Here is a 138,048-nt window from a genome sequence, read left to right as displayed (position 1 = left end):
CGAGTGGAGTATTCCCCCTTTTGGAACAAAGGAAAAGCCCAGTTGGCCATTTTAATTCCAATGCAGAAAAATGGCTGCCTGGTCTCTTGGCCTCTCCTGAGCTCTGTCTGCTGAGGGATGTTTTTAGCCGGGCGTCTAATAACTCAAAGCCCCGATGGAAGCCGCGCGCCCATTGGCTCGCGGCCGCGCGCTCCCTCCAACCAGCCAATTACGCGCCCGCGCGGCCCCCGCGCGCGCACCCGCCGCGCCCGCGCCCCCTGCGCCCGGCTCCGCGCCCCGGCCGCTGGGGCGGGGGGAGGAGGGAACGGGCAGGCGGGGGGGGGGAGCGCAGCGCGCGCGCGCGCGGCCTTTAATAGCGAAAACAAAATGGAAGCCGCGCGCTGATTGGCTGCCGCCAGAGCCGGACCTTTAATAAGCAAAAACCGCCGCTTTCCTCCCCCCCAGCTTTATTTTTTTTACTCTCTTTTCTCCCCAATCGTGTGAAATTGCCACAGTGTCGCCAAACGGCGCCGAGCCGCACGGGCCCCCCCGCTTGCCGCCGCCGCAGGGCGCTCCGCCTGCCCTCTGCTTCGCTCCCTCCTTCCCTCCCTCCCTCTCTCTGTGCGGGGCGTCGCGGGTCTGGCCGAAATCTCTTTTTAAAATTTTTTTCCTCCCCCCCAGAAAAAAAAAAAAAAAAGAACTTGTCCCACCTAGGTCCATCTTGTTTAGAAACACTTTGCGCTAAGGTAAATGCAGCGGGCAGATTCCACGCTCCCTCCCCTCCCCTCCCGCCGCACGCCCTTAATGCCGGCGAAGGAGGAGAAAAAAATATATATTAAAAAAAATAGAAAATAAATTTAAAGAGCCCCCGCGTGGCGGAGGTGGAGGGGGGGGGCCCATGTGGCGGCGCGGGGCGGCCGCGGCGGCGGCGGGGGGCTGCGCGGCGCGGCCGCCGTGAATGTGCAGGCGGCGGAGGGCGGTTAGAGGCGTCCGCGGCGCTCGCAGCGGTGAATTGTGGGAGGCCGCCGCCGCCAGCAGCGAGCGCACACACAATATGTGGTGGCTCGCGAAGGCGGCGGGCAGGAGCCTGGCGGGCAGCCCGCGCCGGTAACCGGCCCCATGTGAGCGCCCAGCTCTCGCCTTTCGCCGCCCGCACGCGATCGGCCGCCAAACGCGATGTCTTTCCGAGAGACCAAGGCGGGGGAGAGAGCCAAGCACCCTGAAGATCATGGCAAAAAGCAGAGTTCAAGTGAGATTGGGGCTTTTTTTTTCTTCCTTCCCTTCCTCTCGCTCTCCTTCTCCTCCTCCCTTTCTGCCTCTTGTCTCGCCGGGGTGGAGGGAGGGAGGGAAGCGGGGACACACACGGCTCGCAATTCCCCCATTTTAGGGCTCGCTTCTTGGTGGATTTCCTCCCTGCCTGGGTGTGTGTGTGTGTGTGTGTGAGGGAGACGGCGGTTCGTTTAAAAAAAAAAAAAAAGAGGTCTTTGTTGAATAATTTTTAACTTCGGGGTTTTCTGCCTGTTTTTATTTTTTATTATGTTTTTTTTTTCTCCCCTTCCTCCTCCCTGCCTTGTCTCCCCCGTCCAGGTTGGATCAACGGAATGGAGAACAGCACCCAAGCCAGCACTTCTGTCGAGAAAAGAAATCACCATTGGAGAAGTTACAAGTTGATTATTGACCCGGCTCTGAAAAAAGGACAGCACAAACTCTATCGTTACGATGGGCAACATTTTAGCATGCCTGTGAGTGCGGGGATTGCCGCGTGCCCCCCTGTGTCGTGTTGCGTGTCCCCCCCGGCGCCCTGTCCGAGGCGCCGGGGCCCCCCAGGGCCCTGCGTTCCCCGCTGCAGCCCGTGTGTGTTGGTGGGGGGGTCGGCAGGGTGGGGGGCACAGCCGCGGAAGTTACTGCCACCTGACACGATGTATTCAACTGTCAGGAGCCCCGAAAGGAGCCCAAACCTGCAGCTCGCTGCCTGTGTTTCCAATCTGTGTGCATTTCCCAGCAGTATTGCAATTTGACACGTGTGTGTATGTGTGTGTCTGTGCTTTTCTGTTCCCCGGAGGCTTCCTATGCCTTGCCGGGGTTTATTTATTTTATTTACTTATTTATTTATTTCGCTTGTGGCTTAAATTTCAAGCAGTGCTATTGCTGTTTTTGTGCTTTTTCTTCTTCTCCTCCCAGAACTCTGGAATTGCTCCTGTGGATTGTGTCAGAGATCCCAGAATAGGGCGAATATGGACCAAAACTAAGGAGTTGGAGCTGTCTGTCCCCAAATTCAAGGTACTGCCCCTCTCTCTTGGGTTTAGCTTGGTATTCTTGTTTGTCCGGAGGTGAAGCTTGAGTTGCAGATAGTTTAATGAACCGCTTAAATGACAGTCATATTCCTATTAACATTATATTCGGTGAGCCGTTTAACAATAACCTGATTCTCTAAAGATAACAAAAAATCAATACATCTGACTAATAACATCAGGTGGAACGTTTTGGAGTTGTGTCTTGGGTGCTCTTCTCCAGGAGGGTGGGTGACAGGGGGACTGTTGGCTGGTAGCCCTGCTCAAAATACATATTCCTGGCGCCCGGCTGAATGAATGGCTGAAACTGCAGCGGCTGTGCTGCTCCCGGGGCCGGTGTGGGAGCCTTGGAGGCAGTTTCTTTCCCCAAAGTTCTGCAGGAGGCTTTAACCCTCTCCCTTCCACGCCATCCTCGCGCCGCTTTCCCTCCCTGCTCTTCAACGCTGGCGCTGATTTTCATTGCCACCCTCGTGCCTGTTTCCAGATTGATGAATTTTACGTGGGGCCAGTGCCGCCCAAGCAGGTCACCTTTGCCAAGCTGAATGACAACATCCGCGAAAACTTTTTGACCGACATGTGCAAGAAATACGGCGAAGTGGAAGAGGTGGAGATTCTCTACAACCCCAAGAACAAGAAGCACCTGGGCATCGCCAAAGTGATCTTTGCCACCGTGAAGGGTGCCCGGGAGGCCGTCCAGCACCTTCACAACACCTCCGTCATGGGCAACATCATCCACGTGGAGCTGGATACGAAAGGTGAGGGCCAGAGCTCGTCTTTGCTGTTGCAGCTCCTGCGTCCTTCTCTCCTCTCCTAAAATGCGGCGCTTTTGCAGGCTGGAAGGGCTCCGTGATTAAAATTTCGGAGCGCGTGGCCCTGTCCCCCTGTGTGCGGGTCTGGTTTCTGGGGCCTTGGGAAGTCACGTGGAGCCAAATGTGTTGTCTGTTGCTAGGAGACAGCCCTGTAATTTGCAAAATGCTGCCATCCTGCCCGGATCCTGCCCCTTCCCCGTCCCCCGCGCTGCCCTGGGGACCTCCTGCGTCCCCAGCCCCCTGCTCGAGCTGCTGCCGCCCCCGTGTGACCCCCTGCGGCTGGCCTGGCCCCTCGGCACCTGCTGGGCAAGACCCGCGTTTTGGGGAGAAACCCGGGGCTTCCCGGGACCCAGATCTCCGCATTCGGGACACGGCAGTGGGGCTGGGTGCTGTCCTCGGGGCGCCTGGTGTTTCATTAATATTTAGCAACAAACTCAAGGCTGGCAGTCAAAGAGTGCACAGCCCTTGACAGCGTGTGTGTGTGTGTGTGCGCGCGACTGTGCGAGTGCGACTGTGCGAGTGTGTGTGTAAGTGTGAGACTGTCCCTTAAAGGGACAGGAGCTCCAAGTCCTGGAAGTAACTGGCTCTCGCTCCTGGACCTGAACACTGTGTGGCCCAATAAAGTTGCTGAAAGTACCAAAACTTTCTCTTCTCTCCAAGAATTGGGCACTTGACTAAAATACCCCTGAATTTTAGAAAATGTCTAAAACTGAGGTGTAGGAAACAAAACTGTTGAGAAATAGCCACTTGTATTTTTTTTTCTTTTCAAACTTAGCATTTCTGGTTTAAAGCTGACTTGTTGCATTCTTTCTTGAGGAAGAGGACATTGTTAACACCACCGTTAAAAAGAAAGAGAAATGTAACACTGATATTTTTGTTCTGTATTAAAAAGCTTAAAGAATTTTGTGCATAATCTGTACAGCAGTTGTTATGCCACACGTGGTAAGAGGGTATAGTAGGATGTTATTGACACCAGTGGTCTCTGTTAAAAGCAAAATCACAGTAGCATTAAAGTAATTTACTACTGTAATTTACGTAAATATATTTTTTAAATTTTAGTATCAGTTTTTACATAGGTTATTTCTCCTGGTTACTTTGAAAACTGAAAGTAAAAAATACATTTAGCAAGAGATTAACCATTCGTAGTGTTAGTAATGTAAATTAAAGCAGGCTCATAAGTGGTGCAGTGAAGGTCTTGCTGAGGGATGTTCCAAGCAGGCTGACTGGAGTGAATTCCCCCTTGTTTTTCTCCATTCATAATTTACCCTGCAAATCTTGTACAGACAGCTGTGCAAGAAAGTTAGCTGCACATCAGGGAATGACTTTTTTAATGCTTTTATCTTTTATCCTTTTTCCTTTTTTTTTCCTGAGAAAACATTGAATGATCTTAGTTTTAAATTGCAGTTTTTTGGTTTGCCATCTGTGTGCTTCTAAAGGTGTTTTTTTTTTTTTTTTTTTTTTTTTTTCCACCCCCACAGTTGTGCCTGTTTCATTCTTAATGAGTAAGATTGGAAGTGTTAGGTGATCTGGTGGAATCAAGTAAAAATACTGCTCCCAAAGTAGCGTTAACAGGTTAGGGTATTTGTAAAATACATATGTGTAATTTTTCAAATTTCTTTCCCCTGTTCAGCTTTTCCAGAATGTTGTTAAAGTGACTGTTTAGTTAAATACTTGATTTTCATAGTCTACAAAAATAAATGTTAGGAGCAAAAGCGTTGATTTATCTGTCTGGTCAGAGCACAGGCCTAGGAATTTGGATCTAATAAATCTAGATGTTCCCTCTCTGCCTTGGTTTATCCATCTGCAGAGTGGACATACTCACTAAGCACCTATTTTTATAGCGATAGTTAAGAATCGTTTTACATTCATAAAGTTATTTTAAAATAGACTTATAAATTTGACTACATTGTCCTGGGAGCAGGAGGAATTAGGAAATTTTCTGACATTTTACATTTATCTAAAAACCAGCTTCAGGTCTAGCGTTTCTATATCCCTGACATTGTGGTCTCCTGGCAGGGTGTGCATGTGTTAATATTTAAAGTATTTTAGGCTTTGTCTTGAAGAGATCTATTTTTCATGACTTAAATGAGCTATAACCATTTAAATGGCTGAGAGTCAAGACTTGATGTGTGATTTGAGATTGGAAAAAACAAATAACCTCACCTGCAGCTTTTATTAAAGATAAATGGGTCCTTTTCAGTGTGCAGGATCAGGCTAAAGATGCTGTAGTTTTAAACTGCTCAGAGCAATTCTTGGGGAGTTTGAGGTTTGATTCTTCAGGACTTCCTCTTGAAAGTCCCATTTCAGGGAAGATCTTGCTTGAATTCAACACTCTGTGCTCAGGTGTGGGTTCTGTCCTTTTTTTTTCTGTATATTATTTTCTTTTTCAGTATAAAGACAAAATCAGATCCATTTCTCAGATAAGCAAAATTCACACAGTCTGAGAGGGTCTGATTCCATATCCTTTGAAGTTGATAACAGTTTTCTTACAGTCTGCAAAAGGAGTAGGATTGGGTTTTTTGCAGCAACGAAAAATCCAGTATTAGGGTCTTATCTAGGATTCAGGAATTTAGGAATGAAGAAAGCTAAAGCCTGGCAAAAATGTAATGGGCAACTAGCTTCTCTGGTTTATGTCATTGAAGAATACCACTGAGCACACCTTAAACTGGAAAAAAAACAACAACAACAAAAAAAACCAAATCAAACCCAGTTAGTGCATGTCCTTTTGCAGAAGCGCCGCTCGAGGTTTGGTGCGTGGCGTTGCCTGCACCTTGGTTGTGTGAGTGACAGCCAGCCCCTGTGGGCAGGGGGTTCGGGAGGAGGTTTCTGCAGAGGGGTGACCCCTTTCCTAAGGGTTTCACTTTTAAAACGTGAAAATTAAAGGATTTAGGAAACCTGGCCCAAGCATCACTTCTCTTATCCCTCTCTGAAATGCTCCTTGCCCTCCTCAGAGGCCATCGTGCCGGCGGGATGATGTATTTTTGCACAGGCTGCTCTATTTCTGTTTAACAAACTCTTCCATTGTGGTTTGTGCAGGTGAGACCCGCATGCGATTCTACGAACTGCTAGTTAATGGTCTTTACACTCCTCAGACCCTTCCCGTTGGCACCGAGCAAGACGCGTCGCCAACTGTGAATGAAGCTCTGCAGGTAGGGGTTGCTTGGCCTTTCTAAATAGTGACTTTCTGGAAAATTCCCTGCAAATGTCTGGTTAAAGTTCAGTTTTTAACACTCTTAATGTAGCTCTACCTTTCTCTTGACCTGCAATATTTTATCAGTGAATGTTGCTGATTCACATTAAAAGATAACTCACTAATCATGGCCATAGCAAATGTAGCTCTCTGCAAATATGGTTGTGTGTAGCTAATCCATGTCCCGGTGTCTGCCTAGCAGGATAAGTGATTTTTGTCCTTTTCTGAATGGAAGATGCCCACAGACACTTCGCTGCGTACCATGTTAGCGTTAGAAATTCCTGCAGTTAAGAGAACTGGACCAGATCTTGAAATTATGAAATTATTCCATTGAAGGCAGGAAATGTTTCAAATCGTACATCTGGCCTAATGTCTGCAGTGTGTAATTCTTGCTGTGCGTGTGTTCTGCAGTTCTGCTTAAAGGCTAGAAGAGAGGTGTCAAATCTTGAATAGCAGCAGCAATTCATAGTCATCAGGATCCTTAGGCATCAGTTCTCCACAATCCGAATTATCCCTGGAATCAGGTGCTAGAGAAAGCAGCAGCAGTGTTTCCAGAGGCCCCCAGGCATTCCCCAGTATTTGCAGAGTGGGTCTGTAAGGGGCTTTTTACCAATTCTACACGCCCAGCCCCACTGAAGGGAGAGGGGCCCAGCCGTGTGGAGCCGTGAGACCTCTTGGCTTATCTGTATGTACTCTGGCTCCTGATTTTATGGCTTAGGGAACATACGTTAAGGCCTCAACTTTTGAAAGTGATCTGGCAGAGAGTTTAAGATCTGCTAAATGTGAATTTATTCATTCCTCTACTTCTCTGCATTCTTACGACTCTTAAAAAGCTGTAATTTTATTAACTCTATCACATGTCTTCAGGAAGAGAGCTGTGCAATGAAGATGAAAATCTCATTGATCTAAAAAACAAGATTCTTCTCCTTGCTACCAAGCCCTGCAACGGCAACAAGGCAAAATAAATCCCCAGTAACCTCTAGACAAACTCGTAGAGGTGCAGACTCTTCCATACCTCCCAGCAAGAGCCTTTTTAAAGGCAGGAAGGAGTGGGAAGGAGGCGAGTGATGATTTTGCAGGGAGCTCTGCCTGGCAAAGTACTTGTATGTGTTCCACCTGACCTAGGAGGAATGAGCAGGGCCTGCTTTTGACTTCTTGTTGCACAAACCTAAGGTAGAAATGTCCGGATTTGCTGTTAACTGTGAAATTGCAGCAACAGCAAAAACAAAACATCTAATTGATGTAACCTCAAAAGCAGTCCCTACCGTAATTAGCTTTAAAACTGTTTCTCTGTATATTACGTTCCTAGTCTTTCATATATTATTATCCTGAATTGATTTTTTTCCAATTACTACCAGCATTATTGCTTTGCGGGTAACTTTAACCGTTCACATCATGTTGCTATTTGCAGGATCTGCCAAAAAACTCGTTAGTTTGTCATTGTAGTTTCAGTAAAATATTCTCGACTTCTGATTTCCCCCTTGTTCCCAGCAAGGACCTGGCAGTGCCGTGAGCTGCAGTCCCTTCCCCGAGGCCACATCCAAGCCCTGCTGGACACCAGTCCACATCAAACATGCACTTAATAGGCAGAGGGGTGGGTCATAGCGGAGCTGTGACGTGGCTCGTGCCTTTCCTAGGGTACTGGAACAGCTGAGGACGAAAGTTTCCTGATGTCCTCGTGTTTGTGGCGTCAAAGGGTCACAGCAAAACAAATCTAAAGGAGAGGGTGTGAGAGCTGAGCTGAGGTGTGAAGGTGCTGGCCTCCTGCAAGCAGCTCGTGTCAAGGTTCTCTTCACCTCATTTCGCAGCCAGACCGTAGTGTGAGCTGCGAGACATCGTGGAGCTTTGGGGGAGCTGGAGCTCCGTCCTGCCTCTCGCTAGCAGAGCGATTCCCCGGGCTCTTGCATTGCGCTGCAGGGAATTGATTTTGGCTCTGATGGTCAGTGTGGCACTGATATGACTCAGCAGTGCCCGAGTCTGAGCAGGCTGCTCCTGGAAACCCCTGGACGTGCTTGGGAGGTGACATGAGGAACAATCACTTGGTTCCTCTGTAGGTCTGGAGGGTTCCGTTTTTTGAGTGCCATCAGCAGCAGTGCTCTACCATCGTTTGTCTTTTTGGAACAAACAGCGTGCTCAGCAGTGGAGAGAAATTCTTTCTGTGTGTTATCCAGCCGTTTCCCTCCTTGTTGAAGATTAACGTTTGGTGAAGAGGATGGTGGGTCGGCTCCCTCGTGGAGCTGGTGCAAAGCCCCCTGGGTTCAGCAGGCCTCCCCGCTGCAGTAAGGGTTTGCTGCACAGATTTGATCGCAGGTTAGCAGTGTGCTGATTTGTATGTTTTGTTCACAGATAAGCTAATTTAATCGTTTCATATCTCAGAAGTGCTCTCCGTTTTTGTGGTTTTAGTGCAGGTTTTTGCCATTTCCTTCCTTACTTGAGATTTAGATGAGCTTCACATAGTTGAGAGAAAATCTTTTAGCTAAAAGTATTCATGGAAATCTCCTCTTCACCAATGTAATGTTCTTGTGTATATAGCTTATAAATGATAAACAGTATTTATCTGCTTTCTTTCTCCTTTTCTTATGGACAAGTTTTTCTCTACATGCCTTTTTTATCGAAGGGAGCTGTTCTTAGTGGATAATGTTATTTGTTTTCAGGGCTGTTAGAACCCAGATCCCTTTTGTTGCAATGGAAGTCGATGCAAACTCCAGGGTTCTCAACTTCTCTGAAAACCAAACAGATGAGAAAAATAGGTTTTAGAGTATATATTTATATGCTTTTTTTTTCTTTTCTGCTTCTACAGCTGACGGATTCTCTGAAACGCCTGAAGGACAGTACCCTGTCCTCTGCGAGCTCGTCGGTCACCCCCAACAGCAGCACACCCTTTTCCCACGACACAGCCTATTCCAGCTGTCGGCAGGACACCCCAAACTCGTACAGCCAATTCACCCCTCAGTCCCAAGGAACCCCTCACACCCCACGCCTCGGGACGCCCTTTTCCCAGGATTCCACCTATTCCAGTCGGCAGACGACGCCTGTGTACCACTTTGGGCAGGACAGTGCGTACAAACCCAGGAGGCACGAAACAAAGTTTACGGACGCCTACAACCGTCGCCCCGGACATCACTATGTGCATAATTCAGCAGGCGTTTTCCGAGGGCCGGAGCATCAGTTTAGTACGTTCAAATCTCATCAGCAAGAACCCGTTCAGTTCTCTCACACTCCGCCCTTGAGCCACTCTGGTTCTTCAAGCTACAAATCTGCCTTCTCTCCCTACCAAGCACCAGCTGTTTTTCCCCAGGCTGATGAGCAGCAGTTTCCCCAAACTTCCCGGGAAGCGGAGTACCGAAGACCTGCGCCACCTCCAACTGAGATGGTTGTGGAAAGTAGCACTGCCACTACTATTGATTTTGTTCCCGTGAAGGAAAAGCCGGAGGAGCCTCCTCCACCCCTGCCAGATTCGAACTCTGTTCCCGAACCGAGTACAACAACCTTCTCTCAGACTCCGGAGAGGAGCGAGACCCCCGGCACCCCGACCATGGAATCGGAAATGCAGCATAACAGCTTAGACTCAAGGATTGAGATGCTCTTAAAAGAGCAGAGAACAAAGTTACCCTTTCTTAATGAACATGACTCAGATAACGAGGTCCGAATGGAAGGTAGCCCCATCTCCTCTTCCTCTTCCCAGCTCTCTCCAATCCCCATGTACAGTTCGAACTCTCAGCCTGGTTACAGAGCTCAAACACCATCCTCGCGCCCCTCCAGCACGGGCTTGGAGGACATCAGCCCCACGCCGCTGCCTGACTCCGATGACGACGAGCCCATCCCTGGGACAGCCTCTCTGGGTCAGAATTCCAGGGCAGCGTCGGAGGCCAGCATGACTCCTGTCGATCCCCTGAGCAGGACCTCCAAAACGGAGACCTCGGAGGTTAAAGAAATGGTGCCTGGTGACCAGACTCCAACATCAGAGAAAATGGATGAGGTAAGTGAGCTGGGAGCGAGGTGTCAAGCTCGGTGCGTGTCCCGACGTTTGGGCACGAGAGTTGCTGTGTTTTTCTTGTGGCTTGTGCTGCTTAGAGCATAGGGTTTCTGATGCTTTTCTTCTACTATACAGCTGGAAATCAGCTAGATGTGACACAAAGTCTTAATCTTCTTGTGGGGTTGATGGGTTTCTGTGTTTATTACAGCAGCTTGCTACAATTTATAGTTCCAGGAGAGCTCAAGGACTGAACAAGCCACTGAATTTTGGCCAGTGCTCCTGCTGTGAGTGTCCTGAGTGTCGACAGACACTTAAGCCACTGGAGCAGTTAATCGTGTCCTCTCTGCCATAGCTAGGTCCCCGGCTGTGGGTGCCTGTGCGTGCGCACGCCTGCTTCAAGGGGCTTTCATGTTACGCCGCGCTATTGAATGTATACTTTGTTTGACAGCACTCCAGCTATTTCTGCCATCTGGTTTGAACAGGAGACAGTTGCTGGGCTTTAACACTCCCTTTGCTCGCTTGAGAAGGGGACATAGTTGGCTTGTGGGGGACGGGCTCCCCTGAGTCTTCCAATAACGAAGCAGAGCTGCCTGGGCTGAGGAACTGGGAGCTGAAGGGACAGCGAGAGCTGAGCAGAGTGGAAGGGTGCCAGCAGACAGGGAAATTATGTTGCGTGGTGTGTCTGTTTGGGAACTCTGTTGCAACAAATGTGAGCGCCCCTACAGCGGAGCTGCTGCTCCTTGTCTGCTGTGTCAAGGAATAGTCAAAATCTTTGCAAGAGCCAGACCCTTTCTGCTCAGTATTTATACCAGTAATGCACACAGATGAAATTGCTGTCCTTGGTGTGCAAGAAGCCTGCTGTAAGGGAAAGCTCAGCCATTCAGGAGCGCTCCACTCGTGTAAATGAGCCGAGTGTAATAGATCAATTAAATTTGCTTATACAAGTTTGCTGTGGTTAGCCTGGCAGAATGCATTTCCCTCCAGTGGTTCACAGTTGTGAGGTTTTCACCCCAGAAGTGGCTGCATTTCAGGAAAGGTGGAACCGCTGCTCTAGGTAACACGCTTTGCAGAATGCTTCTCTGGAGGAAAAACATAGCGGCAGCAGCATGTAGTGCCTATTTCGGTGATAAATAAAATCCCCTGCAACTATCGTGGATGTTCTACATTCTTTTTTATAAGTGTCTTTCCAAACTTGGCTGGCCTTGCAGCTGTGGCCGTTCAGCCTTCACAGTGATTCAACTGCTTGAGGTCCTGGTCGTTATCTAGGCTGGCCCGGGCTCCTCTCTCTGGAGGCAGTCGCTGGCCAGTGGGACCCGGGATGTGTTAGGAAGTGGATTTCTATTCCCTAAGCGTGGTCCAGCAGGACTGGGAGGGAATCCTCTAGGCTGCTTACGAGATGAGCAAGGCATCCCTGATCTCCGTGACATGCAGGCCTTGTGTCTGCTCTCCTTGCTCTTGTGCTGGGAGACGCAGCCAATTCGGAGCATACTTGGAAAGCTCCCAAGCTCTAATGTGGTACGTGGGGGTCGGGCTCCCTGCGGACCTCGGCCAGCGTCGGAGAGCAGCCGATGGGATCTTGTGAGATGGGACAGCCGCGCGCGGGCGCTGAAGCCCGAGTTAAGTCTTTGTCTCCCCTTAATGAGGTGTCGGTATCTGAAGTTCATGCTGATGGTTCTGGGATGCCAAATGAAATGAGTACCTCAATGCTCCGCCGAAGCCAAGAAGGGGGTGCCAGGGTCTCCCTGCAGGTCACGGCTGCCTTGATTGCCTTTTCCCCGCAAAAAGTTCAGCGTTTGTTGTTGGACCTGTTTATCCCTCCCTCCTCGTAGCTGCAAATCACGCTAAGCTTTTCTGGCATGTTTGAAAAGTTGCCTGCGCCTTTCACTGCTCCTTCTGATGTACAAAAAACCATCTCCATGTGGTTTCGCTTCCTTCCCCGCCTCTTTTATTTTTTTTTTTCTTCCTTTAGAGAAGGGCTCTCCTGGCTCTCCTCTCCTTTGCCGAAGGAGGGGAGCTGAGCAGGGACTTTACATAGGCTGAAATTTGAGCTGCAGCTTTGGAGCCCAGTTAGAGAGGGGCATTGAGCCCAGCTGAGGGCTGGAAGCTGAACCTTCGGCTTCAACCTATTGTGATACCACTGTTCAACTGTGAGCCCTCCAAAGAATCCTCCTGCAGTCCAGAGGGAAGGCAGGCCCGAATATTCCTAGCGACTGCGGCATGGGGAGCAGTGCAGAGATGATATACTAGAGAGGGCTAGTTAAGTATCACAAGGAAGCAATAAAGGGCAGAGAGCTTGAACCACTGTTTACTTCATATTTACTTTCAGGGGTCTGAGCAGCTCTCATTGGGTGTGTGCTCTGGCTCAGGACTCTTAAGGACAATAGCAAAATTGCAGGGAAGTTTTTTGCCTGAGACAATAAGAGCTTTTCAAGGACCTATTACTGCTCCCATCAAAATGAGTAGGATTTTTTTGTTGATGTTTGCTAGTAACATTTGTTATGTAGCTAATGGGCTGCTAAATCATGGGGCAACCTCAAACCCAGAGCTGCATAAGCCAAGAAGGTGAATCAAGCCCCGGTAGTTGCGCCGATTTCTCCTGCAAGAGCCCGTAACTTGATGGCAGGATCCGGTATGACACTGCCAGGCCAGAGGGAGTTTGGGTGTGGGATAGAAGGGCTGTCCTCCCTGCAACACCTACCTCGACTCATCTCCCACCAGGGATTACGGTCTGCAGAGAAAGTCCTGCTAAGCTCTGCCAAGGCCGGGGTGTGGGCGCTACGAGGTGAGGGGGGAAAGAAGGATCCTTGGCAAAGAGACAACCTGCCAGCCAGGGAGACGAGGCAGGAGGGGCTTTCGGGACAGGAGATGGCAACGAAGAAAACTAGTCCAATGACATTGTTAGGTTAGTCAACTTCTTGAGGGTAGCAGTGTGCAAACTTTCTTTACTTTGTTGCTGAGAGATAACAAGGATGGAATTATCACAGTATCTTTTTCATAGGGTCTTTCTGTGCTGTTTCAGAAGTGCAAAGGTGAAGTAAGCGCCATTTGACGTTTTGACATCCCGTTTGAGCCAGCTCTTGGTTTTCCTTGGGCTGCTACAGGAAGAGACCCGGCCTGTACGTGTGAGGGAGGGTGGCAGGATTATAACAAGGTGCTTCGTTGTAAATCGCTGTCTTTCCTGGTCCAGCTTCTGAACATGTTTGTGTGTGAAGTTTGTGTGCAGTAGGGAGACCATATGATTGACAATGGTATCTTTGCACATTTGTGAAGATAAAAGTATTTTACTTGGAGGCTAACAAACTCCTGCCTTCCTGGCAGCTCGGATAAGTGCATAGTTACTGTGGTGGGGAAGATACCCAAAATGCTGAAGACAATCCTAAAAAAAAGGATCTTGAAACAAGTGTGAGGTGGAAGCATTACTGCTGATTCTGGGTGGGAATCTTGGCAAATGTTCTGGGGAGGAAACTGGGAGCTGCACAGTGCACAGCAGCCCTAGGGCCACGTGAAAGACCTGCTGCCCCCCGCAGCCGCGAGCACCACGCGCTGCTTTGGCTCCTGGGCAGGACGATGTCTTTGGGACCAGCTGTGCTGGCGCAGCAGGACCCTTCTCCATCACCCTGGAAGGATTTCTGAGCTGCGCTTACATGTAAGCACAGGCTGGGTGGCTTGGGCTTGTCCCTGTAGCGCAGCTCTGCTGAGCCCTGCCGTTGCATCGGGGCTGAATTTGCTCTTTACGTTGAAGTAACTTTGGGTTCTTGTGTGGTGATGCCTGAATCCGGAGAAAATTTATGTCTGAGTGCCATAATGTCCCTGTGGGGTCCTTGCGGGACGCGCTGACGTCCCCTGGGTGCACAGTACCGTGTCCCCGTGCTGCCCTCCCTGCTGCGTGCAAGGAGCCTCTCTCGGCGCGGCTCCCGTGCGTGTTTGCAGGGCAGCAGGTTTGCAGGGTTCCTCGGGCATCACCAGCCCCTTAAACAGGACTCCCGAGATGGATTTGGACCCACAGTGCCCAGCGAGGGTGTTGCAGGGGGCTGCGAGGCCCAGAAGTGACTTAGTCTGGGGAAATGCACGTTACAGTTGAGAACGTGGAGCCTAAGAGCAAGGAAATGTGATACTTTGGTTTCCACAGAAACAGTGCAAGAGCCCTCCTGCCTATAAGGAGCTGCTACGTATGTCTAGTATATATGGGTACACCTGGGATCCAATTTGCAGTTAGTGGGATCCATCGTTCTGGAAGGCGGTGGGGCAGAGCGGAGAGGTGGCGAGTGGTTGCTGTGAATTTATTTATTTTTTTAATAGAGGAAAAGAGGAAAAATTCTTTGGAGAGCTGTCTCCTGTGCCCAATCTCATAAACGCTTCTTCAAATTTTCCTGCCGCCGGAGCTCCCGTGGATGCCATCCTGCCTCCCAGGACCATGCTCCTCATGGAAACTCGGGGCCTAGGTGTGTGGTGAGCGCGAGTTTCCAGAGGTGCCGCCAGCAGAGCCGGGGCAGTGGGGATGGCCGCGCTGCTCCTGCCTGCGCCCGTGGGGCTAAGCCTGAACCGGGAGCAAGCAGCTTAAACCACAGCTTCTGCTCTGCCCTGACCCACTGGAGCAGCGGAGGAAAAATCCTAAGTGCTTTAAACACAACATTGGACTCTCCAGAGGCCTCAGGGATCTGTTCAGTGTAAGCATGTGGTTCTGCTCGAAAAACTCTTGCTTTGGGACGTGTCTCTAGGCGTCGCAGGCAGCGCCTGCAGGGTCCCCAGGGGCTGGCAGAGTCGTCCCCGTGCGGCTGTGGCAGAGGCTGGGTGCAGGGCCGGCTCTCCTGCTGCCAGGGGGCTCCGGGCTGGATCCCTTCACATTCCCACAGCGTCCACGTCTCCGGGCTTGTGGAAATGCAGGCTGTGCCGCTGTGTCCTTCCAGAGCTGGCACTGCAAGACCACAAGCAGGGGCTGCTTCCTCGTACATCTGATTCATCTCCCACGTGACAGCCTGTTATTCCTACCCAATTTTTGTGAAGCAGAGAAGTCGGTCAGCGCTCGCTGAGCTGTGTCTGGCCCAGGCTCCAGTTTGACTCTAGGAGGGCTCACGAGGCCGAGGCCACGCGGGAAGCAGAGAGCGCAGACAAACTCGGTGTCACTCTTTTATCATGGTCCCTTTTGAAGGAAAGCAGTGCAGGAGTGGCCGGGTGTTCCAGCATGCTTGCAGTGGGGAGAACCACACTGAGAAATGCAGGACTCTTGACGGTTTGGGGTGTTTTTGATACCCAGCTACCTTAGGGGAGCGAGGGGAGGTGCCGATAACAGAGCTAGAAATGGTGAAATGCTCTGGAGTGTAACTGAAAAATAGAAAGCAGGCTGTGGTCGGGAGGCCGAGTGCTGCTTCCACTCTTGGCTCAGGCCAGACTTTGAGGCTTTCTCACTTTGCATATCTACCAGGAACGACATCGCTGTCCCTTTTTGCAAATCACCGTTGCTGATTGCACTCTTGCCTCAGCTTCAGTTCTTTTTTTGCTTTGCCACCACTTCTGCCGTGGCAGAAGCTTTCTGCTCCTGCTGGACTGGATTTATGTAACTGAATTGCTCATGAGTAAACAGGGACAGTGTTTTTGTTTTGGTGACACCTGTAACTGTTGTGGCGCTCTGGAAGCTTAGGTCCAAGCTGCAGTGTTTAACTACAGCACACGGTTTATGGAGGAATAGGCTTTGCAAGTCTGAGCTCTGCAGCCTGTTGCACTTGGAGACCTTTGGGCATCTCTCCTCTTGCTGCGTGTGGAGTCTTTCCTCTTCCTGTCAACACAGATGATCCTGAATGTTCAGGTGTCACAAATGCAGGTCACGAAGCCTCACGCTCCAGGGACATGCTTTTCTCCATGGTTTTCCCCGTGCCGTATCCTCGCCACCCTTCGCGGCGGATGGCTGTGCGCGGTGACCCAGGGAAGGCAGTGTGGGTGGCAGCACACAGTGACACAACGAAAACGTCACCGTGCCTTAGGTAAGCACTGGAAATACTGAGAAAATAATTGCTATTACCATGCTGTGTAGCCACCAGAAGACACTAAATTCTGAGTCTGATGTAGAAGACAGAGGAGCAGCCGCCATGCTGCGGGTGCAGGACACGGAGCAGCACACAGAGAAACTGGCTCAAGTCGCTGCCAGCTGCTGCCTTTCCTGGAGGCCTCTAGATTGGGCTCATTGTCCAGTACTCTTTGCATCCACACTGAATTCGGGTGCCTTTGCACTCCCTTCTGCAAAATTCAAACCCTTTTGCAAAAAAACCCTTTTGGTTAAGGGTGCTGGTTTGTACCTAGGGATGGCAAAGCGAAACCCAGAGCGAAAGCAGCCCTGTCACTGCCTGCCTGCGAGAGCTCCCTCAACCCGGCCTCGTTCCTGCCGCGCCGGCGTTTGTTCGGAAAGCGCGGGGCTTGCTTTTGGAAACGCCTGCTCACCGTGAGAGAAGGCTCCTGCTCGCATGTTTTAAACCAAGGATTTTGAAATAGGAAAAAGGTCTTTAAAAACACAGACTTTTGTTATTCAAAGGAAGCTGTTTGCAGCCGCCGCGCATAGAGGCCCCAGCGAGCCCTGTGCCCGTGGCAGAAGCGAAACCGCCGCGCGAACGGGAGCGGGCGGCATCGTGCCCACCCGCCCGCTGGGAGGATTCCTGTCATGCAAGGCCTGGCTGCAGCGAGACTTTCGGTTTCCCCTCTTCGGGACGCGGCTGTTTTGACTCAGGCGCTCGGCGGCGGCTTTGCCGGGCACCCTCGGCGAGCCCGATCCCGAGCGGGAACGCTCCGGGCGCGTTCGCTCTGCAGCGCGTGTGTTTACGTGGAGCTGATAACTGCATCCTGAGCGCAGCTGAGCACACACCTTTGACCAGCCCACCCCCATGGCACCCAACGCTCTGCCTTGCCAGGCAGAAAGCCAGGGAGAGAGTTAAGGAAAGTGATCTGGGAGCGGGGAGGAAGAGGAGTAGCCGGGGGGGTCCCTACGCTGCTCCTTCCTCTCCTTCCTCCCGTGTGTGCATGTTCAGGGGGTGGAAATGAGTCACTCCTTTATTAAGGCTTTTCCTGAGCGTGGTGCTTGCCAGCGAGGAGTGTGTAGCTCCACACACACTGTCCTCTCCACGTGCCTTCCCTCTGTGACCTGGCAAAGAATTGTGAAGTGGCTTTTTTATTTTTCACTGGGATATATCACTCCCATTACATTAGGAGAATGGAAACAGCGGGCACTTTTGCAAACCTGAGGCAGATCCGAGTTGGGGCTGGGCAGAGAGAGGCTGGGGGACACGAGGGGTTCCTGGGTTCCCGGGGTCATCGGCTCTGCAGTGGATGCAGCCTCCACAGGTGCCTGTCGGTGCTCTGAAAGCATTTGCAGGGATCTGCTTTTGTGTCCAGCTGAAGAAAATATGAGTGTTAGACAGAATCCTGCCGTGTAAAACAGACAAACCCACCTCACTCAAAAGAGCAGTTTTTAATAGTGCCTGGAGTTGTGAATTGGGATGGAGATTTTGCTAGGGCAAGGTTTTAATGTAAATGGATATCGGGCTCAGTTCAAGCCTTGCTGCAACTCAGTTTACCTAAGCTGCACCCATGTTGTGACCCAATTTTGTATGTAGTGTTTCTGCCCTTTTAATTCCTAAGGTTTTTAAGCTGTGGCATCCACACTGTTGCACAGTGTGACTGTGCTGAAGTGAGGCCTGGCCTCGATTCTGTCCCGAGGAGGTGAGGCCTGTTGATTCCGTCCTGCCGCTGCTCTGCCGTCCTGGTGCTGCGAAGGGAGCTGACGGTACTGCCCTAAGCCAAAGCTAATGCTTAAAAACCCTGGAGCCAGCTGTTCCCGAAGGGAAAGCTGCTTTTGGAGCCGCATCTGCTCCAAAAGGTGCTTGCGCCTTCCAGCTGCTTCCCTGGGACCCAGAGCCGCGGGTGTCATAGGGGTGCTGAGAGCCCCGGCCCGTCACTTTTGTGGCCTTTTCCCAAGTTTCTCTGTGGCTCTGGGTGAGTAACCTGTCTATGCAGGAGTTCAGCTGCACCTTCAAACTAAGCTATTTAAAAGAGAAAAATAAAAGCCAAGGGGTCTGGATCCGTGTACAGAAGGTAGGTGCCTGCGAGCACCCGACCTTTCACCTTGGCTGGCATCTGTGGTGAAACCTCACTGTGACTTTGCAGAAGCAGAAAGAGACTTTGGACCAGCTTGATAGTGAGCAAGGAGAAGCCCTGTCCTTGACTTTCTCTGGCTGCTCTTCGGTGGTGATTGCTCCTTGTTTCCCCCCAAAGCTTCCATATGAGGTGAGCCTGTTTCATGAGGCTGCCTTGACAGCCGGTGGGTCTCCCAGGGGCTCTCCGGCTCCTCCGGATCCGTGCAGTAGGATTTGGCTGCAGGGAGGCTTCCTGCACCGTGGTGCTGTGTTGTCCTCATGGACTTGCCCTCCACAAATGGCTCTGATCTGTTTTTAAACCCATCTGTGCTTCACGGTTTTTGCAATACCTGCAGCAACAAGGTGCCTGGTTGAATTTTGAAATTGATTTCTGTAAGAATTGTGAGGTACATGCAGGGTTTGCTTGCATTTGTTCTCAACCTCCTACTTGCTAATGAGAGGACAAATGGGGAAATCAGCACTGTTTGCCTCTGTGCCTTTTTTTTTTTTGAATATTTTATGCCTGAGCAAATGGCAGAGGAAATGCCCCCAGCAGTGGGGTATTTCCACTCCAGTACCTTACAACGGTTGCGGTCACAATTTATTTTGCATACAGCGAGGGCAGTTTACTTGCAGTTCGATATCTTCTACAAGTCCAAGAAAGGTCTGTGTCCTGCGCACGACTTGTTGCTAACGCAGGCACCGGCCGCAAGGGCTGCGTTGGCCTCCCAAAGAGCAGCATTCCGGGAAAAAGCCTCCTCTCCCAGGGTGGTTTTTGGAAAGGGAGACCCCGAGGGTGTTTCTGGCTGTATTGCTTTAGGCTTTGTGTAAGAATGAGGGGGATATTTAGTGTTTTAATGAGCGTATTACATGCGCGCTCGCTGCACACCTTTGGGAGGGTAAAACCCGGAGGCGTTTGGAGAGGGCTCTTCTGGGCTCCCCGCTCCCGCTGCGGCTCCACTCTTTTCTTGCAGGGGCCAGGAACATTTGGGCCTCTTGTTTTCCAACTGCTTAAACCAACCAGGATGGTGCCCTAGAAATTTGGAGCAACAGCGGGGGGAGAGGAGCCAGGTTCATGGTTCAAACCCACCCATGAGGGATGCTGAAAGCAGCCTCAGGATGGTCACCTTGCTCTGAGAGCAAGGGAGCTTTGAAGGAGGGTATTGATGAGTGTTTAACCAAAGCTCTCCATTTCCCCTCGTGCCAGTTGTCCTTCCTTTTTTTTTTTTTTTCTTTTTTTTTTGTCCGATTCCTTGGGTTTTGATGTTGCTGCTGAGGAAGCTCCCATCGCGCAGGCTATGTTGAGAACACTCAGGTCTTATAAATTAAACTGCTCTTGCTGCTGACACTGGAAATGCAGAGCACCAAACGGGCCACTGAAACTGCTGCTGGAACGATAATAGCCGCGTGATTTCAGATACTCTAGGGTATAGTAGCAATGCGTAAAAGGGGGCAAAATAACAAATTGGCTGATTAGGACTCGTTTGAATACAGTAGGTGTACTACTAGTCTTCAATGGGCTGTTATCAGTTGGGAAGCAGGGTGCTTTTCAAGTTTATCTGCTTTCTTATCGCTCTGTTGGTAGCAAAATCTGAATTAGTGGCTCCGTTTGAGCTAAAGCTCGGGGGCTGCCACCCGGGCTCCTGCCGGCTCGGGGCTGGAAGGCTCCGTGTGCCCCACACTCCTGGTGTTACTGCACCCTTTCTCCTTCTTACTTGCAGGTGGGCTCTCATCCCACATAGTCTGTTCCCTGATTTACCACTGGTTGTAAAATACCTTCTGCCTCCCAGAGATGCTGCTGTGTCTGTGCTCACCACTGTGCAGAACGGCTGACAAGCGCTTGGGAACAGGGGATTCTCCCTGTCCTGTGCGCTTTCTCCCCAGTTTCTTCGTCTTTTTCTTGCTGCTTTACAGAGCTGCTGTCTCCAACTCCTGAGCTTTTGTGTATGGACAAGCCTTGGAAGCAAATCTGCTCCTAATAGCTGAGATGGCAGAAAATGACAGAGCGAAGCCTATCGCCTGCTTCTTTCTTCTTTCTTTTTTTGGAGAGATTGTTCAATTCCTCTGCCGCATTTGTCTGGTTTGTTCCCAGGCCTTTGAATCACTCTCTGAACCTGGTGTCTGAAAAGGGCTTTACCTGGGCAGAGACAGGCTGGCTTTAGAAAAATCATAGGGAGAAGCAGGGAACGTTCCCTGACTAATTTATCCGCAGGGGGTGTTTTCTTGCCACTCTCCCATCCCTTTATGCATGACTTAGCTTCCCAGCCCACTGCAGCCTTTGAAGTTGGATGGCAAATAGCTCTTCAGCTGCATCCATCCCTCCCCCTAAAACAGAGACCCCAGCACAACCATTGCCATGGGCAGCCCTAGTATGTGGCTCCCCAGTGTCAACACCCCTCTCTTCTCCCCTCCTTCCTCTTCCCTCCATCTTCTCCCCATGAAGAAACCCCTTTATTATTACTCTTTTTAACCCCCTACGTAAGTCTTGATGGCAAATACCACGGTTCCATGTGATGGTAAAGCCGATTTTGGGGCGTTTCGTGCGTGCTGAGAAGCTGCCCGTCGCAGGGGGCCACCTGAGCCCCATCTGCTACAGCCACCGTCTTCCGTGATCATCTGTGGGGCTGGAGGGCCCGTGTGAGGCCGCTCAGGCCCACGCCGTGCAGGTCCCGTGGCTGCAGCCCCGGCGATGCTGAGCTCGGAGGAGGGTGTTTGCTCTCACTTGCTTCCCTGCCAATGCCTGCAAGACTCTTGTGTGTGCCGGCAACTCAAGGGAAGTATTTGGCTTCTCCAGACATCCCCTTCCTGGCAGTCTTGCCGGCTGGAGCAGCATCGCCGCATCCCCTGCCCTGGAGCTTGCAGTTCGGAGCTGCCTCCCCTTGGGAAGGAGGACGCACCCCAGCGCAGCCTTCGCGATTTCCGCAGGCTGCTGCGCTGGCCAGCAAGCAGAGCAAGCCCCTCGGCAAGTCGTTGCCCCCTTTGCCAATTTATCTTGTCTTCAAGCTCCTTGTTACGGCAAATCTGGCGGTCGTTTTCCTGCCAGGTTAATCCGTAGCGCTGGGAATTGCCACCTCAGGAAGCTTGTGCCTCTCCAAAGTGCTGCTGAAAGGTGCAGGATGGAGCTCCCTCGCCACAAGGCAGTCCTGGCTGAGCCTTCCCGCTGTGGGACTGACTTCTCAAGCCTCCCTCCTTCTAGATCAGTGAAGACCTAATTACCTCAGACCACTAATTGCGCTGGGCGTACTTCCCACCTCCATCCTCCTGGCTTCACACAGGCTTGTCCCTCCCTCCATCTGGTGGAAACCAAGAAGGGCCTGGCTGGCCAAACACGCAATTCCCTGCTCGCTGCAGCCCCCAGATTGGATGTTTTTCCTGCCCTCCTCCTCACCCGGGGTGATGCTGTTTGTTTACCCCCGTGCTTATCGCTGGCGCTTGCTTCACCTGTTGCTCAGCCCGGAGGTGTGTGGTGCCACAGGAGCGCCCGGAGATAAGCACCGGGCCAAAGCGCGCGCCAAGCCGAGGCGGAGTGTTTGTCAGGGAGGATACGGCATCACCTCGAGCTCTGGTTCTCCTTGTCCAAGAGCGAGAGAGACTTTTGCAGGCTGCAGTAAAGAAATCAAGATGCCCAAGTGATCTGCTGCCTCCTCCAAGGAGTGAAACCATGGGTGAGTCCATCGCCTTGGTCAGACTGTTGTATTTTGCCCTTCTTTGCTTAGCCTGAGAGTTGCATTTGAAAGAGGTACAGGTACCCCACTTTTTTTTGTAAATATGGATGAGACTTGCTCACTTGCTATTTTTTAGACCCTTAATCCAAAAACAATCAGCAACAATTTAGATTTAGTTATCAGGGTTCTGATAACTTTTAATCCCAGAAAGAATTCTGGTTTTAGTTCTTGCTTTGCTGAAAACCTCCTGGGAACTCGTGGAGCGGCAGCGATCGGCAGCGTGTTAATGTGGAGCATTCCCTGTTGCAGGTTTAAGGAGTGTTTTTTGCTCCCACCAGTGCCATTCAGCAGCGAGCTCTGGTAAAGGCAGATTGCCACTTAAATATCTCACCAAAGAATATCAGAATTGACAAATATAATGTCATTTGAAGATAAAATTCACCTTGACACTTAGAAAATGTTAAAGTAGTTGTTTAAATGAGAGCCGCTGAGCCCATGTCCTGCTTCTTGGTGCAGCAGGACCCAGTGAGGATGCGACAGAATAGCCACAACATTCAGTGAGACAGAGTATTTACCACCAATACAGCTAAGCCGGTGCCAAAAAAGAGTATTTCAGCGCTTGCTAGATGCTGGGTATTGCTCTAAGAGCAGTATCCCATATTCAGTAGCTCTCTGCGCTCTTGCTGATCAGGAATGAGGTCTCGGGGCGTCCCCTTTGTCTGGCTCCAGAGGCTCTGCCGGTCCCAAATCGAGTGTCCAGGTGTGAGGAATGACAGTGCCAGGGACAAAGAGCGACCCAGGCCCCTTCCAGGTAGTGATGCTGATGTGAGTCTCTGCCGACAAATTTGCATCGTTGAAACACCTTTGGAAAATGTGTCATGCACATAATTAAATACCTGTTTTGCTAACTCTTAATTTAATTAATGCAAAGCAAAGGTGGCACTGCAAATTAATTTCGTTGCAAATGGCTTTTCTCTCAGTGGGCTGAAGGGAGGCTTTTTTCTGAGGGTTCTGCAGCCTCGCCAGCGTGCAGGGGGTCTCCGGGGCCGGCCAACCCAGGGTGTTGATGAGGATGGAGGTGACATCCTCACCGTCACTCGGAAGCTGGGATCAGCTCACGTAGTCAGTGCTGTAAAGCAAAGCGGGAAGGCAGCGCAAGGGCAGCTGCTCGGGGAGGCAGCACAGCTGCGTTTGGCTCTGCTGCTTGCAGCCGCAGTCAGGCCGCATTCAGAAGGGTCAATGCGAAGGAGCTCATATAACAAAAGATATTTCTGTGTCTCCCCTTGATTTCTTTTTTGCTTCTGCAGCTTGATCTCGCTCAGTTGGTGCCGATGTTTTTCCCTCTTGGATATAACTTTTCTGTAGCTGCTCTTCCTCTTTAAATATTCATCTCTTTTAACTTTCTTTAAAGACTTCTCCTTCTAGCTGTTCTTCTTTTGCTGTGACCCTTTCCCTAACCTTGTGTATTCTTTTTTTCCTCTGTCTTTCCACCCATTTCTCCCTGCAGTTTAAACTTTCTCCCTCCTTTTCCACCTTGCTCAGGGTGAAGCCGGGGCAGGGATCGCTTGGAGCACGAGGGCAGCGAGGCGGCTCCGGCCAGCTGGGAACGGGGCGTCCGCTCATCCTTCCCGCAGGCCCAGCCAAGCACCAGCGTTTTGGTGTTCCAGAAATGCTCGGTGCTGCTTTAGCAGCTCTCAGTGCAGTAGGAATAACTGTGTGCACAAATGAAGCGAGCTCCTGGGCACCAGAACGTGGGATCTGGCCAGTCCTGCCCGCTCCCGGTAATGCCAGGAGCAGCTTTTCCCACCTGCTCTTTCCCTGAAGAGGGAAAACCAACCTCGTTCACGAGGCAGGATTGCTGGTACTGAGACTGCACCTAAAGGCACCCTTTGAGGGCCGGTCCGAGTGGGAGCTCCGGGCAGAGCCGATCTCCTGAGGCCGGACGAAGCCGTTCGGTGGAGAGTCCATGGGGGGAAGGATGAAACACAGCTCTGAAAAGCCTTGAGTTCAGTGGGTCACAATTCGTACTTCACCTTTTTCCACCTCTTCATTTTGGGGCTTATAAAGTGTCATCAGAAGAGGTGGCAATTGGTTTTTTGGGGTGTTTGAGGCGCACACAGGCCGGGGCTGCGACGGGGGCAGGCAGGGAAGCCGGAGGAGGGAGGCACGGGGCCAGGCGCCCTCTCCCTGTCCCCCTCACCGCGTTCGCCGTCGCATTCCCCGCTCGCCGTGGCGCTCAGCCCTCTCTCGAGCCCCGTGCACCCACTCGCCCTTGTGTGCAGCCTGTTCTCGAGCCGCGCGCCCCGTTCACCATCGCCCTCCTCGCTCGCCGTGGCGCTCAGCCCGCTCTCGAGCCCCGCTCGCCGTCGCGCTCGCCGTCACGCTCGCCGTCACGCTCAGCTCGCTCTCGAGCCGCGCTCGCCGTCGCGCACAGCCTGCTCTCTGGCGGCCACAGCCGCAGTGGCCTCCGGTGCTCGCCGGGGCTGCTCGTGGTGGCTGCTCTTGGTGCAGCCGCGGTGCCATCGCTCGCCTGCTCCCGCTTCTTCTGTTACCCAACAGGCTGAGTTAATTCCCAGGTTCAGAATCAAGTCGCAGCAGCTTCAGGAAAGAGCCTGTGCAGGTTCTCCGGGGATGGTGCAGGCTGAGCTCTGCTGCCCTCTTAGGTCAGGAAGACCAGGAAGAGAGCAGGTGGAAGGGACATGTGCTGATCTCGAACATGGGAAAACTAAACATCCAGGAGACCTTCAGTCAGATTTTGTGGAAATGGGACGGCAGGTTCCAACGCTGCAGCTGGGATTGAGACAGGCACCTAGAAATAGCACTTGATTCTGAGGACTGCCCGCTCGGCAGGGCTGGGGCAGAGGGAGCAGGAGCTCTGGACGAAGCGGGGCCATCGCTGCGTCCCCCACACGTGGGAAGTGTCTTTGAATCACAGCATTTATGAAAGAGAGAACCTGTGAAGAATAAAGGCAATTTAAGCAGATTCAGTGCCACCTTTTTTTTTTTCCCCAGCGTGAATTGCTTTGGCCTAGTCTAGACAAGTTGGAGGAGCAGCAGACAATACTGCGAAGTGTTGTGTCTGCCCACAAGCAGAGGTTAAATGTTGACAGCAAGTGAGCCAGGGATTGTAATTAAAAAAAAGTAAAAGATAGGAATTGTTTCTTTGTGCGTGGTGAAAACTAAAGAATAACCCCCTGTGGGGTAATGCACCTGTCAGTATTAGATATAAATAAGAGATAAGGTGTCTTGCAGCGCGAGACGTTTGGCTTGGGCGCCCTTCTGGAGTTGCTTCTGTTCCATGGCAGCAGAGGGTTTGTTCTGTCGGTACCGATGTGCTTCTCGAAGGCTTTTACCTCGCTGCTTCCTCAGGGCTGGCAGGGCCCAGAATAGCTTCAATAGGCACCAGCTGCTCCACGGGCCCTGTCTGTTCAGAGCATCATGCGCTTTTCTCCGCTCCCCATTAAAACGTGTTCAACTTAGCTTTGGTTTGAAGCAGCCAGCGTGACGGTGTTCAGTGTGCAAGGACTGTACTCCTCACCTTTCCCTCTCTCTTTTGCCGCAGGGTCAGCATTCTTCAGGGGAGGACATGGAAATCTCCGACGACGAGATGAATCCCGCGCCCATCACCAGCGCGGAGTGTGCCAAAACCATCGTGGTGAACTCGTCCGTCAGCAACACGGCCGTGATGGCCCCGTCAATCCCCATGCCCCCGCCGGGATTCCCTCCCCTGCCGCCGCCGCCGCCACCTCCGCCGCAGCCGGGCTTCCCGCTGCCACCACCGCTGCCGCCACCGCCACCGCCCACGCACCCCGCGGTCACCGTCCCGCCGCCGCCGCTGCCCGCGCCGCCCGGGGTCCCTCCGCCTCACATCTTGCCTCCTCTTCCTCCCTTCCACCCCGGCATGTTCCCCGTCATGCAGGTGGATATGATAAGCGTCCTGGGCAACCACTGGGGCGGCATGCCCATGTCCTTCCAGATGCAAACGCAGATGCTGAGCCGCATGATGCAGGCACAAAACACGTACCAGTATCCACCTTTCATGGGGGCCCGCATGCAGTTCTTGAATCTGCCACCCTACCGCCCCTTCTCCATGGGAGCAGCGCTTGGTCGTGGGCAGCAGTGGCCGCCGCTGCCCAAGTTTGACCCCTCGGTTCCGCCGCCGGGTTACGAGCCGAAGAAGGAGGATCCCCATAAAGCTACTGTGGATGGAGTCCTCCTGGTCATCGTGAAGGAGCTGAAGGCGATCATGAAAAGGGACCTGAACAGGAAGATGGTTGAAGTGGTGGCGTTTCGGGCGTTCGATGACTGGTGGGACAAGAAGGAACGGCTGGCAAAGGTAGGTGCTCGCCGACTCCGTGCTGGGGGCTCAGGAGCGCTGGCTGTGGTCAGCGCGTGGGTGAGCAGGGCTCTGAAGTTGGAATATTCCACCCACCTACATGTTACAGTAATGAAAATGAAGCAAAAAATAGAGGCATAGAATAGCTTTGCTATGAGAAACCCTATTGCTTGAGGCTGCTAGAATTACCCGGGAGGCCCGTGTGTTCCTGACCTGCAGATGTTGAGTGGAAAACTCTTTTTGACTCGGGATGTAACAGGCCCTAGCAGGATGCACCCGGCCATTATGACCAGTGTCCACCTGAGTAAACTCGAGTGTTTCTTTCTCTTGGGAATAGCCATCCTGGAGTAGCGAAAGGAGCCGGCTCCTTTCGCTGGGGTCGCTCCCTCGTGCGCCCAGGCTCCTCGCGCTGCTGCTCCCGCCAGGCGCGGGCGCCAATTTCATTTGCTGCTTCCTGGGTAACGAGGAGAGGCCCCGCGGTGCCGCCAGCTGGGGCTGGGTGCGGGGAGCTGCGGCCAGGCAGTCCAGTAAATTAAAAGATTAAACTAAGTTAACACAGAGACGGCCTAATTTAGTGGTTTATTGGGCCGTCTCGTTGAGCTGTTACGCGTAAGGTGTGCAACAGAGGTGTCCCTTGCAGAACTGCCTCTGAACACAGGCTTGGAGCTGCAGCTTGTCGCCGTGGGGTACTCAGTGCTGTCCTGAGGGTCCCAGCTCCTCCTTTACTTTGCTCTTACGTCATCCCACCAGTTTGTGTGTGGAAGAAGCACCTTGTTCTCACCACAGTCCCTTCGTTCTGGGTCGGATTTCCTCGTCACCCCCTCCAGCTTTGGAGCCCACCTCAGGGCAGCGCCAGTTTCTGCGAGGGACTAAGCGCGTCCTGCACCTTGGCTGCTCATGCCCGGGGTGCTTCGCCCATCACAAGGCTCTTGCAGACAGGAGAAGCTTTGCATGAATCGTCCCATTGTTTCTCAGCCAATTTAAAGTGGACCTTAAGCAGTGAGCAGCTCTGTGGTCCAATACGTGCTGCATTGCTCTCTCCAAAGACAAGGCAACGTTCTGGAAAGGTGAACGCAGACCTCAAACCTGTGTTGCACAGAGTCATTGTAGCCAAACAACCTGCAGATACATTTTCTGTTTCAGAAAGCAGTTTTCAGAGCTGGGTCTTCACCACGTGTGGCTGTAAGCGAGTCATGCGTTGGCTGTCGTGCCCGGGGGTCCCACAGCTCCCGCGCAGCCGGTCGGTGACGCAGCGCGATCCGCGCTGCTTCGGAGCTGCCTGGCCTGGCGTGCAGCGAGGTCGGTCCTTATCCCGACCACCGCTCGAGGCTCGTGCCTGCTCCTCCGAGCGTGTGCCGGCCGGAGCGGAGGCAGGAAAGGCAGGCGGCAGCCTCAGCACCGAGAACCGGGTTTAGACGCGGCTCCGCGGTGCAGGAGCGAGCGAGTCGAGGCAGGTCTGCGGTGGCTGCTCGGCGTCGTGCGCCCGCCGCCACGGTGGGGCTCAGCACGTTCCTCCCTGCTCTGGAATTCGCAGCCCGCTTGGAAGCCAGCAGCGTCTCGGCCCCGTGCCGCGGTCCTTGCCACGGGTTGTACTGCAGGGGAGCAGTGTGGAAATGCAAAATGGCCGGAATCACAGAATTGCAGAAACTGGCAGTGGCTGCAAAGGAGAACGATGTCCCCGCGTGTGGCTTGGGCCGTGCTGTCCCTCTGCGGGTGTCGCTCCGAAGGCACCGGGATGGGCTGTGTGGCCCCTGCTGCCGCAGGCAGCTGGAGCTCTGTTCCCTGCGTTCCTGCACCTCCAGGCTCTGTGCACAAGTGACCTGCCAAAACAGGCCCTGCATCCTTGTTTTCTCCATCCTAATGGATTTAATTGGAGCTTCCCATATGATTCTTCCTTACTAATAGTAATGAAACAACTCATTTTCAGAGGTTTGAGAGGCTAAATAAGGTAACATAGGTGCTTGTTTAACATCTTTCTGTCTTTGGAAAGAAGCATGACAGATCAGTAGGGAGAGATAGTATCTCCTAATATCTCTTATCCTGAGAGTGTGTCCTAGGTCAGGAGTGATGGGAAATGTGTGGGGTGAGCGCTGTGGAGGAGCTCACTGTGGCCCCTGTTTGTTGGAGCTCTGGGGAAACTCCAGCCTGCTCCCAAATGAGCGTCAATGCTGGAGGAGGCCCCGCTAAGCTGCCCGCCAGGAATACCCAGCCTGGCCGTGGATCCTCGCCTTGATATTCCCATTAGTCTTGTCCCTTATTAGCAGGAGAGCTGAGCTGACACCGCCTGCTCGGTGATTACACTCAGCTTCAGCAAATGAGCTCTGGAACGGCTCTAAGAGGAAGCGGCTCCTGGAGCGTGAGCCACGCTGGTGAGGAGATAAGTAAACGTTACCTCCGATGCCCTTTGCTCGAGAGCCGCGTGCCGGGCGCCTCCACGTCCTCTGTCCCCGCGCGCCGCCTCCCGGGTGGCCCCAGTCTGCCCAGGTTCCCTTCCCTCCCTTCCTTCATCCCTCAGCTTGGAGCAGGGATGAGCCTGTGAGTCTGGTTATCGAGTCTTGTGGTCCACAGTGTTTAGGGTTGCCTAAATATTTAGTTTTTCCTGTCATCGCCAATGGGCACCTGCATCTTCCGACAGTTGTTGTGAATTGGGGTTGATTGCTAAGCGAACACGTGGGCATGAGTGTGTTTGACACTGTTTTATTGTGCCTTACATTAGAAAGAAAAAAAAAGTCTCCCCAGTTGGGAGGTCTGGACTTGCTTTCAGTTATGTGGGTTAGCAAAGGAAGGCAAATGTCACAGCTTTAGGCTATGAGTGAGGGAAATGGAGAAAGCAAGGGCACGAGCTGCTCTGACACCTCACAACGCAGTGGTTCCCGGTGCGAAGTGTCCTGCAGTGTCCTGTGCCAAGCCTCTGCTCTGGGACCCGGCGCGTTTGGATTCTAGCAGTTTTATTGCCTTGGGCAGGAAAACTGTCTTAAAATGCAAAGGGAGAAGGTTTCTGAGAGGTGGAAGGGCCGTGCGAGCAAGAGCAATTCCTGCACCTTCCTCTTTCCAAGTGCATGTGGCCATGTGGTGCCTCTCCAGATGCTTCCGAGCAGCTGATGCCAGGGCGAGGGAGCGGTGTTCCGCAAACCACAATTCCCTGAGCTTTTTCCGAGTTGTGTGTTCCCCGGGAGGCTTTTCCTCTTTTAATTGTGCTTTCTCAATTGCAGGCATCTCTCACTCCAGTGAAAGCTGGAGGAGAACTGGAGGAGAAACCAAAGCCGAAGGATCGGATCACGTCTTGTCTCTTGGAGAACTGGAACAAAGGAGAAGGCCTGGGATATGAGGGAATCGGCTTGGGCATCGGGCTGCGAGGGGCCATCCGGTTGCCATCCTTCAAGGTAAAAATGAAGACACTGCTTAAATACTAGCATTCCTTACAGGTGCAATAGGAGGACATTAGATATTTTCCTGTTAGGACACTGTTTCAGTGGGGTTTGAAATATATGGTTGCACTTGATCGTCTTCAAGGTGTTTTCCAACTGTAATGATTCCATGATATGCTTAAGCAAGTAATAGTTAACACTCTTGTTTCTCTGCTTAGAACTCTGTTTAAACAGAGCTCATTTGGAGCTGGATTTACCATTGATAATAGCCTGTAGCATTGCTGAATCTCTGAGTCTTGAATAATAAGTTAGTGTCTTGCAGATTGAGAGCTGAGTCTTACCTGGAAGCTCAGTTAAAAGGGTTCTCTGCCTCATGTGAGTTAACAAAATCAGTCCTTCGATCTTAGGGAAAGTCCTGTTTTTTTCAAAGAGCATTTGTGCTTCCTGTCAAGAAGTGGAAGGATAAAAATGGAAAGGATCTTCAGAAAAAAAAATAACAAAGGATGTAGAGGACTTCCCTGAAATGAATTGTGTAAATGCACAGAAGATGCAAGTGAAGGTTGGGAATGAGGTTCTGTGGACTTGATTTAGAAGTTAAGTTGTTTAAGAAGTCACAGGCTTTGACTGTTTCTTTTTTCCTGCATCTTAGACACATGTTTTTTTTTTTTTTTTCAAGAGTTTTCTCTGTCATCTTCAAAGTACCTGGTGATGGCATACACCATGCTGGCATTGCGAGTGTTTTGATGCAAATTGAAAGAATAGAATTTCTTTCACAGTAAAATTTCACTTGCAACCAGATAAAGGAATCTAGAGCTGTGGGGAAGTAGTCCTTGTTTTCTGGGTGCATGTCACCCTGGTAAAGTAAAAGAGAAGCTGTTTTCTGCTGTTTTTAAACCCTTTTAGAAATGTTAATTGTGTCTTTTGTTCAGGTGAAAAGAAAGGAGCCACCTGAAGCTGCCTCAGCAGGAGATCAGAAGAGAATCCGGCCTTCTACTTCAGTTGATGATGAAGATGAAGGTTTGCAAAGCACATTTGTTTGAAACACAAGAGCAGATGCAAACCACACGCGAGTTGAATTCTTTTAAGCTTCGCAGGGGGGTGCTCACTTGCAGTTAGACACAGAGTCAAGGATCTGAGCCAAAACCTTTCCTCTCACAGAACTCTGATCAGCTAGGAGATGTCCCGTCTGGATTCTGTTATCTTAAATTCACTGTCAGGAGATTTAAGACACGCATTTTATGAATAACTCATAATTTAGTTTTGCTGATGGTCATCCAGCAGAGGGAGCTCAGATTAATTCATTGACCATGTTCCAGAGATGTGCTTGTAAGTCACCAAGTACATTGTGGACGAAAACAAGTGAGAGTTGGTTTGGCCTGCATTTGTTTGTTTGTTTTTTTAAAAAAAGTGTATATATATACATATATATATATAAAAGAGGCTTTGACCTCTTGCATTTTGCCATCCTTGGGGTTTTCGGCACCCTCTGCTCAATCTCATCCTCACTTGCACTGTAAAATTAGCAGGTGTCTGTGAGTTTAGGGTCTCTCCCACTACAGGGACATATTGCTCCCAACCTCAGTCCTCCTGCAGAGGTCTGTGTGAGGCAGTCAACTCTCTCCCTTACTTGCAAGGTGTGTGAGGGCTGTTTCCTTCTTGGTTTTGCTCACCAGAATCAGAACGGGACAGAGATGCTTCTGACACGACATCTGACCTGTCAAAGAAGGATGCAGAAACCGTGGGGCTGAGGCGGCGACCAGCACGGCCGCTGGAGCTGGACAGCGAGGGGGAGGAGGGAGACGAGACGTCGGGTAAAGAGGAAGAATCTTCCTCGGAGAAGGAAGAAGAGCAGGAGGAAGAGCGGAGCTTGGTGAAAGCAGCACCTGGCAAGGTGTGTTGGTTTTATTGCCCTGTTTTAAATGCTGTCCATCATTAAACATGGGGGAGTCTAGTAATTTCAGCTTCCAAAATTGTCTACTGTGAGGTCTGAGCCCTAAGGAGTCCCAGAGGAATATTGACCCAGGAAGTTCTTGGGCTGGTGTCCCTGGGAGTCGCTGGGGGTTATTGCAGCGACAGTCAGGTCTCAGAAAGGACCAAACTCTGTTCACATTCAGCAATGCTTTCTTGCAAAGGAGGAAGAGGAGGAGGAGGATGAGGAGGAGGAGGACGAGGAGGAGGACGAAGAAGAGGATGAAGATGAAGAGGAGGATGATGAGGAGACAGGAGTAGAAACAAGTGACAAGGAAGAAGAGCAGGACTCCGAGGAGGGTAAGCAGTTCCTGGTGAATCGGCAAGCACGTAGCTTTCACCTCAGGTAGGGTCTCCGTTTGGCACTTTTCGTGAGCTGATTTTAACCTTCTCACCGTCTTTCAATGAAGGCTCATTCGGTACAAGGTAACCAAAGCCTTCTGTGATCCCTCAGGCCGTGGGTCCCTCTGTAACTGTTCTTCAGCCCTTGGGTGATTTCAGCCCAGCTTGATGAGGATAATGGTCTCAAAGGCAGCTAAAATCCTGCCCGTATCTTGAAATATATGTGACTGAGAGGAGAAGGGACCATGTTTCAAATGGGTAATCATTAGCATCAAATGACTTTTCCATCCTATCAAAGAATTCCTGCTCTGGAAGGTAGCAGCTGCCACATTCTAGAGCGGCCTGGGAATACAACAGAAACTCTCAGTATGACTCCACCAAAAAGCCAGTGACCCGGAGACCCACATCAGGCACAGTGCCACGCGGTGCTGGTTCTGCTGCTCAGGGAACTGCCTCGTGCATGACGACTACTGGCAGCGTCCAAATACTTGGTTTGTGTTTCTCTGCTAAAATAAATATATGGGGAGAAAACTTCTTCAAACCTGTATGTTCAGCTGTGGATCCTGTTACAGCACGGAAATTATATTTGTTCCTGTGGCAGGTCCTGATTGTTTAATGAGGTCAGAAAGGGAAACTAATGGTAGCTTGTTTTTCTTGCAGAGGATGTAGCAAGTCCCTCATCTTCCAAGGCTGAAGTTGAGTCATCTGATGAAAGTGAGGACTCCTCTGAATTTGAATCGAGTTCTGACTCGGATGATGATGAGGAAGAAGATGAAGATGAAGAGGAGGAAGAGGAGGAGGAGGAAGAAGAGGAGGAGCTGGCTGAAGATCAAGATAGAGAAGCCATGGTTGCTGAGACAGAGCATGAACCTGCCAGTCATGAGATTCCCGATGATGAGAGGGAGACCATTCTGGAGCTGTATCCTGTGGATGACTTCATGGATGCAACGGGCTTGGGACTCGCAGAGCCAGCTTTGGTAGAAAAAGATGAAGGCATGGAAGAAGTCAAGACAGGGGAAAACGAGTGTGGTGAAATCCCAGAGGAATCTATTGCTGCTGAAACACTCCTGGTTATAGAAAGAGACCAGGAGACAAAACTTGCGCTGTCTCCCATCTGTAGGACAGGTATGGTTTTCCATTTGGATTGTCATTTAGCATCGTGTGTCCAAGTACAGCCTTCTTACAGCTTCCATTATATATATATTTGATATTTACCTTGTCCATTGCTTCTCTTCCTCCAGTCACAGCTCCATGCTAGGGGTTAACCCAGCACAGAGACAGAAGTCCGTGCTGAACTTTCTTTTGTTTGACTAAGGAGTTCCACACAGGCCTGCTACTACTAAAAATACTGTGGTTATTTTATCCAGTTTAATTAGTGTCCTGCAAGAACTGAACAGTTGTCATCATCTGAGATCCTTAGAACCATATCTGTCCCACGAAGACATCCTCAAGGAAACTGGAAACCTTTTCCTAGAGGAGGAGTGAAGTGCATAAAGCCTGACAAACACTGCAGCATCCAGGGAGGATTGACAAGTGCAAACCTGGAACCAGCCAGGAGAGCCCATCCAGTGTGGCCTGTAACGTGAGCCTTGGGCAGGGCTGGTGCTGGGGCTGCCGTCAGGGCACGGTGCAGTTTTGCCTCCTGGAGAGCTGCAGATCCAGTCCCTGCCCAAGCTATCACTGCTAGGCTGTCACAAAACCTGAAAGATTTCTTGAGGCAAAATGTTCAGTCAGGAAGGTGCCAGGAGAACAGGAGTTAGGGGAGACCTGCATTGGGGCACCTTCATACGTGTAATGAGCTTTAGAAGTGAAATGTGGGAATGGGCTCAAACTGCCCAGCCAGCCAAACAAACCCTTCTCCAAGTCACTCAGCACAGAGGGGGAGCACTTTCCCTCCAGATGTCCCACTTGAAAATGTTATTTTGAGCCGCCTACGAAAATTCACTGCTGGCTGCTTTTGGCCCTGACCTTAAGGAGGTAAATAAACTCCAGGCAACTCCGAGAGAGCAGCGTGTGAAATGCTCACTGATACCACCCAAGTGTCTCCTCATTCATTACAAGGGCTTCCCGTGTTCCTTAGTGTCCTGTTCAAGAGCACGACACTTCCCCTTTCTCTGCTCCCCTCGGGGATCTGCCAGGGTGTTTCTTGGCCCTGTGATTACTTTACCTTCCCCGTTAGAAAAGCAGACAGCTGGGGGCTCTGATAGCTCTCCTTGAAAACCTACAGCCCGCTAAAGCTTTTTATGGTTGTAAAAAAGGTGGCCGGGGGGTTGTAAGCAGAAATCCTTAATTCTGGCATGTGTAGTAGCTAATCCTCAAATTAATAGTGTGTTTTTCTTTTTTTTTTTTCTTCTTTTCTTTTTTTCTTTTATTGGTCCATTAGGGATGTCTGTGGTAGTGTGTCTAATTACTCCACACTCCGTGTCTCCAAAATGTAAAACACTGGAGTTTTTAAAGCCTCCCAGTGGAATCGAGCTGTTCTGTAACTGCAGTTTCTTAAACATGCCTTTGCTGGGAAGCAAATGGAAGCAAAGTGCTGATCACCAAGGGGAAGCAAAGCTCTTGATTCTGTCCTGTTTTCCCCCTTGCAGTGGAAGAGTCCGAAGCCGTCACCATGCTCGAGTCAGAGGTCCCGGAAGGTCTGAAGGCTGAATCTCAAGAGGAGGCAACGCTCTGTCTGTCGACTCCAGTGGGAATCTTTGGGGAACCTTTACCCAGTAAAAGTAGCTTCTTTAGCAAGGCTGAAGAGAGCAGCTTAGAAGCCCGTGTTAAGGCCAAAGTGCCCTCTGCAGCAGAGGAGGACGAGCGGCTGCCTCGGACGCCTGGGCGGGAGGTGGTGGCTCATCCGGAGACCGACGCTCTTCTGCTTCCAGCCCACAAGGTGCCATCTTCCATGCTCCCCTTACCATCGACTCCCGGGAAAGAGGAGTCTTTAGGCCCTCCAGAAAAGTTCCCTGAACAGTTAATGGTGACCAAAACACCCGTGGAAGAAGAAATTCCTAGGACTCCTGGGCGGGACATTTTGGCCAAGTCTTCACACCCGCTTGCCAAGTCACAGAGCACGGACACTGTCCCAGCCACCCCAGGAAGCGACGCTCCCCTCACGGGAAGCAGCTTGACCCTCAGTTCCCCTCAAGTCCCAGGGAGCCCCTTTTCCTACCCATCCCAATCCCCTGGCATAAACAGTGGCATTCCCCGGACTCCTGGGAGAGACTTCAATTTCACGCCTACTTTCCCAGAGGCTGGTGCTACCATTCCTTGCCTTCTCTCTGGCAAGAAACCGTCAGAGGATGAGCTAGATGAGAAACCCTTTAAAGAGCCCCTCGGTGCTTCCCTTGTGGTCAGCATGAACAGTGTTCCTTCCCCTATCCCTTTTGCCAGCCCTCCCCAAGCAGATTTCCGCACAGACTTGGGCTTGCCACCTGATGAGCCGATACCTGTAGCAGTCCTGCCCTGCATGCCCGGAGATGGAAGAATTCCCATTGAGGAATGCAAGGCAGAAGTAAAATCTGTTTTGCTCTCGCCAGATGCACCCATGGGTGCTTCTATCCTTCCTCCCCCTCCACCACCTTCTGTTCTTCCCAAAAGGAGGCCAGGTCGGCCCAAACGGTCACCACCTTCTGTCCTCTCGCTGGATGTCTACCCGGGCAAAACCATAGAACCTCCTTCTGTCCCAGTGGCCTTGGTGGAAAGTGCTGTGAGCAAAGAGCTGTTAAGTGGACATCCTGATGCTTTCTATGGACTGAAAGACCCTGAAGCCGTCACCCTGGATTTCAGGAATGACGGCTTCCACGAGAAAATAGCGCCCGAGATGGTCACAGAGAAACTGCCTTTTAAGGAGCTGGAGAACCAGTGGAATGAAGACCTCAAAGAAGAAGATGTGAAACCTAAGAGGCAGTGGCGAAGGCAGAAGAAGACACCTGAGGACATTCCAATGATTCCTTCCCCTGAGTACTCCCCACCCCGGCCTCAGTTCAGGCCGCGCTCCGAGTTTGAGGAGATGACCATTCTGTACGATATTTGGAACGGAGGCATAGACGAGGAAGATATCAAATTCATGTGCATCACATACGAGCGCCTGCTGCAGCAGGACAACGGCATGGACTGGCTCAACGACACCCTGTGGGTTTTCCATCCTTATATCCTTTCTCACTGCGGCCCGCGTTACGCTCAACACGTAGCGACGCAAGAGGGGGACACACTGCATGGTCACTGAGTAGAAGTTACCTTGCAGAAGACTAAATTAGTTGGTGGTAGAAGCATTCACTTATTAGCATAGCAACTGCTTTTGTCAGCAGGGAGTTTTAGACTCCTATTCTCTGAAGCTGCAGTACAAAAATACTGCAGAAGTGGCTGTTTTGGCTGCATTTTCGATCTAGAACTGCAGGGAAAATTTGTATGCACCTCTTCTGGGGAGATTTCCTTCTAGTTTGAGAAGCTTCTGTCTGCATTTAAACTAGACTTTATTTTCAGCTTGCCTGCAGAGTTTCTAGTCTGCATTCTAGCCCTGTCTGTACAGGGCTTTTATTTGGGGCTAAAACTTGTAAAAATAATCTCACCATCTGTGCCCGAAATGATGTGTCGGTGGTGCTAGCAGCTTTAACTAGTGCTGAGTTCAAAGCAGATAACCACAGAGTGGTGGTTTCTAAAGCAGGGACAGGCAGAGCTGCAGGGTCCTGTTCTCCGGGGGCACGTGGAGCTCCAGAGGGTGCTCAAGGGCCAGGGTCCGGTGCCCGCGAGCCCAGGGACACCCTGGAATCCTTGGTGCATCCTGCCCTGGTGGATGCAGAAGCTGGGGAGGGAAAAGGACCCGTGTCCGTGCGGCCATCGGTGTCGGTCTCCAGACCCCAAAGGCTGCGTCCACAACCTAAACACTCTCCAGTCGTGTTTTTAGGAAGCAAATATGTTGATGTGTATGTTGATGGCCAAGTGCAGCAGCTCCTGCACTGCTACAGGTTGTGTGGAGTAAAAATATCTTGTGCCCTGACTCTGCAAGATGCTGCTTTTATTTATTTAATTATTTAATTATTTAACTTTTGAGAAAGCAAAAAAAAAAGGGAAAGGGAAAACCAAGATCCAAACCACTTAAAATAGCTAGTGAGATGACTCACACTAACAAAAGCAGGTTGGGGTCAGTGCTGAGCTGCGTTTTAGCGCTTGCTTTCTCTGCATCTCAAAGGACCGTGTGTCAGATTACATTTAATAATTTTCTGCCTTTTGATACCAGTGTAATAATCCCCAAAATAGACGTATTTGTTTGAGGGAAATATTCTGAAAGAGTGACAAAATGTATCTTCCCCAGTGGTTTTGAGTGTGAATCTGCCCCGTTTGAGAAGGCAGTTCCAAAAATAAGTGGGTTTGGGGAACCAGGGCAGTACATGGCAGTGGAGGGGAGGGGAAGATGCCTCTCTGCGTGGTGGCATTTCACAGCTTATGTAGTTGAAATACTTGAGACCTTGTCCCCTGTTGATAAGGATTATTATAACACTAAATTTACAGTCACTTTTTAAGTGCTATAAAAATAACCTGTAGCCAGTTGTGTGTTCATCCTGTGCTCCGCCGCGGTCGGTGTGAAGGTACCTGCAGGGAGCCGCCGCTTTGCAGCCCGCTCACGCCTCGGCGCTGGCTGCCGTCCAGCCGTCGCTGCTTGCTTTGCCCGAGCCCTCGGCTCTGTTTTCCTGCTCTTAAGGCATGTTATGGTTCACAGGGAGCGTTTTGGGGCAGACCTCCAGCCTCATGGGCTCCGTGGCCACGTTTTGGGGATGTGCTGTCAGAGGGCAGCTCCACCACCTTGCAGAGGCCAAGGCACCTGCACCCCCGCGGCTCCTCGGCCTCTCGTTGGGCTCCTCGCACTTTCGCTTGGCTTCTTTGTCACATTCTGCAGGGTTTTGCTCGAGGTCCAGAGGAGCTGGTGGGCTGAAGGGTATCTCGGGGTAGCGCGTCCGTGCGGCAGCCGTCGCTAAAAGCGCGTCCGTGGCTGCGGCAGCGAGTTCAGTGCTGCCTCCTCAGGGCTTGGGGTAGCTGCGGGGGATTTCTGGAAGCAGAATGAAAGCGTGTCATTGAAAACACAGAGTAAACAGTTTGTCCAGATGGCTGGGCAGCTGCTGCCTGTGTACGTGGCCGTGCATGGGGGAAATCCTTTTCCAAACAGGTTTCTCTCGACAGCTTAACCTTTTTGTTTAAACTTTCTTTTTGTGCTTACTTGATTTTCCCAGAGCATCCAGCTAAGAAGAAAAGACTAGGCTCAGCTTCCCTGTAGGCACGTGGGCTTGCGTGGGTGATTTTTAAAGTAGGTTTGTTGTTTCTTTGCAAACCTCAAAAACCCTCCAAGTTTTCCAAGCTCCTGGCATTGCTTACTCAGCAGCTCCACGTAACCATGCCAGGTTGTTTGATTTCCACAGGTAGCTGTGTCGCTCCTTAACTTGTATCCACCAACTAGCTTTTCTACTCCCAAGAAAAAGAAGCGGGATGATGGGATGCGGGAGCATGTGACGGGCTGTGCACGAAGTGAAGGCTATTACAAGATTGATAAGAAGGACAAACTTAAATACCTCAACAATAGCCGAGCTTTTGCGGAGGAGCCTCCAGCCGACACACAGGTAAGGCTGGATTTTGGTTGAAGTGGTCGGGTGTTCATGGCATTCACTGCGGGGTGTTGTGTGAGGCCACGTCCTGCAGCATTGTAATTGTGCATGGACAAGAGGCTGTTGTGTCACTGGGAACGTGGGGAATCAGCTCCACAGGGTCGTCTTTGATCACTTGCCTGTCCCCAGGGTATGAGCATCCCTGCCCAACCTCACGCGTCCACCCGGGCTGGCTCCGAGAGGCGGTCGGAGCAGCGCAGGCTCCTCTCCTCCTTCACTGGGAGCTGTGACAGCGACCTGCTCAAGTTCAACCAGCTCAAGGTAGGACAAGCCATGGGATTGTTGCTTTGTGGCACGGAGCAGGGCAGAGCGCAGGCAGGGTCAAGCTGTGAGTGACAGCTTTGCTTGGCCTTGGTCATGGTCATCTTGGCACTGGGCACTTCTTTTCCTGCCAAAGGATTGAGTGAGGCCCAGGAGTGAATGTTTTCTCCCTTTTTTTTTTTTTTTTGCAAAATCATCTTTGCAGAGCAGGTCAGAGGTACTTTGGGGAGCTGGGCTCTGCAACCTGTGATGTTGTAGCAGCTCCTGTGAGGAAAGAGCTGCTCTTCTGGGATGAGCCAGTGTAGAGTCTCCTTGGGGCTCTTGGCTCTTCTGCAATTCAGTAATAGAGCTCAAAGATCTCTGTGATTTAACCTAACCTAAGCAGGAACAGAGAAATCACAGGGAAAGCGTGACGCTTGGCTCAGTGTGGTCCCCTGTGAGGAGCAGAGCCATGAGCTGCTGGATAAATGAACTTCTGGAGCTTGAGCTCTAGTGAGAACCGTGAGACAACACAGAGAGGGACCCTTGTTTGCACGTGTGCTGCTCTGTAACGAGCAACTGGTTATCGGCCATCCCTGCCCTGTGCACACTGAGAGCAAAAGGGGAGGGATTCACATCCCATGCAAGCACCTGGGGTGGCCCCTAAAGATCCGCTCTCCCACACAGCGCATGGTCAATGGTAAAAAAAATAAAATAAAATAAAATAAAATAAAATAAAATAAAGTACTGCGGGACATCCTGTCCCTCTGTCACCTCCTGTCACTGCTGGGGCAGAGGGGAGCTGAACGGGGTTGATGCAGCCCAGCACTGCTTGTGACAGGGAGCATGGACACAGGGATCACCTTTTTGTGCTGTGGCTAATCCTGGGCTGGGATTTTGGGGTGTTTTCTTTCCATGCAGTTCCGGAAGAAAAAACTAAAATTCTGTAAGAGCCACATTCACGACTGGGGCCTTTTTGCTATGGAGCCCATTGCAGCTGACGAGATGGTGATTGAATATGTGGGGCAGAACATCAGACAGGTAAGCCGGGCTGTGGGGCTGGGGCTGGGGCTGGGGCTGGGGCTGGGCTGGGCTGGGGAGAATTTGAGGAAATCGGCCCTAAAAGAGTGGATTATCTGGCTGGAATCTGTGCTGGAAGGCATTAGCTGTGTAAGCTGGGCAGAGGCTGGCATATGGTTTGGAGGTGAAAGGGTGGGATTTTCAGTGACCCATAGGAATTAGGCACCCAAATCCTCAGAAAATAAGCTCTGGGAAAGCCCCTCGTGAACTTGTGTGATTTCAGTTAAGTCCCTGTTCTCGTGGGGTGTTCAGGATTGTACGACTGTTGAAAAGCCGAGTGACACAAGCGCAGCTGAGGTCAGCACAGCGTAGCTCTGTGCTGTGCTGAGCAGCTCTGTGGCACGTTGTGACACAGCATGGGGCTTCCCGCAGGTCATTGCTGACATGCGTGAAAAGCGATACGAGGATGAAGGCATCGGGAGCAGTTACATGTTCAGAGTTGACCACGACACTATCATCGATGCCACCAAGTGCGGAAACTTTGCCAGGTTTATTAATCACAGCTGCAATGTGAGTATCGCGTCTCCGCGTACGATTGTGCTCTGCTGAAGTGATAATCTTGTCAAGCCCTTGCTAACTCCGATGTTCAGGAGTGGCAAAGTGTTGCAGGGTTGTGATTAACTGTTAAGGACCTGCAGTGATCAAAGCAGAGTCTAAATTAGCATGTGGAGGAGATTGGAGAGAGCCAAGGAATTAAACCTGCAGTGAGACAGTGCACTCAGAATATCCCAGCTGCGTTGGGAGATCCTGACAAACGCTGTTTAACCATATCTGGGGAGTATTTCCTCAAACCAGAGCAAGCCTTGGCCTTGTTGCTCTGCTGTGGTAACAATCTTTCATTATCTACATGGAAAAAGGATCTTCTGCCCTGGTGGGCAGAGAAGCTGCCTTTAACCTGTGACAAGCTCAGTGTAGCATCAGCTCTGCCCCGCGAGCAACCAGAGCGTGGATGCTGTAGAGCACAAGGAGGGCTGTGCCCGGGCTTCCTGCCTTCCTCTGCCAGCCTCCTGCCAGCTCTTCTGTGTCCGGGCTCTGGAAATGGGGCAGAGGTTGTCTAGGAAAAGGACAGCCCCTCTATTTTAGTTTGGAATAGCTCTGTGGAGGCCGGGAGGGCCATTGAGAGCCTAAATCATTCCCTGTTCTGTCACCCTTGCAGCCAAATTGTTATGCTAAAGTGATCACGGTGGAGTCTCAAAAGAAGATCGTCATCTACTCCAAACAGCACATCAATGTGAACGAGGAAATTACCTACGATTACAAGTTTCCAATAGAGGATGTGAAAATCCCGTGTCTTTGTGGCTCTGAGAACTGCAGGGGAACCCTAAACTGAACTTGAGGTTTCTCGTCACACTTGCACCTTCGGCCATGTCAGAACTGTGGTAACCAGGTGTGGTTGCACTTTGCCAAAAAAGAGGAAAAAAATAGAAAAAGAGGAAGAAAAAAAATAAAAAAGAAAAAATATTAAAAAAGAGGAAAAAAGAGAAGACAAGAACAAGCAAGTTTCGCACTTCCGCCAGGATCACGAACGAACGCAAGAAGCGCACACGCTTACAAGGACTGTTCATGTTTCAGGTGCTCTTTCCTTTTCAGATCCAACACGCACACAAAAAGGTGATCACCAGTTTGTGGCATGGTCTATCCAAACACTAGCTTCTCTGTTCGGTCCCTACGTTAACGCTCCCTAACGGGATAATGGTACCTTTTTTTTTTTCTTTTTTTTTATTGTTGTTATAAACCTTCATCTTTTCATAAATGCTGCTACCTTTTTCTCATCGGTTTTGTTGGTTGAAAAAGACATTCAACGTTTAAATGTGAAGCAGAGACTGAAAATGCCATATGAGGTTTGTCGGGAGCTTGACTGGCTGCAGTTGCACAGACTTGGCAGAGTAAGCTGGAAATAAATGGAAGGTGGATGTTACAGAGCAAGCCAGGGCCGCGGGGGCCGCGTGTGCTGGGTGCCCATGTGCGCACGGAGAGGGCGACGCTGTCGGGGACCTGTCCCCTGTCCTGCCTTTGCCTTAGGGATGAGCCCAGGCAGCTTCCCGACCAAGGCCTGGCCTCGTCCCTGCTTTTCCTGCGCCGTGCTGGTACGTTGGGGGATCCAGACCCCGCAGCCGTTCAAGGGAAACACGGGATCCGCGGGTGCTCGGAGCACAAGGGGTCGAGTTGGTTCCGTCGCGGTAGATCGCGGCGCGGCGGGATGGCCGTTCCCAGCGCCCGTTTCTTGCGGATTGGCTTGGTTTGCTTTGGAAAATGAGCCCGAGGCTGATCAGAGAGCGGAGAGTTGGTCACGCAGTGGGAATCCTGCCCTCCCTTGGAGCCTTCAGGCTGCCCCGCGTTGCTGGCCGGGGGCCTGCGGATGTCTGGCGGTGCTGGGAGCCCAGCCGCGTTGGTTTTTCTCGCTGTCATCAGCATCTCCCTGCCCTTGGAGCGTCCGTGGAGGGAGTGTTTGCTCCGGCCTTGGGTGCGGGAGACGCCGCTGGTGATAGGAGAGGAGCTGCGGGGCGGCTGCCCTCCCTCCCTCGTTACTCAGTAACTCGGCCGTGCCGAGGGCACCGCGCGGAGACGCTCCCGAGGGCACCGCGCGGAGACGCTCCCGAGGGCACCGCGCGGAGCTGCTGCTGGCCCGGGAGCAGCCGCAGGGCTGCGGCCTGGAGATGCCAGCGGGACGGTCGGGCAGAGGCAGGATCCAGCGTGGAATTTCTCTGGCTTTAAAAGTTGTGCTTAGTTGTACGAAGCCGTTTTTAACTGGCTTACGGGGCAATTGCAATGGATCTATGGAACGCAGACGCCTGCGGACTCCACAGCTACAACCCTCCCCTGCAGAGCGCCCCGGGCTGCAGAGCCGCGTCCGCTCCTGCTCCCGCTCGGAGCCGCGGGCGCGGACACGGCTCTGCCGTCGGGATCGCAGCCTGGCCGCGGCTTTCCCAGCTTTTGCTGCCATTCCATGGAATGGCCGGGCCTGCGCTCGGAGCGCGGCGTGGAGCCGACCTGCATCTTCCCATCCAAATTCCTTCTCCAAACGAAAGGCCTCACCGAGCAGGGACTGCTACAAGCTGCCTTAATACCGCCCGTGTTGTTCTGGGGACAGTGCCGTTGTCCCTGCCGTTGCACATCCGTAGCCTCCCCTCTGTTCTTTTTTGCTTGTTGTTTCCTTTGGGTTTGTTTTATTTTCCCCCCCTCTTTCTAAATCTCTCCAGCAAGCGGGTAATCATGGCCCAGAACCTAAAATTATGAGAAGCACAAAGAGTTTCTGTCATGGAGCGTTGGTTGTAGCTACAGCTATGGCAGGAGCGTTTGAGAATTAAACCAGCTGCTTTTTTTCTTTTCCTTTATTATTATTATTATTATTATTATTCTAAAGTGGTTGCTCTCGTGGCTTTGGGGCCTTTCCCGCCCCCGGCGCTTTGGAAGGCGCTTCCCGCGTCTCGGAGCCGGGTCAGGCCGGGACCTTCCTGGCCTTGGTCCCCGTGGGAAGGGGCTTGGGGACAGCCCCTGCGGTGGCTGCTGTCCCACCCCGTGCTGGGGCGCTCCGCGGGGACGGGACGTGTCCGCAGTTGCCTTCCCCCTCCCGAGCGGAGGCGCCGGCCGGGCGGCAGCCGCCCTTGGGCGCCTTCGTTTCCGGAGGGATTCGGGTGCCGACGCTTCCCGGACGCCCCTGAACGGGCTCGTTTGGTCTCCAGCCCCGCAGCGTGGCTGCCCGCAGCGCCCCGGAGCCCTGGGAGCTGCCGAACGCGCGTTCCTGCCGCGCCGGGTTGGCCTGTCCTTCCCCGCGTCCCTGCAGCGCCGGGTTGGCCTGTCCTTCCCCGCATCCCGACGCGCAGGGTCCCCGCGGCAGCTCGTGGTGGCTGGAGGTGCCTTCGCCCTGGGTTTGGGGAAGAGCAGGGAAGGGGAGAGGAGCCCGGGGCGTTGGCAGCCCCTGCCCGTTGGCTCCCCCCGTGCGGCTCCGGGCCCTCCACGCGGCTCCCTCGTCGGCTTTGGCTCAAATTGCAAACTGAAACCCCAAAAGGGAGCGGAGCCCTCGGCTGCGCTGCCGGGGCCGGCGCGGGAGCCTTGGGAACGTCGCTTCCCTCTGGGCTTTCCCGGTAGGAAGGAGCCGGCTCCGGGAGGCGACGGTGCCTTGGGGCAGCACCCGGCGCCCGCAGGGATTCGTAGCGCAGAGAGCAGCTCGTTTTTACCAGAAAACACATGGTTAAACTCCAGCAAAGGACGCAGTAGCTTCGGTTCCGGTTTTTGTGACCTTTTTCAGGGATCATTTCAGTGCATTTCTGTATAAAAAAAAATTTAAGGAAAAAAGGATTTTGAAGTATAAAAAATGCATCTTCTGTACATAGGCAAACTCAAGAATCTTCTCTTCAAACACTGTTTCTTGTAGAAACATGTTGAAATTTTTTTGCTGATTTCTTTGTACTTCAAGAGCATGTAAATAATTTATTAAAAGTGACTATTGTAATTTGGAGTTCTTTTTAAACAGATCCCAGCTCTAACTCGTGTCAAGAAGGTGGGGAGGAAGGAAGGACTAGTCTAGCAAAGGGCTGGTGGCATTTACAGCTTGTGTCAAGCTTTGTATAATGTAAATTCTGTACAAATTTTTTTCTTTTTTTTTTTTTGTCAAATAAATAGATGAAATTAGAAGCATTAAGAAACTGAAGACAAAATTGCCAAGTCAGGCTTCTTTCTCTCCCCCCCTCCCTTAGTCTGAAACCTAATGTGCAAAATCTATTTATTTCAAGCGAGGAAATGTGTATAGTCTAATAGACAGCCTAAAATGTATTTAAGCAGGTCTGCAACTGGATTTTTTTTTCAATTTAATATTTTTGTTTTGTTTTTACAAATTTCCTCCTTAATTGCCACTGTAGTATTCATCCAGGTGAAAAGAAGCACGTTCTAAAGGACACTTTCGAATGGGCGCTTTTAAAAGCAAAATCACAGAACATCCTGCTCCCGATCCGTGCAGCTCCCAATTCTGTAAACAGGTTGTTTTAATTCACAGTGTGAAAATAAAGGGCCTCCTTTAAAAGGAGGCACGTAAAATGGTTTGCAATGAATAAAAAATATTTTCTTTCTTTTTTTTTTAAGTTCCTTAAAAAAACAATCTCTGCTTTGAAGATTTAGGATTTCTGCTTTTTCTTTTGTTAAGCAAATTTATAAATTTAGGGATGTTTTGTGCATATAGAACCTGTCACCAGTATGTACCTTGTTTTGAAGAAAGTGTTTTTGTTGTGAATGTGTCATGCTGTATATATTTGTTCATATTTTTGTGAATTGAATACTATGTACCATTGTATTATAGTAACTTTTATAAAGCAAACCATAAATATACTGACTTTTCTTACAGAATACGGGTGTTGTGCTTCGTGTGCGGCCTCGGCTGCCGTCGCGTCCCCGCGCTGCGCTGGGGGGTGGCGCCTGGGGAAGCCGCTCCGGGACGGCAGCCCGAGGAGCCGGATTGTCCCCATCGTGGGCAGAGCCCTCGGCCCGGCCACTCGGCTCCGGCCTCTCGTGGCTCCTGGGCGCTGGGCGAGGGGAAAGGCTCCCGCTGCGGGTGCTGCCCCGCGGCGCCGGCTCCCTGCGGTGCCCCCGGACCGGGCTCCGTGCTGGCGACAGGGGCAAAACGGAGCCCACGGGAGGCCCTTTGCTGCAGGGGGTTTCCCAAGGAAGGGCCGATTCCCAGTCGGCTCTCGCTGCTCGTGACTGGCTCTGTTCCAGCAGGGACCCAAGTGTGGTGGCCAGAGCTGACGGCCGCAGAGGTCCTTGCGGTGGCCCCATCCCTGTGCGGCTCTGCTGCAGCCCTGCCGTGTCCGGGTGCTGGTGGGACTGGGTCTGAGGGGCCTGTCCTGACCTCACGTCCAGGCACGAGGGCTTCGGCTGCGCCAGGTTTGAGCAGCTTCCCCGGGGACAGCGGTGAGCAGCGGTGCTGGACGGGGCTGTGGGGGACAGAGCTGCAGCACTGCAAGACCCGGGGTACACACACAGCCCCCCAAGCTCTCCTGCAGTCACCAAGGAGCTCTGCAGGCTTCTCGGGGACACCCTTGGGTCTCTCTTGGCCTTCTCTGTGCCCAAGTGTTGGACATTCAGGCTCTGCAGATACTCTTAGGTCTGGCTGGAGTCACCTCAGCGGCACCAGCAGCCGCTCAGGCTGCCGGAGCGTCGGCTCCAGCCCGTGTCCCGCAGCCCCAGGGGAAGGCGGCGCTGCCAGTGGGACCCTCCCGGCGCGCGACCTGCCCCAGAACCAGGTTCTATTGGGTCAGGAAGGCCCGGGACAGCGCCCAGAGTCGTGTCCCAGGGGGAGCTTTCCCGTGCAGCTGGGATGGGAGCCAGGCAATCACTGCAAATTCCAGCAATTACTTCTAAAAGTCTCAATGAAATATTGGAGAAAGCCCAACCGCTCATCAGCTGTGGAATTTATAGGTATTAAAGCGAGGCTACAGTATGTTGAAAGGAAGGCTGAAATACATAAATTAAATCAAATCTCATTCCAGGAATGTTGTCACTAACCCAAAACCAAGTGTTTAATCACAGGAAATTCAAGCTCAGGATGGAATATAAAAGCAGTTTCAAGGGAACTTACAAAACATGAGATGCACAGAGAGGCAAACCCCATCATGCTTCCCCTCTCGGCTTTCCCATCACAGCTTCCCATGTAGACAAGATTAATGGGAAACTGGATATACTAAAATGAAGCACTCCTGGTTGTTCCTTCTGTCTTCCACCATAACTAGGTGTCTCCCGTGGCGGAAGCCTTAGGCCTGCCCTGCGTTGAGAACTCAGGTTAAATCGGCAGCTCGGACATTTCCTGCTTTCCCTCTGCCGTGAAGTCACCAGAGGGCAGCGTCGGGGCCGGCTCAGGAGCCGCTTGAGTCCTTCTGCGTTTCCAACTTGGCAGTGACTTTCCTGGGTTTCTGACACTTCAATCTGGGCTGTTTACCAAAACACGGGCCGTTTCCTGGGTTTGTTTGTTAATCGGCTTTCTAAGGATGGAGGCCGTGTTTCTGCCAGTGCCGCGTGCTCTAGAGGATGTTGGTCTCCCCGTTGGGATTCAGGACAGTCAGGTTTCCCCTGGCATCCTGGTCAGCCTCTATAGCTTCAAAGAGTGACTTGAAGTTCCCCGCACCGAAGCCCTGCAGAGACAGAGTGTTAGAGACCGTGCGGACGAGGCGATGGACTCGTTAGAGCTAAGGGGCTGCAGAAGAGCAGCAGGAGAAGTCGTCTGGGTGATGGTACTTGAAGCTACCGAGGCTGCGACTTGAGGCCCAGAGCATCTTATCTTTATCTCTAGCAGTGAAACCTCACACAGACCTGGTGGTTGTGGCGCTGGATGACCTCCAGGAAGAGCGTGGGTCTGTCCTGAACGGGCTTAGTGAAGATTTGGAGCAAGTAGCCTTTCTCGTCAAAATCCACCAGGATTTTCAGTTCCTGGAGAGACGCAGTGAGCTAGTTGGAAGAACCACTGGGCAGCAGAGGGATTCCCCTGCATCTCCCATTCCTCTGAAACGCATCCCGTAATGCAGCCCAGGGAGAACTGATCCATTGCAGACTCCAGGACGAAGCTTGGAGCTTCCTTCCCGTGCCTGACTCGACCGGACTCACCGCCAGCTTGTCGATGTTCTCCTTCACTTTGATTTTGGCAGTTTTCAGCCTCTCCCGCAGCACCTGGTAGTAGCTGGCTGGCACGTCCATGAACTGCGTGCCCCGCTGCTTCAGGTTGGTGATCTGGAACGCGGGGCAGACCTGAGCGCGGGGCAGGCCTGGGCCTCGGGCGCGAGGAGCTCCCGGCCAGACCCTGGGTGCCCCTTCCCTGTCTGGGCTCTCCTGGGCCCTCCCAACCCAGGACTCCAGCGGGCGGGCAGGCTGCGGGGCGCCAGGGGACGGCCCGTGGTGACCATGAAGACCTGCCAACCCCCTGCTCCCTCCGGAAGCTCCTCGCCCCACAGTGCTGCGGGGATCTGGAAGCCTCAAGGCAAACGCTCAGCCCCAGCGCGTCCCCCTCACCGCCGTGATGATGTCGGAGGTGTTCAGTGCAATGTGCTGCACTCCCGCCCCGCCGTAGTAGTCAACGTATTCCTGTAATAACAAAAGTTCTTGGTGCCAGCGGCATCACAGCTCCTACAGCTGGACAAGGACTTGAGAACATTACAAGTAAAAATTAACTCAGGGACTCTGCGAAGTGACAAAAATGCTGCACTTGTGAAAGCAGGGGCAGACTGGCCCTGTGCCCTGTGCCCCAGGGTTTGGCAGCTCTTTGCAGAGCAAACAGAAGGGGCGGCTCCCCGGGCAGCCACTGTCAGCACCGCGAGCCTGGGCCAGCTCCCAAGCCCTCCCGAACCGCTGCTCCCGGTGGCTCTGCAGAGCCCCTTGTCCTTGTGGGTCATCAAAGCCCCGCGCTGGCTGACGTCAGCCTGATGCGTCAGCTGCCAGCGCCAGCCCCCAGCGCTCACCTGAATCTGGGATTTCTTCTTGCCAGCAGCCGGCTCGTTTATGGGCATCTTTATGGTCTCTTCGTAGTTGGTGACCACGATGGAGCGCAGGGCGCTGAATTCAGTGTGCAGCTGCTTGTCATCCACGGACCAGAAGCGATGGAACAGCAGGTTCTTCTGGTACCTGCTCCGGGCCACAAAGGGCATGTTTAAATCCTGCAATGTCACGGGTCTAGCCCTAGCTGGCATTAATGACCTTGGCTTAACTGGTCCTCAGCCGTGAAGAGCTGAGATGCTGGAGACCAGCTCAACGGTGCCACTGCTGTGTCCCACCTCCCGCCAGCCCTGCCCAGTCCTACCAGTCTGCCACCGGCACCATCTGCAGATCTGGCTGGTTCCCCACCACGTGGTCAATGAAGTTCAGCTTGGCGCTGGGTCTGCACGAGGAAACGGAGGTCAGTTCCCAGCCAGGCTAAGGGGCACATCCACTGAGTGGACCCAGGGAAACGGCAGGGAAGGTCAGACCCGGCCTCCTCCCATGACAGAATCCAAGCTGGCGCCGCCGGCGAGTGGCAGGATGGGGAAGGAGCCAGGCCAGGCCCTCAGGGAAGTACTCACAGCTTCAGCAGCAGCGGATCCTTGAAGAGGGGCGGCTGGTAGCCGGGTAGGAAGAGCCCCTTGTAGTTGAGCTTCTCTATCAAGGTGTGAGTCGTGTCACCGTACTGGGAGAGGGGAGAAGCCGCTGGGTGACACCATGGGTGCTGGGGGCTCGGAGGTGCCTCTTCCTCCCGGCGCTGGCCACTTACCGTCTGGATCACGGCGAACTTCACCTTACCGTGCTTGTCCTCCTCGACCCAGGGCTCCCTCAGCACCGCTGCTCCGCGCTCCTTGGCTTTCTGGGCATGAGGACAGGAATCCCGTCCCGGCGCCAGCGAGTGGGACCCGCCGTGCGCGGCGGCGCAGTGCCCGCGGCGCCGGCTCCTCTCCCCTGTAACTCACCGTCGCGGGCGCCGCTCACCTGCACGATGAAGTCGCAGTCCTCGACCTCGAAGGCGACGTCCTTCACGCCATCGCCGTGCTTCACCAGGTGCTCCCCCATCTCTGCAGGGACACGGGGCGTCCACCTCGATCTCCATCCTGCCACTCCATGGAGCCACCGCCGCCGCCACCTCCTTACCCTGATTCCCCGGGTTGAGCGCGGACGAGAGGACGAAGACGATCTGGGAAGGGAGGAGGCGGGTGAGGCAGCCCGGCGCCGGCATCGCGGACCCGCCAGGGACGCGGCGGCCGCCTCACCTTGTCCTGCTTGACCACGTGCGACACCACCTCCCGGCTGCCCGTCTCCAGCCCCCGGTACGCCAGCTCCTCGAAGCCCAGCTTGTTGCAGTAATACGAGGCGGCCTGTCACGGGCAAGAAGGGCCCATGAGGCGGCAGTGGCCATGGCGCCCGCCCAGGCGGCCGCGAAATGGCCGCCATGAGATGGGCACCATGAAATGGCCGCCGCGGCCGCCATCACAGGGCGCGCGGGCGCCGTTGGCGGCTCCCTACCTGCTTGGCATTGCCGACCCAGAAGGTGATGGAGTGGAAGTGGACGAAGCGGCCCCGCTGGGGCTAAAGCAGCCAGGAGGCAAAAATAAATAAAAGTCAGTAAAGGGCGGCAAAACCACCAAGGTGTCAAACTGCCCGCGGTCAGGGTCCAGCGAGCGCCAGGGGCCCGTCACTGCCGGACCCGCGGGACCCGCCATCTCTGCCGACCTTGGGCCGTTAAAGATTAACCCTCCAAAGTGCCGGCCGGGACCAAGGGCATGGGGGTCCCCCCGCGGGCCCCCCGCTCCGCAGCAGCCTTTGCCTTGTGCAACGCTGCTTTAACTCTGGCCAGGAGCTGGACGCAATCGCACGGACTCGGAAAGGGCAGAAGGGCTTTACATTAACCCAGTTTAAAGGGCAAAGAAAGTTGCAAATAGGCAGAATGTTTTGAAAGAAATATTGCAACAGCTTGAGCTTCTGCTTGGGCGTTGGGTTGAGCTGGGAAGTACCCATCACCATCAAGAATAAAAAGCCAAAAACAACAGATTTCCGTCACAGTGTGATTTGCAATGAGGAACCACCTCCGATGCAGCCTAACCAGGGAGCAATTGCACTTTGAATCCTCCCAGGTAATCAAAGAATGAAGAATTAACGCTGCCGGCTTTGCGTTAACGCAGCTGGTGCTGGCCCAAAGCAGCCGTGAGCAAGCACATCCCGCAGAGCCGCGCTTACCTTCTCCCCCTTGTCCGTGTAACTGGTCTGAAAAGAGAGCATTAAAAGAGACATGTTAATCCCTGGGAAACTGCAATCCAAAGGTCAGGTCAGGAAGAAGGTGTTTTCCACACAACTCCCAATGGTTTCTCCAAAAAGCCCCCATTGAAGAGGGAGGAAGAGTGCGCCGGGGAGCCGGGCACCGGAGGGGTCGCAGACATTTGACTCCCCCGTTTTCCGCGTGGTTCCCATTCCTGTTCTGCCCCTCACCATTTTGGCGACCTGATGGTTGTGACAGCGGCAAGGCCAGCGCGTCGCCGGGAACGTTTAATATAGTGACACGGTGGCGGGAAGCTCCTCCTCGGCTCCACCTTCTCCCGCCAGCGGCCGGAGTGTTTGCAGTCCAGCGGGTTGTTTGGTTTGGGCTGGAAACGGTCCCATCCCCGGGGTGAGCACATGGAGTCCAGGTCACATAGGGGGCCAAGGCAGATCTGCCTTGGCTAAGGGCCAAGTGACTCCATTGCAGCGTCCCCATGGCCGCTCGGCCCCTTCGAGGTCTCAGTGCGCACGTGCCAGGTCCCCCCAACCTGTGCCAAACCCGTCGCACGCGATGCAGGCGCCAGCCGCGAGCGCCTCCCCGCTGACACCGGCCCGCGCGGCCAATCACTCCATCCCTGCTGCCCCGGGGCACGAGGCCTCCAGGCATGGGACCTGCTGTGGGCCCCAGCCTCTGCCATGCGGCTGGAAGCGTTTGCAGACAGACAGAGGGAGGGAAAAGCACCATTTTGCAGCTGCTGGTGGGTGAAACCAGCACGTCCAGAGGCAGCCGCCTGCCTGCAGCAGCTGGAAGCACCCAGGAAGCTGGAGCAGCTCATGCTTCCAACGCTGCCCGCGGGCCCTTGCCAGGAGCAGCGCGAGGGCAACATGGGCACGACGGGCTCACCCAGGGCCGCTGTGTGAGCGCGGGGTGAAGGCGCCTGCAGCGCTGCGGGACCCGCCGCAGAGCACGGGGCAACTCAGCGCATGCAACGCGCCGGAGCCGCCCGCCCGCCCGCTGCGGCGGCGGCAGCGCGAGGCCCCGCCCCCTCCCCGGGGCCCCGCCCCCTGAGGCCCCGCCCTTCTAGACCACGCCCCATACGGGCCACGCCTATTTCCAGGGTCCCGCCCATGTCCCAACCGGCCCCGCCCCTTCCCTCCAGGCCCCGCCCCAGCGCTTCGCCCCGCCCCTCCCCGCGGCCCCGCCCCCGGCGCCGCCTGTGACGCGGTGTCCCTGGGCGCGCCCCGTCGCGGCGCTCCCCGCGCGCCGCCATGGCGCAGCCCGGCCGCGCCGTCACCGTGAGCGACGTGCAGCAGCTGGTGCGCAGGAAGGACGAGATCGAGGCTCAGATCAAGGCCCACTACGAGGTCCTGGAGGACGTGAGTGCCGGGCGGCGGCGGTGGCGGCGCCTTGCGGAGGGCCCCGGCAACCCCGCCTCGGCAACCCCCTGACGGCCTCTTTTCCCCGCAGCAAAAGGGCGTCGGGATGAACGAGCCGCTCGTGGACGTGGAGGGGTTTCCGCGCGCCGACATCGACCTCTACCAAGTGCGGACAGCCCGGCACAACATCATCTGTGAGCGCAGCCGCGGGCGCCCGCCGGGGGCTGGTTAAGGAGCGCAAACAGCCCCTCGAGCTGTTGGTTTATTGCAATTTTTTCGTTCAGCTAGAAAACCCGAAAGGCAGGGCTGGTCTGGCTCTGCTTTTAGCGTGTTTTGTTCTCGTCTCACAGCTGGCAGGGGGGACTCGGGCACTGAAGTGTTCCTGGCCTTGTGCTGCTGCAGAGTTGTCGAATTTTGTTTCTGCAGCTGCTGTGGAGCTGTTTGGGATTCGTGAAATGCAATGAGGCGTTTTTGGGGGGTTTGTTTTAAAATAAGCTTTGGGTAAGAAAAAAAAAAGGCATTTATTTCTGCTGAAGCTTGCCTTGTGCCCCATATGTGGCATGCCTATTGCTCTGGGTGTTTAAGATTTGATGGGGGGGAAAAAGAAAGGCTTAATTTCTTTTCCTGAAAAACGTGGAGCCTCTGCGCCCTTACTGTTTCCTTGTGTTTTTAGTGGAGTTTGTAGGGTGGTTTCTCTGCACCTAAGTTGCATCAATAGCCTTGATGGTGTGAGCAGAGCTGTCACCAGCACCCAGTAGATGATGGGGCAGGAAGTTACTGCTAGTCCCAGCTGAGATCCAAGGGATGCAGGATACTGTTTCCAGCCCAGATCTCAGCTGTGGGGGAAGATGTGTCTGCCAAGGAAGAACCCCGAGAGGGAGCTTGTTCCTGTTATCTCTGTGCTAACCGTCTTCACCTGCAGGTCTGCAGAACGACCACAAGGCCCTGATGAAGCAGGTGGAGGAAGCCCTTCACCAGCTGCATGCCCGGGAGAAGGAGAAGCAGGCCAAGGATGAGGCTGAAGCCTTGGCTGAGGCCAGGAGCCAGGAGCAGGGCCTGCCACGGGCTTTTGCCAGGGTTAACGAGGTCACACCAGGCTCTCCTGCGAGTCTCTCGGTAAGCTGTGTGCTCTGACAGCTGATGGGGGCTTCTTTGGGATCCAGGGCCACATTGGGATGTCCCCACGCAGCTCATGTACGAGGCCTTGTTACCGTCTATTTAGTTCTAGCTTCAACATTTCCCCATCCATAAAGGCACAAAGGAACGAGCCCCTGCTTCTTTCCCAGAACATAAAGAGGATTTAATGTAGTTCAGTTGCCTGAATGGTGAGATGAGCAGAGCCTTTGCCTCAGTCTCTCCATGCGGCTACGTGAAGGGTGCTCCTGTCAACAGGCGGGTGTTGCCTGTCTTTGCAGAATGCAGATACTCATCTACCTTGTCTCACTGTGCAGGGGCTCCAGGTCGACGATGAGATTGTGGAGTTTGGCTCTGTCAACGCACACAACTTCCAGAACCTGCAGAACATCGCCACAGTGGTGCAGCACAGCGAAGGGGTGAGCTCGTTTCTGCTGTACCTGTGTTCTCTTGACTGTCTTTATTAGCTGCAGGTTTTTCAATGGAATTTAGATCTCAGAGTCAGCCCTGCCCTGTCAGAAATAATGTCAAATTCAGACTGTGCTGTTCCAGCCTTGTTCTACCACGGTACTGAGATCATTTCTACCTAGAGAGCTGGACAGAGAGAGCACTAAGAGGTGCCTGATCTTTGTTGTGGATAACATCCATATGCCTCCCCTGGGAGACTCCCTGCAGCAGTAGGAGCTTATTGCTCTGCTGCCCACGTGGCCTCGTGGACTGGCCAAAGGAGCAGCCGCAGCCATCGAGCACTGTGGAGGGGAAGGGAGACCCTGCAGAGCTGTCCCCACCGCGCGCTCCCTGCTTTCAGATCGAGCTGTGCTAGGGCCATGTGTTCTTCCTCTGGTGCTTCAGCAAAGGAAGGGAGAAGAGGGATAACTTGGTAAAGGAAAGCTGTCATCTCCTTGTTTTTCTTGCTTTTATTTTTCTTTTCCTCTCTCAGAGACCCCTGAGCGTGACTGTGATCCGCAGCGGCAAAAAAGTGCACGTGGGGCTGACACCAAAGCGCTGGGCCGGGAAGGGCCTCCTGGGGTAGGTTGCTGTTTTGCTTAGCATGAGTGCAGTTTTTATCCAGCTTGGAGCAAATTCCTGCAGCAGGGCCAGCTCCAGGCTTTGCTCCTTGTGTTGCTGCATGCCCTGATGTGCTTCAGGGACAGGTTCTTGCTGAGACCTGGAGTCTGTCAGTTCATCACGGTGATGAGAGTTGATGGGTTGCATCAAATGGGAGCATGGGGGAAAGATCTCAGTGGCCACTGGTAAAGCAATCGAGGGGAAGAGGCAGGTGGAGGGTCTGGTTCATGTTGTGTTAGATATTCCATGTGTTTTAGGGAGCTGAGACATTAACATTTCTTTCTACACTCTTTTCCAGCTGCAATATCATTCCCTTGCAACGATGATTCTTGCTTGGAAAACAGTAAAGTTGAAGCTTGTGCCTGCTTTCTGGGCTGTGATCTGATTGGAAAACTTCCCTTACAGTCTTCGTGTGTTTTGCTGGGACAGATATTTCAGAGGCTGTGACCTCCAGGTGCCAAACTGCCAAGTGTGAAGCAGTGCTCACAGAGCAGGGCCTGGCCCCCATCAGACCTGCGCTGTTTTGTAAGGAGGAGCATGTTGAGTAGCAGGATATGTCTCCTCGTCACTTACACCTTGTATGAATTCACCATCAGGCTGCAAAGATATGCACAACTCTTCAGTTAATGAAGATACAGTTTCTATAAAAAAAAAAAAAAAAAAAAGCAAAAAATGCTCTGATTTGCTGGTAACAAAGCATTCTTTCCTCCCCCTTCTCACTGAACATCTTGCAAAAGATGCCAAAAGTCTTGGAGCACTTAGGTTTTGTCTATAGTAATAGGTCACAGTCAGGAAACATGCAAGTTTGATCTTCCCTGTGTTACTATAACTTTTGAAGTTGCTAAATATGAAAGAATTTTCAGAACTCTAATTATTTTAAGTTAATAGGACAAAGAATAGGGGCTATCATGCTATTTTTCCTTACTTTTACTATTTCCTATAGTCACGAGTATGTAAAATTTGTCCTAGTTTGATTTTTAAAAATCAGCTTATTTGCTATAGATGGTTTTATGGTGTATGAACTCTTCAAGGGGACTTGGGGGGTGATTGGTTTGTTTTAAGCTTGTTTCCAGTTGAAGTACTCTCTCAAAATAATAAACCCAAGTAATGCATCTATCAGTTCCTGTAGAATTTGTTATTTTGAGGCAATAACTGTGGCCAAGTGGGACCTTCTGGTGCCAAAGCCCAAGTAAGATGCAAGTCTTTGATTAGTGCTTTGTAAGCAGCTTGTGGACATAAGTAACACATCAAACATAATGAGCAGCTTTGCAGTGAATGTTAATAACCAGTACTGAAACAGACCAAAAAAGTGGCATGAAAAACATGCTCTCGAGTCATTCATTGAGGTCTCTGTTAAATGGAGCAGCTTTATCCTTTTGATATTTCAGGTGTTTGTGTTTCAACATAGCATTTGATAGAGCGGATTCTTGCTGAAAGGGCAAAGCTTCAAGGCCAAGCTCATGGCTTGGTGATTCCTTCGTGGTGCTCCAGGCGAAGTACTGCTCAGCAGCCTGTGGAAGTGTTCTTTGGATAAGATTGCATCTGTGTAATCCCCAGCAAACGCAGTCTAACACTGGTCTCTACTTTGGCAATTCCAGTTTTGTTGCTTCAAGTAATTTTAAAAGGGCCAGAACATGTCAGTATTTTGCTCACTCTCTTTTCTTAAAGAATAATTGAGAATAGGAGGCATTCTGGCACCCTCTCTTGCCTGTGAATCCTGCTTCAGATCCATGGGAGTTGTTCCAAGGCCAAGTCTGCCTTGCTGAGCTTCATCAGATGCTCCAACCCACCAGGGCTGCTGCCTCTCTGAAAATCACTACGAAATCCCCCTAACATGCACTGCGATTTCCGTGTCTGCAGTCACCAGGTACCTTCCCCTGTTCCACAGCAGGGTTTACTTTGTGCGTGGGACCGCATTGTCAGTAATGGAGTTGACAAAAATCAGAATTCTGAAATGCACTGTGGGCCAGATTGGGGAACCCCGTTTCTGCAAAAGGAGCCGTCTCACCTGGAAATCAGGCAGGTGCTGCTGCTGTGTCTGATATGGTGACTGCTCCGGTGTGCGAGCCGTCCCCATCCGTCCCTGCGGAGCAGGACGTGGAGACGGATCTCGGGCCGAGTCCAGGGGACGTGTCCTCCCAGTGTTGCCTTGTGCTCTCCGATGAAACGGCCTCCCAGTGTCCAGCTCTCCCTGTCCGGCTGCAGCGAGGTTGGTGCCCAAGTGCAGCCCCAATCGGGCAGTTGAACTCCTGCTGCCAAGGAACTTGTTTCCCTTCCGCCAGGCAGAGGGGCTGAAGCTTCGAGGACTCCAGGACAGCTGCTGTATCCGCAGCCCCCTGGTTGTGTCTGGAGTAGAAAAGGTTGAGCAATTAAGATGCAAAATCTTCCGCGGATGGGTAAGATCTGGAGGGCTTTAGACCACCCTGAAACCCCCAGAGCTCCTGCTCCCATCTGCTGGGGCTGGGATCAGGGAATGGGGACAGAGAGCTCCTTAGTAAAACAACAAATTACTGTTTAGAGCAAACTTCGAGGTGTGTGTGCTGACCCACTGGATGGAGGGGATGGAAAATTTGGTCACTGCTGCAACTGGCCAAAAGCATCCGAGTAGGGCCAAGGGCTGGAGGAACGGGGAGCCCAGGGCAGAGCCTGGCGCCTGCATCAGGGCTGGTTGCTCCGAGATGGAGCTGGGAGGCAGCCCAGAGGGGCAGGAGCAGATCGTGGAGCTGCTGCTTCACCTTCCAGGGGAGCGGGGACCATTCCTGGCTCTGCAGATCACGCGGGTGCAATACTTGCTGTCAAACTTGTGACTTTTGGTTCAGCAGTTTAACTTGGATCCCCCACCTTTAAGCAGATTTTTGGTCCTGCATCCATAAGACCCTCTGATCCGTCTGGCTGTGCCGCTGGAGCGGAGTTCAGCAGCGCCGCAGCCTCTGCAGGGCAAGGAGACGACTGGAAATGGGAACAAAACGGTTTTTTCTGCCCACGGGGCACCAGGCTCCTGCTGGGCAGAAGGGAAAAACAAATTAGGTAGCGAGAAGTTGTTATTAGTTTGTTATTATCCAAGCTTAACAGCAGAGCCGAGGTCCCCAGGCAGGAGAGCCCGGAGTGGCTGCGAGCAGAGGAGGTGGCGGCTCCAAGGGGCCCCAGGACCCTCCGTGCGAGGGGCTGCGGGGCTGGAGCGGATCCTGTTCCTGGTTCTGGCTCCGCGAGTCCCGCTCGGGTGCTGGGATGGGGATGGGGATGGAGCGTTTCCACCCGGTGCCCCCCCCGTCCTGTTCGGCGGCGCTTCCGGCGCCGTTGGCTGTTGCCGGGGGAACCGGAGTCGGGCACAAACAGCAGCCGGGAGCGGAGGTGGGACACGGGAGCGGAGGTGGGACATGGGGAGCGGAGGTGGGACATGGGGAGCGGAGGTGGGACATGGGAGCGGAGGTGGGACATGGTGCTGGGACATGGGGTCCGTCCCCACACGGGGCTGGTCCCTGCTGGGCCCAGAGGAGGCCCCGGGATGGGAAGACACCCGGGATCGGCCACCGAAGCTCCCTGTGCACACGACAGCAGCCGCTCGGATCGGGACCGCGAGCTTCAGCCTGGCCTGAGGGCTCCCTGAGAGCCAGGGATTTGGGGCAGATGGGACTTTTCCGTGTTTCAGAAGGAAGCTGAAGGTGAGGATGGATGGAGCGAGTGAGGCCGCCCCAAAGGAGCCGGATGCAGGGACGGCGGAGGCAAACGGTGCATCGGAGGGGATGTCCCAGGACACGCAGACACCTCGGGAGGCAACGGTACCATTGGGTCCCTGGGCAGGGTCATGATGGGAAGGGAGACCCATCCTTGGGCCTTGGAGATGGTTTCTCCATGGACATGGTGTCTCCGGGACAGGAGGAGCAGGGAGCATCCTGGCCAGCATCAAAGCAGGATCACACCCAGCCAGCCCTGATGTCCCAGGGCTGTTTAATGTATTTATTAGCAATCTGGCAAAGGGACGAGGGAGGAGGTGGCAGCCTTAGCTTTCCTTCCTGGGTTTTCCAGGGAGTCCTTTGCATTCCTCTCATCCCCAGTCTCTCCTGTTTGATGCCCCTACTCTCACCTGGAGACCTGTCATCACTTTGCCATCACTGCAGCTGGGTGTCCTGTGCCCCTTTGCAACAACCAACACGGGGTTTGCGCAAAGCGCAACAGGCGCAGAGAGCAGAACGGGCTGGTTTAGCCTGGAGAGGGCGGAAGCTTTTGCAGGAGAAACTCATGGGGAAAAGGGCTGGCGTTGGGGAAGCACCAAAACCCGTCTCCGTTTTGAAGGACCCGGTGGCTGCGCCGGCAACAGGACCCAGCGCGCTGTGGACGGCGGCGCCGGGGCAGCTCCTGCGGGAGACGGCAGCGGGCAGCGCGCGGCCGCTGGTGAGCCCGGGGGGCTGCCAGGGACCCCGCTGTGGTGGCCGGAGCCCGGGCGCCCACGGCGGCTCCTCCCGCAGCGCCTGTGCTGGGTGCTGGGCTACAACAGCGCGCTGCCCGTGCACGGCGCCGCGGGCGGCCGGGGCCCCGTGCTGCTCTACGCCGCCGCGCACACGCTGGTGCTGCACGACGTCCTCGCCCGGCGGCAGGCGCATCTGCAGGTGCGGGCGCCCGCGGGGAGCGGGGCTGCCGGCACGCGGCGAGGCCGGGGCGCCACGGGCTCCCTCTGCTCCGCAGGGGCACAGCAACGTCATCTCGTGCCTGTGCGTGAGCGAGGACCGGCGCTGGGTGGCCACAGCTGACCAGGGGCCGGACCCTCTCGTCATCGTGTGGGACTCGTACTCGGGGTGAGCGTCGCGGCCGCTCCGCTTGTCAGGTTTCTTCCTCCTGTGGAGGAGGCCGGGCGAGCGCTGCCGCCGCTCTCCGCAGGATCCCCGTGCGCACCATCTTCGACAGCCACCCGGCCGGCGGCGTCGCGGCCATCGCCATCTCCCACGATGCAAAGTACTTGGTCACCATCGGTGCTGGCGCTGTCCAGGTCAGGAGAAAATTTCCCTTTTAGCTGCCCAGAGCGATCAGTCCCCAAAGCTTTCGCTAGCCCAGCTAAGCGGGGTCAGATGAGGACAGCAGGGGCAAGGTGGCACCAGGTGCAAGGGCATCTATACTTGAGATGAAAATTTCTGGCCCCACTGCATTTTACTGCAAGCTCTTTCTAGCAGTATTTATCGAAACTAAATCCCTGCCCTCGGCGCCTGCTGCTGCTGGAGCGGGTGTCCTTTTCCTGGGCTGCGCTGGCATCCAGGAAAGGCAGCCGGGCTCTCCCCTTCGCTCCAGAGGGTCTGCGTCTGGAAGTGGACGTGCCCCGCGGAGACGCCCGTGTGCAGCGCGGAGCTGCCGCCCGCCGCCGGGCGCCAGGTGAGCGGGGCCGCGGCAGGGCCCGCGGCTCCCGAGGGCTGGGCACGAGCCTCGCCGCTTCCTTCCAGGATTTCGTCGTTTTTAACCCCCAGAACGCCTCCGAGTTTGTCAGCAATGGTAAAAGCCAGGTGATATTTTACCAGTGGGTAAGTAGGAGCGCGGGGCAGCGAGGTGTTGTGTCCTCGGTGCTGGTGGAGCTCCCGACCCCATGCTCTGCTCTTGCTGAGCAGTGCGGTGCTCCGGCCGTCACGGTGTGGGGCAGCAGGGGACAACGGGGACTGCAAAGCGCGGGGATAAAAGGGCCGTTGTCACGCTGACATGCTGGTTTCCCCCGCAGAGCGACGCTGCTTTGCGGTTCGGTGCGCCGCCTTTGACGGACAAGGTGAGTGATGGCAGCAGGGGCCAAAGGGGCCTCCCGGTCCTGCAAGAGCATCTTCTCCTGGCGCGTGGCCACCATCCTGCCAGGGGATGGGAGGGGACCCCGTGGTGACCCCAGGGACGTCACCAAAGGTGACGCTTGGCGCGGGAGCAGCCCCCGAGCGGCGCCGCCTCCCTGCTCGCCCCGCAGACCTTCGGCAAAGCGGTGGGACACTTCAGCCAGTCCGTGTTCCATTTCAACAACTCGCAAGCGCTGACGGGCACCTCGGCGGGGAAGCTGGTGCTGTGGGACGCGGTGCCTCCCCGTCCCCTGCCCCGGGAGCCGCCGCCGAAGCCGCACACCATGAAGGCCATCAAACTGGTGCCCGTGCAGAAGGACGGCATAACCGTGCTCACCGTGTCGGACAGGTGACGCCACCACGGCTGCCACCAGCCTCTGGCACGGCCCCTAGACGTGCCACCACTGAGCGCCATGGGTTTAAGTCCTCTCACCCTTCTTTTCACCCAGAAATGGGTGCTTTAGGGACCTTATGGCATGTCTGGGCTCACGCGGACAGGCCAGCTGCTCTCCAGCGCTTTCCCATCCCCAAACCTTTCTCCTTCCCTCCAGCTATTTTGTAACGTGCGACGTCAAAGGCGACGTCAAGTTCTACGACGGGCAGCTGCAGCTCGTGAACTGGTACAGCCACCCGCATGTGGGGCCCATCCGCTCCATCTCCTTCTCCAAATCGCCTCCCAGCGCCACCGCAGACTACGCCAGCTCCTGCACCCTGGGCGGGCAGCCCTTCGTCGTCAGGTGGGCGCCCCGTCCCCTGCTCCAGAGCTGCGGGAGCCTCCGGCTGAGGGTGACCCCCTTGGGCTGGAGCAGGTTTTAACTCTGTCCCTGCGCGAGGCGTCAGGGCAGGGGAGGCAGCAGCATCGGGATCAGTCTGTGATGGTGGGATGGAGCCCCATCCGAAACGGCAGCGATGCAGGGGATATCCCGAGCAGGACTCGCTGCCCTGTTGCATACGGAGCAGTCCCGGGTTCCTTTGCAGCCTGGACCGGTCCCGGGAAGCGGCTTCTCCTGGCGTGTGGCTCTTGGGTCCCCATCAGCCGCCGCAGTCTCGTGCCTCCTGGGTCACTGCTGCAGCTTCTGCTGTTTACAGCCCATCTGGGAAGGAAAATGGGCAGAAAAGCAAAGGGAAAGCCAAGAGCCTGTTCCTCTAGGGCTCAGCATCCTCGCTTGCAAGGGCCAAGCACGCGGGAGCCGGTCGCTAGCAGGGACACGCGCCTGTGCCCAGGCTCACAGGGACCGCAGTTACAACAGCGACTCTTCCAAACACTCCTGTCCATGAGCACCAGAGGTCCCAGCACCCCTCTGCAAGCCTTGCAGACCCCACGAGTGTTTCATAGGTTGCTGGTGCCCCTCAGAGCAGAGACTCAAGCCCTGGGTGAGGATTCAGCTCACGAGGCATTTTCGGGGCAAAAGATACCCCAATCTCCCCATCAGCCCTGCCCACCGGCCCTGCACATGGGCAGCTCTTGTATGTAGGTCTGCGCACTCCTTTAGCTGGGCCCAGGTTTGGAGTCCTCAGGCTGACGGGTGAGCAAACATGTTTGTTCCACAACGTGCAGAATCATTCGGATGTCCTCGTTCCACGCGGCCGGTTCCGCAGCGGGGCCGTCGCGGCTGAGCGGGCGCCCGGGCAGCTGCTCTGTCTGTGCCGGGGTCTCCGCTCTGCACTCGCCCCGTCCGTCCCGCGCAGCCAACATGTGGCCGCCGACAACGGTGGCGTGGAGACGGGTGAAAGGAGTATTCAGAGCTGCCCTCAATTGCTCATTGATCCCTCTCACACACCAGTGACTTGCAAACGGCAAATCCTCCCCAGATGTCGTTTGTCTTCTGACTTGCCTACCCGAGCAGAAAATGTAACCAGCTCCAGCGTCTGCAAATGGAGACTTACCAGGTCAGGAACACAAAGTGCCACCTGCCTTCCTGGTCAGAAGTCTCTGCATATTGCATACCACAAAATATAGGCCATCGTCCAGCTCAGCTGCCACCAGGAGAATAAGGTGCTGTATGGCATGGAGGGAGATGAGCCAGCTGGTCTGACTGATCAAATTCTGTTTCTTTCACACTAACAGGAACTTTATCCTTTCAACTGCTGATGCAACAGTGTTCCACGTTGCAACAGATGGGACAAAATATGAAAAACTCATGGAGGAGCCCAAGAGAGCTGTGAAGGCCATCGCGTGTCACCCTGGGCAAGCGCTCGTCGCGGTGGGGAGTCACTGCGGGCTGCTGCGGGTGTGGGACTACGAGCAGAGCACGTGCCTCGTTAGCAGGATATTCGTTGGGGGCAGCATCCAGAGCCTGTGCTACAGCCCCGAAGGTGCCCCGGGCCGGCGCTCGCCCTGCGTGCGGAGCGCGCGGGACGCGCGGCCCTGGTGCCACCACCTCCTGGTTCCTTCTCAGGTCACCTCCTGGCAGCCGGCTTTGCCGACGGGACCGTTCACATCCTCGACGCGATTTCTCTCTGTTCCATCTGCCAAGAGTTCAAGTTCTCGCACGGCCCCGTGACTCACATGAGCTTCTCGCACGATTCCGAGTACCTCGCGACCGCTGTGAGTTGGTTTTCCTCATGCTGCCGGCCAGGGGACACGGCGGGGTGGCAGCTCGTCAGCCTCCGTGTCGTTGCAGGATGAGAACCTGGCGGTGACGGTTTACAGAGGGGTCCTGCGGACGGGGCAGCGGTGCTGGGAGCACCTGGCGGGGCTGCACGCCCACGCGCGGCGCATCCGCGGCGTCCTCTTCGGCGTGCAGCTCGACAGCGACGAGCCCCGGCTGCTGAGCCTCGCCGAGGACAGGCAGCTGGTGAGGCCGCGGGCTGGGAAACCCGCTGGGAAAAGCAGGGGCTTCCCAAGGGCGTCAAGGGAGACTCCGTGTCCGGCTCTCCGGCTCCTTAATCCCCACCTATCACAGGGGCTGGTCCTCACTGCGGCCTCTGGTCTGCTGGCCTCGGTGCTCACCCTGGTCCTAGCGGTGGCTGCTGGATCCGGTTAGTCCCATTTGCTGGCCGAGCCCGAAGGAATCGCTGCATTTCCTTGTCTGCCCTGCAGGTTGAGTACGACCTCAGCAGCAGCAGCAAGGGCCACTTGGCCGTCCTGCGCCGGGACCGCGTAGAGCAGGCGGCCGTGCCGCTCTGCCTGGCCTGGTACCCGCAGCTCGGCGCCGAGTCCTTCATCCTCACCGCCAACAGCTGCTACAAGATGAAGCTCTACAACACCACGACCAAAATGTGCAGGTAGAGGAGGGGCTCAGCCCTCGTAGTGCCACATCCTCTCACCTTCTGCCTGGGAGCCCCATCCTGGTTTTGGATTTTCCTCTTCGCAATGCCTGCCCTGCTCTTTTCGGGAGCATGTGTTTGCCCACCAGCGATGCTGATGGAGCTCCATCCTTGCCTCCCTTGTGCTGCTCACCAATGTGTGGGACGAGCCAGCCGTTCCTGCGCTCAACAACGGCCCAGAGGGGAAGATGTTGTGTTTGCCTTTTAGAAAGACTGTTTTGGGACCAACCTATGGCTCCCCTCTGGAGAAGATGCAAATCCTCCCAACAAACCTGACGGACCCCCAGAAGCGCTACCTGGCTTACATCACGAAGGACAAGGTGCGGATCCCGCCTGCTTGCGTCGGAGGAGCCGGATGTCCGCAGTGCTGGATGCTCCCTGCTCCAGCACCGTGGCCGTGGGAAGGCTCCTGCATTCCCATCCCTCGGGGCAGGGTCTGCGGGATGCTCCAGCCCTGGGAGCCCGGGAAAGGAGCCGAGCCCTCGCCGCATCCCTGTTCCCTCGCAGGTCGGCGTGCAGATTTTGCCTGCCGACGGGAACCCCCACAAGTCCTCCGCCTTCATCTGCCACCCGGACGGCGTGGCCGACCTCGCCAGCTCCTACGACGGGCGCTACCTCTTCACGGCCGGCGGGGACGACCGCACGGTGATGCAGTGGGAGGTCAACCTGCCGTGAGTAGCACGGGCACGGGCTCTTCCAGGCTGGGAAATGGTCAATTTTCTGGTCCCCACGAGGTGTGATGGGGCAGTTTGGGGTGTCAAGATGCTAAACAGCGATGTCGGCCGTGGATGGGCCACAGGGAGGTGGCTGATACAGAACTGTCTGTCGCCCCATGGGACAGGGCAGCACTTGCTAGAACCCCTGGATCTGAGGGCTGGCTGTAGACAGGCCACCATAATGCTACAATAAAGTCATCGAGGCTCAGATGACCTAGAGCGCTGTGGCCGGCACTGGGCACTCGTAGGAGGGCTGAAAGGCACCTTCACGTGCCACACAAAAGGAAACCGGAGTGGGAGAGCAACAGGCTTATTTATTTTCTCTCCCACTTTGCGTGGCTTTAAGCTGTCGAGGATCAGAATAAGCAACGTTTTAAGGAAAGCAACAGAATATAAATGATCCTTCTTTATAATGGTTGGCCAGAATCCAGCAACACTGAATTCCTATGTAATTTGGTTTTGGAGCGAAGCTCTTGATGAGCTAATTATCATTTTATTGCTGCTTCTGGCATCTTGCACATCTCCATTCTGTTTAATGCCCAAATAACTTAATTATGAAAAAAGAAAAAAAAAAAAAAAAAAGAGCACAAAGCTTGTGGAAGCAGCACTTAGGGGGTGCCCACCCAAGGTGCAGCCGTGGGGCGCAATAGGCAATGCCCCCCACAACTGCAGTCCCTTTTTCACGTGCACAAACCCGGGTGGTTCTTTGGGCCCCAGCTGCCCAGGAAATGGAACTGAAGAGCAGCGAGTGTCGCAGAGGGTTTTCTAGCTCGGCGTACCCTGCACCTGCGGCAGTCGTTTGCAGTAGTGCAGGATACAGAGGAAGGGATTGCCCTGAGTTATTGGGGAGGAAGGTGCTGGAGGAAGGACAAGAGAGCTCCGCTTGGTGCGGCTGGTTGCAAACACCAGCGCTCTGCACGGTCCGAACGCCCATCGAGCCGGTTCGTCTCCCTCAACGTCTCTGTAAGGAAGCAGGAAAGCTCAGTGCCAGACACCGAGCTCAAGTCCGTGGAAAAGCTCCGGGCCGCCGGCCCCGCGCTCCTTCCACCGAACAAGGGCCCCATTCAGGAGCAGTTCCCACACTGCGCTATTGTGTGGAAAACCCGCGTAGGAAATGCCGCGGCGGCAGCACCGCCGGGAGCGGAGCCGTGAGCAGCGCAGCGCTCCGGGGTTTTATCTATTCATCGGTAGAGCCTCCACACGGCGACCAGGAGGGGAAAGGGGCCATCTCCCCGGTGTGACCCGTCCCGTCCCTTCCTCCCCGCGCGCTGCAGGGCTCTGGATGCCGCCGTTCCGCTGGGCGGGCAGGACCTGGAGCCCTTCTACAACCTGCTGGATGGCGGCAGGGACGGCGACTTCTTCAGGGTAATCACGCTCGCTGGGAACACCTGGTTGGAGTCTAAGGTTCATTTGTACAGGCCTCACATTTCTTCATTTTGGTCCAGATTGCCCTTAACAATATTCTACTTGACAGGCCTGTTAATAAATCTTAAAAGAAGCCTTATCTGCTGCCCCTGTTGGTGGCTGAACTTTTTGGTGTTTCGTCTGAACCCCTTGCAGGAACTGGAGGACTATTTTTACTACGCACAGCTGCGCAGCCACGGCATTGATACGATGGAGACCAGGCAGGTGTCAACGCACATTCCCCTGGAGGAAATTCCTTTTGTAATGAGAGCAATGGGATTTTATCCCTCCGAGGAAAAGGTTAGTCAATTGTTTTCTTTACTGTTGTTGTTATTAAAAGAAGAATGGGCGAGAATGCTTGTACCAAGTGTCCTGCGGGACAGATCCTCACCACTGTCATGCCAGATGGGCCCAGAGGATATTTTTGCTGGTTTTAAATGTATTTTACCTGGTCTGGGTCAATTAGAGGAGCGCTCAGAGTGTGGCAGCATGCATCTGAAGAAGTCACGATCCCGCACTGGAGAGCTGGATGGGTGTCGGGATAGGCTGGGATGAACCTGGGCTTTGAGGGCTGGGATGTGTTCGAGGTGTCTCTGTGACTTCCAGGATCGTCCCAGCTTCTTTCCCAGCACCGTGTGCTTGGTGGGCCATGGGCCGAGACCTCAGACACAAGAAGTCTTGCTGGGTCTGCATGGAGACTTAGTCAAGGCTTCCTACACGTGTTAAGCAAGACACTAAGGGTGGTGGGGATGTCTAGCTCCATGCAGTGCTTTTTTGGATGTATCAGAGCCTCTTTCTCTTGATCTGTCTTGTACTGATGAAAGAGTGACTTGAGATGGAGACGGCAGCTTCTATTCCCATGGAATTAAAGCTCTTTCATAACCGATAATTCTGCAGAGGCTCCCTGATCTTGCAGGTTGCAGCAGTGGAGCTTCCTATCAAACATTTCTCAAGAGCTTTTTAGCATCAAGTTTTGCAGCAAACAACTGACTTAATAAGGGTGCTGCTTCACCCTTTGTGTCACTGTATCCCCAAGGCAGTTCGCCCGTGCACACACCTCCTTTGCAGTGTTGCAACCTGGCAGAAGGGTAATTAAAGAACACAGGGGGAGAAAAAAAAAAAAAAAAAAAGAAGAAAGAAAGAAATTAAGAAATTACCAAATCTGATGCAAGATGATTTAGATAACAACCTCCCGGCACCGGCTCCCGGCCTTCAGCACAGGAGCAGTTTTCCCAAGGGATGCGGTGCGTGGTGCTGTTCCCTTCATCTTTCCATGGGGGAGGCTCCGCTCGTCCCTGCTGGTGGCTGGGGAGCCCCGGGGGCCCCCGTGTCACTGCTTGGGTCGGTGCCAGCCCATCTGCCCGGCCAGACGAGGCAGCAGATGGGAGGCAGGACCTGCACCACCTACCAGGGTTTCTTTGCGGCTCCTGCACCCAGGCAGCGCCAGCTGCGATCGCTTTGCCTTGGTTGTACCCTCTCGCACGTTATTAGACCTTCTAATTACAGTTCTGCCTCCTGGGGACAGAGGGGACACAGTCCTCGGGGATGTCCGTGCAGGGAAGTGTCTCTGAAAGAAAAATTCAACTGAAAAAAAAAAATCAAAACAGTGTTTTATGCAAGGGAACAGCAGTGCTATGCTGCTGTGAAACTAGGCACCCTCCAGTCTGCTTCTCAGAGCAGGACAGTGTTCAAGTACACAAAGTTCATCTCTCTCTCCAGAGTGTTTTAATAAAAGAAAATCAGGAGGGAGAAAGAGCAGCTTGAGCTGCCTAACAAAGCTGTGGGGAATTCGTGTTTTTCTTGTGTAGTTCAGTGGGGCCGATAGAAAACCTAATCCCAGATCAGCTAGAGCTGAGCAAAATCGACTGTTCTTGCTTGGCATGACATTTGCTACAGGAAAAAAAAAAATCAAGGCTAAGATTTCCATCTTCCCCGGGCTTCATTCACTGGAAAAACTTGTGACAGGAGCACAAAGGCCCAGGGCTGGATGCGGAGCCGTCCCCAGGGAGCGCCCGCGTCAGCTGCCCTTGGCGGGGCGCGGGCGGCACGCGCTGGCACCGGGAGCAATCCCGGCCTTCCGCTGCCCCGTGTCTGCGAGCGCTGGGAGCAGGAGCTTCCCTGGGCAAAGCCCCGGCTCACAGGGCCCAGCTCTGAGCAGTGAGTGTGGCCGGAGCTTGTTTGCTCCGCAAAAGAGGGATCCGGCCGGAGCAGGAGCAAACGGGAGCCCTGCGGAGCGGAGCCGAGCTCGGTTTTGCAGCGGTGGAGCTGCCCCATGTGCAGGGTGATACAAGGTGCAGGATGAGCGGGGAGAGCATCTTTGCTGCCCCGGGTGTGTATTTAGGGTGTGCAGATGGTTACACTGGGAACTGTGTAGGCAGTGGGGCCACAGGCTGTGTATTTACTGCCCCGTGGTGTATTTACAGCCCTGTGGTTTATTTACGGCCCCAAGCGTGGGCACAGCTGCAGCAAAGGTGCTGGGAAGAGCAAAGGGCAAAGCTGGTGCAAAGGCACCAAGCGCCTTCGCCGCCCAGGACGGCATCTTCCCCATCCCACAGCAGCTACAGATCCCAGAGCGGGCAAGACGCGTATCCGAGAGGGAAGGCAGGACACTGCGGGGATCACACTGCGGGCGTTGATGGCATTTCGAGCACAGTTATTCCCAGAAATGTGAAGCTCAGCGCTGCTCACCTAAACCTAGAGAAACTCCACTGCCTCTGCTGAGAGCTATTTCACAAGCAAATGCAGGAAATCCAGAATGACTAAGTATCTGCTGCCCTCATCTTTACCTCACAGTGTCGTAACAGCAGAGGCACTCAAGGGTTGGCCGTGTCCGCACTGAGTGCCAGCTCATGCCGGGTCACAGCAGTGACATCCGCGGGGCCCAAACCTGCAGCTGCGGAGCCGCCGCTTCCCGAGATCGGCAACCGGTTGATGCTCCTCAACGGGGGACTTTGTAATGGTCTTTCTTGCCTTGATCTCTAGATTGAAGAAATGATAAATGAAGTCAAGTTCAGCGAGTACGTGGATACTGGAAAACAAGTGACAAAAATCAATTTAGGGGACTTTATCAAACTTTATATAAATCATCGACCTGCATTCGGCTTGTCAATGAAAAAAATACGGAGAGCATTTGAGGTCCTTGGTTATGATAATGAGAATGGAGAAAAAGTTATCGACAGAGGAGACTTGCTCTTGCTGCTTCAGCGCAGAGGTGAGTTATTTCTTTTCTAATATTAGCTGTGTGCTCGCTAGCTCTCGCTTCAATTTCAGCGTGTATTCGCTGCAGCAAAAAATGAATCTAGAGCTTGGTAACCAGGGCAGGCGTGCGGAGCCACGAGCCTTGGAAGTTTAAATTGAGTAATCACATCTACCTGCTCAGCCCCACTTTTACTGCTTTGGAAATACCTTGTCTGTCGAATGAGGAGCATGGGTCTCAACAATGATACCCTCTTCCAGCACACCCTTGTCTGAACTTCTTTTTGGTCACACAGTGTCCGGAAAGGGAATAAAAACTGAAGAAAAGAGGGACAAGAAAGGAGGGATGAAAATGGTCGGAGTCCTGGACCGAGTTTGTATGTGAAAGTCTGGAAAGATAGGCATGGTTTAGGTTAGCTTAATCAGAGGGAACATTGTAAAGGCCTGTGTAAATATGCTGATGACCAGTGCTAAAGAGAGGTAAATAAAGTACTTATCTTGCTCCCTTTGTAAGAACAAGGAGCATTTATTGCTCCCGAGCATTAAAACAGGAAACGGGAAAAGCTGTTTCATTCAGTTTGTCAGATGGTAAAAGTCCTTGCCACAACGGTGCTTGGAAACCAAGGATCCAGCCAATGTGAGAAAGGTTAGCTGTTTCTACGCATGGCGTGAACACCCATAAATAGATGCATTAGAAAGGATAGAACAGTTTCATAACAGATCTATAACCTCATGCTTCAGGGCATGAGCCAACCGTTAACCGGGAACAACTGCCACATCCAAGTTACTCCAGGACACTCTCTTGAAGACTTTCCTGCACCTTCCTCTTCCTCCTTGGGGTGGAACCGGCTACTGACACTGGGCTGCCTGGTCCGTGGTGTGTCCCGTGCTGTGAGCGCTCCGATGGGAACAGCAGCGCAAGCCCTGGCAGCGTGGCCTGAAAAGCCACTTGCAACAGTCTCTCTTCCTTTGATAAATAGTTTGCCCCAAATGCACGCAGCAGACGTGAACCATTTTCCCTAGGATCAGCATTTCTCTGTGTTGGGGTCGTGCGTTTCGCCTGGTGACGCAGGTCTGCACCTCCGAGCAGCCGAATCCTCTTCCAAACCACCCCGTTCTGCTCATGTGCTGCTCTTGTGTGAGCAGTCCGTAGGGTTTGGTGTTAATAATTTCATAAACCAACTGGTTTTGCTTTGCTGTTCAGGAGAGCACATGACGGAGGAAGAGCTGGCAACCTGCCTGACCACCTTGCTGGGCACAAATCCAGAGGGAGGAATATCCGAACCGGGCACCTGCGATCCCTCAGGTACACAGGACTATCATTCCACGCAACACGGAAGCGGAATTGCTTCAGTTCCCAAACAGGAGTCATTTAAATTGCAAACCTATTACCTTGTTAGGCCTGGAGCTGTCAAAAACATTCAGACAGGACTGCAAAAATCATCATGGAGTTATAGATTGTCCTTGATCCATGCAACAATAGCATGGGCGCATCTAAAAATAAGCGAGCAATGAAATGTAACTGACCTGACAAGATTACATTGCTGTCTATCTGCAGGCTTGGGACTGAAATTAGAAACACACAGCGGACGGTTTACACGCCAAAGTCCGCAGGCAGAAAGAAATCCTCGAATATGCAAATTATAGTGTTTATTTTACCCAGGCAGTAATGTCCATTATAATGGAACTGTTGATAATACCACATTTGTATACAATTTATGTCCCAGTCTACACCAGCCTAGCATAGCAAATTAGAGTGGTGGTTTGATCCAAGTAGCATTGCCCGTTTTCACTGGAACGGCTGCTAAATACAGTGTTTTTATAGTGTGTGCATCCCAGTCCTAAAGCAGCACCCGGCCAGGGCTGACTGCAGCAACCCTGTGCACATGGAAGGGGCATCTCCAGAGGGAGCTGCCCAGCCCTGTAAACCCACTCTGAAGTCCCTGGATTCCTTAAGAGCCTAGAACCAAGTGAAATCACCCACGTGCAGAAGTCCCATTTGTTTTGGGACTTTCCTGTGGCTGATATTTACCGCAAGGTGAGACTGCCAACCCCACGGATTAGGCAGTTTGTCCCTGTTAAGGATGCATGAAGTATTAAACGAGCTGCTCCCTTTTCACCATCACTACGTACATCTTTAAAGCATTCCATCCACTTAGATGTCACCCATAAACCTTCCTCTGTTATTATGTTGCTGTTGTATGTTTTGTGGTGTGGTTTTTACTGCTCTCCAGGTGCAGCAGCCTCACTGGAAGAAGAAATTCCGGATGAAATCACAGCAGAGATATTCACTGCTGACATTCTTGGCTTACCTATTCCTGAACCAAAGAACAAAACAGAAGAAAGAAATGAACCTTTGAGCCCTGAAGGCTCAGAATCGTAGCTGCTACGAAGTTTTCTACTCATTCTTACTTTGCAATCTCCTCTCAAGTATCTGTGGTTTTTGTTTGTTTGATTGCATTTATTTAAAAATAAAGGCAAAATAGTTTTAGATTGGTCAAACACTCTTCTATCTCCTGTTTTAGCACAGGCCACACAGCGGTTGGATCAAATCTATTTCCCAAACCAAACATGGTCCTCCTATTTCACCATCTGTTTTGCCATGGTGGAAAATCGGGATTTTGGAGATGGTCAGTGGAAGTATTCCTGCTGTTCCAGCACGGCTAATGCCTCTAATACCTTCTTACCTAGGGTAGTTAATAAACAGCAGTTTAAATGAACTGATGCTGTCCTGAAATGATATTCTGGGAGAAAAGCATGAAGACTCTGCCGTTAACATAGATCTTGTAGGCCACAGAGCCATGAGCACGTCCAGAAACACAGGGGCAGCTGCACAGAACGAAAGGGCAGGTGGTGCCTCATATTCCTGCACCGATCGCTCCTGTTCTTTCCTAGCATCTTCCTAGAGCTCCTTTCAGGTTGTGTTTATGCCAGATGAAGCTACTCTGATGCAGTCTATTTTCATTATGCTAAGGCAGTTACTTATTTGTAAAACCCGACAGTAAAAGAGCAAGGTAGAAGTATTGTATTGATTCTATGCATAGACCAATGTAATATACAGAACGCTTGCCTGCATCAGCCTGGATTTGTAATTACACAAATAAATCCACCAGCCCTCAGCAAAGCAGGGAACGCTGCATTCCAAATTAAAAACAGGCTTCCATTTTGGTCTTTACAACTTGTGTTTTTCTTTCTGAAAGTAGTAGCTCCAATTAGTAGTGTAATACCAATGGGACAGCATTTTACAGTGTTTGTATAAACAGCATAATGAAGCTGGTACAAGTTGCTGTAGAAAGATCCGTGAAGAGCTGTTGAACACGCTTCCTTCTTTACATCATCCTCAGCATCAATTTGAATAATAATGTAGGCCCTTAAGAAGCGTTCCTTTCGGTGGCAATGTTGTTAAACAGAGGTGGCTGCTACGCACCGTGCAAGTGTCGGCGGCTGTTCAATTAGCGCAAGCAGCAGGATGTGCAGCCAGATGCAGGTTACAAAAGGGGTCCAGGGCAGGGGCACGGGAGCTACTTGATGCTGGAGATCAGAGCGGGACTTTTTGTGCCCTCTGCTCAATTACTTACACAGGCGAGTGCTTCCATGTTACCTGTGCTGGACTCGGTCCTCATCTAACTGGAATCACCCCGATTCCATAGAAGTTATTGGAAGCATTTTAGGCAGCTGAGAAGCCCCACAGACACGTTAAAAAATAAAAGAGGATGTTGTGCATTGGTTAAAAATGCTGTCTCACAAAGCAGAGCTGTTGTTCAAAAGGCAGCGCTGCCCGACACGGCGCTGGACGGTGCCACCACCGCTGGACGCGGCTGCCGCTCGGACACCGGACAGCGGGGCTGGGGACCCTCGGGCTTGGTCCCCGCTGTGGCCCGCGTTCCCGCGGGGGCTGCTCTGCGGCCACCTCCAGGTCCCATCTCGGTCCTGCGGACACGGGCGGGACGGGGCGACGCGCGGCTCCCCGTCACGTTGCGGCGCCTGAGGGGACGCTGAGGCGACGCCCCCGCCCCCTTCGCTCTCCCACGGGCACCGCGCGCCTCATCACCAACAAAGGGCCCAGGCGTCCGGGCCTCCCCCCCACCCCAGCCCCCGCGCCAACAAAGGGCCCCGGCGTCCGGCGCGCGCTGCCCCCGCGGCGCCTCTCCCGCGCGCGCGCGCGCCCTCGCCCCCCTCCTTCCCGCCCTCCCCGGCCCCGCCGCGCGCGCGGGCTGCCGGCGGCGCGGGGCGCGTGCGCAGTGCGCGGGCCCCGGCGGGCGGGCGGAGCCGCGCGGCGCGGAGCGGAGCGGCGCGCAGGGAGCTTTGTGCGCGCGGGCGGGCGCAGGGACACCCGGAGGGACGGACGGAGAGACGCCGCGAGCCGCGCCGAGCCGCGCCGGGCCGAGCCGAGCGCCGCGCGCCCCGCGGCCGCCCCCTTCCCTCCCTCCTTCCCCCCCTCCCTCTCCCCTCCCAGCAGCATGTCGGGCCGGTCGGTGCGGGCCGAGACCCGGAGCCGGGCGAAGGATGATATCAAGCGGGTGATGGCGGCCATCGAGAAAGTGCGCAAATGGTGAGCGGGCCGCGCCGCGCCGGGACCCCGCGCGCGGGGCCGCGGTCCCCGGGAGGCCGCGGGGGGCGGGGGAGCCGCCGGCGCCCGGCAGCCATTTCGCTCCGGCGAGTCACATGAAGGCGGCGGCGGCGGCGGGCGAGGGCCCGAGGCGGCTCCATTGTGCGGCCGAGCCGCCCCCCCGGGCCGCAGCCCCGCGGCCGGGCCCGGCTCCCGCTCGCCGGGCGCCGCGGCGGCTCCGCGCGCCGCCCTCGCTCCGCTCGGCCGCGGCCCGCGCGCGGCGGCTGCCGCTCGCTGGAGCCGCTCGGGGGAGAAGAGAGGGGGAAAAAATCGCTTAAAAATGTCCCTGGGCAGCTCAAAGAGCTCAAATTCCCTCCCGGGATTCGCCCCCAGGCCCCTATGGCTCTTGCAGGAGCGAGTCCCGAGCAGGGCCGGAGCTGGAAGGGGTGAAAGAGCCGCTCGGATTTGCCCTAAATCCCATAAGCGAAGTGTGCACCCCTTGAGAAACCCTGCCCTTTTGCTAGGCCTTAAAAGTGCTTTTTTAATTCATAAGCTTTTATCTTTCTTTGCTTCTTTTTTCCAAAAAAGAAATAAAAATCAAGCCAACGTGAGGCTTAGACAATACAGCCGTGCGCTGAGGCGCCCGCTGCGTGCGGCGGGTTTGGACGGGACGAGCGGTGCCGCTGCGGCTCGGGAAGGGACCTTCCCCCCAGCAAGTTGGCTGCTCCGTAGCCTTTGTGCACGTGTCTCAAAATCCTCCTTTAAACGTGTGAAATCCGCAGAAAATCTCCCGGGTTCGTGTTAATGGGCATAGCTGGGCTGGTTTGGATCTGGTAAAATGAAGGGGGGGGCTCTTTTCTTGTAATCCGCAGCTAAATGCTTCAATTTCGTTAAAAGGGGAGAAATGCAGAATTTAAATGTGTGCGTGATCCCGGCGGAATGGATTGCGGTGCTTTAAACGGCCTCGAGCCTGTGAACGGGCCCGTTGGCTTGAGCTGGACAAAGAATGGGAATGCGTGTCCGATAATGCCGGGCACGAGATGGGGATTTTGGAGAATCCCTTCATTGTGTAGGGAGCGGAGCAGCCCAAGGATTACAGCTCTGCTGGCTTCAGGAACTATCCTCTTTGCCGGTGTTTTTAAGTGCTCTTTGCTGGCTTTTGGGCCAGCTGCAGAGGGCCAAAGCCATGCGATAGCTTGGGACAGTGCTTGTTATCCAAGGGTGACGTTTCTGGGTGTGTGGGACTGTTTTATTTGCGGATATTTCATTCATGAGTGCAGCACGTTTCCTTTGGATCCTAGTTGTGGATTTTGGAGAAGGCAGGAGCTTGGCCATTCAACAAAATGCCTAATTTTTTTTTTGTTCTTGGCAAGAGCTTTCTGCCATCATGTCAGTTGCTATGGCTTCCCCTATAAAACAGAAATCTTGGGGTATAAATAGATCTTGTGCAGTTTGCCCCTCCTGAGAGAGCCTGTTTGAAAAAGTTGCTGTTCAGACTCGGGCAGAGTTTCTCCTGATGCCTGTCAGAAGTGTTCACGTGGCTTTGTGTGTGTGCATCTCACACGCTCACACAAATCGTATTTTTTCCTATTTTTAAAGGACTCATGATTTACTGGTAAATCTCATTGTTTTTTTCACCCCCATGTGCTCGCTTGCAGCCCAGCGCCCTAGAAAATTAGCAGGAGAGATTCTGTGTTTTGTGGCTCAAATGTTTTGAAAAGACTTGAACTTTACACACTAGCAATTCCTACCTCTTACCAAGAGCCACATAGGCAATTTTCAGTGTGCAGTTTCATTTGCATAATAGGAGCAATTTGTTGCCATCCACAGCTTTTCTGTGGAAATGCAGCCACTGAGGATTAAAGTACCTTGTGTGCAATGCTCAGAGGATTCTCAGAAGGGGATTTTGGGGGGATTCCACGCGCCGAGCGCCGCGTTCCCGTCCCGTTCCGCAGACTTGCGGAGCCGCCAGCGCTCCCTCCGCACGCGAAGGTGCTGGGAGCGCTGCTGAGCGCTGCCCTGCCACGTCCCTGCGCTTGTTTCCATCAGCACGGAGCTTGTCCTGCAGAAAACGCGACTCCGTCCTTTGATGCCGGTACCCATCCCTTAAGTGCGTTTGTATCGTGCCTGGCGCTATGGATATTACTGGAGTTTAGCTCGTAGTAAACGGTGAAGTTGTTACAGTTGCATTAATGCCAAGATTAAAACTAATCTCCTTTGTTTAAATCCCTCTCATGAATGAGCGTCTAGTTTAGAAAAATCTAGCTCCTGTCCTACAGAATATGTGGTTGTGTGGGGTTTCCGTGGCAAAATGCTGTCTTTCCACGGCCGAGAGTGTAGACCTACTTATTTTAACAATAGTTGTCACATTTCTTCCAGTCTATTAAAAAATCATCTGAGTTAAATTTAACTCAATGAATTATAAATAGTATGGAGTTGTTTGTTTTTGGTTTAAAGGTCGACAAGTGCCTGTGGATTCTAAAAGGCCCTTGAGAGAAAAGGGGCAACAGCCACTCTGTTCTCCACCAGCATTACCAAATAATAGAAATGCTCTTTTTTTTTTTCTTTTTAATAGGTTTATTAAATGGTAGAAAATGCAGAGTTTTGTGGGGCAAAAACATAGTAGTGGGCATCATGCAGTGTCAGCAGCTGGATGTGTTGGGCAGTGAAATAATTTGCCTGGGTACCCAGGGCCTCTGAACCTTTGGACATCCGTGCAGACAGCAGGACGTGGTGGGGCTGGCTGGGATCAGTGCCCTGACGTAGGGAACGCACCAGGAACGAGGAAATCCTCTTTCTTGTCACGGAATCGCAGAGTCTTTGCGTAAGTCGCGTTACCTTTTTCTCTCTGTTCATCAAAGCAGGAATCTAGGCATAGTGCTAACACTCCATAAAGAAGAGGTGAACTTGGAGAACTGATGGAAGTAGCTACAGAAAGTGCTAAATATTTATTATGGAAGAGAATTGGCTGCCAAGCCAACTTGACTGGGATGTAGTTTAAAACAAAGTATGTTGTGTGAAAATGACTTGTAGGCAGCGAGATCATGTTACCTTCCCAGATAACCCTGGCTGGGCCCTCTGCTTGTGGCCAGCTAGGGAGCAGAGTTTCTAGGCTGTGAGACTGTGGCTTTTCTGTTCATTGTCTCCTTGCAGACTTCATAGAATATTTTTGTATGGTATGTAATGCTCCAGATTGAGCTTCTGCAGGTTTCACTGCTTCCTTCTTGCGATAGATTTTCAATCTGAAAAGCAGTGAAGACCCAGAACTTCCTAGTGTGATGTCTTTAGAAAAGACCGACTGTCTGATGCTACCAGATGAGTCCAGTTGAGTCAGGCTGTGACCATTGAGACGTTGGCTGTACTTGGTCCCGCTCAGGCTGTGCTTCACGTAGTGGTGGCTGACACAAAAAAATCCTCGTGTATGTTGAGGAGCTACTTAGAAATATTGCAGTTACCTGCACACAGTTATCATGGTTGAATTGCGAGGGAGTTTTTCTGGTTCATAATTATTTCTTTCTGACTTCGGTGCAAGTCGGCTGGATGGAAAGGAGGAGTTTTAATTATATGTAGAGCCATGTTTCTTCTTGCAAGAAAAGGTGCTTGTTGCAGTGCAGAACCTAGCAGAACTTGCTTAAAAACGTGTTGCCATATGTAAGTTAAAAGGGGACGCTTGTAATGCAGCATACTTAAAGAAGCTGCGAGAGAGGGGTGTTCTTAACCACTGGTATTTTCCATTTGTTTTAATGCTATGTTCTACTTCATCCTATTTGTAGCATGGTCCAGAGGCACCATGTACATGTGGGGCTGCTTCGTGTTAGTTGCTAGACGAACATCCAGCTAGCACCAGGCGTGCTCAGCAAAGCCAGCCAAGCAGGAAAAAACCCTATTTTCTGCACCCGACGGCACTTTGCGTGTATAATAATGGCCTTTTCTTTCCCATTTCCCTTTCTCCTTTGCTTCATCCAACACGGAGGTCGTAATTCTGTGGTTTTCACCAAACTCAGTTGCAGTGCAAGTGAGTGTGATGTGATAAATTCAGCATTATGGCACCGCTTGGTGAGCATCAGCAGAACACGGGGGAACGTGCAACGCCGTCGGGGGAAACGCCAAGGCCTTTTCCTCCATCATAATATATTGGCAGTAAAGGCTTTCTGTTTCCCTGCCATCAAATGTTCCTAGCACTCGCTGCTGCTGCAAAAGCTGCCTTGACACTTTATGTATAAGTGTAATATACACTGTTGTGTTTGCTCACCGTATATTACTTTTGTACATGAAATTTGATGCTCATCTTTGGAGCTTTAGGGTTGTTCAGAATATAAATATATTTAAGACTCTTGGGTTATTTAAAAGGGAGATTTGGATGTATAATTATGTAAGTTCTAGGGTAATAGTATGCCTTGGGCATAAGGGTAAAAAAAAAAAGTGTTGATGGTGTTGATGTTAATAGTTATTGCGCATATACTTGACTGTCCTTAAAATAGTATTGTTCAAAATATAAGAGTCCTTTAACACAGTTTTAAGATAAATGTAAGTTGTTTTTTTTTTCCTATTGCATTGACTAATTTTTGAATTTATTACAATTAAGCTACTTAAGATAATTTCATTTTCTTGGTTTTAATCTTCCATGCTGAGAAATACCGTATATATATTATGTTTTGACATTTTCCTTTTATTATGTTTGGGTCATTTATGGAAGAACAGATTTAAAACCAGGAAAATGTGCTTTTTGCCGGGGAAAGCCGTGGAGTTTATCAGGCAATTGCGGGCAATTGATTTTAGTAATTAGCAAATGCTCATGCGAATAACTTAGGTTGATAGTGGTGCTCTGCCCCTTCGCTGCAGTCAGGACAGAGATCACCCTGTGCAGTGTGACGGGGTAGTCGGGAAGTGTTGCCTAGTGATTGCAGCCAAGCTGGAATAGACTTACCCGGAGCGGGAGGCTGGTGTCGGTGTCCTCGGGATGAGCGGATTCAGCAGCAGGTCCCTTTTGGAGACAGGAAGGGAAAGCGCGTGGAGAGGCCGACTTGGATTCGCAACGGATCAGGCACCAGGGCTCGGGTTCCTCCTCCTCGCTCTGGCGTTTGGTCAACTAGAGTGTTTTAGTTCGTACAGCATTTAGCAAGCATGAATAAATTGTTAATTCTAACCAAGTAAAAGGGGATGTTCCCTGAACAGGAGGTTGGGGTTGGGACTTTGCACAGAAGAGGGGAAAAAAAAAAAGGAAGGTTCAGAGTAGAACTGTGTTTTTTATTACTATTATTTTTGTGGCAATAAACACTGCAGATAATATTTTAAGCTATGTTTGCAATAAACCTCTTAATCTCTGAAGTTATTTTACCCTGTTAATCTTAGATGTCTGAAACCCCATTACATTTCTTTGTTAACAAATTTGTATTTATGCTGCCAGTGATATTAAGAGTTTTAGAGGAGTTTGTCTTTTGTTTTCCTACTAATATATAGTCTTAAAGTTTCAATACTGTAAATGCTTACACATGTAAAAATATCTGAATAATAGCAGTTCAGTGTTGGGTTTTCCTTTTAACCGTAAGTGCTTGCAGGACTGGGATGTTGGTGTAATTCCATCAAAAATATCTTAATTCCCAGTGTTGTCTGAAATACTGTGTATTGAAATCAAGAGGAAAAAAGAAATCCTACAGCTGAAGGTTATCAAAATCTAAAGGGGTATTTAAGAAGCTCAAAAATTAAAATGTCAGGGCTAACTTTAACGCTAGAAAGAAAAAGTTACTAATATAGGTTTCCTCCTGTGTTCTACAGTCTGTCCAGTGAAGATGCTGTGTGAGGCTGCTTTGAGATGCTAACAGGTATCTTGAACTTTTGGTTTTCCAGTGCAGCATCTCTAAGTAATATTTTGCTGTAGGAAAAGGCTGAAATCTTGATTTTTAAGCATTTATTCACCTCCTCCCCCACCCAAAACAAAATCCCGCCGGCAGGTTTTATTTCCATGATTTCAAAGGTTTTTCCTAACTAGAAACAAGTTCAGTTTGTCTTGTATCTGTAAAAGAAAAACAAACAAACATGATCATCTCTTCACAATTAAGTCTGCTTTCATTATTTACATGCCCTCATTTCCACTGTCATTTTTATCATGTCTAGCAATAGAGCTCCAAAGTAGCATAAAATAGGGTTTTTTGGACATACTTTAGCCATCTACTGTGCCTAAATGGATGAATCTAAACACACTTAAAAAAACTGCACTCCAGGAAGTGCAGTGGGAAAGAAATGAATCTGAAACAATTCTATAATTAAAATGTCCTTGTGGGCAGATCCAAAACTGCAGTGTTCTTTTATTTATTTATTTTATTAACAGGAAAGTGTCTCCTTTAAAGGGAAAACCAGTAAGATTGGCTTTAGTAGCAAAAACAAATGGTCAGGAGGGCGTTTGTGATATTCATACAACGTATCTGCTTTTGATTCCGGAAACTCTTTCTAAAAACGGAGATATCACTTATGTATTTGGAGTCAGATCCAGCTTCTGCCATCCTGCAAAGAACATTTAAAAAAAAACCGGTAACTAGAATGCAAATCTAGTGTTTAAATTTTTTTTTTGCCTTTTTTTTTTTTTCTAAAGAAGTAAAAAAATGCTTATTTTGAGACCTCATTCCAAATTAATTTCAGATGTTCCTGAAGAGTTAACGGCATTGGTCTGTGTTGTTAACTTCTAACTGATCCATTTGCAGAGCTGTATTGCAAACCCAGGAACCAGCAGTGGTGATCTGTGCCCTGAAAACTGCTCACAGAACCGGGATGCAATTTCCCTGGCGTTACGGACCTTGCTTTAACGTTCTGCCGTAAAGAGCTCGAGGAATCCGCCCCCTCGCTCGGCGCCTGGTCCGTGTGCGCACTCTGTGTCTGCGCGCCCCGTAATGCGGTGCCGCCCTCCGGCCACGTCTCCGTCCCGGCCTGGCCGTGTCCCGGCTCGCTTTGGGGCTGGCAGGGGCTGCACAGAGTGCTGCAGGTTGCCTGCTTCCCTCTCCTGTGGTCCTGCCGGCCCTGTCCGAGGGAGCCAGGCTCTCCTGGGTCCGAGTTCTGCATCTACCAATAATCATAGAATCATAGAATGCTTAGGGTTGGAAGGGACCTCTAGAGATCATCTAGTCCAACCCCCTGCACACGCAGGGTCACCTAGAGCACGTGGCACAGGACTGCGTCCAAGCGGGTTTGAAGATCTCCAGAGAAGGAGACTCCACAACCTCTCTGGGCAGCCTGTTCCAGTGCTCTGTCACCCTCACTGTTAAGAATTTTTTCCTTAAGTTCCTGTGGAACTTTTGGTGCTTCAGTTTGTGGCCATTTCCTCTAGTTCTATCAGTGGCCATCACTGAAAAGAGACCAGCACCATCCTCTGTACTCCCTCCCTTGAGGTATTTATATACATTGATTAGATCCCCTCTCAGCCTTCTCTTCTCCAGGCTGAACAGGCCCAGCTCCCTCAGCCTCTCCTCGTAGGGCAGATAAGGCTCTTGGTTCCAAGGCTAAAATTTCAGAACTGCCTGACAGGACCGTTGAGTGAATGTTAAGTTGCTAACAGCAGATTTCTACCTAAAAGTACACCTCAGATGGTCAAAATGCATTTAGATTCCTTAATACCATTAAACAGCTTCATGACAACCAAAAAACACCGGTCTGTCTAAAAACTATTCTTCTCTCTAGAAAGATGAGTGAAAACTGTAAGCACTAAATCTGCATTTTGAATAGCTGTTCTTCTTAACTGTGCCTCAAATCCAGATCTCATCACTGCTACTGCAGTTACCTAGACAAGTAACAGCCCTCAGATTTCTGGAAGTTAGCAGTGCTCTAACAAATTCTTGAAATGCAAAGACCAATTTGTACGATACAGCACCAAAGGAGCTCATCCTACCTAACAGCCTATTTAAATCTCTGACAACTTACAATAGTAGATCACTTTGTTTTGAATATGAAGTTTAACTTTAACTTCTTTTGCATTATAATTCTACAGGGAGAAGAAGTGGGTGACAGTTGGCGACACATCCCTAAGGATTTACAAATGGGTACCAGTAACAGAGCCTAAAGTCGACGATGTAAGTATCCTGCAATGTCCTCCGTTTTCAAGATGCAGTTTTAGGGACTCGTTTTTAGGGAAGACTGAAAGAAAAAACTGTTTAGCCTTTAAGTTAAGACTGGTATCAGTCTTGCCAACATTTGAATGTCAGAGCTCTAGGGGAAATGCTCATGTTCAGAAAGTGGTGTTGATGGTTCAGGCAGCCTTCCCTGAGTCAAGTTGGATCGATTCTTAGAGAACTACTAAACACTGGGCTTGAAACAGAGAATTTTTGTACTTTATTTGCAGTTGACTTTGAAACCTTTTCCCAATATAATAATGGAAATAAGTGTGTATATATTTGTATAAATAATATATACACATATACACACACATATATATATATAAACAATTTCTTTTTTTCCTCCGTGATGCGTTAGAGGAAAGTAGTTGCTATGAAACTGTTCAGAGAATGCATTCCTGTATCAGTGCATCTAGAAGCACCGCTGGTATTTTGCTCAGAGGCACAAAATACTGAAGTAAGGCCAGGAAAACCCTGTGGAACTGGGAGATCATCTGTATTGAGATGTCCAAATGAAGCAGTAGAGCAAATGCTTCTATTGTAATGCCCATTTTCTCATGGTAAATGTTTTGTGTATGCATCATATTTGCATTCATAGTGTGCATCAGGGAAGTACTGTTTATTTCCCATGATACAGTCACATGGCAGAAGAACAGCAAACCTGAAAATCAAAATTCACAGCACCTGTGCATTGCTTTTAGCTTTAGTTATCAATGCTATTCCTATTTTATAAATGGAAATATTGTTATGGTGAGAATACTAATCGATGGTTCCACAGTAAAGTATAGTTGGGTGTATATCACTAGTTTGGTACTCTCTTCTTGGACTATCCTGTGTTTTCATTTTATTTGAAATGTGAAGTAAGCCCTATTTGGAAGAACATTGCTCTATTAGTAAATCTATAAAATAATAGTTTTTGAATACCAACTTGAAAGAGTTGGTGTCATGGACTTGCCTTATTCAAAGTGTTCAGGGCCTATTTTTGAATAGGGTTGTTTAAAACAGAATTTGTATATTTCTGTGCCTTCGGTTGTGCCAAACATTTTCTTGACTCTGGAATTCGTGGTGAGCTGCTTGTGAACAGTGGAGTCTGTGGAATGGTCACTTGTGAATTGGGAAACCTTTCCTGGTTTCTCAGAAAATGTGCATTCTGTCTCGTACTCAAATATTTGGTCTTGATTTTGTTTTTTTGATACACTGAGGGAAAAGGATGTGCTACTTATGTGATTTTAGGATATTTAGGCTTGTGGGTTGCTATTTCAAGGGTTTCTGCAAATTATTTTCCTACAGTCAGGCGACACTTGCATGGTGGATATCATGGAAGTTTGAAAACACGTTTCTAGTGAGGTTTTTGGATTAATTTTCAGTGTGACTGCTGCCAATCCTAAAGTCAGGTTTCCTCTTAAGAAGCAAGAGTTTGTTTAAAGGTGTGTGTGCAGAGTTTAACTGCAGTATTTGAGGCATCATTTTTAAGTTGAGGGCCCAGATTTGGTGAATTTAAGACATTCCTTCAAAGCCTTTAACATCCTATGGTCACGTTCTGCATGTCACAAGCAGAGGCTGTTGTGCTGCCACTACTGCAGACTTGATGTCATAAGGTTTATCTTCAGACTCTCCAACTCCTCATCAAAACAAATCTGAATATATTTAACAAGTAAATATTGGGTAGGAGTTATCTTAGTAGTTTGTTTTTTGGCATCCTTTTATACCAGATTCAATCTACATATTCAGGAGAAGATGCAGAACACTTGCTTTTTAGTAGAATCCTGTCTTTTCTACTGCTCACTGCTTCAAAAGGAAGTTGTCTTTCAGACAATGTGGATTAGATTTTTCTTCCCTCCTGCATGTCCCTAAGTCATTTTACCCCTTTAAAAACAAACAGAAAACTGGAATTAGCTAGGTGAGCTCTTTCCTCCTAATAGTTTTGGAAGGTTGTTAGGGAACCTCATAGGTTTGATAGCTAAGTGTTTTTTTTTTTTTTTAAAGTCTCAGTTTAAATTGCTTGCAGTCATTCTATCAACATTTCTTTTGTATCTCTTGTGCCTTTCGGTCTTGGCGGGGCAATTACTCCCTAAGAGCAATTATATTCCCTTTGAATATTAGTTTTGCAATGTTAAAGAACTCCATATGCTTTCACCTCAGTTCCATATATGGGAGTAAAATCCGAGTTATTCCATTTCTTCTCTAAGAAGCAAAAATAGAACAAAAAAGCCAAATAGTATGTTAAAGATAGATGGAGAAATCCTTCTACATCTCATTTGTTGAATTTCTCCTGCAGTCTTAGGCTGTGGTTTTATTTTCTTCCCTTTTGGAGGTGGTTGTCTCCTCCGCGGGGTTGGGTCGAGCCTTGCTCCTAGGGCCGGGCTTTTCACGGCCTCCTCGGCGGGATCCTCCCGTGAGTCCCGTTACGCCACCTCTTAATTGCAAATGCTGCATCTCAAAGCAGACGTTGCCCACGTGATGGGTGCCCCTGCCTTTGTGTTAGTGCTCGGAGCGGGTGCTGTTGTTTTGGTCATGAGCGTGCTAAGACCTATTGTTCATGCAGGGTTTCTTTCAATCTTTTTTTATGCTCTTTGTTTTATGCCAGTCTGGTTTCTCTTCACTGATCTTTTAGTTTTAATGAATAAACAGTGTTGGGTGTAGGGAAGGAGGAGGTCTCTGCAGTCTTGGTCATTGAAAAGGAGGTAAATAGCTGTGGTCTTAGTGTTAAAAGTCCTGGATCTGTCTCCTCCTTGCTGCTGTGCATTCATGCATATTTCCAGGTGCTTTCCACGAGCTTCCTGATAAGGAAAAGAGAATATACCAAGCTTTGAAGCTGGGAATTAATGTACGTACTGTACAGTGAGCAGAAGTGTGAGCTCAGAAAACAAATAGTGTCCTGGGTCTCTGCTCAGTGATGTTCTTCCCTTTAGATGTTGCAGCAGGGCTGCTTTTGGCCTTGCGTTGGGAGCTCTTTGGGTTGGTTGTGGTTACCCACATGCACCTCCCAAAAGCCCTTTACAAAGTTTTACAAAGGTTGTGCAGTGGTTTGAAGATGCAAAACATGCTCAAGTGCTAACCATTGCTGGAGTTTCTAGATAAAAAGCTAAATATTCTAGTGCTTTCTGACACTCCCAAAGAATTCAATTGCAAAAATGTCCCTGTGATCATTGGGACTGATGTGTTCTTGATAACTGCAGTGGTTCTTGGGCTTATTTCTCACTTGAAAGTGAAGCAAGATGCTTACAAAGTAATGAGTGGGAAGAGTTTTATATTGAAACATGATATTTTTCTTTCCGGTGCTCATCTGCTTGGATACATGTCTTTTTCTCAGAAAAATAAGAATAAGAAAAAAGGCAAAGATGAAAAATGTGGCTCTGAAGTTACCACTCCAGAAAACAGCTCCTCTCCAGGGATGATGGACATGCATGGTGAGTGGCAGAAGGTCAGCCCCAATTACCCTGTCAAACTACTGTGAAAATAAATGCTAACCATGTCAGATTCTGCATTAATCAGATATATGGACAGCACCATGTTTGGGCCGAAGTGAGAATTATATCAGATAATTCAGTTAGATTTCTGTTTTGTAGATGTCTTAATGGTTATTAAATGCCATTTTCAGTTCAGCTATGTGTGAAAGTAAGTTCTTGCTGGAGCTGAATATGAAATAATACATATACATATATATATACACACACACATCTACAATCCAGAATACCATGCACTTATTTAAGTAAAGTACTGACTTGTAGAGCTTGGTGTTGGGGGGGTAGGGGAGGCTGCTGGTTTTGTACTGAGGTTTGTGCTGGTTTTTTGCTTGCTGGACTGTATTTGAGCTCGTTCTCAGACACTTCAGGTGAGTCAGGGCAGGAGCTACATCAGGGCAGTGCTGTGAACGCAGCCTGGGGTTCTGCTGCGTCTTCCTCCGGCTGGGAAGTCTTCAGCTTGCTAAAATGATCCGGTTAAAAAAACAACCAAAAAACAAACAGCAACAACAAGAAGCATTTTTTTTCTTGCCAAAGTCAGACACTGTTAGATCAACTAATAAAATAGTGCGAGTTGTGTGTGTTAACATGGTATTTATTACAGAGGAGCTTTCACAACTCAGCTTTTAAAAAATTTTTAGATTCTAAATGTTTGGGTAGCAGGTAGGGCTGAGAATATGGCAGTAGTTGAGCTGATTATAGAGGGTCACTTTTAGGTGGGATGTAAATTTTTTGTTAAGTCTTGTTCCCCCATCTGTGAAGTGAATATAATACTTTTTTATATATAGCTTATCAATAGCATTTTTAAGTCATACTGTAAAATTTCATGATAGGCTTAATCTGATCTGACTTCAGACTGCTCTGAAAAGAGAAGGTCCCATCACCAGCTTATATGTTCCTGTAGTCCTTTGGATGTAATGAGCACACAGCTGCAAAGTGAGGTAGATGAGCTTGCATACCTAGCATACAATTTAACTAATAATGTTGTGTCTTAAAAACACCTGCAATACAGTACAGGCTGAAAGGGCAGAAATCATTGCGGTGATGGTGTAGAAAAAAATTAAACGTAGTAATGTTCTAATTGCTTCTGGATTTCCTCAGCTCTCCAGCAACCAAGACTGTGGCCTATGTTATCTGGACATAATAGATGAAAAATAAAATATGAAAAATTAAGATGTTCTTTATATTCAGATCTTATAAAACTAGAGTGACTTGCTATTAATTCTCTTCTTAACAGATGACAACAGCAACCAGAGCTCAATAGCTGATGCTTCTCCAATAAAACAAGAAAACAGTAGTAATTCAAGTCCAGCACCAGAACAGAATTTGACAACACAAGCGGATGGCACTGAGGTGAAGTCCGACGAACCTCAGACAGAAGCCAAGGAGCAGCCTGGTTCAGAAGGTGGGCTGACACCGTCCTCAAAGTTGAGCAAAAAAGTTATCCCTTGGTTTTGATGTATTTTATCTACCTGTGCATTTTAAAGACTGAATAATAATGGTGTGAAAGAAACGGCTTTTGAATTTTCAGCATTTTGAGGTGTTGATTGAAATGTGTCCAGCCTCTCTTGCTTCCCAGTGATCGTTCGTAGAGCAAGAGAGGTCAGATTAACATTCAAGGTCTTTCTAGAGTGTTTTTTTAAGAGATTTTGTTGCTATTATAATCTCAGTCTTCAAAAAATCATTTAAAATCTGCTGTAACTATTCAATCACACAAATCCTAGGAAGTGTTATTCTAGGAGATTAGAGAATATTCATTACCTAGCATGAAAGTAAAAATGGAGATGAGATTTTTATTGTGTAAACTAAAATTTAAGCTGCTCTGTTCAGTCTTCTTAGTTACTTACTCAAAAGCTAGTTCTGACTTAGGTCCTAATTTTCTAAAGAAGTTAGAATATTTTACTGCAGTTCTTCACAGATTAAAAATATATGGGGGTTAAGAGATTGTTCTAAACCTTGCTCTTTGAGCGGTATTTTGGGTAATTGGAACACACTCTGTATTTATATGATTTAGAAGATAGGTTTCTTCATCCTATTATAGCAGATAAAGATGTCCTTAACACCATTCTAATAATTTGATTGCAGAATTCTTCCCATAGCAAAGCAATTAAATTATGTCCTACTGATTCCATTCTTAGCTTAGCAGATCCACTAACGCATTTAAGTTTAGACCTTTTATCTTGGTTATATGAGGTCATTGTTAATTGGGGTTGAAATTTGACAACTAGTTATCAAATTGAAATATATCAGAAAGACACAGCCTTAAAAGAAAACCTCAGCTGACCTTTTCAATTGTGCTGAAGTGTGTAAGGGTTTCCTCCTAGGTTTAATATTGTCTGAACCTGTTTGTGTAAGATTATTATATAGCATACATGCTCCCATAACTAAATTTAGATTCAGGGAGAGTCGTGCCAGGTTCTCTGGATCAGTTCCAGAGCTATTTACTGTAAAATGAAGACGTATCGACAAAAAAAAAAAAGCCTTATTAATATGGCTATGTGCTGTGTTTTTACATTTGTTACATAATTCCTCATTTTCTAGAATTGATGTTTGCTCAAAGCCTTTGAATTGTGATGTTATTCAGCTGCACAGGGTCAATGACCTTACACATCTTTCATTAGTATGGAGGCATCAGGAAGGTCCCTCAAAACTAGGATGAGAAGGAAGAATGAGATCCAGTCTTTATACCGTTGTTGGTGTGGATACAGAAAGAAATAGAACTGCTTTTCTGTACCAGGCTTTTTGGACGAAACTTTCTCAACATACTGTGTTCGACTTTTAATGAAATTTAACCAGTAGAGACTGCTTAAATCCCCCTATTCTCTCTTCAAGTGGATTGAGTGCTTTAACTGTGAGCCCTGCAGTGTAAGTCATGTTTTTAGAGGGATAGAAGGAAAGGATTAAAAATATATATATAGTGTAGGGTGGAACTGGGAGCAGGAAAGAGCCATTGCAAGCTGGAAAACTTCTGCACTTGAATGGGCCAGACATATTCCTTTAATGGTTAAGTTAACCAAACGAATTTCTGAATGCTAACCTGAAAGTAGTGGCAAGAAAGAAAGTGGATTTTAAATATATGGCTGAATTTGAGTTGGGATCATTTGATTCCATTTCCTTAACCACACAATTTTAGGGCCCTTTTCGGTCGCAATTCAGTGATTTCTGTCGCAGCCTCTTCCTTGTGGCTCAAAGGAAGTTTCATCCCTTTTACAAAGTTTATGTTGCAACTTTATTTGCAAATAGCTCTGGAATAGCAGGTGATCCAGGGCACATGTGAGCTGAGCTCCCTCTAGGGACCCATCCCAGCAATTGTGTCCAGCTGGGAGCGGGAAGGCCAAGGTCTCTGCTCGAGCAGCAGCGACCCGTGGTTTTGGCTCTGGAGTTTGAGCTCCGTTACAATTTACAGTATTGTTTATATGAATTATCGTATAACTTTTTTATTTTGAGGATGTTGTTAGTGAGAGAACAACCTAAAAACTCCTGCTGAGCTCTTTCATTTGTTGTTTAACATGGTTTCTTGAAATTTCAGATACCTCCGACGAACAGAATTCACAGTCTTCAATGGAAAATTCTATGAACAGTTCAGAGAAAGCAGAAATTCAGTCCTCTGGAGAAAACGATGTAATTACAGAGGCATCTAAAAACACTCAGGTAACTTTTGAGTGCAAAAGAATTTGGAAGAGAACGTTTTTCTTAAAAGGCAAATGTAAGGAGATCATTTCGGCTCATTTCCTAAGGTGATGGCAATAAAGCAGTGGTAGAGTATTAAATAGACATTATAGACTATTAAATGTATATGAATGTATCTATTCTTATGGCTCATTTTGTTGGCTTCCTGCATTTCGTGCAACTTGAACAGTAACACTAGAACAATCTGGTTTACTTTTCCTGTACTAGGCTGTGTTAGTTTTGTGAGGAAATACTAAAATTTAATATTACTAATGAATTCCTTGGACTTGTGGAGCTAAGGGCAGCCCAGGCATAACCCTTCATCCCCCGGGCTGGTGCATGTGGAGTATTTGCTAGAATTTAGCCCTTTGTCAGCAGATGACAAGAAGTGTAAAGAAGTTGAGGTAAGATGGAACTGGAGGAGTGATTCCAGGAAGTAAATTGACTTGTTTTGTCATTCTCATATCCAGGGATTATTTGTATTTTGTAAATAACACACCAGGGAATTTGCTCTTGCTTCTTGTTTGATGTTTATAGCATCTGTGATTCAGTGCAATGATAACATGATTGTTTTTCTTTTCCCCCCCTGTTAAGGACTCTGAAGGAGTGCCACCTTCTAAAAAGATGAAAGTAGAGGCTTCCCAACAAAATGTTGAAGAGATTTAGACTATAGATTTTTCTGGTCAGTTTTTATGTAAGGTACATCAGTGGGCTTAATTATAGAACAACCTTACTTAAGCATCTTCTCTTGGATGAGGACAGAACTCCTAACTTTTCAAGTTTACCAAGCAAAAATCCAAGAAAGCCTAACAAAGGTTTAACTTCTCAGACACTGAAAACTTTTTCCTGTGAAACAAACATTGAGAACTTTTAAGTTACTGTCTCTGAAATGGTTGGAGTAAACAACTCAGGAGGGGTCTACGCACTGTTTCTAAAGTCAAAATTACAATTATGTTGCTGCTGTATTTTTTTTTTCATTTCTCTATTTAACAATGTAAGATATTTAAGGATGGTACAGGTCAGTTATTAGCTTTCATGTGAAGTTCATTGTTCTGGCGTGATGTCTGCTTTTGTTTTGTGCCTTGTGTTCTGAAAACAGTGCTAACTTTTAAAAGTTGTTTTGCAAAAGTTTCCTTTGCAAAGTGGCCTATGTTTGTATAATGCCATGTAGTAAGGTTTTTGGTTGTTTGTTTAGGGTTTTTTTGTTTGTTTTGGTTTGGAGGATTTTTTGTTTTTTGTTTTTGTTCTTTTTTATTTTAAATCCCTGGTGCTTAAATTTTAATAAATACAGATCAGGAAGCCATTTTCACTCTTGGAGTCCAAGGAGAAAAAGGAGCTTGATATTTTATTTTAGCAGCTATAGTGGAGATCTTTATTGAATGCATGGCATTCGCAACTGTAAATTTGGTCTTCTAAATACTTAACTTCATCAGAAGTTAACATCTGTTTACCATTTATAGTCCAGATCTGAATATTTCCTATAATACAGCAGTTAAAATACTTACGTATTAGGTCCAGATCTCTGTACTGGGTACAATTTTCTTTGCAGAAGAATTCCACTATGTACATAAATAGGATCAAAGGGATTGATGCACAGTGAATTTATTTTCAATTGGTCTTTTTTGATATCAGGTTTTCACTGAACTGGATTTGATTGTACTGTTTCATTAGAAGACGTTTACTTCTATGTTCGAGGTCAATATGGTTTTTGGGATTTTCCTTTCATTTCAGCAAGTCTTGTAAATAAGTCTTGTTGTTTCCATAGTTTCTACATCATGGGTAGAAATGTTTTTCAATTATGTTGAAGTCTGCTTTTGCTGAACCTGGTTGCGAGGCGCCGAGCGTGTGCAACTCCCTGCAAATTTGTGGCATTTAGGGGTGCGGAGCCAACTGCAAAGGCCAGGGCCCAGGGGCTTTGTACTTCCCGGGTGGGCACCCAGTTCTAAGTAGCTGGTGTCAGTGGGAAACACTTAACTCCCACTTGGAAACGTGCCACATGCACGTGCGTGCGGCCAGATCGGGCCCTCAACCCGTCTCCACTTTGGGAGATGGGACTTGTAATTGAAACTATGATCTCATGGCTATGAAAATGGTTGCATATAGTTTGTAAGCTAAGAACTGTAAATACTTTTTTAAATGAAAAAAAAAAAAGTTGCTTCCAGTTGATACATTTTCATAATTAGCTCTTCATTAAGCTTATTTATTTCTGAATTCTCCAATAGTGAAAATGGCTTGCACTTAGACTACTGCATTGCGTTTGCAATTACCGTTTTATTATGGAAAACAAGGGGGAAGTCAGGGGAGGGGATGGAGGGAGGGAGGATTGGGGAGCCACGACTGACCTTCCGTAAAGCGTTTGTAGGATTAAATTCCAAATAATATACAACACTCAGTTTCGGGACTTCTTTATGTTGAAATAAACTTTTTGGATTTTAATTAAATAAAATTGGATTGCAAAACATTCGTGAAAACAGTGTGCTCCCTAATAAGTTTGGGGGATTTCTGGTCTGATCATGAAGTCCATTAACATTCTGAAAATAAGGAAATGAGGAGCCAGAAAATGTTTGCACAATATATGCAATGAAATGGTAGGATTTGCTCTTGAACTGTGTGTATGCCTAAAATGTGGGTAACTGGTCAATGACAATTGATTTGTATGTATATTACATTCAGATTTAAGTGATATTTTGTGAGAAATTCTATTGATATATTAAATGGGCAAATTTAGAAAGATTCAAACTTACAAATATTTTTGTTTTACGAGCTTTTTCTTATTTTTAAGGATAAAGTTAATCTGATGCCACCTTTGAAAAGTAGTCATGTTTACTAATCACTGTCTTCAGGTGCATCACAGCAAGTTTTTTACTTTTATTTTGTAGGTATTTCCAAGGGAGTAAATAGACTTTTGGTTTAGGAACTAATTCCTGTACTTTAGGAAGAAATAAAATATATAAATAGCACTAAAATACCTCAAATTTTTTCATTAGATAGAAGCATTTATTGGCATTATTGACATTGACAGGTTTAATTATGAATTTCCTTTTCTCTCCTGTGGCTTCTGCTCAGAACTGTTCATTGTTCTGTGGCTTTAAAAAAAAAAAAAAAAAAAAAAAAAAAACCAAGACACCATAACCATATTCCTAGAGGCTTTGTTTCTAAAGTAGTAATGCTTTATTTACAGCTTATACAAAGTACATTCAGAACTTTTTATTTTTAATCAGAGATTCTAGTGACAACAGACAACTGAACAAGCAGATAGATTTGGGTTCCTTAGACCTGTTATTGTCAGTCTCTAAGAGAAGAGACTTTGACATTATCTGGTATGAAGAAATCCAAAATAGTGTATAAGACTGTTATTAGTCTTTTCTTGAAGTGCCTGATAACATTTATGGGCCAACGGATGTGATTAAACACATTTTAATGCCAGAAAGTACAGATGGGACCAAACCAGGACCTTGGATTCAAACCCACGTAAGGTTTGAAACCAGATCTAAATCCAGCTTTTATTTGGCTTGGACCTGTCTCTACCAGAAACTTGTTTTATGAACTCATTGTAAAAGGGTTTATTGAAAGCATTGAGACGTGGAGCAGAAGGAGAGATGTAATTTTCTTCAAGATGACTGAAAGTTCTCATACAGCTAATGTTTTAGAAATAGTGCAAATATCAAGAAGTGCTTCCTTGCTACAATGCTGAATGTTGGAGCTCATTTACAAAAGCGAAAAAAATAGAAGCAAGCAAGTAAATTAGCTGAGTGGAACATGTGGGAAGGCCTTCTGAATAAGCGATTTACTCAGCCAAACATTTTATAGCAGAACTATTCCTTGGAATTTTTATGCTTGGGAAAGTAGTTGTTAAACATTCCAAAAAGTGCTGGCACTTACAAAACAACAACAACAAAAATAATCAACAAGGCAGTATAAAAATATTGGTTTTGGGTGGCTATCTTCATACATAAACATGGTCATGTTTTGGAATGTTCTTTATATCTAAGGGCCTGTTAGAAGGTGTAAAGAATTTTGTTTTCTTCAATACCTAATCGTTTTCCATCTTATGATTTGTGTGTGTGTGTGTTGTACAGCAGTATAATTTTTCACTTATTTATTCCATCAGTAGTTATGGTTTGTACAATGTACAATGGTTTCATTTCAAAAATAAAATAAAAAATCACGACATGAATGCTGTGTGAATAATTTTTATCAAGAAACAACCCCAGTTTGTTTTTTGAATTTAAAATAAATTTCAGTTTTTATGAATAGTCTTTTTAAATGTGCATTCTATGGTGTCTCATTCGTTTATGTGTAAAACGGGTCCCTTCAAAGGACCCAAGGAGTCTTGGTGTTGTTTTGGCAGGACTTTTTGCCTCTCCCCGTGACAGGTACCTGCTCCCTGCCGCGAGCCCCATGGTCTGAGGTTGGCCGTAGGATTCCCTGCACTCATGTGCTTCACCAAAGTACCTATAGATTTGGGGCGATTATAGGATTTAGGTTTAAAAACTTGAATCCATTTTTTCCCTCTCCATGCCTATTACAATTGAATTCTGATTCAGCAATTTTGCCTCCTGTGCTAAAACCATGCTGTCTTGAAGGAATATCGTCGGAAACAGGTGGACTACAGATTTTCCCTTTGCACTGCAAAAACGCTAAGAAGCGGCATATCCAAAACTTGCTATACTGATGTGTCTGGCTGCTTTTGCCCCTTGGAGTTGCCCTGTGGAGTTCCCGGCTATGGAGAAGAGAGAGGAAAAGAGAGAAAAAAAAAGGGGAGGGGGGGCAACCAGAAGCCTTGACTTGGTGGGCACAGGTCACCTAAATACTCAATTTAAACAGGCAAGAGGATCTATATGGTAAATGGATTTATTGTAAGGACTGCATTCTTCCATGCATGTGCAGTACTTCCATTTAGGCTGATTAGAGGAGAAAATTAGAGGAGAAAACCCTTAATCTGCCCTTAACCCCCTAAATGACATCAAATGTTTTTTGTAGCTTAATGCTGCTAGCCCTTTTTTAAATGATGATTTGTTATTAAATTGCCTTAGATGATGACATTGCTGTCCAGCTGCTTTATTTTAACGTTGTCCCGCTTTGCAAACGGGAAGAAGCAAATGTAGCAGAGCTGTGTCTTCTAAATAAGTTAGTAAGCTAAATGTATAGGCTGTTGTCATGAGTCGTGTACATAGCACAGTTACAGATCTAGAGCTGTGATTTTTGAGGGGCTTTGTGGGGTGAACCTTCTCTGTCCCCAGGATGAGCCACTCCTTGGCCTTACTAATGTGCTTTGATCTTGATCGATAGGATCTGTTGCATCCCGTGCACTTTCGAGAAGGACGAAATTCAATCTTCCACAGCTATCCAGGCTTCTTGCAGGTTGTTTCTGGAAAATAATAAACAATTTGCTGTATACAAGATGGTTTGGAATCCGGGAAATACTTGTAGTGTTTCATGTGTGCAATTGCTGCTGTAGGGGGGAGAGGAAAGTCACTGTGGAAAAACACTTTGTGCCCAGAAAGAAAAGAAAGCACCCAAGGCACCTTGGGTCTGGTGCCTTCCCTCCGGGCCTTGCTGCCTTTTGGTTTTTAATTCCACCTGAATTAGGACAGATGGATGGTGGCAGAGTCCTAAAAGCAGGTATTAAATAGCATTTCAGTGATGTTTTCTATGCGATGATGGGCTCTTCTCTCTCTCATATAGCCAAGATTTCCCAGAACTAAGGTCTGCTTCCTAACTGTGGCTAGGATACTTTTTGGTCCTTGATGTGAGGAAGGACTAGGGAGGATCCTGCCCCTAAAACTGCTGCATTTTTGAGGAAACAACACCCCAAAATCACTCTTTCCCCCGTCTTAGCTGTTAAGACCTGAGCACCCAGCAGCGCCGCGGCCCTCGTGGTGCCTCTTTTAGGGCAGGCAGGGAAGGAGTCCAGCTCGGAAACGCGCTTCAATGTTCCCGTTAGCTGGAAGGAAGGAAGAAAAAAGAACAAGAAAAAAAAAAAAAAAAAAAAAAGAAAAGTTGGTTTTTTTTTTTTTTTTTTTGTGCTCGCAGCACAGGAAGGGGATGGCCGGGGCGGGGGGAGGCCGCGAGGGGGGCAGCGAAGGGCCGCGGGGGCCGGTGCTGCCCCGCTCGGGTCCCCAGGCGTCCGCGGCCTCGCGGAGGCCCCAGGCCCCGGGCGGGTCGGAGCGGGGCCGGGCAGCGCCCGGGAACGGGGCTGGCGGGCGGGCCGGGAACGGGGCGCGGGAGGGGGCGGCGCCGCGGCCGCGCCGCCCCGGCGGGGGCGCTCCCGGGGCGGGGCGGTGGCGGCGCAGAGCGGCGCGGGCGGCGGGCGCGGGCTCGGCCGGGGCTGGCGGCGGCGGCGGCGGGAGCGGGGGCCATGGCCGCCGACGTGTTCATGCGGCCCGCGCGGCTCCTGGGCGCCGCGGGGCCGCTGTCGCCGCGCGCCGAGCCCGACGAGGACTCGTCGGATACGGACGACGGCGGCGCCTCGCCGGGCGGCGGGCGGCGGTGCGGGCCGCGGCGGGGGCAGCCGCCGGGCCCCCAGATCATCCACTCGGGCCACTTCATGGTGTCGTCGCCTCACAGCGAGCACCCGCCCAAGAAGGGCTACGACTTCGACACGGTCAACGAGCAGACGTGCCAGACGTACCGCTTCGGGGCGGCCCGCGGCGGCGGCGCCGGCGGCGGCGGCCGCCTCAGCATCGACGCCTCCCTCACGAAGCTCTTCGAGTGCATGTCGCTGGCCTACAGGTAGCGGCCTCGGCGGGGAGGGAGCCGAGAGGCAGGAACGAGGGGCGGACGGCGCCGAGCGGGCCCTGTCACCGCCGCCTTTGTTCTGGCGGCGCTTCCTGGGTCCTGCCCGGCCGCCCCGCGCCCCGCCGGGGTGTCGCGGGCCCCCTCCCCGGCCGCCTTTGTCCGCCCTCCAAAATGGAGGCGGCGCCGGGGGGCGAGCGCCGGGCCGGGGCGCCCGGGGGGCCGGGCCGGGGCTCCCTCCGGGAGCGGGGGGACAAGTTCCCTGGAAGGGCTGACGGGGAATTAAAAAAAAAAACCCACCCAAACCCACCCCTTTTCCGTGGAAATAACATTTCCTGGCGGGTAGGAACCATGTTAGCGCCATCAAGGGAAATGAACTTCACCCACCCCGAGGCCTTTATTGGTTTTGCAGGTGCTATTTCTGCTTTTTTTTATGTATATTTTTTCATCCCCCAAGTGCTGCTGAATGAAAGAGAAAGGCCCCAAACTGTTCCGTGTGTTTAGCAAGGAGATCTAATGTTGGCAAGCTCACACTTGTGATTATTTTTTGCCCTACAAGTTGCTGTCGAGAGGGAATCTTACCGCGGTGTGTTCCAAGGTGGATGTCAAATCTTCACGTTTACTAGTGAAAATAAAAGCGTAAAACTTGACTAAAAATTAACCAGGCCATCTTTGCATATCATGCTCAGCCTGCAGATAAAGTAGCCAAAAGTCCTCGGAGTGACAAACTGGGCTTTGCGCATCTAGTTCCTCATCAGCCTTTTGTTGGCCTTTTTGTGTTAACGCCGTTTCCGGCAGAGCATCCTGGGGGATTTGAAGCTGAGGGTCGTATTGAACGTGAAGGAGTAATTCTGTGGCGTAAACTCAATGATACTGAAATCTGATATGCGGGCATAAAATTGTGCACAAAATCCATTCTAGCAGGAATGGTTTTCTCCTTGAGGTGAGGCGTGGAGGGTGTCGACTTCGATGACAAAAGCCTCTCTGTAACATCCCTGTATTCGGCTGCCTTAAGATTCGCTTGCAACACTCCATGCAACTCCTTACCCAGGTTCACTTTGCTTACTTGCTGTCCTTGTGTTTTTTGTTTGTTTGTTTGGGTTTTTTTTCTTTTTTTCTTTATTTCTTTTTTTTAATCTGTCTAGCAAACTGACTACAAAATTCTGTCCAAAAAACACCTTTGAAATCATTTTAGAAAGACTCATTTTGGGTGATGATCCTGGGTATGAAATGAGCAGTTATCAGTGTTTAAAGAATGGTAGATTAAGCATGTAGACTGCACCCTGCACCTTCCAAGTGCTCCCTGCCTATATTGTCCATGGGGAATTTGTGATGTTCATCTGGACACCAGCAGGCTTTGTGCTGTCCTTGCAAATTTGGGATGAGAAGTATTGCCTGGCTTATGGGGGGACGTTTTCTTTGCCTCAACCGCATCTTTCCATAACCATTTATCCAATTTAACACTGACAAATCATGTAGATATTGTGTTTACATTTCCTCTGCCACCTTCACTGGAGAGAAATTCATTCTTGAAAATACTTAAATATTCAAAGAATGCTCTGAACTCCGAAACAAAAAGGTGAAAACGTGTTTTGCTCTGTGGCTGCTGCAGAGGCTGCAGTGTGGGGCATGAGCTAACGAGCGAGCTGGGGTGATGTGGCTGGGTTAAATGCAAAACAAGGAAGTTGCTGTAACAGCTCTGCGTGTGTGTAATACTATTTACACTTGACACCTGCTGCTGCTAGCTAAATGCTTAAAGTCTTAAGAAGCACCAACTTGTGTGTTATCTATTAGCTTTACCAATGAGCAGGAAAACCCAAGTTTTTCTTGATTACCTAGATAAGCCATCCTGAGCTGGCTGTGTTTGACGGTGTCCAAGCTTATGCTGAATCACCTTTGGTTTGGGATGCATAGCATAGCCTGTGTTTTTTCTATTTTGTCGTCATTTTGAAGTGCTGTTTTTTTATTATTATTATTTTTATTTTTAAATACAGTTTTGTGTCATTAAACAACTGTCAAACATTTCAGAATTAAAAAAAAAAAGGCATCTATTTCTGAACGAAAGAGTCTTGCCTTTAGTAGTACAGGCTAACCTGAATTTGATCTTCATATATATTTCAGTCACCTATGCAGTTGCACAGATAGGAAAATCCAATTTCAAGTGATCCACTTCACAGGGAAAATATGACCACACCATAATAGAAAATTAAAACAAGCTTCTAAATCAATAAGTTACCTATAAGCAACAGAGCACACAAGAGGCGTCACGTGGGCTGTACTGCACGCTTGATGTAAACGTCACCAGTTACTTTTATGAGATTGATGGTGGGAACCAGAGCATACTGCCTTTAAAGCGATTTGACCATGCACAGCTCGTAGGTAACGTAAGTAACTATCATTGACCTGTGGCAGGTAGGCCATTTCAGAAACAGCATTTTTTTAAAGGTGCTTTCCAAAAGGAAAACGAGTTTCGACACTGTTCATGCTAATAATGACAAGCTATGCCAGCAGTTATGTGGTCCGTGACGCTTATCAAGCAGAAATAATACAAGAGATACGTAATCCTGATATTTAATTTAGTAAACCCCTTTAATAACTTTAAAATTATCTGGATAATTCCATTATCTAAAAATAACTCTGCAGAACTGAACTATATTTTGACACATTCTGACCATAGCCCACCATAGTGCATGGTTTGTTTTTTTCCCCAGTTGGGGATAGAAGGATTTCTCCTCTTCATTTTGCCAGGCACTTGATTTTAGTGGAAGAATAATTTTCAGCTCCTTGCAGTTTCCAGGCCTCAAGCTTACGTGAAGTAAACTGTAAATCTTTTATTGGCCTAGTAAACTGGTATATGGGGATATTAGAATTCTCCGGGGAAAGCCCTGCTCTGTAAACAATGGATGTTGTCTGTTTAAGGTCTGAGCCCCCTATCCCCAGGGTTTTGGTGCTGTAGTGGTAAATTTTTGGGAATGGTGAATGCTGCTAGAATGACTTAATGTGAAGTTTGCAGGAAATAATGTATTACTCTTGGAAAAACTGGTCTTAATGCTTTAGTGCTTTAGATATAAAATATGTAAAAGACAGGACAGACTTCAGCTGGTCCTCCCTTGGCGTGTCTTGGCTATGCCCTTTAAGGCACGGAGGGGTTGGTGAGTGTCAGGGACCGTTTCCTCATTTCTTTGTGAAGGCTCCTTGCTTTTGCAGTGCTCTGCAGAAAATCCCTGCAGTTGAGAAAACGGGATTGCCACTTGAGCGTGGAGTGTGGTCAGGCACCTAATGTAAACAAAGCACAAGCTTTATTTTAGGAATTAATGAGTGTGAGTAGTATCTTTAATGTGTGTGGTTTTCTTTTTAAACTTCTGTTGCATATAATTATGCCAGTTGATGTCCATCTTATTCAGCGGTAGGATATGATAGGGAAATGCAGATGACTTTGTGGGCGCGTTTGTTAGTAAGCAGCCTCAGAGCTCCCTCTCCTCCTAATAACAGCTTAAGGAGCGTGCCAGGTGTTGTACTTTAGGTAAGAGCGTTAGCCTTGGCATTAGATACTTGTCTGAAACCTTCTGGATCCTGCTCGTTAAAATTGCACAGAGCAGGAGAACGGGGCTGCCTTGTGAAACCACTTGCCAGGTTTCTTCTAGATCTCATCTCTCTCCAGCAATGCGACTCCTCCACTTTATGCAGATGCAAGCCAGAGGCTTTCCCTTCGTCGGGAGATCGACGTTAGGGGTCAGCTTGTTTCCAGAGCATCTTTTCCACGTATTTCTTAGTGCAGGGTGTGTTTTGGAACCTTCTTAGCTTTGGTGGGAGCAGGTTTGAGATGACCAGCCTTCAGGATTTGACTATTTTATGTGCTGCTTGTAAAAAGGGCTCTGATGAATACACCAGTGTTCATGCTAATTTGAACAGAGCTGCTGTGTATACAAGTAGTCACAGTGAAGGGTAATTTCAAAGCAAGAGTGATTTACTCAGAGCGCAGTATGAATCAGGACATAGTTACTGAGCTTATTATCTTACTTGTGTCAAATGCTTCACATAGTCATAGGCTGTTAAGCTCTATTTAAGAGGGACTGCTAAATTCCACCTTGGCAACCTTGGACATCAGAAAGGTTGCTGAGCACTCCTCATTTTGAGGATACACTTGTTTTGCCACAGCAAATACATAATGATGATCGTGTGAAAAGGCCGTGGCTGAAATTGGGGTGTTGGTGTCTTCTGTGCTGTACATTGTGTTTAGAGATAAATGGCATAATTTTGTAAATGGAGAATTAGATGATGGGACAGCCCTTTTTCGGTTCTGCCCCTGGTTATTTCTGTGGCTCTGCAGGTCACAAGCTCTAATGGGTTTTATGGACCAGGCTGCGTGGGCTATTCCTACACACTGGGTGCTGCATGGTGCTTTTGAAAAGCGTGATTACTATGTTGTTGATGTTATCTTTTAATTTACCGTTTAATCTATGTGTTTTGTTGTAGTTCCTTTGTCCTGTGTTTTCACACAATAAACAGATTTTGTTTTCTGGCTTAAATACAACTTGGATTTCATAACCATAATTTTTGATGGTTTGCTGAAATAGGGAAGTGGGAGCTGGTTTGTTCCCAGGTTGCCAAGTCTCTGTAGCTCATCCCTGGTCTGATACAAACTTGAGATGGGTGAGATTTGGACTGACTTTTAGTGAACATGTCCTATAGCATGATCATGAAATGACGTGCTCTGGATTAAACCAAGGTTGGTGACCACCAAAATTAGTGCTTTGATTGCCAGTTCTCTCCCCCTACCAGTTTTCATTTCTTTCCTGGGAGTAACAAGATAAGTTACAGCTAAGAAACCCGGAGTTCCAGTCCTACATTTACTCATGTTTTTCCACATGCTCCTTTAATAGGTCACTGAATCCCTCTTGTTTTGTCCTTCTGTCATGTGGAAAAAAAAATATTCCACTCATTTGAAAGGCAGAGTTGATACACAGTCGGTTCAGCATCTGCTTATCTGTCTGCGTATCCTTAAGCTATGATTAGCCTTAATCAAACAAAGCGGGGGTCTACTGGTGAACGAGCTGGAAAGTGGTGGGAATTTTGGTGGAGAAACGGTGGGAGTTTTGTAACTGTGCTGAGCTGGGGGTAGGCATTTCTGAGAGGTCAGAGACTCACTGCTGTACTAAATTTGCAAAGAAATTGAAAGTCTGTGTGTAGAGGGACCTCTGTAAGTTGTTTTGTGTAAGTGGATTTTTTTTTCTCCCTGGTGACAGTACTCAGAAATCTGTTGCAAAGAAAGAGTGAGTGAGGAGTGAGGCCAGAACGTTGCTGAAAGTTGGAGTCAGATTAATTGCTGAAGAGCCAGGAGTGTCCATAAAGCCACACAACGCAGTGGACGGAGTTGGTAGAGGTTAGTGGAGCTGGAAGCCAGGTCAGGAGAAATGAAAGACACTGTGAAATTCAAGTCAAACCAGTGACCTTTCAGCTGGTTGGGAGTTTGAGCCTGGGTTGCAAACTTGCTGAACACACATGCTGGTGAGGAAATGGGTGACAGTGGGGTTGACTGAGGGGCAGCAAGGAAGGGGAGGTTACTGAGGGTGATAGAGACTTTGTGGAGAGGAAGGAACATTGGAGCTGCAAGTAGAGGAGAACAGGTTGGAATAAGGATGACATGGGGAGGAGGATGTGGCTCTAGTGCGGTTCAGGACAGGAAAAATAGGTATGGAAGGTGTGACGGCAGGGAAAATAAGGGTAGGTCATTGGAGGTATGTCTGGAGGCAGAGAAGTCCTGGGGTTTCTTGCCCAGTATTTGGTCTGTGCCAGGACAGCTTGATAGGAGGCACTCAGTGAACTCAGTCTGCTGAGGGGAGCGAGGACGTGGCTGGGGCAAGCTGAGGGAATCCTGCATGATCCTGCAGGGATGAGGAGGCAGCAGGGATGAGGAGGCAGCAGGGCTGGGGTCCAGGCTCGGTCCTGCTCTTCTAGTGCTGCCTTGTCTCCTTCTGCTGGCAGAAAAAAAGCCTTGTGTAAGTAAATAAAAATCCAAATCAGTTTAAAAAAAAAAAGAAATAAACTTGGACACGTGTGGGTTTAATGTACTATTCATTTGTATTCAGCAAACTTTGGACTATACGGTTGTTATTTTCTTTCTTTTGTATGGAGAAACTAATTGCATTTACAGTTTTTATTAGCTGTCCTGTAGTATTTTAACATCATTGGCACAAGCAGTCTCTCTAAAGACCAAACTTCTAAGCTATTGCTGAGGAAAAAGACAAGCTTTCTAAGCTCTTTGATGGCTATTGAAATATTTCACAGCTTTTATCCTCCCCCCCCCCTTTTTTTTTTTTTAACTTTCATACTGGGTAGGAAACCTTTAAAATGTCTATAAAACAATTGCAGAGATAATTAGGAAAACTACTTGTTTCAGTTGTCTCCAAAGAAAATAGAGTTGGTTCTTTGTGTTCCAGACAGCAATGGAAAAACCTAAATCTGATTGTTTTTAGTGCAGGCTAGATTTAGAGCTTCTGAAGCAGGAAAGCTTGGAATACATGGTTAAGAAAAAATAGGTTTTCCAGAAATCAAGTCCGGTAGTTTAATGACTAGAATAGAGATTCTGAAAATGGACTATATAAAAAAAAAAAAATCCTGTTTGCTCAACTGGGAGTTTGAAGGTCATCGTTGACTTACTTTGAAAGTCATTGAAACTTGCACTCCTGATGGCATTCACAATATGATAAATGTGGACATTTCCTTGCAATGAAAAGCAGTAATCAGCATTGGAAATATTCTAGTATGCCTTTGTTTACTTTGTGGCACAAGCACAAAGCTTCAGATAGCCCTTTCTTTCTGGTTTGTTTTCTGAATGATCTTAGATAAATCATTTAACCACTTTGCGTGTCCCTCTTTCCCTTTTAGAAGTGACCCAAACAATCTCAGTGCTGCAAGACCCGAATGATCATTTTAAGAGGAGAAGAGCATGAAGTGCAGAAGTTTACTAATAGAGGACTCCAAAAGGCAGGTGTGCAACGATTGGCATTTCAGTTGCAAACCTAAATGATAATGGGAAAAAAAAGTAAGACAAGTGGAAGATTTAGAAGGGGAAGGGGAACAAGACCTGCACCTTATTGACAGTGCTGTTAGGAAAGCCACTGGTCACTGTAACTGATGAGAAATCTTACGGATGCAGGTTAAAGGGTAATAAAATCACCTAGTCTTTGAGTGATAAATAAAGGACTTCTGGCAGGCCCTGGTGTGCTGGCTGCCTTTGTGCTCACAGAACCCTCTGTGAAGAGGACCCAGTGGAAGCAGGCTGTTCTGAACCTGAGAAGAAGCATCATTCTCCCTGCAAAAAGGGATTGCCCAGGAAGCTGAAACAGTGGGAGCATTTGCTGCTGATGGTGAGGCCTTCTGGAGAACCTGGAAAACCCGCCTGCCTTTGGGACAGCAGCAGCTCTGTACCTGCAGGGCAGTTTGGGCTCTCCAGCTGCAGCGCGTGAGTTCTTGGGCTTGGAAACCTAAATGGCTTCGACCTCCTTGAGCTGCCAGTTGTCATGTGAGGGATGACCCCTTTCCCAAAGAGAAATTCCTGAGCAAGGGGAACCTGCTGCTCCGGTTTGCAGAAGGACACTGCCTCTCAGGAAGCCTGTTCTTCTGTGCAAAAACAAGGGGCTGGGGCACCTTGTCTGCTCTCCTGCCTTTGCTCCGTGTGCTGCCATCACTGGACTTGATCTCACTGTGCTGAAAGAACTGCCCAAGAGAGCAGATGGTTCCTGTACTCAAACCGCTCCAGGGACAGTGTTTATCTTGCTGCCCTTCCTGTTTGTGTGATGAGGTCTCTTGCAGGCTTAATGCCCCTGGAGGATGTTAAAAGAGAGTCTGGACGAAGCCTTGTGCGTTTTGTTGCTATATGCGTGGTTGATCCCCACTCCCTTGCTATCAAGTAGGTTTCAGGTTGTGCTTTAAGGTACTTAAACTTAGAGTGCTGCTTAAGAGCAGGCTCAGGCACACGCCTCTTTGACATACCATGTTTATAAAGTCAGGCAGTCTGGCTATATCATCATATAGGTGATAGAAAATGGGACTGGAGAACACCCATGGCACAGTGAGCTAATTCCTGACAGATAAGGCGAGAGGAAAGTCGGCCAAGACTTCCTTTTTCTCCACCCTTTAAGGGCAGAATGACACAAACCGCTGCGGTTCGTGGCATGTTTAACCTACAAAGCCCCACGTGGCTCTAGAAGCTGCTGCCTCCCCTTTGAGCCTGTAACACAAAAGGTGACAGGCCAGATGGGACCGTCCTTCAGGCCACCGTCTGGATTACTATACAGCAGGCTATTAGTGAAAGAATCTGATCTTCTTTAATTAGGGATATGTAAGTGTGTTTAGACCTGACCACTGCTGACCTACAGATAACCCCTCTTGACACGATCCATTTTGCAGCATAGCATAATGTTTCTAGAAAAAAGGATTGAATTCTTAAAATAGCTAAGTGTGCTACTTAACACAGTGAACATTTTTTTTTTTTTAAAGTGCAGAGATTTTAATGGCCTTTTACACTGCAGTCAGATGGCTGTTTGATCCTTGGGTCTGTGTTCACAGCCCAACATTATCTACAGTAGTACTGCACAGTTGGGGCCTTTCTCATCTCTCTGTTCCCTGTGTAGCTGATGCTAACAGTGCAAGGAAACATTAACAGTGGTTTTGGTCTTTCTTCCTATGCTAACTGCTTCTCTTATGTGATTTTTTTCTGTTTGGGAATGATTTGCTATATATGGAGATATATATATATAAATGCAATGGTAGCATTGTGGATTGCCAGAACTATGTTTATTGATCGCTTATACCACATGAGAGTACACAGATGATATCTTTACAGTTAAAGCACCTGGGCATGTTGTCCTTGGCCAAGTCCAGGGCTCTGATGCCGCTTCAGCTTCGTGTCCGCTGGGCATGGAAGCTCTTCAGCTCTCCCAGCTGGGAGATAAAAGAGCTTTTGCTGCTAGGCACTGGGATCTGCTTGTCTTAAGACTAGCTTGTGAATAAGACTTGAGCCTCGAGGGTGACTGAGGAGGTAAAGAGGAGAAGAATCCATCTAGCCCTGCTCTTGTGCAACAGCTTTGCCCAGCTTGAGAAATAAGATTGCTGCTATTCAGTCCTGGAAGCGGGATGGCAGCTGCGTTGTGCACGTTGGGCCTTGCAGCTCTGGGGGAAGGCGACAGCCCGTGGGGGGTCCCCGCTCCCCTGCGTGGTGTTCGTGGGCTCTTCTGCTGTGCAGGGGAGCCCCACTTGTGCAGATGGGCTCCTGGGGCAGCGCGTGGAGTGTTTGGGCGAGCGCTGGAGCTTCCCGGTCGTGGTAGGTACCGCAGCGTGGTCCTGGGCTGTGTGCTGCCGCGCTGCGTGCGAGACGCTGGCTGTGAACACCTCCAGACCGTTCTTTTGTCCTCAAGTGTTTTCTTGTATCTTCTGGCGCTGCTTGGAATAGCTCCTCAGCAACACGCATAGCCAGACAGAGCTCTTGTCTTTGAATGATCCTTCCAACACTTAAGCCACTTGGTCCCCATATATCAGCAGGGGATTTTTAGCAGTATCTCTAAGTAGCAGGATCCCAGCAAGCCCTGCACAGGCTCAAAGACGCCTCCGCTGCTGGGATCTCCCAGGTTCATTGTTTTCACAACTCTCCGAGCTTGGGATGTTTACTTGAAATCTGGGCCTCCCTTCCCTCTGGCACTGTGTTTACTCTCCCTTCCCTCGAGGTCTCATGGTAACGAGTGCTCTGCTGTGGCAGCTCAAGGACACATCTGCTGAAGTGACCTTGGCCAGCTCAACTTTGAGATTTCTAGCGGGGACATGGTGAATGCGGTGACTTTTCTTGTCCAAGAGTCACACCATTTTCCCAGGCTGCAGGATTCGGTCGTCTAAAGCGAAGTTCTTGTCCGCATCACCCCCCCCAGTGCCTGGGGCTTTGTCACCTTCATGGAATTATCACCCAGCCAAATTCTAATGCAGAGCATGGGTCAGACTTGGAAATTAAAATGAAGAATAATGATGCAGAAGCCAGGCCTCTGCGATGGTATTTTGCCTCTTTGGAGCAGCTGGAATGAAGTAACACCGAGGTTTCACAATAGAGCTAAAAATATCAGCGGCCCACTGCGTTTAATTACTATCTAGCAAGAGTACATTCTTGTGAATATGCATGTGAGCTGTCACGAGCTCTGCAGCTAAACTTGCTCTTGCTGCATTTTGCATCCAGATTTTAGGCTGCTGGCAAATTTACTCGTGGTTTATCATCCCTGTTGACTCCATTCCCAGTGGGGCAGAGATCAAATGGAGAGTGAAATGTGCAGGAGCTTCTCAGTTCCTTGTGGTGGTTCTTCGAAGTCTATGGCTGCTCTTCATTATCTCGTTACTGTGCAGACCTTTGCGTTCAGTGCAGTGCTCTGGCACTTGATGCAGCTGCCATAGCTAGGGAAGCTGTTACTTCGTGGTGTTATCAGAGACAGAAGTGATGGACAAAGTAGAAAAGGAAAGGCATGCAAATAAAAAGAGTGAAAAAAGAAATATCTGGGCTTGGCAGCTGCTGGCAAGAGGAGCCAAACGGGAAGAGGCCGGGGGAAGGTCCTGTTGCCTTTCTGATGTGCCAGTCAATGGCTATGGGCATGATCTGCTGTCACATTCCCCAGAGCAAAGAATGATATAACGTTTTATTTTGTAGGGTAGTTGGTCTCTGCTCATTCTGGTGACATTCTGGGTGTTTGCACAGAAGCTGCAGCCATGTGAACATGCTTATCCACGGCAAGTGAAGCTCTGCTAATGCTCCTGGCAGTGGGACTTGCGTCCGGAGGACTCGCTGGAGCTGAGCGAGGGGCAACACGGCAAAGACGGGTTTTCCTAAGCTGTCCTGGCTCTGTAGTTTGCTTGCCTCTTAGCAGCACATAAAGATCTGGGTTCTATTTATCATTTTTCTCATGTTAGCTCATTCTGTACAGTGTCCAAGAAGGTATAAACGTTTCCCTGTATGTGTTCAAACTGCTGTGCATTAATGTGTGCCTAGATAATTTAGCCTCAGTCCAGTGTTTTGTTTGCTTGGTAAATACCTGTCCCTGGCAGCGAGGAGGGTGAGAGAAGCTGAGTAGAAAACATGGTGGAGGAGCACGAAGCAGTGGAAGGCAATGACCTTTCTGCTCTTGCCCCTTTATAATACAGCTTTTAAGAAAGCAAATTGAGAGGGAGAGTTGTATTGTGGCGAGCAGGGTAGTGACCGAGCAGCATTCACAGAAATGACTCTTCTGTGGTTGAGGATATGGAGTTTTCAGAAAGGAAGGGCTAAATCAAACACTGCCAAGAATTTGAATATTATTGTGAAATATGTTTGTCTGCAGAGCCAGAGAAGTTCTGTGCGTGTTGTCATTCTATTTCAAATGTAGCTAGTGTTGAGATAAGAGAAATAACTTGGTCAAAGATACAGATATCCTTAAGGAGGAAATTGAACTAATTTCAGATTCTTAGCAGCCATATTTGACACCTAAAACCTACTGAAAATGCAAAATAGAGCTTTTGAAATAGCTGAGAATTTGAAATGGCCTAAAAGTAATGGCTATTCTCTGTTAGAGAATATCTCTAATATCCTCTATTATTAAGTATGTCATTCTCCTTCCCTTTTCAAAGCAGAGACCTGACAAATCAGTGCACGTGCTCATCTCACCAAAGCGTGGAAAAAAGGGCGTCTCTAAAGAGGCCAGGAGAAATAGTGCGCACAAGTGTGCTCTGGTACAGGGAGGGAGGGGGGAAATACCATTTCCCTTTACAACAGGTTGGCGTCCTCGTGATCGTGCATCGAGTCGGGCGCGCCGAATGCTCAGTTAACCTGCTCTCCGGGCAGGAAAGCTGGCAAGCCAGGAGCAGAGCCGGGTTCAGCTCTAGCCGGGTGTCCCGGCTGGTCCTTCTTGGAATCTGGTTTTTCTTTGGTTCAGCCTTGGGCTGCCGGAGAGACGTCGAGCCGCGGAGGACACGGTCGTCCAGGTAGGATTTCCGGGAGTTCTCCCGGCTGGAAGTAGCTGGCGGATGGGAGCGTGCTGGGGATCCCGAGGGAACATCACACACATGGTTTTGTCCTGTTTTCATTCTTTCCCAGGCATCTGCTTGTGGCCACTGCTGGAGACAGAGTCCTGGGAAATGTGGACCTTGGGCACAGCCCGCTTGGATGTTCTTAGAGCTCTTATGCTGAAGCAGCCTAGGTCTGGTGCCAAATACAGAAGTGAGCTGGACACAGCTTTAGTATTGGCTGTAAAAAACATCCAGGCAGCATTTTCATTGTCGGCTAACCTTTTATCTTCATAAATAAGAGTTGCCTTTTGGCCTGTAAAAATTACAGCTTTGGAATGCTCTCGTTTTATAGCTGCTGTGTGATACTGAAACGCGTGTTCTCTTCCGGGCAGTAAGATAGCGTGTCGGTGGCATTTGCTTCTGGAGAGCTGCAGATAAGTTTAGCTCGTGCAGCTCTTCCAGCCGAGTTGTGCCTGGGTGCCCGTAGGTGCAGGATATTCCACGGCGTTGTGGAAGAGCCGGTGCTGGTAGCTCGACTCTGCCTGTGCTCTGAGTCACGCAGATGCGGGAGGGTAGTCTGGGATCAACCGCATGGGGACAAGAAGCAGTCACATGGCTGGCTCTGTCCCTCCGGCTGTGCGAAATAGTTAACCCTTCCCATATCGTGTGATTACATTTCACTCATTTGCTACGTCTAGTCAGCATATGTTAGAGAAAGGCACAATTCAACATACAGGCTCTCTACGTAGATGCACAGAAATCTGAAACAAAAGCCGGTTTGTTACTGCTTCTGCTAAAGTTTGGGTCTTTGGAGAAAACGTAGCTCTGTGCAGGGAGGAAGTGCTGGTTTGGTAGATAAACACCGATGGTCTGTCCGGTGTGTTTACTGTTTGGACACATTGGCTTTGTTATTGGCTTTTTGTCCGTGGCATATTTTTCTCTGCTAAAGTACATAAAGCACTCAGGAAAGTGGAGATTGAAGATGATGGAGCATTTTGATTTTTAGTCTTCAGAGCCCATGACCGTGGTGCTCCAGCTCCTCAGTTCTCCTTTCCCTTAGCGCAGTGAGTGTGCACTGAGCATCCAGCAAACTGACTTCTCAGCCTTCCAGACCCAGCAGTTTCTCGCTGGACAGATTACATTTGCTTTTGGCAGTCTTGGACAATGCTTCCTGTTTGCGTAACAAAATTACACTGTTTTTTTTTTTTTTTTTGTCTCTGCTTGTATGCTGTTTAGTCCTTCAGTTTTTATTAGATGTTTAAAAATCTTTAAACGCTATCATTGCAAAGCAACAAACTCTACTTTTCAGTGCAGCTGGGATTGCTTTCCTGAGGACGGGGCTGCCGCAGGCTGATCTCCCACCCCACACGTGGGAACCAGGAATGCCCCTGGCCAGCCCCAGGCTGCCGGCACACGAGCCACGTGGGACGAGTGCGGTGAGGACAGCAGCGTCATGAGCTTCAGTGCTTCTCCCGGGGTCCCAATTAATTCGATGAGGGGTCACTAGCACGGCCTTTCACAGAGCGATGCAGGCGGTTTTGCATGGCTCCTGCCTGAGCTGGTGACCCAGAGGTGAAAGCCTGGTTTCCACTGCTCATTATCTGAATATTCAGCCTTCTCGGGGAGCTGCGGGCCCTAGCACTAACATCACTGCCTTTTTCTACTTGCATCTTTTGTGCATCTTCCTGGCTAGCTTTCATGCGAGCTCTCAAAAATGTATACGTTCTGTTGTAGCGTTGAGTCTTGAACGACTGAATTTGGCAGCAAGTCTGGAGTTCTTCGTGCTGCAGGGAGCTGGTTGCAGACAGCTGGTAGGAAAGCTTTGTTCCAGCAGGCGGGAGCAGGGGAGCGTCTCTGCCCCTTTTAAAACACTTAAGTCACTTTCAGAATAAGATCCCTGAAGTCGGACAGGGTATTTTTAGGCTTGCAGTGCTGCGTGGGGAATGTTACATTATCCTGTGTCCCGGAGTGGCCGGTTTCGGGTTTCCCTGCCCGCTGCGCGGGGTAAACAGTGCTGGGCTCCTGCAGGTCGGGAGCACCGCGCTCATCTGCCCTGCTGATAACTGTGTGTTTGGGTTTCTCGGGAGCCCTGCGTGTGAAGTCTCTGAACTGCAGGTTAGGTGCTTAAAAGCAAGTCCCAGCTTCCCATGTGGTGATAATTTTGTTAATTGAGGCTAATTCCTTAATGTGCAAAATGATCCTGGGGCATTCGTAGCTCTGTACAAGAGGGGGCTTGGTGGCGGCTGTGCTTTGACATGGAAAGGAAGCAGCTGGACAGCAGCAGTCAGTCCCCTGTCTGAAATCAGCTTTGTGTGATGTGCATTCTTATCCTGAAGAGTCCGAAAGGCAGTGACAAAAAGCAAGTTTTAGGAGGAAGTGGGAAATTCCAAAAGACTCCACATAGCAAGCAGGATTTGGGCTGAAGCTGTTCTGAAAGTGAGACATTTGTACTTATCATGCGGGAGAGAACACGCTTCAAAGACAGCAGAAAGCAAAGTTTGCTATCTAATGTGAGTTGCTTTGCTTTACCAAGGCAACAGGATGGTCATCGTCATAACACTTGATATGAGAATGAAAACTTCCTGTAAAGGAACTGGAAGGAAAGATCACAGTAGAACTATCTTTGTTATTCTCACTACATCAGCAGCAACATTGTTAGATATACAAATGCTTCTTCGGCTCCACTGAGATCTTTTTAAGTTTTATTTAGCAGCAGGAAGGCGAGGTGAAGAAAAGGAAGTGATGGGTAAGAGAAGAAAGGGTGCTCCAAGACTGTGGCTTTTTCTAAAACATTCATGGGAGATGGAGATGAAAATAAAGCTGCTGGTGAAGTTGATGCAGCAAAGAAAATCTGCTACTTCCCTTGCCTGTCGCTGCTACTGATGACAGTATAGTTAGTGGTGTTACAAAGTCACACGAGATGCTAAAGCTGACTTACCTTTTGCTCCTTTCATACAAAACACAGAGAACATGTTCTCTGTGTTGGAAATTCCCAGGCTGTTTTATTAAAACAGTTCAGACTTTTACGTGAATGAAACCCATTTTCTGGCCGTTCTGGTGCAGGACACGCCGCTGCCTGAGCCAGACGTCGCGTGCAGTCCCAGCCCGGAGACGGAGGCAGCTGCAGACGGGGCTGGATTTGAGCTCTGCATCTCAAGTAAATTGACTGCAGTCGCCCGGCCTGCAGCTTGCAGGCTGCGAGCAGCTGCCTGGCCTCCTGTGAGCTGGTTTCATGCAGACTGCTTTAAACACAGAGAGGGCAGGCGCGTTTTGTTACAAGGGTGAGTTATTTAAAACGTGATGCATTAAGCTACACCGCAGAAAACATGAAAAGGAATTGACTTTCCACCCTCTTACTCAGTAATTATTGTAGGCAACACCAGTAACACCTCCTGTTTTTAAAGTTACCCACAAATTCCTGCTGTGTAACTGTACTTCTGTTTGCTTAACTGTTTGATCTGAAATTCTGTGTGTCTGAGCCTATGTTTTTTGGATGAAAACTTGGTCAAAGTGTTTCAGTTTATTCCAGTTGTAAAGCTGAGGCAGATTGTGTTTCCCATACTAAAAAAAGAAAGAAATTGCAATGATTTTTCAGAAGTTAATTACCCTGAGGTTTGGAACAGGGCCTGGGTATTTGGTGAGCGGTGGCCCATGTGCCAGATGAGTGCCCTGTCCTGTGAAGCTGTTTTTAAACTCTATCAGGTTATAATTTCCCAAGAAGCTGCAAGCAGTGGCTACCAAAAACCCCAAGAGCAATTTCTTAATCCCAAATAATGTGTTTTGAGATGTGCTGGGTACCATTTCCCTGTGCACTGAGGCTTGGGATTGTGGCAGAGCTTGTACATGATCCTGTCACGAAAACTTTTCTCCCTAAGAACGTACAGAGAAACCTGCAGCATGAAATCAGATGCTTCCTACCTTTTTTTAGCGTTAGCATGTGCTACCATAGCATTCCTTTTATGCAGGATTTAATGCCAGGTCAGTATTAAATATGCATTAGTGCTCAGTTCCAGTTGGGATTTGGATTCCACTGTGTAAAGTAGGTGTTAAATACATGCAGTGTGGGCCCTGGTCCCCAGAGATGTGTAGGTGCCTGGTCCTTCCCCCAAGGAGCCCTTTAAAGCCGAATTCCTAGAAAACTTGATGTTTGCTACTTAGGTGCTCTCCACTTCTACACGTGGCTTGCCATGAAAACAGATGGTAGTTTGTTTCATCTAATGTTTCATACCAGAATATACTGCTTGGGTTTATTGAAATGATTATTTTGAAAGGTCAGAACAATTTCTTGTAGAGTGTGTTTTTGATTTGTTTTTTTAGTTAATAGGCACATATTACTGCGATTTTTTTGTGACTTTCTTAATATAAGCTCTTTAGTTGTTGGCTGTATTTACAGCCATGCTTTCTTCGAAGGGAAGGTCTGAGGAGGTCTGATATTTTCACCCATGTTGCTGTGTGGTAGCTGAGAGCAGATGAGTTCCTAGCAGTCCCCATAAATTGTTTAGAAAAACTGGATATTTGAATGTTTATTTGCAGAGACGGACCGTTTGCCAAAAGCTGTGGCTAAGCGCAAGGAAAACCAGAGCTGCTTTCTTCAGCCTTGCCCCTTGGCTAAACACAAGTAGGGAAATGTCAGCGTTGGGTAAATATAGCCCAGATATAGGTTAGCTTCGTTCTTGTAGCTTTACCTTGCAGCGTTTACTTACAGAGCATGCGGGGTTATTTCATAAACTCTTCTTTGCTGGGAAATTCAGGGAGACATGGAGGAAGAAAGACGTGCACAGCAAGGAGAGAGGAGATGTCTTGCAGCAAGGGGTGGTGACAGCCCATTTCTCACCCCTTTCTGGGAAATATTGGGAGTGACAATAGTTGCGAAGCCTCTTCTGCTTTCTTGCTGTTTTAGTTTTGCGGTAAAGTGAGTCAATATTGGTCAAATGTCTGAAAAACAGGAATGTTTTTAGAAATACCCCTTGATTTGAGACTGGAAAGGAGAAACTGTTGAATATTCCGAGTCTTTAAATAGACTTTGGTTGAAGGACACTGTAGCCTTTGAGTCTCCTTGATATTTATTCTGCCCTTTCTTTTCCCCTTCACCCCATGCTGTTTCAATGCTCTTTTCCCCCTTTCACAACCCGTGTGAAACCCGCGTGTCTCCAAGCGTTTCTCCATGGTCCTTCCCAGCGCTCTCCCAGCCTTGCTCCTCATGTCCCAGCCATCGGCCGTGTTGTGCTTGGCTAAATCAGTGCAAAACTTTTTCCAGGAAAGCCAACTTGCCTGTTCAGCAGGAAGGTTTATAGTGCGTTCGTTGGGGCGGGAATGTTTGGTTTTGTAATATAACTGATATTTTTTATATTCCTGCTTCTTTTTAGGAGGTGCATGCTGCAGCCTTCCTGGGTGAAAACAAGCTTGGATAGCATGTTCTTGGCAGGTGCTGGAAATTCAGTTTGCCAATGCATAGCTTGGCTTTGGTTTGTTTTTCTTTCAATTTTTTTTAATAAGTTGCTTGCAATGGAGGGTCAAAAAATTTTGACCGTTCTAGTGTCTCTATCTTCAAGACTGAAGCCTTATTTTAAAAGGAGAAGAACAGAACAGTGGGACAGCTGGGTTATTGTACAGCATGTTGGACGTAACCTAAGCACAAAGCTCCCTATCATCATTTGTGGGCAACGTAGCATCCCTCCACATCCCAAACCAGCTGCCACAGGAAGATTGCAGGTAGGAGGATAAAAAGGGTGTCCTGGAGAAAACGAACGGCCCTAACGCTTTTAAACAAGCACTGTCTGGGCCTGGCCTCCCAGGGCTGTGGCCCGGATTGGCTTTGTAATTGGGAGTAGTAACGAGCAGGAGTGTGAAAGCGTGGCCTCCTCGCGGGTCCTGCACGCAGTCACTCAGCAGAGGAATGTTTTTGTTTCGCTTGCCTGCCTCTCTGCTCCCGCACACAATGCGTATAATCTGATGCTCTGAATGAACCTTTGTTTGGGGAAATATTGTTAGTTTTGGCTCTTAGAGAGCTGAGCTGACAGGCCCAGCTCCACGGCAAAACAGATTGGAGATTAAAAAACAAACTAAAACCACTCCTTAAAAAAAAAAAGACTGGGGAGAAGCCAAAAAGCACATTTACTTTGTTACTGAAAAGACTAATATGGTTAGTTGCTTCAAAATCCAATTAGATTTTTTTTCTATTGCTTAAATTAAAAGATCATTATTGCCAACACCTGCAAAAAATCGTGGAGTCCCTGCAGTCTGTCTCCTAGATGGCACAGGGTGATCACAAAGGAAAAAAGAAAGAACATAGAGTGCACTTCTATAGATGGATCCTGTAACCAAATTTATGAAGTTTAGGTCTGAAAACAAAATAATTAGTTTGCTCAGAATGGCAGTGCATGAGACAGCTATGACCTGGATGAGAAGTGTTCCCTGCGAGTCTTTTCAAGGTGTCTTTGCTGTGTTTGCTGGGAATACATGTTTGGGCAGCAGGGTCAGGCCTGTGCGCTCTGAGCCTGTGTTTAGAGGTCTGTGTTTAAATTCCATAGATCCAGGCCAGGTGCTGGGAGAGCACAAAAGAAGAAAGTAACTTCTCACGAGCCAGAGATCTGCAATTCCCTTGCACCCGACCTGGCAAAACAGGAGGGTGGAAATGGGGCTTTTCCAATGGAAGTGTGTCAGGAAAACTGGATTCTGTGGCTGGCGCCTGCAGTCACCTGCTTTGTAGCCAGGGATGTGTGAATTGGCCTCACTGCCCGTTTCCTAGTTTTTAAACGGGGATCGGGCAGGGCCTTTCCTGCCTCCCAGGCTGCCAAGACCCCTCTGGTTCCGCACAGCGTTCGGCTCGCAGCAGTTGCGGGGTGGTTTTGCCAGCTCAAGTTCCTTGCTCAGCAGCATTTGTGTGCAGTGGGATGGAGAAGGAACTGGACTTTTTCCCAATGGGGGAAGAGGGGTTTTCAGCCTGTTTTATGAAGACAAAGTGGAACAGTTTTTCCTACTGTCTTTTTGGGGAAAAAAAAAGAAAGAAACATAATGGTATGTGGCTGTTTTGACCATTTCTGAAGCTGATTAAGGCTGGGGTACTGCAAGCTGAAGCAGAAACAACTTAATAAAGCATTTGATATACGTATATATTCTACCGTACTGCATAGTTTTCATTTAATCAACACTTAATTCAGACTTAATCGAGCTTGTATAAGCAGTCCAGACCTGCCCCCTGAAAATTAGTTCTCTTTGGGAAGTATTTATCTTAGTATTTAAAAATAAAAATAACTTCTCCTCTGTCCTTTCAGTATTCTCTTCAGAAACCAATGTTTCTTAAAATAATGTTTTTTAGTAATTAAAAAAAAAGAATGCTGTCCAAAATCCATTTTAGAATTCTCTGATTTAAGGGAGGAGAACAGAGGATTCTTCTGCTGTGAGTCATCTTGTGTCAGAGCTGGATCCTGCCTCCACTGATGCCAGGAGTTTTTCCACTGATTTCAGTGCAGTTGGACTGAATTGTTCCAGGGCTCTGATTAGAGGGAACTGCCACATCTCAGCAGGGGTGGGTGGCTGCTGCACGTGCCCTGTACCTGTTAAGGAAGAAGTTCAACCCTCTGCATCGTCTCCAAAATATCCTGCACAATCATTCATTGACTGCTCTTGCAGACAGGGTCTGTTCACCATAGCCTTTAACTTGTGTCCATTGCAAATTGCTAGTGGAAGGCATCTCTAATGTGTGTTTTTTAAAAGTCTATAGTAAGAGAGCAGCCTTGCATAGGTTGTGTTCCCAAAAGTGAGACGGTGGAGGGGTGTTCAGTGTGCTCCAGGCTGACAGTGTTCAGGAATACCTGTGTAAGGGCAGCTTAAACTCTTAGCTAGCTTGTAGGCTGGGAAATTACAATTCTTAGGATATATTAGTTGAAAAGAAAGGAATGAAATCCCAGCTGCCTGCACTTTAGTGGCTCTTAGAGCAAACAGAAATAGGTGTTGAAGGGATGGGAGCATCTCTTGGGCAAGCAGAGCCTGAGAGGGCTGGGGCTGTTCAGCCCAAGGACAAGAGGTGTCAGGAAGAAGGGACCCGGATCTTAGAGTACCCAGTGACAGGAAGCAACGGGCACAGACCACAAACTGAGATGCAGGAAATTCCACGTGGACGTAAGAAAAATGATTTTACTGCAAGGGCAGCAGTAAAAACTGCAGCTGCCCTGGCTGGAGCAGGACTTGAAGCTGGTGATGTCCAGCAGCACTTTCCAAGCCCACCTGTACTGTGATTCTGTGCACAGCCCAAAATGTTTAAAGCCATGCAAATACAGTCTTCTTACAGAAATGCTTTTTTGGGTTGAGAATCTCAGCTTTTTTAAAATTTATTTTTAGAGATGCAAAACTTCAATAAGTTTAATAAGTTAATCATGAAAAATGATAGGGTAAAAATCTGTTTTGTTACGTACTAGAATTGCACACCGTTTCTAATAACATTGCAGACTGTTAATTTGTGCTTAAGGGAACCAGGTTGCAGCCTCACAGTGGACGTCTGTTTCTTGCACTTTACATATCCTGTAGCGTTGGAAGATTTTCGATTGCTACTTTTAGTGGAATTTTAAAAATTAAGACAGTTCCGTTGCTCTGACAGGCTCGTGCTGCACATCTGCCTGCTCGGATCCCAGCTGCCTGCCGTGTTTCCTAAGCTGGGAAGCAATATCAAAAAGTGGGGGAATGAAATCCAGGCTCTCCTGGCGTTCCTGGGACAGCTGAAGGCCGCAGCGCGGGGAGGCGCAGCCGGGTTTGTCTCCGGGCACGGAGCGCCCCGGGACACGAGGGGGTTTCGGCGCCCCGGGCTCTCCAGCCGCCCCGTTCTCGGCTCGAGCCCGAGTGCCCGGGGTCATTCGGTTGCAGGAAGTGGCGATTTCGCCTAAGGGTCACTTGGGTTTTCTTGTTTTGCTGTTTTAAAACCTGCAGCTGGGTTTGAGTCAGGCAGCCGCTCGGTTACAGCGTGGCTCAAAGGCTCTTGGCTTTGGTGGAATTTGGAGTCGGATCTAAATATTGTTCTCGGCTTCGTGCTGCTTTGTCTGCACTGAGGAGAAAGTGGTTTCACTTGTGGCCTCAACTTGGACTTACACTCAGCTCCCATGGGAACTAAAAATAATAATTATTTTGAGAATAGGTTCTTAATCACTTCCTTCTTTTGATGCACTATTTTTGTTTAGTATTTTGTAAGAATGTAATAGAAAATGTTTTAAACTATTTGTATTTTAATTCCAGTTTTAATTGGCTGCTAGGAGTGTACAAGAAATAATTATAGTTCCTTTCAGGTTTACTGTAGAGGAAAATAAAACGGTGCTCTTGCTGTTCTGAATGAAGGTTGCCCAAGCAGCAGCGCTGTTGTAGACTGCAGGCGCACGGAGCCGTCAAGGGATGAACGTGAACGTGACAGGTTTCGTAGTCAAAGGCGTGTAGACACTGTAGCAGATGCATCAGCCTGTTAATCTCCTCTCTTCCTCTGAGCTGTTAATGCACATACGAGAGACAGAAGGAGGTGTGTGTTCATGTGGGTTTGGAAACCCTGGTGAGCCGGGATATACGGCATGTTATGAACTGGCTGCATGGTGGAGGCAGCGGAGGGGATGGCAGAGCTTGCAGAAACGGGGAGATCATTAAGCAAAATTGCAGAAAGTTTGAAAACCAAATGGGATAATCTAGCCTGGAGTGTGACGGGGACACAGGGGATACAGGCGGGTGCTCCAGCAAAAAAAGGAAAACAAACAAAAAAGAGGTAGCAGGGGCTTTCCTAAAGACTTCGGTGAGCCCATGTAGTACAGGGGGTCTCGGCACTCGGCTAGAGAATAACACGAACAAGCTGGTAATTATTCTTCCTGCTCCTTGCTGGCAGATCACAGTTTTCCCTTACTCCTACCTTTCGCAGCCTTTCCTGCCGCGAGGAAGCCAGCGTTGGCCATTTCATGTGCCCGGTCCTGTTTGTGCTTCCCTGCTTCTCAAGCCCCACGGTGCCCAAGACTGCATCAACCCTTCTGGCATAAGGCGAGGGCAGTAAAACCCTGAAGGGCTCAAACTGTCCCCGTCACGGGCACCTGTCTACACTCTTGCTGGGGAATTGCTCAGGTCTTTTTAGTGCTTTATCTGTCCCCCGCGCCTGCCTCCATGTGCAGACAAAGGCAGAGCAATTTATGTTTAAAGAGGGTAAAGGAGGGGAAATAAAAAAGACCCAAAAAAATCTTTCCATACAAACTCCATAAAGCAGGAAGATGTGTGACTATGAAACCGTGAACGCGAGGGAGGACCCTGGGGCAGGTGCAATACCTTTATTTTAGCCCATGACGTGAGATTTACTAGATTACCGGTATTTCCTACTTCCTCTGCTCTGTCAGTAACCGAAGATTAATGATTCATAGAGGTGTGTTTTAAGGGCTGGGTAGTTAGTGTTTATACAGTGCTTGCTGGAGTCTGTTCCTCTCTTTTCTTTCCTGCCTCGGGAGGCCGCTCGCCCGTACACGGTGCCTCTGCCCGTCCCCTTCTCCCTCGCAGAGCGGTGGGTGACGGTTCTTCCTGCCGTGTTTTGTGCCTCCTTTCCAGTGCTACCAGCCGGGAGAAGCAAAATGAACTCAGACTTGAGTTCGCATTGACTTCATCCAGTTCCTTGCCAAGATCCATGCCAGGCAAAACGAAAAACCAGGCAAACCTGCGTGGAGCTGTAGGACAGGCTTTGAGCTCAGCTTTGAGCAATCTTATTGGCAGCTCATGGAAACTGGCGTTCGAGAAGGCAGAGGCAGCCCTTGGGTGGAATGAGCTGCAGTCCTGCTTGAGATACAGGTGACCACCATGTGGTCAAGACATGTGGTCACAGCTGTCAGCAGAATCCAAAAGAGGCCTGAGAGGTGGACACCTCTCCAGCACCTGGGTCCTTAAACCTTGGCCAAAGCCTCTACACAGACCTCTGAGTCCCTGCCCGAGCATGGATGGTTGGACTTTCTGTTTCTGTTTGGTAATTTTAGGAGGAAGCTACTTATGGTCAAGAGAAGAGCAAGAGAAAACTGAAATTAGAATGTTTTTCTTTCTGTTTTGTTTCAGTGGGAAGCTGGTTTCACCAAAATGGAAAAATTTTAAAGGCTTGAAACTTCAGTGGAGAGATAAAATCCGTCTCAATAACGCCATCTGGAGGGCATGGTACATGCAGTGTAGGTATCAAACTTGGTTGCCTGTCACTAGAAACTGTTCTTTCTACATGTAAGAGGCGAGACAGGAGAATTGAAGTTATGTCTAATGGAAAGTTCAAAAATTGTTAGTGCCCTAGATGTCTGGAAAGTTGTCCTGACAGTATCCTTGAATCAGTCCTCTCCACAGGTCTCTCCGCTGGTGCTGCATGATCCACGTCCTCATTTCCTTGTGGCTCCCTGGGAGGATCCCGGGCCGGATTTTCCCCCGTCTGGCTGCTCGGGTGCCAGGGCTCTCTGCAGGGCCTGCGCACGCTGAGCGCTCGCGTTGTCGCTTTTGTTGCAGATCTGGAGAAGCGCAAGAATCCGGTGTGCCATTTCGTGACTCCGCTGGATGGCTCTGTGGATGTAGATGAACATCGTCGGCCAGAAGTACGTGCGACCTGAGCAGTGTCTAAGCTAATGAGATCTAATAATTGTAACTAGATTTCTAGCCGCATAGCTATAAAACAGCATAGCAAGTCTATGCTCTGGTGCATCTATCTGTCTAGAAAGAACTGTCGATATAACAAATATGTGCTGTTGAGACAGTGCTTGTAATTTTATCATGTTAAGATAATCAAGATGCCAACCAAAGACAAACTATTATCTATGTAACCTATGTCTGTGTTCTAGTCTGGTGAAATATAAGTCATAGAAGTGGAATTTGAATAGTTAAAAGCTTTTGACAGCTATAGCTCTCTTCTGGGTGGAGGTTGCTGCAGTCAGTGGGAAATCAGAGTAGTGACTTTTCAGGATTGAATCTAAGAGGCCCTGTGAAAGCTTTCTCTATCTTTATTCAATTGCTGAAGTGTGATTTCAAGACAACAAGCCTTTTTTTTTCTTTGTCAAGGTAACTTCACAAAAAGAGTGACTATGGGTTTGTGTACTTTCATTTTGTGCTACTGTAAACATATATGCAGACTAATAGGTGCCCTCTGGCTCCTCGCAGAAAACCAGTGAGGCCCTTGATGTGGCAATATTTGGCGCTCTCTATAATGCACAATTCCAGAATAATTTATAAATGCTGTGCCCTTCTAGGAAACAACAAGGTAGCAAGTGCTACTGAAAGAAGTTCCAGACGAGTTTGTGGAACTGTCCCAGAAAAGAACAAAGTTAATGTTTTTGTTGAAAGATGATCCACAAACATAAGAAAGTTGTGTTAAGGCTCTCATTAGTCTGCTGTCCCAGTTTATCATACACTGGTATCTGTGGTACATTAGAGACCCACACTGTTCTGGTCCCTTCGTTGTAGTTAGGGCAGTGGTGGATGCTCTGTGACCTGCAAGGTCACGCTTCTCCTGAGCTGGACATCAGCCTTCTATTGCTTTGTGTCATTCTTAACAGCTTATGTGTATGCACATGCATGTTCATGCAACCTGGTGAAATTTTTCTGCCTGTTTGCTGCAGGGCAGGGTGTTGTAAGCTTTATACATTACGTTTTAATGTATAGTAAGTTCGATTTCAGTTGTTTTGTTTTATTTTTTTGGCCACATCTTAAATATTGGTTATGTTTGATCCAATATGGGAGATGCTGACACTGCAGTCAGAAGGCATCTCTTGTTTGTTATTGTGGGAAAGATGAAACTGGTACTATGTCAGATTTGCTCTGTGATACCTGACTTCTAGAACACCAGTCTGCTGATACATGAGCTCAGATAGAAATAGCATGCTTGCTTTCATGTCTTTTTTTTTCTGCCTGAAAATTTGCTTGAAAATCTATTGAACGTCAGCTATTCTGTGATTCTGTGTAATTGGTGGCATATGTTGTGTTCTCAGGCCATTGCAACAGAAGGGAAATATTGGAAACGAAGAATTGAAATTGTCATCAGGGAATACCACAAGTGGAGAACCTACTTCAAAAAAAGGGTCTGTTGATTCGCATAGTGCAAGTAACCTGCTTGAACTGTCAGCAACATGTTGTTGCTTTTTGAGTTACAGTGCCACTTTTGCTAGCGTGCAAGAATCCTTCAAGCTGATGATAAGCTAATACAGGCCTACTCATCAGATTAGTCCCACTAAACTGGGATTGATTGTGCAGGGACCAATTGTACGTGGCCAGATTTTTGCAAAATCAGGTATTCTACTTGTATATTCAGGTTCTGTTTTAACTTTGTTTAAGTCTGTTTTGTTCTCCTTTTGCAGTTACAGAAACACAAAGATGAAGATCTTTCAAGTTTGGTCAGGGTAAGTAATATCTCTGATAAGTGACAGCACTTCTGTTTGTAGAATGTGCAATAAATAACAAAGCTGGAACATGCAGTAGCTTGCATTGATTAGAATCTAAAGACAAGCATCTTGCTTTAGTCTTAATTCAGGTCAGACGCCTTAATATTTCTGTGCCATAGACAGCAGTGTAAATTTTCCAGTTTAAACTGGGTGGAAGAAAGGCTGAACGTAAAGTGCTGTGACAAAAGGAAAGAGAACCGGTGTTGGGTGCCCAGGAAGATCAGTCTCTTGGATGGCTGGCACATTATTTCATCTTGTTGCTGAGTCGTAACTGGCACTGCCTTGCTTGTGTAACTGGATATATGGGATGTGTGTACTGCATGTTGCAGAGCATCCTGCTGCCACAACACGGGCAAATAGTCTGCCAGGATCCAAGAGAGGCAAGATGCTTAGAGAAACAGCAGCATCTTCATTTAGCATACCCCCTAAAGCTGTCAAACCTGCTTTGGGCGTAAGCTGATGATCAGAAGCGCTGTTCAGTTTTTTGTTTTGAGGCTGAGCATGAGTTTGGATCTGTCCCAGGTTCACAAAATCATCAGCTGTTTTGCCCCTGAGCTCTGATGCAGCATCATGGCACACAGCTGTGGCTAATGCTGCAGGCTGGCTCAGCCACAGGAGCCTGACTCTGTGTGTTCCAGGCTGCAGCGTTGTAAGGCAACACAGTGCAACTTAGCCTGTAGTGAAGGAGGGGTAAGCCAAGTCACGGTGTGTTCTAATTTTGATGTACTAAAAGTGCCCACAAGAACATAAACATACCTTGTAGAAACTCAGACTAATTACACCTAATTACATTTCAGAGAGTAGAAAGAAATACTTAAAATGGAGGATGTTAGTTTTGAATTATTGCTGTCTGTGTTATTCAACCCAAAAGATCATTAAAATGTAGATGCAAAAATATGCATATAACCAGTGAAACTAGGAGGTGTTCCTAAAAATTATTTTAGGTTTTGTGTAGCAACTTTCCCCAGAGTGTGGTGATATTGTACTGAAGATTTGCAGTTCAAATGAGATGGTATCTGCTTTACCTACTTGTGCCGAGACAGTCTGACTTTTCTTCCTTTCCTTTGGTAGGATGATGATGTGGTTCTGTGGCAAAAAAGAAGGTATGGCCGAGAGACTCCGGTCCCCATGGAGGAGGGATCCCTCTTGGATGCAGATATGCTTATGTCCGAGTTCACCGACACGCTCTTCTCCACACTGTCGTCACATCAGCTCATTTCCTGGCCAAATCCCAGAGAGATAGGTATTTGCTGGCTGCTATGTTGATTTTGCAGTGAGAATCTGTAGATGATGTCTGGTGTTTTGCTTTGCTTCTCTTTCAGTCTTGTTTCATTTTGTGCTTCAGGAAGCTTATCTTGCTTTCCTGTAGAGATAAAAATAGCCCAGGGAGTATAGCTGTTTAGGTTATAGAATCCCAGCTACTCATCCAAATACCATTTTTGTCTTAGCTTCTTACTCAGTGTTCCTGATATAGCCTCTAATATGACTCTGTAGTGAACACTGTTTACCTTTATCACTGATGAAGAGATTGCTGTTTATATCAAATCGTATATATGTATTTACATGTGCATGGGTGTGTATGCATATATGCATATATTTTTAAGGAGTGCCTGAATAGTTATTCATTTATGTAGCCTCAAAATCTTTGGGTATGCCTCTTAGAACAGATGGGGTCACATCTATAAAAACAAGAGCTGTGCTGTTGTGTCAGCCTCTCTCTAACTGGAATCTCTGACTAATGAGACAGCACATGTCCACCATGCACTGTCCCTGCTGCATGGATACTGAACTGTCTGAGCAACTCCAGGGCCACTGCAGTTTCCATGAAATATATTCAAGCAAAATGAAATGGAAGATGGTTTGTATCAAAAAAGTGTGTTTATAAACTGTGGTGGTTCAGGATCTGATTCACAGCCAGCTCGTGTCCTGCGCAGCAGGGGCAGGACAGGAGGTTTGGGAGCAATAAGCTGAGGTGTCCAGACTAGACTGCCCTTGTCGTTAGCCAGAGCCTTGAGGGTTTCACCTCTTCCTTTTCACTGGTTTGACACTTAATTTTGCAGCAATCTGATCTCAGAACCGCGCTGTCCTCCTGAGGGAGGGCAGATGCCCAGCCTGTTTCAGCAGCAGTTTTTATGCAAGTGTCCTGGCCAAGCCTGGCTGTGGTGTGTTAGTTCTAGCCAAGTGCCAAGCTCCTATTGATGTTACTCTGCAAGTGATGCAAAGCTAATCTCTCTTGAATTTTCCAGCACACTTAGGAAATGCTGACATGATTCAACCAGGGCTTATTCCTCTGCAGCCGAATTTTGATTTCATGGATACTTTTGAGCCTTTTCAGGGTAAGAATCAGAAATATGATCAATTAATTTCTGTAAAATTGCAGTGATTTATGAACTAGTGTATAACAGAAAACTAAGCTTTACAAATATCAACTCTCTTCAGAAGCTACAAAATTTGACTGAAAGAACAACAATGTTTGGAAGACAACATTTAATTTCTTAGTAGTTATATGAAGCAAAAATCTTGTGATTTCATTATTTCCTAAGTAATATTGAGACTCCTGTGAGCTTGTATTATGTAGCAATGCTGTCTCATCAATATGGAAAACAGAAGATTAATAAGCAACTCTTAATATTTCAGATTTGTTCACATCCAGTCGTTCCAGTAATTATTTCCCTTCTGTGTCTGCTGTCAGTGCTGCTACAACGGAGAGCAGCAGCCATTCTTCTCAGGTGAGGCTGGTTCCCAATGCTTATCGCAGGCTCAGCTCAAACGTGTGTGTGTCATGTAGACTGTCAGACAAGAGCCGTGTTCTCTGCTTCAGAAAGAGTTGAGAAGAGGCTCAAATGAAGAGTTTCAGGAATCACCTCTAACCAGAAATATTTGTCTTTCCTGTCAGTCTCCTGTCCTGCCGTCGGGTTCATTACCAAACACACTTCCAGAGGGGAACCTCAGCGATGGACTGATTGCTTCCTCAGTACCTGCTCCAGTCATTCCTGATGTTGGCACCGACCAGTGCTCCAGCATTAGAAGTGGAGGATCCTTCATCCAGCCAGCGGACTTCACTCCTGACTCGTCTCTCAGCGGGCCACAACCTTTTGTCTCAGTATTCCAAACCCCCATGCCACTGCTTCAGCCTGTAACCCCGCAGCACCAGTCCCCATTGCCTGCAGTGCCTCTGAATACTGGCTTAAGCTCTCCACCATCTGCTTTTGCTGCCCCAGAAACCCAGAAGTTTGGCCTCTGTGAATCTACAGTCATAACCCACACGGCCTCTGCGACGCTGACCCACAACGCCCCCGCCACCACCTTCAGCCAGAGCCAGAACCTGGTCCTGGCGACGCAGCAGCCGGGGGCAGGAGTGCCTTGTAACCTGGCTTTCCAGACTGCTGTCCTGCAGGGACAGCCCCGGCCCCAGCTGCAGTCCCAGCTGACGTTTGCACTCCCTAAAGCTGTTCCCCTGGCCAGTGCTGCGACAAGGCCCAAACAGTCACAAAAAATAGTGCCTGCTCCGAAGCCTGAAACAGTGTCCTTAGTATTAAAGAATGCCTTCATCACCCCAGGTGAGAGGCACTGCGGTTGTGTTTCTCTTTCCTGAGTGGGTCTTCTAGGAGGGAGGGATCTTGCTTTTCATTTTTTAAATAATAAGTAAAATTGCAGCTTGCTAAGGATGTCCCAGGGAGCTACACTGCACGATGGGGTGCCCTGGGCTGCTGCTAGGAGAGTGTGCAGAGAGGCCTGCTAAAGGGCTGATTCAGTATGTGGTTTTCAGCCCCTAGATTTTATCTCCTTGTAAAATTTGTGCAGAGCTCTATAGATGCATCAGTTTATGGGTTGGCTAGAGCTCTGCACTTATGCCCTATAAAACCCTTGGTTTTGATATTAATGCTGTTCTGATTAGCTCTGCTCCGCTTAACCACACAGCAGAGTAGGAGATGGCAGGGAGATAAGTGTGGGGTGGAGAATGGCAAATTTGTCACTGTCACTGACCTATCTGGTTGTCCTGGACAAGTCACTTTGCTTATCTGTGCATCATTGCCCTCTGTAGCACAGGGGTAATATTTACCTGTGTCAGATATATTGTGAGGTTGGGCTTAGTGTGCCTGAAACCTTTCAAGATACAGGATTTCTCAAGCTTGGAGCTTTCTTTTTGGCCATAGAGTAAACATCAGTACTTGTAACCGAGGCATTTACTCCTGTCATTTGTGTTCAGGATGCACGAGTCATCTCATGACTATAAAGTGAATTACATGCTAACCTCTTGAAAAGAGATGTATTGTGTTTCTTGCCATGTGAAATAAGAACTTGGAAGTCTGCAAGTTGTGTCCTCAGGCTACACAGGCTCTGTCAGGGAAGGAACTCTGTGTCATTTGGAGGGGAAAGTCCACAGAAGATGCGTGTGTAGGATGGAGACCCGAGGCCCCTAAAGGAGCATCTAAACCTGTGCTGATCATCACAGTTACCCAATTGTGGAAGTCACAAATACCAAGTTTGTGTAGTAGAATTAGTGCACTGCTAAGAGTAGATTCTTCTGCTCATTAGAGATGCTGTGAGCACAGCTGGACAGTACAGGCGGCAGCCGTGGAAGGGGAGTCATTTCAGCTTTGCGGACAGGGGTGCTCAGACCAAGAACGAGCTGTTGTGTCAGTGAGAGTGACTGTGCCCTCTGCCAGATGAACCTACAACAGAGCCTCCGGGTGTTGTGAAATCCACAGGACTTGCTAGTAAATGCAGTACAAAGACTTCAGGCAATTCAAAATACAGTTGTTATTAGCCGCAGATGGCACAGAGAAAGGGAGAGGATGTTAAATTTTGCTCTATGTCGTCTTTAGTATCATCATGCAAAGCTGCCAAGGTGCAAGTTGACAGGGACTGAGCTATCTTGACTCTTTTCATACATTACTTTTTCCTTGACTTTACCAGTACAAAGGAGAGCGAGGGCTGTGCTGGGTGTCATGTAAAGCAGCTGCAAATTCAGATGGTGAGAAGAACTAATAGAGTAAGGTAGTAAAGGAGTGAAAATTTAATATGTGGATAAGGAAGCACAAAGTCTGAATATGCATCCATCAGATGGTTTCTGTCTGGGGTCAGCAGAGCAAGCCTGAGATCCAAGCAGCATGGATGTGAGAGGAGAGGTGATGAAGATGCTTCTGCTGTGAAACCCAGCTATGATAGAGTGAGAACAGGTTGTAACTCCCTGATTTGCTAGGCACCTCTGTAAGTGTGCCTCGAAATAGTGACGGTTGTGCTAGACGCCTCAGAAATAACTGGGTGTTAGAGTCCTGTGTCCTGGATTTATGGGACTGAGATTATCAAAAAATTAGTAGTACTCTCTGTTGCAGTGACATAATACCAAATAGGTGTCCATTAAACTATTGCCCTACTGCATGCCAAGTTGTTTCATGCAAAATAATCTCCAGCTTTTTTTTTTTTTTTTTTTTCTCCCCTGTCTCTTTAACTATTCTAACTTAATTGTGTTCTTCAGCTGCCTTTCCAGGACAGTCCAGAGCTGTGATTGTAACTCCAGCACCTTTAAAAAGAGAGGGGATTTTGACTCCAGCCATTTCTCAGTCTAATGTTGCAATTGCATCAGCTGGAATTGCCAGAGTAAGGAGAAGAAAAAATATGTTTGTTTTAGGTGTGTTGCTTGCAAGTAGCTTGAGCTGTAATGCGCTCAGGAGGGTAACTAGTCTCCTAAATCTCACCGGTTACCCAGCATGTGTGTTTGTACATTCAGTGTTATGGTTTGCTCATTTTTATTTTCACTACTTTGTGTGCCTGGAAGCACTATCTAGTCTTCACAACCTCTCTCGCACACAACTACATGATTATAGAGAGGCATGTGTAAAGCTAGAAGAAACCTAACATGCTCAGCTTCCCAGCTACAAGTTGGAAAGTAGGCCTTAGGTATATGAAGCAATATGTTTTTCCAATATGTTTTGTAGAGGAAGATGGAAATAAATTTTAGTATATTGTGCTGATGGCATGTTGTAATGCTGCATTAAGTCATGAAGAGACACTGGTCTCGTGCCAGAAGTCTGACTTTAGTGCCTGCCAGTTTCTTACGTTAGCCCTTGTTTTGTGTCATCAGATTGTTAATCATGTATTAATTTGCTACTTGTACTGGAAAGCAAGGTAACAAATCTCTTTCTCTGCATGTTTTCCCCTGTGCTGTTCCCAGGCTCCGGGGGTGACGGATTTCCGCAGTAACATCCTGGTGGGTCCAGCACAGCAAGCACCAAGTAGCCAACAAGGCCAGTCCACAGTGTCACACCTCTTCTCTCCAAGTGTTGTCCAGGATGTGTTGGTGAAAGGAGAGCAAATCCCACCCCACAGCAGCTGTTCACAAATTCCCTCACCTACACCTAGTAAGTTGGAAAGCTCTGAGCATCGTCTCCCTGCATGTACAAGAGCATTTGCATTGGTCAGGTAAAATGTAATTGGGCCTGTAAAATTTCAGCCAAACAGAGATCTCAGGATTATTTTGAAGGAAGAGCTTTGTAGCCTCTTTTACTCTGCAGCTTCCCTGGAGGGAAACAACCCTCCAGTTAAAATGAATATTGATTCATTTTAAACTGTTGTTTTAGCAGTTGCTGTGATTTTTGTGCTTTCTAAAAGGAAGCACTGTCATTTTCATAAGAAAATAATCAAACTGGTTTGAAAGAAATCTGTGTAGAAAGTCCCGAGTAGGTTTGTTGTTCAGTATCGTAGCTATGATTTTTTGATCAGAGGCTCTCAGGTACAATCCGCATTACAGTAGGCAGGTGCAAAGACTCCCCTGGTAGTATGTGTGTTGGGAGAGGAGTTTGAGATGCATATTGCTTTTTCCAGCAAAGGGTTATAAGTGTTATTATCAGGTCCCAGGCTTTTTAGAGCATCACATGGGAGTTTCTAGCAGGACAGTGAAATTGAAGCCTACACATTCAATATGTTTTTATTGGAGTGCATATGTGTGTGAGGGGGGTATGATACATTAATATTCTCAGGGAGCATAGCCTTGTATCATTAAATACTAGGCTTTCCCAGCAGTTGACTAGCATCTAGCTGCTGTATCAATGAATATTGGCTGTACTTCAATTATGCCCTAAATAGAAATTTCTCAGCAGTTACATTTGCTACAGAAAGTCCTTTTTTTTTTTTTTTTTTTTTTAATTGTGACTTGTTTTTTTTCCTTTATGAAGGCCGAGACTGTCAGAATTCAGGCCAAGCTTCCCCCTGTGCCTCCGAGAAGAGCCCCAGTCCTCAATCTCCCCAGAACAGCTGCTCGGGAAAACCCACCACTGACCCTCAGATAGCTGCATTTAAGGTGCGTGTCCTTTCCTCAGAGGCGTTTTTCTTGTTTGCCTCTGTAGCTTGTGCTTTAGAAACAGGGGAATATTTGTTTCTAGGACTTAGCTTGCATTGCGTCTGCACTGCTCTGTTCAGTTTAAAATGTCAGGCTTTAAAACTCAGCTGCATTCCTGGAGAACCAGAAGGGCTCTGCAAGTCCTTATAGCCATGACAGCAGGTCCTGCTGCAGCTCGCAGGAGTCCTGCATCCAGTCTCAGTTTACTTGTATGAAGGTTTCAGGCTTAGTTTCCTAAATGTGTTTTCAGCTGTTGTTCTGTTGGAGCTCTCCTGGCTCTTAGGCCTGCAGGGTCCTGGATGTCCCCCAAGGGCGAGTTCCTGACCTGCTGGTTTCGTATGTGTTCCCAGTGATGCTGTGTTGCCTCACAGAGAAAATGCTGTTTGAAGCATGGACTCTACTGGTTACAGCTGGAAAGCACTCTGGGAATTATCGGGATAAGATGGCAGATGGTTGTACTTCATGTACAAACTGAGCTTGTCAGAATATTTTCTTTGATATGAGAAATTTCCCCACAAAAAGTAATACAGGAAAATCGACTGTAACCGTCACATCCATTTTGCTGTGAAAGGAGTGTTACTTAATCATTTTGTGAGTGACAGCCCCTTTTATGGCTTCCCTGGCTCTTTTCACCCTATGAGTTGGTGTCAGCTTGGTTCCTGCTGGGCCACAAAGGTAAGTTTCAACATTTGCAGCCTGTGATTGCACCCAGTTGCACTTCTGCTGCAGAGCAGGATCAGAGTGCTGCTTGCTGAGTGTACTGCAAGATGCTCATTGTAGCTTGTAGTTTTTTGCTTAGCATAAATTCTCACAATCAGTAATCGCAGCCCGTTCTTGCTGCTAGAGAGTAAGTTAACAAAAGAACAAAATCCTTTGGAAAAAAAAGGAAGAAATCCTCTTTCATGATCCCTCCATGCTTCGATGGGAAAGTAGCCACCAGATGGAGCAGTGTCCTTGAAAGTAAGGACACTGCAATGAGACCGGCTTTGTAGCTGTTGCAGCTCAGCTATGTTGGCAGGAATGGTGTTGAATACGTAGTGGCAGTTTTTAATACTGCAAATGAAAATGTTAATTCCTGACAAAGGTTTTATCCTCAGTGTGGGTCACAACTGTGGATGCAGATGCACCAGCAGACACTCCATGTATATTAGGAATAAATGATACAGACTATTAAACTTACAGTCACAAGAAGGTTCGAACAATTTCCACATCCGTAAAAATAGAATTACAATTCAGAAAAGAGAATTGTATAACAGTTTTGAAAAAAAGTAGACATTTTTACTTTAAAAAGAAAACTTAGAATGTCTGGAATTGAATTTAATGAACTAGACACTTTCTAGTTTCTCAAATTATTGTTTATAAATTCTTGGACTAGGAATATTATGAATGCCATCATTCAAAAAAGTCACACTGTGAATTACAATAGCTGATATAATTATAGAACTACAACAGTAGAGGAGAACCTCGTAGACTGAACTAATTTCATTTATACAGAATCGAAGAATGAAGAATATTTCAGCAGAACAAAAACGAAGGTTTAATATCAGGATTGGTTTAAGTACTTTGAACAGCTTGGTTTCAGCCAACTCCATGTCGGTAAGTAACTTGGCACCACTAACTGTGTAATACAGAATTTAAGAAACTATGATCCATTTGGAAAAGAGTTATTAGTAAATTAAATCTCTCTGCTGTTGACTAAGAGCGCCAGGCAGTCAGTGAAGATACTTGAACTGAGGGCTTGGAAAGGGTAGGAGGGGAAATCCATGGCTTCTTGTCAGCAGATTGAGAACATCTTTCTCCCTTAGATAGTGTTCTTTCAATTCATTTCAGACATTCAGCAAATCAGATGCTGCTGCTTTAAAGCCAACGGGGAAAGAAGAAAACTGATACTTGCAATTCTTCTTCTGGGACCCTAGTAATGATGATTTTGTCATGTGTGAGACATGAGACTGCTTTGTATTTTGTCTTATGTTGCTTTTCCTCTGATGTACTGGTGTTTTACACTTCTTCAGGACATTCTGGTCCCCATAGTTGGATTTAAATGGGGAACATGTAGCCAGTATTGTGAGCTTGTTCTGCCTGCACCATGAACCGGGCAGAAGCCAGGTAGATATCATTGGTGTGGATGCTGGGCCTGGGCTCACAAGCTCTGATGTTGAGCCTAAGCAAATATATCTTCCTATGAGAGCAGTTTGTTATCTTAGGCTTCAGGCTGTGCTAGTTACAGCGTTACTGCTTTTGGTCAGGTAGGAGCATGGCAGAGCTCATTTCATGCACCTGCAAATACTGTTGAAACCTGTAAGGGCGTCAAAGGATGAAAAGCGATCAGGGAGATTTCAGAAAGTTCCTACAGTCTCTACTCCTGGTGGGAGTGAGAGCTCTGACTGATTCAGATGGCTTGGAAAATCCCACTAGGTCTCTTGACGTGCAGTATCAGCTAACTGCCTTCGAGAATTGAACAGTGAAAATATTCTTTCTTTTTTTTCTTTGTCACTCATTTTCTATGCATACATTTATAAAGGGAGGGAAAAAAGTCCCAGCGGCGTTGTTTGAATCAAGAATGTATTCTGTCTTTGGCAGCTAACTTTTCTCACTAAACTGAAAGCAAAATTATTGAAACCTAGGGTTATCTGCATGACAGAGTTCTAAATGTTGTTTAAAAACCAGAACCTTTTAAGCAGTATATCGTTTTCTTTACATCATTTTTATAATTACATACATTTAAGCCATAAGTTATCAGAATTTCACTTCCTATTTGAGTAGCCCATTTCAAAAGTAGACAGTTTTAGAAACTTGACTTTAATAAAACATCTGATTATTTCATAATTTAAGTACAAATTTTTAATTCTTTCATCAAAACTGGAAGCGGTCTTTTGTAAAAGGTCTGTTACATTGTTTCTGTTCCTTTAATGACAGCTAGATCATGATACTTTCTGTTCAATATCTTCAGACTTACGAAACCAAGTAATCTAAATCATCAGCTTAGAATGATGCTTCTAACAGCACGGTAAATGTATCAGCAAATGCAACACATACCTCAGGACTCCAAGTGAAAATGTCAATATTTTTAAGAGGACAAATAATTAAATACAACATTTTAATACTTCTGACATACTCCTTCCAAGAAAGAAATATCAAGAATAGAGTTTGAGGTAGTAGAAAAGTACTTCAACAACCTCTTGCAGTGGGAATCAGAGAAATGAGAATGTTAACAGCCTTTGAGTCTGCCTGCCTGAGTGCTTTGTTAAGGTGAAGGAAACTTAAGGTGCTGAAATGCTTTTCTGGGTATTACAGCAGGTTAGGGGCAAACTGCTCAGCTTTGTTTCAGAAAGTGAGCTCTGTGTTTGTGTTTGGTCTAGATCAGCCATGCAATCACTCTCCAGAAAACAGTAGAATATATCGCCAAACTACAGCAGGAAAGAACACAGATGCAAGAGGAGACCCGGCGCCTTCGGGAAGAAATCGAGGAGCTCAACACGACCATCATGTGAGGTTTGGGGAGTTCTCTGTGCAGGTGGGACTTTGCTTTGCCTAACCACAAGGGATGTTTGCTTCAGATGTCATGCCAAACAGCAGATGGGTATTGAAGACAAGCAGAGCTTCTACCAGCTTCCAGACAAAAGGCAAAGTTGTTCTGGGATGGGGACTGGTAGCAAACTGGTTTTTCAGCAAGTTGTGGCCATGAATGCACAACAGTGGCAGCATCAGAGAAGCTGCATCAAGTCAGTTAGAACAATTCGGAGTTGGAGACTGTGATGAATATTTCTCAAGCTAGGCTTTCTGGTGATCAAACATGCCTACTCTTCATGATAGCTTTGCTGCAACTTTCTTTCCAAACGCAGCCTATTGTTACTGGAAGAAATATGGTTGTGTAAGTAGGAACCAGGTCTTGGAATAAAGGAGTCTTGCTGCTGACTGAATGTAATCTTGATCAAGTCAGCTCACCTTTCTGGTGCTTCAGTTTCCCACATGGGCTTATACTATTTAAGCCTTATTGCAAAGCGTGTTGAGATCCCCAGTGTTTTTTCTTCCATCCACAGAAGTGTTAGGCATTATGTAAACAGGCTGACTGGTGTATCAGAACCTTCTATAGTTTTTAAAGTATGATACTATTTGGTTTTATTTTCAACTTATCTCTTTCTTAAGAATTTTGTTACATTTTCTTCTGTAGCATTGCTCAGGGTAAGTCTGTAAATTTTTCCTTAATTCTCCTAATGTGCTTCTTTAAGTGGATGCCAGAAATGATTCGTTTTGTGATATACTTTGGTTTTAGTTTTGTTGTTTGTTATAAGAAGCATGTGTCAGCATGAGAAATGACTTAGCTACATGAACACAGACAAAATGGATCGGAGAAAAATGTGTATTCCTGGTCGTAACAAATAAATACTGGGGGAATCTTTTAGTAGCAAGCTGCCTCGATCTGAGAAACTAGGGATGCACGTTTTCCTTACATTACATTATGGTCTGGAAGGGGAGTACATCCTTTGTGGTGAGATGCTGACCTTAGGGTATCTTCTTTTCAGTTCTTGTCAACAGCAGCTCCCTGTTACGGGAGTTCGTGTAACACGACAAAGATGCGAACACATGTGGCGCCTGTTCCATGAGTACGTCAGAAACAGGACCCTCCAGAACTGGAAGTTTTGGATTGTATCTTTTTCTATTAATCTGTTGAACATCGTTTGGTATTGATATGTTTGAAGGTTCCTAGGCAAAGCAGTGTTCCCAAACCTCCATTTGCAGGCCAGGGAATAGTTGTTCTAACTGCTTGGGCCCTTAGCACGCGGTCGTGTATCTCAGACTATCTTGCAGTAAAAGCTGACAAGGCTCCAGGAGTGGGTGCTAATAAAAAATGAAATGACTGTAAGAAAGAGAAGGAAGGATTTTCACAAATCTGAAAATACTGTAGTTTCTGCCTATACAAGGGAAATGAGTAATATGGTCTTGGGCTATTAAAGATAACCCAAGAATAGAATGCCCTGTAATAGCAGAATACTGACAAAAGAATACCCTGTCCTTCTTCCAGTTACTCTGCAAAGACTTTTAAGAACATGCAAATCTCCTCTAATATTCTAGGTAATCATTAGACTAATCTTGATTGTTAGAACTCTGAGGAAGATGAGAGTGTATCACAGTGCTGAGATTGGTTTGGGGCATGTTCTCACATGCTGCTGATAGTAGTCAGAACACCCCATTTAGGAGTAACACAAGCCTTCTATATCCTCTAAAAGCATCAATGTTACAGGGTCAGAGCTGTTTTTTTTTTTTTTTTTTTTTTAAAAAAAAAAAGGAAGTTGAACAAATTGCATGTCCAAACAAGTTTTTAAAATGCTTGTGCACTCCTAGCAGTGCCACAGCATGCAACTGATTTGTAGAAACTGTCAAGAGCTGATGGAAGCTCTGAGCAAATCACCTGAGATCTGCCTAGTGATTACACGAGTCATTTATAAATTTTACAAAAAATAATCAGTGTAACTAGGAACTGCCATTCATTTTTTTCCTCTTTCTTAGCATCACAAAACAAAAAAAAATCCAAAATGTTGCAGTCCTTCCAATAGCTGAAGTCCAGTTTTTTTGTTTGTGGGTCAAGCCACATTAGCCTGTTCCATAGAATGGTTTGAATTCTTCCTTTGTTCTCTCCCTTGACATTTGACAATTTGCAGTTCAGCATTATTATCAAGCCCTTGTTTGAGTCCTTCAATGGGATGGTTTCCACAACAAGCTTTAAGGATCTGAATCAAACTACAATGGCCTGGCTGGATGAACACTGTTCTCTTCCTGTTCTGAGGCCAAGTAAGTAGTGCTCTAACTAGCAGTAATTCCAGATCATAGTAAGTGAGACCATATATAAAACCACTTCTTGAAAGTCAGGGTAGGACAGAGAAGCACATGATGCTGAATACATTTTTAATACCTTGTCATTGTTTCAGTGGAAAGATGAAAAGTTCTCCTACTATGACAGCACCTGAGCAAGCTTAGCACTGAGGAGACAAAGATTGCTAAGCTTCTGAATAGACATTCCAGAATTCAAACAGGCTCAAGCTGCGTTTAATTTTTTAATACTGCACTCTAGTTGGAGAAATATTTGGCAGTGTGATTTGCTTCATTATAAAGGGGTGATTTGCCTCATTATAAGGAGAGGCTTCATAGATTTGTATTTGCCTTTGAAATGATACCTGTGTTCTCACAGTGACTTCATCTTCTCCCCTTACAATTCAACAAGTACTTGTACTTACAGTTATTATTGGCAAGTGATACTGTCTGTGATACTGTGATACTTCTACTGTAGTAGAAGAGATAGGTGTTGCATCAAAGTGCAGTTAAAAGTCCTAGATCTCCATTTCTTGCTCTCTCAATTCAGTTCATGCTCTTCCCTGTTCCTTGCTGTTGCTGTGTGTGCAGGTGAGCATGTTTTGCAGGAGTATTCCCATACTTCCGTAGTACCCAGCACCCTTGCTATACTTGCTCACTGTCATGCGTAGACTGGTTTGCAGTCAGATTCCTGGTTCTTCCTAATACCTGTCTGACCTTTATTCTAGTGGTGCTGAACACCCTTCGGCATCTAAGTAAAACCACCTCCATCCTGACGGAACCCTGGCGCCTGCCAGAGCAAGCCACCGAGGCCGTTAACAAGATGAACAAAACAGCTGGTGAAACCTAACAACCAAAGACAGAGCGTTGCTTACACAAGGTGTGGAGAGCCGGCCAGTCGAAGCAGCCTGGTGAGTCTCCTTTCAGCTGGTGCACTTTAGAAAGAATTCTCTCCATCATCCAAGACGTTGTCCAGGGCGTCTGACTTTGCCTTGGAATATGTGGAAGTATGATGCAACGTTACCACAACGTTTCGATTCCTCTTCAGTGCTGTGCTCTGCTCTGTTAAGTGAGAACACCAAGCTCAGGTAAATTAAGCAGGTTTGAGTCCTGCAGGCAGCAATATATCTCCATCAATGCAGCGTGCATCTATATGCAACGAACATCTTTCTATAAAGCAGCTTCAAGTAGTAAGTACTCTGATGTGTAAATCTTGTATACCAAGGAATGGTCTCTTAAAGGGGAAATATACTTTAGATTTCATGAAACAAAATGTGCTTCTTATTTTATTTTCAGGTGTTCAGTTCCATTTGTTTTACTTGAACCGTAAAAATTATTAAACAGGATCATATTAAAAACCAAAGGAGAAGAAAAATCCATCAGTGTATGTCAACTCATGACAAAATACTAGAATTAAAATCTCAGGCTGTGTATTGTATATTTTTATTTTAATGAGTATATCATATACGTATGATCAGTTTCAAGCCACGCTTTATTTTCTAGCAAATGAAGTAGCTGGTTTTTACTATTTTTCCTGATTTAGCCATTGCAAATAAGTAGCAGACTGTTCAGTAAGTGCAAGAGAGCAGTTTTTGTTTCCATGCATTCTGCAATGGTAGCAGAAACAAGAAATTCATATCTGTAAACTTTTTTCTTGCACTCTGCAGAGCTGAACTGCCTTCTTCATAAAATGCGCTCATATAAAACACATCCATAGATGAATGTAGTAATGCTTCAGAGACAGGAATTGAGATTGTAATGTTAAGAAATTGGCTTTTATGTTTTCTCAGAAATTTTATCAAACCACACAGAATTTTAATCCATTCTTAATTTCTTTGTCTTTTTTGCATACGCTTTCTGCTTTCTGTCTGAAAAACCTGAAGGACTTGGACGAAGTTGTCTGTAGTAGCAAAGTTATGTTCAACGTGGATTTTAAAATCCATCTTGTTTAAAATTTGAAATACTGCATTACACTTTTCTGTGACAATCTCAGCTCATACTACTACTGCTTGCTGCAAATGAGCTTAGTCTCATTACAGCAGTGGCAGCGTGTCCGTCATTAAGCTATTGGTTCAAGCCAGTGCTTTGGGATGGGATGTTTCTCTAATTCCACTCCTTACTTGATCCCGATCCTTGGGAGCTGTGCAGACTGTGGATAATGCTGCCCCCGTACCTCCCATGAGGAGTTTTCTTCCCGTTTCAAAAGCAGGCTGCATGGAGTAGCAGGTTGTCACAGTGCTAAAATGAGGAATGGCCAAAACATACAGACATTGCACATTCTGAAGTGGGGTCAGTAGATTCGGCTGGGATGTCGTTATTTACTGCGTTGTTCCCAATCTTTCCCACTTGGTAGACTAAACTTTTAAGAAGCCTCAGTAAGTTTGGTCAGAGGGAGTATTTCTCTTCCTTGTTCGAGATGATGCTGATAATGGTTTTCATTGCAGTGTTCACTTGTGTGTGAGCAGGGGCCAGAGCACGAAGAAAGCTTGAAGGGTAAATCCCCAGGAGCTGCTGCTTCCTGAGCAGAGGGGCTGTGAGCTGGGGGCTAACGGGGATGGAAGGAGCATAAAGGGAGGCAAACAACGTGGCATGACCTGAGCACCAACCTGCCTTCCTGCAGCTGCACAGGAAGGTGAGGAGATGCTCCCCGCTGGCCCTTGCACCACATCGCAGGAATCACCTGCAGTTTGTGCTGCCTATGAAAACCTGTGTCCCTGTGACACAAGCAGCAAAAATACAGGCCTCAGCTAGGGAACGTTTTGTCGGGATGATATGTAAAGGTTGTCATAGTAATTAAACAGTGAGTGGCTTTTCTAGAGGGATCCACATACAGATGTTTCATACATAATAGTTTAGTAAAAAAGCAATATTGTTTGGGATGCATCTGAGTAAAAGGTGCTGAATTATTATTTTTTTCTTTTTTTTTTTTTTTGTTATCAGTGCTTTAATTCTCACATTCTTATCACTGATCTTGAACTTGATTCTGATGAAGCCTTTTAACACTGTGATTATCTGGGCAGTGTCCCTCAAATTGTTCTTTACTGGGCTATCTCTCTGAGATGCACAAATATCTACACTCATATTTGCATGTTAAAAATATGTATCTGGTTTTATAGAAAGAAACCAGTAGGCAAGTTGTTGAGGAACAGATCCACTTGTGTGTTTGCTGTATGTCTAGGACGAACACATTCTGTGATGCCTGCTGTGCAGTGCAGCCTCCTGCTTGGCGTGCAGGAATTGCGCCTGGTTCTTGCCATGCTCTTAACCATGTGTCACTGCGCGGCAGCTGAGGTTGCACTAGCGTCTATGAAATGAGATCAAAATGTTTTCTCACAAGCCAAATGCACTACAGGCATCCTTCAAAACCCAGGGAAGTCTGCTGTCTTCTGAGCTTAAATCCCAGCCTCTCAGATCTCACCGAATGCACTGGGAAGTTGAAAGGGACCTTAGAGGAGCGGGAAGGGGTAGAGCTGCTTAAAATTTTGCTTGTTAACAGTTTTGATCTGGAAAAACAAATTGTGCTTGTTTCACAATGAGCTAGTTACAATTGGAGGGAAAGTGCTTACTTTACCAACTTGCGGTGGAGAAATGAGCTCATGGCACATCTTTACTCTGTGAGGATTTGCGGCCTTTTAGGAAAAAAAATAGAGATTGCTTATTTAGGCAACAAGGGAAGAAAGTGTAGGAGGGGAAGGAAGGTAAAAAGGTGCTTACATGTAGGGCATTTCCGAGAAATGATCTGGTTTCTCTTTGAAGCAGTGATTCAGTGTGCTCTGCCATCCTTTTGCAAGTCAGAATTATTTTCTCTCACCGGTCAAGGTGAGAGACTGGGGTGATTTCACCTCTATAGGAGACACTGGAGGGGAAGGTGTACTGTATCTCACCTCTGCACTGTGGAAGTACTGGGGTTTGCTATCGATATGGAAAGAAATCAGCCAGATACGTATTAATTCTTGTTGTGATTTAGACTGTTGTGTACTTGAACCCCTTATCTATTTCTTCCATGCCTATTGAGGAGTTTAAATAATATGTTTCTTAAAAAAAAAAAAAAAACACTTCATACCACTTCACCCTAACAAAGCACACTGTGCCTCTAGGGAGAATTAAAGGTGCTGCACATCTGTCTCCACTGGATTGGTGCTCAATTTTAAAAGAAACACCATATAATTGAATAGAAGTCATATTCAGTCAAATCCAATTCACTTGGTTCAGTAAAGGAGTGGCTGGTTCAAATATTATGGCCTGTGATATACACAAGGTCAATTTGATATTGTCCAGTGCTTCTTTCCGACTTTGAGTTTT

The 138,048-nt window shown here is 48.8% G+C and overlaps 6 protein-coding genes across 7 annotated transcripts; 5 read left to right on the top strand and 1 right to left on the bottom strand.

Annotated features, from left to right (window-relative positions):
* The first annotated feature begins 1,021 nt into the window (after positions 1-1,021).
* SETD1B (SET domain containing 1B, histone lysine methyltransferase) lies at positions 1,022-41,435 on the top strand. 2 transcript variants are annotated; one of them, XM_088525128.1, is made up of 18 exons: positions 1,022-1,228; positions 1,567-1,721; positions 2,161-2,259; positions 2,755-3,025; positions 6,116-6,228; positions 9,070-10,248; positions 25,590-26,363; positions 29,576-29,746; positions 30,661-30,748; positions 31,405-31,622; positions 31,873-31,999; positions 32,702-33,166; positions 34,633-36,180; positions 38,474-38,640; positions 38,815-38,946; positions 39,847-39,966; positions 40,378-40,515; positions 41,162-41,435. In XM_088525128.1, exons 1-18 carry the CDS (start codon positions 1,156-1,158, stop codon positions 41,333-41,335), a joined length of 6,012 nt encoding a protein of 2,003 aa, XP_088381254.1. In that variant the 5' UTR covers positions 1,022-1,155; the 3' UTR covers positions 41,336-41,435. The 2 variants fall into 2 exon arrangements, with proteins under 2 accessions (XP_088381254.1, XP_088381253.1); XM_088525127.1 differs by having other exon boundaries at positions 31,864-31,999.
* Positions 41,436-46,847: 5,412 nt separating this feature from the next.
* On the bottom strand, positions 46,848-51,119 carry HPD (4-hydroxyphenylpyruvate dioxygenase). Its single transcript, XM_088525152.1, has 14 exons — positions 51,033-51,119; positions 50,683-50,709; positions 49,972-50,034; positions 49,719-49,823; positions 49,600-49,642; positions 49,441-49,523; positions 49,229-49,318; positions 49,041-49,144; positions 48,782-48,859; positions 48,444-48,606; positions 47,998-48,069; positions 47,596-47,718; positions 47,305-47,421; positions 46,848-47,126 (listed from the first exon to the last, which is right to left on the bottom strand). Exons 1-14 carry the CDS (start codon positions 51,117-51,119, stop codon positions 47,016-47,018), a joined length of 1,266 nt encoding a protein of 421 aa, XP_088381278.1. The 3' UTR covers positions 46,848-47,015.
* Positions 51,120-51,961: 842 nt separating this feature from the next.
* PSMD9 (proteasome 26S subunit, non-ATPase 9) lies at positions 51,962-54,732 on the top strand. The gene is made up of 6 exons (XM_010225859.2): positions 51,962-52,077; positions 52,169-52,271; positions 53,000-53,193; positions 53,529-53,630; positions 54,152-54,240; positions 54,578-54,732. Exons 1-6 carry the CDS (start codon positions 51,970-51,972, stop codon positions 54,603-54,605), a joined length of 624 nt encoding a protein of 207 aa, XP_010224161.2. The 5' UTR covers positions 51,962-51,969; the 3' UTR covers positions 54,606-54,732.
* Positions 54,733-56,671: 1,939 nt separating this feature from the next.
* CFAP251 (cilia and flagella associated protein 251) lies at positions 56,672-71,064 on the top strand. The gene is made up of 21 exons (XM_088525151.1): positions 56,672-56,675; positions 58,598-58,671; positions 58,746-58,886; positions 58,963-59,072; positions 59,155-59,263; positions 59,560-59,640; positions 59,709-59,786; positions 59,978-60,022; positions 60,209-60,426; positions 60,629-60,814; positions 62,146-62,393; positions 62,477-62,625; positions 62,702-62,875; positions 63,121-63,305; positions 63,556-63,667; positions 63,855-64,018; positions 65,338-65,428; positions 65,624-65,767; positions 68,450-68,678; positions 69,867-69,968; positions 70,897-71,064. Exons 1-21 carry the CDS (start codon positions 56,672-56,674, stop codon positions 71,043-71,045), a joined length of 2,793 nt encoding a protein of 930 aa, XP_088381277.1. The 3' UTR covers positions 71,046-71,064.
* Positions 71,065-73,042: 1,978 nt separating this feature from the next.
* On the top strand, positions 73,043-90,130 carry BCL7A (BAF chromatin remodeling complex subunit BCL7A). Its single transcript, XM_088525129.1, has 6 exons — positions 73,043-73,214; positions 81,187-81,268; positions 84,624-84,720; positions 86,012-86,179; positions 88,304-88,425; positions 89,038-90,130. The coding sequence occupies exons 1-6, from the start codon at positions 73,123-73,125 to the stop codon at positions 89,107-89,109; spliced, it is 633 nt and encodes a 210-aa protein (XP_088381255.1). The 5' UTR covers positions 73,043-73,122; the 3' UTR covers positions 89,110-90,130.
* Positions 90,131-94,804: 4,674 nt separating this feature from the next.
* Positions 94,805-135,570, top strand: MLXIP (MLX interacting protein). The gene is made up of 17 exons (XM_088525126.1): positions 94,805-95,178; positions 118,246-118,352; positions 118,675-118,760; positions 120,147-120,236; positions 120,513-120,554; positions 121,668-121,839; positions 122,843-122,932; positions 123,234-123,325; positions 123,493-124,156; positions 126,079-126,200; positions 126,775-126,961; positions 127,775-127,899; positions 129,433-129,534; positions 131,298-131,425; positions 132,462-132,585; positions 133,599-133,728; positions 134,475-135,570. Exons 1-17 carry the CDS (start codon positions 94,805-94,807, stop codon positions 134,594-134,596), a joined length of 2,757 nt encoding a protein of 918 aa, XP_088381252.1. The 3' UTR covers positions 134,597-135,570.
* Positions 135,571-138,048: the final 2,478 nt, after the last annotated feature.

Source organism: Tinamus guttatus, unplaced genomic scaffold (assembly GCF_059628265.1).
Source record: "Tinamus guttatus ecotype Peru unplaced genomic scaffold, ASM5962826v1 Tinamus_guttatus_pri_ptg000223l, whole genome shotgun sequence".
Lineage (NCBI taxonomy): Eukaryota > Metazoa > Chordata > Aves > Tinamiformes > Tinamidae > Tinamus > Tinamus guttatus.
Note: the sequence above shows the minus strand (reverse complement) of the source record. Positions and strands in the feature narration are given on the sequence as shown.

Coding starts and splice junctions, on each gene's coding strand:
- MLXIP (XM_088525126.1), top strand. CDS start 94,805: ATGGCCGCCGACGTGTTCATGCGGCCCGCGCGGCTCCTGGGCGCCGCG. Junction 123,326..123,492: donor GCAGCAGCCATTCTTCTCAG/GTGAGGCTGGTT, acceptor CTTTCCTGTCAG/TCTCCTGTCCTGCCGTCGGG. Junction 127,900..129,432: donor CTCAGATAGCTGCATTTAAG/GTGCGTGTCCTT, acceptor TCATTTATACAG/AATCGAAGAATGAAGAATAT.
- CFAP251 (XM_088525151.1), top strand. Junction 60,815..62,145: donor GGGCAGCCCTTCGTCGTCAG/GTGGGCGCCCCG, acceptor TCACACTAACAG/GAACTTTATCCTTTCAACTG. Junction 65,429..65,623: donor GGGACGGCGACTTCTTCAGG/GTAATCACGCTC, acceptor AACCCCTTGCAG/GAACTGGAGGACTATTTTTA.
- HPD (XM_088525152.1), bottom strand. CDS start 51,119: ATGTGCTCACCCCGGGGATGGGACCGTTTCCAGCCCAAACCAAACAAC. Junction 50,035..50,682: donor ACACGGACAAGGGGGAGAAG/GTAAGCGCGGCT, acceptor TGGCTGCTTTAG/CCCCAGCGGGGCCGCTTCGT. Junction 47,719..47,997: donor CCTCCGACATCATCACGGCG/GTGAGGGGGACG, acceptor CCCGCGTTCCAG/ATCACCAACCTGAAGCAGCG.
- SETD1B (XM_088525127.1), top strand. CDS start 1,156: ATGTCTTTCCGAGAGACCAAGGCGGGGGAGAGAGCCAAGCACCCTGAA. Junction 29,747..30,660: donor TCCGGTTGCCATCCTTCAAG/GTAAAAATGAAG, acceptor TCTTTTGTTCAG/GTGAAAAGAAAGGAGCCACC. Junction 39,967..40,377: donor TGGGGCAGAACATCAGACAG/GTAAGCCGGGCT, acceptor GGCTTCCCGCAG/GTCATTGCTGACATGCGTGA.
- PSMD9 (XM_010225859.2), top strand. CDS start 51,970: ATGGCGCAGCCCGGCCGCGCCGTCACCGTGAGCGACGTGCAGCAGCTG. Junction 53,194..53,528: donor GCTCTCCTGCGAGTCTCTCG/GTAAGCTGTGTG, acceptor CTCACTGTGCAG/GGGCTCCAGGTCGACGATGA. Junction 53,631..54,151: donor TGGTGCAGCACAGCGAAGGG/GTGAGCTCGTTT, acceptor TTCCTCTCTCAG/AGACCCCTGAGCGTGACTGT.
- BCL7A (XM_088525129.1), top strand. CDS start 73,123: ATGTCGGGCCGGTCGGTGCGGGCCGAGACCCGGAGCCGGGCGAAGGAT. Junction 84,721..86,011: donor AGGGATGATGGACATGCATG/GTGAGTGGCAGA, acceptor TCTTCTTAACAG/ATGACAACAGCAACCAGAGC. Junction 88,426..89,037: donor AGGCATCTAAAAACACTCAG/GTAACTTTTGAG, acceptor CCCCCTGTTAAG/GACTCTGAAGGAGTGCCACC.